This window comes from Chamaea fasciata, unplaced genomic scaffold, assembly GCF_029207755.1.
Source record: "Chamaea fasciata isolate MVZ Bird 193981 ecotype frontalis unplaced genomic scaffold, bChaFas1.0.hap1 SCAF_6, whole genome shotgun sequence".
NCBI classification, from domain to species: Eukaryota; Metazoa; Chordata; class Aves; order Passeriformes; family Sylviidae; genus Chamaea; species Chamaea fasciata.
In genome coordinates this window covers 65320462-65424391 of record NW_027094091.1, presented here as the reverse complement: position 1 = coordinate 65424391, position 103930 = coordinate 65320462, and the positions used below count along the sequence as shown (strand labels likewise).

The 103930-nt window shown below is 41.0% G+C and overlaps 5 protein-coding genes and 1 long non-coding RNA gene across 10 annotated transcripts; 4 read left to right on the top strand and 2 right to left on the bottom strand.

Moving 5' to 3' along the window:
- The first annotated feature begins 14036 nt into the window (after positions 1–14036).
- Positions 14037–26649, top strand: PLK4 (polo like kinase 4). The gene is made up of 16 exons (XM_066186670.1): positions 14037–14116; positions 14615–14710; positions 15151–15246; positions 15339–15453; positions 16300–17335; positions 18893–18993; positions 20243–20616; positions 21244–21348; positions 21711–21813; positions 22268–22417; positions 22771–22901; positions 23275–23366; positions 23587–23725; positions 24470–24610; positions 25560–25666; positions 26038–26649. The coding sequence occupies exons 1-16, from the start codon at positions 14087–14089 to the stop codon at positions 26135–26137; spliced, it is 2916 nt and encodes a 971-aa protein (XP_066042767.1). The 5' UTR covers positions 14037–14086; the 3' UTR covers positions 26138–26649.
- Positions 26650–27207: 558 nt separating this feature from the next.
- MFSD8 (major facilitator superfamily domain containing 8) lies at positions 27208–37397 on the bottom strand. The gene is made up of 12 exons (XM_066186671.1): positions 37273–37397; positions 36097–36182; positions 35034–35077; positions 33775–34015; positions 33342–33455; positions 32587–32731; positions 31909–31967; positions 31236–31344; positions 30148–30282; positions 29691–29794; positions 29333–29592; positions 27208–28621 (listed from the first exon to the last, which is right to left on the bottom strand). Exons 1-12 carry the CDS (start codon positions 37374–37376, stop codon positions 28406–28408), a joined length of 1617 nt encoding a protein of 538 aa, XP_066042768.1. The 5' UTR covers positions 37377–37397; the 3' UTR covers positions 27208–28405.
- A 338-nt stretch (positions 37398–37735) lies between these two features.
- On the top strand, positions 37736–54755 carry ABHD18 (abhydrolase domain containing 18). Of its 2 annotated transcripts, XM_066186667.1 has the most exons (14): positions 37736–37826; positions 39888–40029; positions 40597–40705; positions 43276–43360; positions 43874–43974; positions 45669–45747; positions 45838–45924; positions 46406–46431; positions 48268–48406; positions 50111–50200; positions 50482–50583; positions 51471–51846; positions 53857–54019; positions 54669–54755. In XM_066186667.1, the coding sequence occupies exons 3-14, from the start codon at positions 40614–40616 to the stop codon at positions 54718–54720; spliced, it is 1392 nt and encodes a 463-aa protein (XP_066042764.1). In that variant the 5' UTR covers positions 37736–37826; positions 39888–40029; positions 40597–40613; the 3' UTR covers positions 54721–54755. The 2 variants fall into 2 exon arrangements, with proteins under 2 accessions (XP_066042764.1, XP_066042765.1); XM_066186668.1 differs by lacking the exons at positions 37736–37826; positions 39888–40029; positions 40597–40705; positions 43276–43360; positions 43874–43974 and adding an exon at positions 45320–45411.
- Positions 54756–60556: 5801 nt separating this feature from the next.
- LARP1B (La ribonucleoprotein 1B) lies at positions 60557–87391 on the top strand. 4 transcript variants are annotated; one of them, XM_066186663.1, is made up of 19 exons: positions 60557–60859; positions 68070–68131; positions 68891–68950; positions 70740–70908; positions 72261–72404; positions 74860–75003; positions 75129–75297; positions 79077–79221; positions 79433–79607; positions 80391–80563; positions 80726–81097; positions 81960–82080; positions 82597–82799; positions 83188–83294; positions 83755–83912; positions 84231–84375; positions 84869–84978; positions 85190–85317; positions 85519–87391. In XM_066186663.1, exons 1-19 carry the CDS (start codon positions 60637–60639, stop codon positions 85720–85722), a joined length of 3012 nt encoding a protein of 1003 aa, XP_066042760.1. In that variant the 5' UTR covers positions 60557–60636; the 3' UTR covers positions 85723–87391. The 4 variants fall into 4 exon arrangements, with proteins under 4 accessions (XP_066042760.1, XP_066042761.1, XP_066042759.1 ...); XM_066186664.1 differs by having other exon boundaries at positions 82594–82799; positions 83758–83912; XM_066186662.1 differs by having other exon boundaries at positions 82594–82799.
- Positions 87392–88509: 1118 nt separating this feature from the next.
- LOC136291502 (uncharacterized) lies at positions 88510–96211 on the top strand. Its single transcript, XR_010721581.1, has 3 exons — positions 88510–88636; positions 90563–90844; positions 96065–96211. It is a non-coding gene; the product is annotated as an uncharacterized lncRNA (long non-coding RNA).
- On the bottom strand, positions 91381–103696 carry PGRMC2 (progesterone receptor membrane component 2). The gene is made up of 3 exons (XM_066186669.1): positions 103344–103696; positions 93622–93777; positions 91381–92600 (listed from the first exon to the last, which is right to left on the bottom strand). The coding sequence occupies exons 1-3, from the start codon at positions 103669–103671 to the stop codon at positions 92503–92505; spliced, it is 582 nt and encodes a 193-aa protein (XP_066042766.1). The 5' UTR covers positions 103672–103696; the 3' UTR covers positions 91381–92502.
- Positions 103697–103930: the final 234 nt, after the last annotated feature.

Sequence of the window (103930 nt, the reverse complement as noted above, 5' to 3'; positions counted from 1 at the left end):
CTGAATTTGAATGAAGACTCCTCCCTTGCTAGCTTCTGGCAGTGTCCTTGCACTGCCCAAATACTGCCCTTTGGGGCATGCTTGCAAAGCATGGAGTGAGCAGCTGGGTCCTGAGTGCTCAGAGGCAGCTGGGAAACTCCCAACCTGGATTCCACAACCTGTATTCCCGCTCTGCCTCCCAAGGCCCCGGGGCAGAGTCGGGGGAAGGTGCCCTGACTGTGGCACAGCAGTGTCTGGGGTGCAGCTCCAGCATTCTGGACACCTTGTGCTGTGTGGGATGGAGGTTTTGGTTCTTCTACATACAAGTGGAAGCTGTTCATGTAAAGCATCCAGTCTGTATGTTGATGAGATTTCTTTGTCTCTTCAACATTTGAAATTCCTTAATATTTTCCAACATCTCTGTGTGCTGAACTCCAATCTCTCCTACAGATTGCTAATAACAGTTCTCAAATACTCCATATTTAAGTGGGGGTTTTCCTGTAAAGATTATGTAAGTGGAATTTCAGGAAACAAGGAGCTGGCAGGAGGCTTTTCTTCCCAGTTATTTTTTTGACACCAGTGTGAAAAATTAACAGCCTTAACAAAACTTGGAATCTCCACTTCCCAGAGCTCCTGTTTTCCGTGCTGGTCAGTTAACCAATGCTAGCATCCAAAACACGAGGCCGTGTTGCAAACACACTGCATGTGCTGGTTCAAAGCACCTGCCCAGCTGCCGTAGAAAAAGCAGCTAAATTCAATTCCCAGAGATCAGTGCCATCGTGAACCTCATTCCTCAAAGCAGGACTTTTCCATTGCTGTGTAATCACACTGTAATACTTCCACACTTCTGTGAGCCCTTCTCAACTGAACTTGAGTTGTGGGCTGGTACAAGGTCTGCCTGCTCAAAGGATGCTTGTATTAATTGCCACTAGCTGTGAGTTTATTAACTGGATGGAATATTCCGTTGCCTCTTACACTTCTGCTATTCTTTACGTTTTCTCTTTCAGGCACCAGGAGACAGAAACTCCTAAAAGAGGGGGTAAAAAATATGTTGCTTAGCAAAAGGAGTTAATGCCTCCTAAATTCTAATTTTGCACTCCCAAGATAGCTGGAGTATAAACACAAGCTCTTAGTAGCTACAGAAAGTGTGTGGTGCCTGACTCCTAGCTGAATTCTTAATTCTCCGCAGTTAAAATTTGAAGACTTCAACCACTTACTACACATGTAAATAACAGTGAAAGCAACTAAATGTGACTGGTGGCTCTGCAGAATACTAAACCAGGAATGTGCTTGGTATGACTTACTTGATACAGCTGTTAAACCTTGGTTTCCTTCTTTCCTGGTCAGAAGGAAATACGTCAAGCAATGAAAACCAGGAATCATTGCATTGAAATCCATCAAGAACCATTTTAAACAAAAATGCAATTAAGAGCTATACCCACCAGCCAGCTCTACCAAGTGTTGAAACAGTTTAATAAAGTTGATCAAAGAAGGTGGTAGTCCCTGAATGTTGCAGGGGTTGGAAAAGTTTCTTCCCATAGTCAATAACCACATCTCCATGGGTTGAGGGGGGAAGAGTTGGGAGCGTCAGAATCTCAAGCGGTGTTTAAGTCTGGCAAATGTTTACGATGTGTGTAAATGGGATTCTTAGTAGTGACAGATCATGTGCAAACTGACAAGACTTCAATTTATTTTTGAATGGCAATATAGATTGTCAAGGTTGTGTATAATGATAATAAATATATAAACCGCTACTTGAACCATAAGTGACCCCCCAAGACCTCATTTTTCCATCGGTGTTGTTAAAGGCAGCTTTGGCTGATGCCGTGGGTTGATACAATGTGACTTTGCCCACAAGGCCACAGGTAAGATCAAGATGGTTTTGGTGCTGTAGAATTCTGTATAGAATTCTACATATATATACATAAATATACATAAATATACAGACTGTAGAACTCTGCATAATGCACCAAAACAACATGATTCAACATTTTTATATCCCTTAGTACACTTCAAAAGCTCCTCAAAGTCTGCATTTCTTCCAGGCTTTGCATTCTTGGATCTCAATAAATAATAAAATATTTCAGCTATATTAATTTCACAGGCCAGGTTTGGGATTTAGGGGTGGGGAAAGGTTCTTCCTTATTGAAAAAACTATATATCTACATGTATATATGTGCACATAAATAGTGCATATGTAAAAATCAACTTGATACCTTAGCAGTACAGGGGGAAATGCTGCCCCTTAACCTGCTCTGCTGTCTCAGCACCTCAGGCCACTCAATCATCCCCTTCACACTCCAGGATTTACCAGCTGTGCAAGGCTGTTCACCACCAGGAAAAGTACCCCAAAAAAACTGTTCTAGCAAAATAAGGTGAATGTTCAAAGAATCCTGAGTTGAAAGGGACCCACAAGGATCACCCAAGTCCAACTCCCGGCCCTGAACAGGACACCCCACCACTCCCACCATGTATCCTAGAGCATTGTCCAAATGCTTCCTGAACTCTGCCAGGCTGGTGCTGTGACCGCTTCCATGGAGAGCTTATTCAGTGCCCAGCCACTCTGGGTGAAAAATCTTTTCCTTTTATCCAACCTAACCCTCCCCTGACACAGCTTTAAGCCATTCCCTCGGGTGCTGTCAGCTGAAGGTAGCCAGCTAAAAATCTCAAGGAATTAATAGCACAGCCACCATGTAAGGCTAATGGCATTTCCATCAAAATACTGAAATACATTGTGAGGCCCTAGATTTCAAATTTTGCCTGCAAACCAGCTTCTTTGAGCTGTAATATCCTAACACTGCCTCAAGGGGCTGGCTCGGTGCAGTTTCAGGGAGAAACGAGCTGCTTGCAGAGTAAAAACAATTTATTCCCAGGGACTGTGTTTGTCACAGAGCTCCTGAAACAAAGAGTGTCCCCGTGATCATTGCCATGGCTGCAACTAAATATTATTCTTTACTTTCTCAGCTTAACTGTGTCCTACATTCTTCATTCTCCCTACAAATATCAGTGCGCTCTTCCTTTTATAAGGTTAATTAGATTTTCAGTAGTGCTGAAGCACTTGCAATTACAAAGAAGAAATTGACACCTTCTAGAGCAAATACAACGTTTTAAAACTACTGGTCAAGAGCATTTTACTTGCAAGTTTCTTCAGAAAATAGCCTTATCCTCACATGAGAGAACACTCCAGGAATAAAACTGAACATTTTATAAGCATTGAACAGATAAAAGTAAATGTGAGATACTACTTACACCTCTGAAGGACAGTGAAATTAAGTGATTCATTCAAGTCACAAAATATCTACATGCTACATGCCCAGAAAGGGAGCCACCACCATCAGTAAGGCAAAACATCAGCACAAAAATCCTAGACCAGAGCTTTGAGTTCCTGCTGCCTGGAAAATAAAACGACAAGACAAAACAGGAAACATTTGTCTTGACAACACTACAGGAAGATGTGGCCCAAGAAGCTTCCTTTCTCAACCAAAACTAACCTTTCCCATTTTACTTGCTCTTTTCACCCATTTCAAATGCTCCTATTGCAATAAATACTCTCCACCTACTCCATCATCTACGTGCACTGCCTTGTCTACAATATCAAGGCAGGACAAAATACTCTTATATGGTGATTTTAGCATAGAGGGTGGAGATGGAAAATGAGATCCCAAGATCACTCACTCTATTTATGATGGCATTTCTAAACCTGTACTTTGCAAAGTCACTGATGAAATAATCACACCAGCTCTTGCATGCTCTTATTAAGTGAAGATTAACAACCAGCTCACAGGTATTTCAGAAAAGTCACTGTAATTACCTTTGCTGGCTTTGAGTGCTGATTTACAAAGAATAACCAACCCTGCTTATCTCTCTGTGCTTTTTCAAAAGCATTTTCCTGTAATATCAAGTTCACTAACACCAAAAAAAGTTCACCAGGCTGACACCTCTGGGCCTTAAAATGACAGTGGAGGAAGTATTCAGTGAGTCAAACAGAAGCAAGCTTCTGCCCCAGGAAACTTTCATTTTCTTCCACCTTACAGAAAGTATGAAACACAAATTCATAAATCTCATTTGACTGGTAGAAATATAAAATGTATCTAAATTCACTAAGTTGCCAAGACTATGGAAATTGTAAAGATAATTTTCCTACAACTTTTAATTACACAGAGTATTTGCATTTGTTTTTCCTTGCAAGAAAATAAACAACCACAGTCCAATTTGCTACATTCTCATGATAGTGCTTTTTCAAGACAGACTAACTGAGCTCAGACAACATAAACTTATTTTTCAGTATCATCCTGGGGGTGGAACAAGCCACTAGAGAAGTATTCTCTATTGCTTTCCTTTAATATCATGTCAGAAAAAAACACCACAACAACCCGCTTGCCCCCACAAACAGCAGTAAGAAATGTCTTAATGTGTTATTTGTCTTAATATGCTAAACTGTTGATCAAAATCTTTTCTAAACAACTGAAAAAATGCAAAAATTACACCTTTATGCTGGTGATATTTTGTTTTCATGGATTACATCAGTAAGCCAATTTTCAAAGCCAGAGGAGCAGACACATATCCTGCTGGTGGAGTATGATCTGAAAAAAAAAAGGGGGGGGAATATAATTAGTATTTTAGTTACACTTAGGACAATTAAATTATATTTTGTTGAGGAAGCCTTCAAATCTCACACTGCATCCATTGTTACCACCTTGACATCCACCTGAATGAGCTTAGCAGATATGATTACCCAAGGGATTCAGCTTCTTTGCAAATCCAGCTGCTTGCTTGGTAACTAAGTGCTAGTTGCGGTTAAAAATTTACAAAAATTACTTCAAAGGGAGTCAATCAAGATTTCCAACAGAACACCCTAAGAAAATACTGACTAGATTTGTGTTTAAATTGGGGTTTAGCTCTAGGTATGCAAATAGCAGTGTTGCTACACTGACAAATCTGTCCTTGGCTTTTCAGTTTGTCTCACTTTGCAGGGCAGAACATCACTCATAAGGGCACAGGATGCAAGTTCTAACCCTGAGTATCTGCACTGGTTTGAAACTCCTTCAGCTGTTCTGTGATAATGTTAATTTCACTTTGGGGTGAGGAATTCTTTTCACTGCTGTGAGTTTCTGCACTGTGTGATGGATTTAATAATTCCAGACCAAGATAGGTCTTCTTAATAAACAGTTCAAATACTGAGACCACCCTTTTTCATGGAATTTATTTTGACTTGCAAAAGTTTTCTCTACTAGAAATTATCACTTAGTGCTCTCAAGTGCAGTACAGTCAAAAGAATCATAGAAAAGGCAAGTGGAAAATCTTGCACAGTGGTTCATGCCCTGCTCAGGAACAGGGCACAATGTGGGGCTGTGTTCCATACAGCAACAAATACAGACATCTACAACAGAGGCATCAGCCGAATTAGCAAATCATTCCAACGACCTCATTGTTTCCATAACACAGGCATGATGTCAGCCTGCCTCTCGCGCTAAGCCACTGACTGAGCTCACCCTTGGTATCTGCAGAGACAGGCTCAACTATACCACACAAAGTTACAAATTCTCTAACTACACTAAGAAGGACAAAAGATCTGAGGGGGAAGAAGCTTATGCTGGCATAAATGGGCTACCAAATGCTGCCATTATGGTCTAACACAATCAATAAAAACAAAATACCCACCTGCCTTTGACAGCATTAACACAAGCAACACAAGATTCCTGTAGCACAGACTTCACACCACAGCTGTAGGGCCAGTAACTTCATAGAAGGGTTCAAAGTTGGAATGTCCATAAAAATGTGTTAGTCACTGCAACTAAGCCTTCTGCCACACCAAGGATTTTACTCAAAACAGATTATATTTAATAACCAGTTTCTCAGAAACAATCATTCTTTCAACAAACTATTTTTTTCTTCACTTATATTACAAATGACTTCCCTCCAGCCACACTCCTCAGCTAAGGCTGAACCATGTTGTCAGCTTTACAGATGAGTAAACTAAATCACATGGCTAACAAGTTTGACTTGTTTCTTTAAGATCCAGATTTAAATAAAAACTCCTTCTCTGAAATAAACTGAATTTCACTACAAAAGAAGTAGGGGAGGTGAGGAAACAATTTTTTCCACATCTTTTTTCTTGATCAGCACAGCAGTGGCACAGTCAGCTCCAGGATGAAGTTTTCAGGGAGTTTTTTCTGTCTGAAACCTGTTCCCTCTGGAGAACTTGCCATCATAGAGAAAGGTGAGAGCTGCAGTCCTGTCCTGTGTGAGGCAAAGCAACAAAAGTGATCCAGGTCTCAAGACATTTGTTCAACTCCCAGCCTGAATCAACACAAAGGTTCTGCCATCTGAATGCACATTTCCTCTAAGCACGCTGAAGAGAGAAATGTCATTCAGCTGAGCAGCTACATGAGGAAAATGAAGTGGAGAAAGTTCAAAAAAAGCCAACCTTAACCTGGGCTACTGAAAGTGAAAACAGAGGCTGAACTGCACTGTAGCTATGCTACTGTTAGTCAGACTTAAGCAATAAACATGTCATGGAAAGTTCTCAAGGAAACCAGTCCGGTCTCCCTGGTAGGAGAGAATATCAGGGAGGAGAACTAAGAGCTCAATAATTAAAGCTTGGCATAGGCTTTTGCTTAAGAAAGGAGTCAAATTGCACCTATGTACAAAGCTATACAACTTCTCTAATTTCAATGGAACTACAGCTGCTTATGTTTAGAGCTGAAAATAGTCCACTACAGTTTCTGCCCTTGGAAAATGCTGTCCTATGATTGCTTCAGAGGAGTTGCATGGTCTGAGCAGGCACTTCAAATTTATTTTCAGCCAAGATGATGGAAAATAACCACATTCATTTACTCAGTGATTTGTGCTATTGCTAAAACTGACAAAAATCTTACTCTCTTTTCCTAAACTCCTCTTATTTTAGAGGAAGAGGAAGCTGAGGTTGTTATAGCCCAGCAGCTATATGAAAGTCACCGGTTGTCTGGGATCCCAGGAATACAACAGTGGTCCTTCAGCTGGGTCATTCCCACAACAAAGCTTCTACATTTCTTGTGACACAAGGTAATAATGCCTGATGGCTGAGGGAATAATCCCATATGTTCACAGGACGAATAAATTCACTGTGCTGCATGTGACAGGTATGTATGATTTCTCCTTTGCTGCTTGTGTGAAACATAAAGACAGAGTAAATCCATTCATTCTCTTCTGACAGAAGAATAAACAGTTTTACCAAGGCAGATTAACTCAATCTTTTTACCCAGGATGTCTTAAAAGAAGCTCTGTACTCAATAAGGTGTGGGCTTTTTAATTCTAAAAGACAGTTGAGATAGGAATGCTCCATTTATTTAATATCAAAATTGTTTCTTACTGTGTCTTCCTGCATGGAGGCATTAATGTGCCACTCAAAATCCAGTTTTTTTTTTTTATTCAGAAGTCTTTTTGCTTTCTGCGGAACACAGGCAAGCTTCATGTGCTTGCAGTGAGCTCAGTGTACAGCTAAGTGCTAACCCCTGAGTTCTGAAAATATACATGAGAACAAATGCTAATTCGAAAAAGGATTAAAACACAAGACAGTAATTACTGTCATGACTGTTGCACAGTTGGATATGGCTCGGAAACACCATTAACACAGGAATTGTGCCTAAGGGAGCAGTCCACCTTTGCAAGTAAGACTGGCTGTCAACACCGGCAGCTACACCCACTGCTGCCAATTGAATATTCACCAAGGGAGACCAAGGAAAACCCCAGCCAACACCTAAATAAACTCTTAGGAAGGTGGAAACAATGCTGACATCGGGCAAGGATAAAAACAAGGGATCAGTGAAGCCTCAGACACCAAACCACACTGAGTTTTACACTTTTTTTCCACACTTCACCCAATGCCTATCTGTGCTGGGTTGTGTTTCCAGGGACTGTGGCACTCATCTGCCAAGAGAAAAGGCAAAGAAAACACAAGTGAAAAGGTTTACAGAGCAGAAGATGAACAGGTAAAATTCCATCTGAGGTTAAACTGGAGACCAGCATCACCTCTGGATATTGTGATGCTCCAGATGGAAAGAGAGAGAAATAGTAGACTGAAGCCTTAACATGAATAAAATGCATTTGGAACTAATTGGTGCTGCAGTCGCCTCATATTTTAGGCTGAATTCAGCTCAGATTAAGTCTGAGGTGAAATGTGCCTTGCACAAGCAAAAAAATAAGCATTGTTTGGTTTGGTTTTTTTTTTTCCCCAGGTTATCCTCTGAGTCATAGAAGAACACTAAATTATTTGACTAGATTGTAACGTAGAGCACAAAATAAATTTACAGACAGTGAAGGTGTGGATAATAACCACAAGGAACAGGTCATATGCTCCTAATGGAGCACAGTCAGAGCCAAAATTTTAATGAGGTTTTACTCCAAGCTTCAGCATAATCAAGACACAGAGGTTTTGTTCTCACAAATATTGACCCAGTTCCTTTTAAGATAAAATATATAAGTGGAAACCACCTTTTCTGCTCATGTGTAAGACGTACTTTTTGCAATTATGACATTAATACATTTAAATTAAGAAGCAGGGTAGGAAAATTGCAGACCACTGTAAACAGGGAACATCCAGCAAGTAGGTTCCCAAATTCCTCATCAAACTGCTGAAATACCTCACTGAAACAAGTGCCTGGAAATGAATTGTTACTGACAGAAACTTTGCTTTTCACCACTCAAGCTTTTATCAGACAGGGGATTCTAAATGACAAGAGCAGGGTTTCTCATCTCTGAAAGCAAAACTGAAAGGTGAGCTCTAAAAGCATTTGTGTGGGTGAGCACAAAATGAAAGCAAATTCTCATCTGGTAAAATTTTATATTCTTTGTAGAAACACAGAATTCAATTCAGTGAAAAGATGACAGAAGCAGCCAAGTCTACATGATCACATACTTTCCCTTGAACAAAGCAAATTAACAAAAAATACACAACAAACCCACTGCAAACATAATCTGGATTTGATTCAGTTTTGGTTTGGGTAAATCACTCCTTCCCGGACCAAGTTTGGTAGCATTACCATCCAGAATGAAGAATATGGAAGAAAACAATCTATAACAGCACCTGGAATGGGCTCCTCATTCACAGGGTGGTCATGATAAACAGGAAAACAAAACATGCATTTCAGTGCTGTTAGGCATGAAAATACCCCACTGAAGTTTTGGGACTGTATAAGTACAAAGCTCAGTTTTTAAAAATAAATTGTCCTTGGCAGCAGGAGTTTGCCACAGAATTGCACTGACTCTCTGAGGTTGCTGACACACCTGGCAGGCTCAGAGGACTGCTGGGTGCTTGTCCAGCTGCAGTGACACTGAAACACGTGCCCTGTCACAGCCATCTCCTGAGCAGATGCTGGGGAAGGTAAGGCACCATTTATTCAAATACTTAGAATAGAAAGTTGAAATATCAAAGCAGAATCAGACAGGGATCCTTCCAACACCTTCCTGTGCCACACCTTAATTGCCATAAGTGAGTAAATGATGCACTATGTGGATCATGTGCTTTTCTCCCCATCACCTGAGCTCGAGCTGAATGTGTTATTTCTGTCATCCTCACATATTCAGGCAGTCACAAATGAGAGCAGTTATGCAAAATTTAAAAAAAGAGAGGTAAACACATTACCAGTGCTCTTCCTTCTCTTCAGCATAGACAACAATGTAGCCTGACTGACTCTCTGCTCTTGGCAGCTGCAGCAGAGTAACTCAAAGATTTCTTTATTTCTCTCTTGGTTTGAGCGTATTTTAGTCATATATTGGGGAAAATGCAAAACTTTGGGTCCCAAATGACAAATCTAATTTAATAATTACTGCAGAAAGCCCAACGCAATTAATCTTGTTGTTAAGATTGTAGAACATGTTGATAATGTGACAGACAAACCAGAACTACCATCAATAAAGCAGGGTCAAATCAACTAGGGGATTCCAAACTGGGATTCATACACCCCTCTGCAGTGGGATAAGAAGTCCAGAAGAGAGAGAATCAGACTTAAATATTGGTGAAATGTTCTTGTGTGATTAGAAGAAGAAAAATTAGAGAGTATAGTGTCAGTGTGAGAAAAGAGTTCAGCAGTTTCAAAGAAGCTCTGTGACAGTCCTGGTCACAGATACAGAGACAGAGAGGGGTGGCACTACCTGGAATCTGGACTGGCAACCAGCAAAACAGCCACTAAAAATCCCTGCTTACAGAAAATAATCACAGAACTATCCTTCATGTCTCAGTTCAGCAAAAATACAATTCTTTGATATGAAGATTTTGGAATTGAAGTGTGGAGAAAGCTTAAATTTGTTTTATATCAAAGGTGTAAAATATCGAACATTTAGATGATCATCGATGTCCCTGTTATAAAAACATGAGGGCTGCAAGAACAGGCTTTATTGACAGCACAGAATTAGAAGGCATCATAAAACCAGAGGGCTGGCTATCCTAGATGATTAATCAGATGACTCTCAGAATTTCAGTAACAGAGGTGAAATAAAATCCAATAACACACATTGAAGAGTCATGCATGTGTGGTTTAATAAAAAATAATTATGCTATGAGAAGATGTTTCTAAACTTGAAAAATGGTAACAAAGGAAGGATTTGAATGCAATTGTCACGAAGACTATTACAAGCCACGAGTATAACAGGACTGAAAAAGTAAAATGTGATCTTCCCAAGTACCAGGAGACGTATTTCTATTAAAAGAACAGCATCACCCATTAAGTGTTAATTTAATACCAGCAACTCACTTTGATAAAAAGGTGGACTTCTTCACCTGATGAATACGTCCTAAATCTTCACATTTCGGTCATGCAATAAAGTTGAAGGAAGGTCTGCATGCACTGTTTTAAGGGAGTCGTATTACTATCTAAAAACTCTTTAAAGAAGACTTTATGATAGCATTTCTTTCAATGCTTAAGCCTTGAGAACAAGGTTAGATAGCTCTGCTCTCTGATAAAAAGAGTTAGCAAAGGATTTGTTACATCGCTGGTTGGTCTCACAAGCTCTGCTCGCAGCAGATGCTGACCCCTGCAGTCATAAATGCGGCCCAACAACAGAAGAGCGATCCGAGTTCCTTTCCAGTGAGACAGAGGAAAGCACCATTTCACCGCGTGTTGCAGGCTGGACAATCAGTGGAGACGCAGCTTCATCACTCTTCAGGTAAATAGTCCAGCCTTGAAATTAAATTAAAACTCTTCTTTTTACTAATCTTCCACCCTAGTTACTGAAGCCAGTGATGACTGCTAATGTTCCACAGCTCCGCAAACCGGGTCTATATAATCACTCACACAGCTCCTGGTTTACCTGTAAGGATTCTCAGGGACTGACACAAACACTTATCCTCAATCCACTTTACACCCATTAAGGAGTGCATGAAGGAGAAAACGCAGCTTGATTACAAGCCACCTCTGTATTTCATTTCAACAGTGAAAGTTGGCAGGCCGTGGGGGAACTGCTCGAGTTTACAGCCACAAGGTGGCAAACACCAGAGAAGGTGAAGTGCTACATCTCTCCGCCTCCTCCTTGCATCCTGGGTGCCTGCCGTGGCGAAAATAACTTTGGAAGCATTCCCCTGGTACAGAAGGAGCCAGCAAGATGTTTATGAGGTGGGATAATTCAGAGGGCAGGCTAAACAAATAGAAGCCAATAAAAATAAAAACTTTTCCCCCAGCCCAAACCAATTCCTTGATCTGCTTCACTGTGTGGCTACATGAACAGTCCTGTCACACAAAAGAAGACAGAGCTTCAACTTGTGTAAACAGAGTTGCATCTGAACATCAAGAAAGAAGTAAAAACACAGACTGAGCAACCAGTTGAAAAATAAGGAATTGGGGAAAAAAAAAAAAGATTTTCTTGAAAACTGGGAAAAATTTGTTCTGTGCACGGGATTGCCACCAGCTCCCTACAGGGATTGAGTCTAAATATTGTTTGAAGGCATGCTTGCCCAAAAAAAAATTTAATTTTTAATAGGGCAGCCACGGATTGAAAAGTACATGAGATTGTAATCAACCTGCTGAGGTAATGGAGCTTGAAGATGTTCCCTCACATTTTAAATTCACCTTAATTACAGTAAGGAAATTCATCAATGACAACTGGCATCCAGCCAGGTCCATCCCATAAACAGATAGGAGAGAAGGTGTCGATCCCATAAAAATAAATTTGTTTCAACTCTGTTGCTTTATTTCACATCAGTCATGAAGTGTTGTCGACCAGGTCTAATTGCTACTGTGACAAAATAAACAAATGAAGGAACTGAAGGACATGTGAGAATCCCCATACATGGCTCCAGGGTTTTGTCTCACCCTGTATTTTAGATAAAACACACTACAAAAGAGTCAATACTTAATACTTTTAAAGTCACATGCAGGCATATCACTCAGAGGTCCGCCCAATAAAGTGTTAGCACCTCAGGTTAAAGGAAGATTTGTGTCAAGAAGAGCATGCTAAGCACAGGTGATGGAATGAGGTTCATTCCTGATTATCTTCTCTTGTGTTTTTCTTTATAAACTCGCAGTTCAGAAATTATTTCAGCAGAAAAAAAATAGCTGGAAATAGCATTTTCAGAAAATTGAACAAGGTACTTGGGAATTAAATCCACAAAAGGCTTAAAGCAGCCGCTCTGCCTTTGCCTCTCAGTTTTGCCTGACACTCATTGCACCTCCTTGTCAGAGAAGACAATTCAAAACAAAGCTGTGCTGTATTCAAACAATAATTACAGCAACAACCACCACAAAACCATCACAATTCCTATCTGGAACTCCTCCTATTAGTAGGGAACACACTAACAGAAGTGGGACTTGCAATACCTTTGAAAAAGGTTAAAGACCCAAGAGGAATTTGTTTGCAAAAAAGCATGACTTACAGCTGACCCTCAGGTCAGTTCTGGGGTCAACACTGTTCAACATCTTCATCGGTGACATGGACAATGGGATTGAGTGCACCCTCAGCAAATTTGCTGACAGCTCCGAGCTGTGTGGAGCAGTCCACACGCTGGAGTGAAGTGATGCCATCTTGAGGGACCTTGGCAGCCCTGAGGTGGGCCAAGCCAAACCTCACTAAGTCCAACAAAGCCAAGTGCCAGGTCCTACACCTGGGTCGTGGCAAGCCCAGGCTGGGCAGAGAAGTGATTGAGAGCAGCTTTGGGTGTGGTGATTGATAAAAAACTCAGCATGAGCTGGCAGTGAGCTCAGAAAGCCAAGGAAATCCTGAGCTGCATCCAAAGGAGCAGGGCCAGCAGGTCAAAGGAGGTGGTTCTTTTCCTCTACCCTGGTGAGACCCCACCTGGAGCGCTGCTAATAGTTCTGGTGTCCCTGATATAAGCACATAGAACTGTTGGAGCAAGCCCAGAGGAGGGCCACAAGGTTGATGAGGAGTGATGAGCAGGCTGAGAAAGCTGGGACTGCTCAGCCCGGAGCAGACTGAATGGAGACCTCAGAGTAACGTTCCCGTATCTGAAGGGAGCCAATAAGGAAGTGGGAGAGAGACCCTTCATCGGGAATTGTAGTGATGGGACAAGAAGCACTGGGTACACATTGAAAGGAGGGAAATATAGGTTCGATATTAGGAAGAAATTTTTTACTGCGAGGGCGGTGAGACACCGGAACAGGCTGCCCAGGGAAGTTGTGGACGCCCCATTACGAGCAATATTCAGAGCCAGGTGGGGTAAGACTCCGAGCAACTTGATCTAGGCGATGTGTCCCTGCCCCTGGCAGCGGGGTTTGGGACAGGATGACTTCCAGGACAACCCCTCAATATTCCAGGACTCCCTCAACCCGGGACACGCGGGCTGAGGAGACGCGCGCGCACCGCCGGTCGCGCGCGCCCCTCAGAGCGCACGCGCGGTAACGGCTGCCCAGCCACGCCCCCCCGGCCGCGGGGGCCGCGCGCGCGTCGCGGCGTGACGCGATTGCGTCAGACGCAGCCTCGTCCCGCGGCGGGGCGGGGCCCGGGGGTAACGGCGCGATTTTTCAAAATGTCGGCGGGGGGGGCGCCGAGCGGCCGCCCCCGGGCCCGGGAGCGAGCGGCGCGGCGCCGGGGCGGGCGGCCCGGGGCGCCCTAATGGGCAACCGCGGCCCAGGCCCTCGGCACGACCGGTAGAGGGACCCGAGGGAGAGCGGCCGGCGCCATGGCGACCTGCATCGGCGAGAGGATAGAGGTGCGGCGCGCAGCCCCTCCCGCCGCCCGTCGGGGCCGCGGGGCGCGGAGGGGCCGGGCGCGGGCTCGTCCCGCTGCCGGCGGGCGTTTGTGGGAGCGCGATTCCTCCCGCGCCTTGGCCCCGGCCCCACGTGTTTGTGGGGAGCGGCGGCTCCGTGGGCGCTGCCATGGCAGCCGGGGGCGGCGTATCCCGCGTCCCGGGAGCCGCGGCGGGAGAGGCGGCGGGAAGGCGGCCCGGCCGCGCCGCCCCGGCCAGCGCCAGCGGCAGTTCGGGGCCGGCAGGAGGATGCGGCGGGGGTGGCTGTGCGGCCCTGCCAGGGCCCGCCGCCGTGCCCCGGAGAGCTCCCTGCAGGTACCCCCGGGCCGCCTCGGGGATTGCCCGCATCCCCGGGGTGTGTGCGCTCCCCAGCTCTGGTGGGAGGGTCCGCATCGGGAGAGGCGCCGCGGAGCCTGACTGACAAAGCCCCGGGCTAACGAGGGTGGTTTGTTCGTCTTGCAGGATTTCAAGGTGGGGAACCTCCTGGGGAAGGGCTCCTTCGCAGGGGTCTACAGAGCAGTATCCCTGAAAACCGGCCTGGAAGTGGCCATCAAAATGGTAAGGCAGCCGGCCAAGGAAGTTATCCGTCTCCCTGGAGACCAAATGCAAAGTTGCAACAGGCTGGGGTTATGCAGTTGGGCACTGATGTTTGAGTTGAATGTTTGTATATAACGGACATATATCGATCCTGAAAGATGCTCCACAACCAAACAGGCTTGCTAGTTAACAGAAATGCTTTTTAGTGTTGACTACATTTAGCCTATCTGCATAGCAAAATCAGATTGAAGTTTCTCTGCTTAAGTATTTCAGAAAAAAAGTTAATAAATGTTAATATTGATAATGTTAACACTTGACTGCTTTCAGTTGTGTCCCTCCAATTATCTATTATACTTGTTCATTAAAAGAGTATATTAAGCTATGTGAAAACATGCTTATCCTTAAATACTGCCAGGCAAATATGCACTGACCATCTAAGTTATGCTGTGATCCACTTACAGATAGACAAAAAAGCCATGCACAAAGTTGGAATGGTACAGAGGGTTCAGAATGAGGTGAAAATACATTGTCAGCTAAAGCATCCATCTATACTCGAGGTAAGAACCATGGCATCTGTAAAGAGAGCTGTATATGTGACTTGCTGCATACACAAAATGGAATTTAATTTTTTCCTTCTTTTATGTTCCAGCTTTATAACTATTTTGAAGATAGCAACTACGTGTACCTGATACTTGAGATTTGTCACAATGGTGAAATGAGCAGATACATAAAGAACAGAAAGAAACCCTTTTCAGAGGATGAAGGTGAGGTTTCCTTGGTCTGTGGAGCCCTCTGCAGTAATGTTTTGGCTCACTCAATAAATACTTAGTTCTAGAGGAAGAGTATTTAAAGCTGCCATCACAGTTTCTATACTTTAAAATCTTGTGTAAGTGATAATCTTGAGATTAATTATTATTGTTCATATATTCACTTGCATTTCTATATACATTTGTTTCTGTGTGTGCTATTTGGAGTACAAAAAGATGGTGATCTTAGAAGGCAGAGACAGATAGAAGCTAGAGCTTACCTTTGTCATTAGAATTGTGTTGAAATGCTGGTGAAGACTGGGAAGAGGAAAGAAGAACAGGAAAACTGGCAACTACTGCCTTTACTGCTTCCAGGCTCACCTCTTGCTCAGTTCTTCCAGCTTACCTGCTTCTCTATCAGTTTCTAATTTAATTCCATGATATAGATAGAGATTTTTTGGGACCCAGGCCCCAGGACTGGATTAATGGTGTACTGCTATACAGGTATCATTAGTTTCACTTGTATCTGTCTCCAAAAGTTGATGAGCAACTTAGCTTTAATTCTTAAGAACCTGATTTTAGAAAGTTTGGACCAATTGAAAATATTTCTGGTCCTGTTTCCTGCGTTCCATAAGTTTTCATGTTTTAGAACAAAGCTTTGTTTTAGAACAAAGCTGTGCCATTTTACTTAAAGTAGAAAGAAGAGAGTTAATTCCAATTCCACTAGTCTGACACCTAAACAGCCTTGTAACTTTTTTTTAATTAAAAATAAGAAAAAAATAGAAGCAAGATGAATAGGAGTCTTAAAGCTGAGTTATCATCAGAGCTGTGATTTCAAATCAACATCTGGTTTTGTTTTGACAGCGCGACACTTCTTGCACCAGATTATCACGGGTATGCTGTACCTCCATTCCCATGGGATATTGCACCGGGACCTCACCCTCTCCAATATCTTGCTCACCAACAACATGAATGTGAAGATTGCTGATTTTGGGCTGGCCACTCAGCTGAAGATGCCTCACGAGAAGCATTACACCATGTGCGGGACTCCCAATTACATTTCCCCGGAGATCGCCACGAGGAGCCCGCACGGGCTGGAGTCGGACGTGTGGTCTCTGGGCTGCATGTTCTACACTCTGCTCATTGGGAAGCCGCCCTTTGACACGGACACGGTGAGGAACACGCTGAATAAAGTGGTGCTGGCAGATTACGAGATGCCAGCCTTCCTGTCCAGAGAGGCGCAGGACCTCATCCACAGGTTACTGCGCAAAAACCCGGCAGATCGCCTGAGTCTTTCCTCAGTCTTGGATCATCCTTTCATGTCCAGGGGTAGCTCTGCACGGAGCAGAGATCTGGGAACCTCAGAAGATTCCATGGACAGTGGAAACGCCACCATTTCTACAACCTTCACGGGCTCTTCCAGCATCAGCACCAGTGGCTGCTTGAAGGAAAAGAAGAAGCTGTTAGTTGGCCAGCCGCTCCCAAATAAAATAACTTTTTTCCCTACGAACAAGAATTCCAGCAGTAATAACTCATTGGGAGATGGGAGCGGTTCTTTCCAACAGTGGGGAATTCAGGGAAAGGAACCGGGCCTAAGTGGCAGGGGAAGAAGCGCTCAGGCCGGTGAGGAGAGGCCACATTCCCGCTACCTCCGAAGAGCCCACTCCTCTGACAGGTCTGCCACATCCCACAGCCAGACCCAAGGCATATCCAACATCGTGGATCGATGTCACTCCTTGGAAGTGCTTTCCAAGCCTAAAATAGGAACAAGGGAAAACACAGAATACTTTTCACCTGCCAACAGCTATGCTGATATAGGAGAAATATTTAAGGGGAAGACTTCTAGTACTTCTGGTTCTTTTGAAGAGCAGATATCTCCACCTGTAAAAGATCAACCACAGTAAGAATCAGTTTTTTATTCAGATGAAATTTAGAGCTCTGTTATTGTCTTCTTTCCACTTGAAGCAAGTTATTCTTTCTTTCCCCACACTAATTGTAGTGGAGAGCCTTGCTAATTGTTCTTTGTAGGAGAGACAGATGAGGGAAGAAGGCATTCAAAGTGCAGTTAGCAACATTTTTACTTGCTGATCCCTTGAAGAGACTTTTTTTCTTAGCTTAGAGAGGATAAAAGAAAAATTTAGTAAAGATTAGGCAGAGATTATAAAAGATTATAAAGGTGGTGTACCAGAAAGGAAAGTGTCAATCATAGATAATTATCTGAAATTGAGTTCTGTACTTATTTATAGCTTCTTTGTGAAAATCTTGGCTTCTTTCTATAGGCTTTCCATGAGTAGAATATCAAAAGAATTGTCTTCTGTTTTAATATAAGGACTTCCATGTATTAGTTCCTGCATTTCTCTCCACATTAAGAACTGGCATAATTTCCTATATTTTCTCTTTGCAAATCAGTTCAAGGAAAAGACAAACAAGCGCTTTTCCCTGTAAAAAAAAAGTAAATGGAGTAAGAAGTTTTTTTTGACTGTTCTCAAGTGTTTGACATGAGCAAAGTTCAGTGGCCATGTGCATTGTTTCTAGTTTGAGAAATGTTTGATGAATCAAAAATTTATGCCAGTGTTACTGTAATGTTTACTCTTGCTCCCCATTCATAAAGCCATGCTGAATGTAAACATGACAGACTGTTAATGTGAGGGTGGGGATTACCTTAATGGTTACAACCTTTTTTACACAGTTGATTCTAGGAAAGCCTCTTACACCTGTAGTTAGCTTGCACAGCAATCTTAAATGCAAGGTCCTCAGACTTGAATTAGATGGTTTAAATTCTGTGGGTTTGGGGTGGTTTTCATAAGTGAGCCCTTACCAGTGGTGAAGTAGTCATCATCACTACAAGAAAGTGCAAACAGGTTCAGGCTATATCCTGTGAGATAAAAAAACCTCACAGGAGCTTAGTGTGAGTTTACAACAGATCAGTGACTCTGCAGTAACTGGTTTTGTGTGTGTATTCTTTACCCTTCAACATGTGGATTATATCTTGAGTTCACCTGTGACTACATATATATCATCACCTAAAAAGCTGGTAAAAAAAATCTTCATAATTTTTGGGATTGACTGTATTTTATATCAATTCAAATTATTTTGGGTGGTAGGCTTGGCATCTTTCAGCTGCATGTTTGTTATGCTGAGTGAGATACACGGGGGGTCAAGGCTGTCCTGTCATCACTGGGTCCTCTCCAGGGCTGTGAATTAAGAGCCAGGTGTCAGAACAGCTACTGCTGGCAGCATTAGCATAACTTTTCATTCCATTTGGAAACTATTTTATTTTCCTGGTCTTTAACCCATGAGAAAGAAGCATGTTCTATGCTGCCGAGAGCTACAAAATGCCACCTGCATTTCCTAAATGTATTAAAAGTGTTGTGGTTTCTGCAGCTGTAGCATTATAACTTTTGTTGTGCAAGTGTCTTTGCTGCAATCTTGATTATGTCTGTAACTTATTTTGTAGCTCAAATTACCTGTGCCCAGCGAAGCCTCAGGTTGGTTTGTTGGAACAGAAGTCCCAGGCTGAGACGATGCAGCAGTGGCTTGGAAGCATGCAGACAAATGGTGTGTTACTCATCACTTGTGTATTTTTGCACTCAAGTTAGTGACTTGTAATAGTTTCAGTGGGGTTTTCTATTTTTTTAAAATTTCTTTGTACATTGAATTTGAATGCATAGTTTCCTAAAACAAGCTCCTTATTTTCTACTACTATCTTGTAAAAGAAACCCAAAACCAAAGAGGAAACCAGAATTTTAGACCCTGACATAACAACTCAGTTGTGTAAATGTCTCAGTGTAAATATATGACAAAATATTAGCAGGTGACTTGAAAGCCCTGTTATTTATTTGTGCAAATACAACTCAGTAAGAGGAGATGGGACCTCAACGAATGGGAAAGATAATAAGGCTGCAGAAGGATGGGTGGAGGAAAGGACAAAGACACAGAAGGGAAGGAGGGGTTCTTTGTTGTGCATCATATTACATCATTGGCAAATAATGTAATTTAATCATAAGAATAAACCATAAATCCATTCTGGCCTTTCTGGGGAGTTTGGTATTACTGGACTCCTTCCCTTCCTGTCTACAGGGAACTGGAATCAGAGAATGGTCAGAATAATCCTATTTAATTTTTGGTCCCTTCTCAACTGTTCAGCCACACAGCAGAAGGAGCACAATAGCGATGTGCATGAGGTGAAAGTTGATCAAGGGCTTAAATATCAAATCTAGGGAAGGAGTTATAGGAAGGTTAAATATAAAAACAGGTGTTTAAAAGAAATAAATACAAGAATTTTAAAAATAAAACAAGGGATTTGGAGTATGCATTTAACATTTTGAGTACTAAAATCTCTGGTAGATGGTAAAACACTAGTTAGATAAACTAGTGGTTATCTGAATACTAGTTACTACTAGTGGTTGTCTGAATGGTAAATATGCTATTTTTCAATAGATTAAACTAATTCTTGTGTAAGAAGAATTAGTAATCTATTTGATTGTAATCATTGTGTAATCTATTTGAAGTCTTCGTATTTTGTTTATAAATTATTCTTAAAAATTATCTGATGTATAAAAACTGAAGACCATTCTAACTGAAATACAGGAACAGCTTATTTTAAGTAGCACTGGAATTTTGCTAGCATTGATATTGATGGTACTAAGGGGCCTGATGATTTGGACTGAGGATTAAAGAAATCCCATTCTTCCCTTAAATAAGCCTTCTAAGACAATCCTTTGAAAAGCTTTTAAAGCTATACTAGATTTTTTTCCTTCTGGCTATGACTCTTTGAATCTGCAATGTCCCTTTGTGACGCTTTCAGTTCCTCTGAGACCACCTGCAGACCTGACTGGCAAGAGTAATGCATGTGCAGGTTTTCAGTACCATCTGGATGTGCAGCAAGATGCACCAAGAAATGCATGGAACACCCTAAAAGACATAAGGAATCATGATGCACCTGGGGACTGTCCACATTCTTTCAACCAGAGAAACCCAAAGAAATGCATCCCTGGAGTTGTCTGCAGAAACGAGAAAATTCAACCATCTCCTACGTGTGGCCTTTGGTCAACTCCAGAACAAAAGCAGCCTTGGGGCCAAGAGCCATCAGCACAGCAGAAACCCACACTGAGAAATGTTGTGTCACCTCTCACTGCTCACAGGCTCAAACCCATCAGGCAAAAAACCAAAAATGCAGTGGTAAGCATCAGCTCTAAAAATGGGAACTATTGAAGTGCTTCATATAGTGTGACTGTCTCTTAAGAATCACTTGGTAAAACAGAAATGTATGTTTATAGGAAACTTAATCTAGAATAATTTAATTTAAAATCATATTAATAAGATGCATCTTAGCTTTTGTATAGAGAATGCTTAAAGCATATTAATAACATAATAGAACTTAATAACATATACAGTAATTTGAACTAAATAATAGTAAACAATAATTACTAAACATAACATAACGATAATTTAGGACTAAATCAAACACAGACAGGTCTGCTCTATTATTATTATGCTTTAAGTTAATAATAACTTGAAGCATAAAAACAATAATAGAGCAGACCTGTCTGTGTTTGATTTGTCACTTAAGAAGCCTCACCCTTACTTACCAGGCTGATACCCTTCAGTCATCTTGAAGTGCTCTCTTTTACAAAAAATAGCACTAATAACAAAAGTTACTGTAAGAAGCATTTATCAGTTTGAAGTGCACTTCAGGAAAAAGAAAAGCATTTATTAAAGCATTTGTGGGGAAAAAAAAAAGTGGTATCTTACCTTTTGCAGAAAGTAAAGGTCTTTTTGTTTAACTTTACATTTAATATAATTTAGGTGAGCATTCTAGATACTGGGGAAGTGTGTATGGAGTTTCTGAAAGAACACCGCTCCCAGGAACTTGTGAAAGAAGTTCTCAGAATATCTTGTGATGGAAATGTGGTGAGTGTATTTGTGATTTCTTCACTGTTCTTAAAGTGCTTTGAACTGTTATTTTCTTTTGAAGTGATAATTTCTTTGAAATCCACTGTTTATATATGCACAGCTGTAAACGTCACCCCTCCATAATAAAGCCATATAAATACAGGGGGCAAGCAATTATTTCAGGGAAAATTTGGACTTGACTTTTGGAATAGGTGAAGGAATAGTGAAAAAGTGCTGCTGTTAATAATTGCTGAGAGGAATAGAGCTTTCATGGTAAATCATAGTAATTAATTAAAATGTGAGTTATTTCCATACCTGTTAAAAGCGCAGAGTGCTGTAGTAAGTTGCAATGACACACAATTTTTGTTCCCTTTTTGTAGATTGCAGTTTATCATCCAAATGAAGGAAGAGGTTTCCTTCTTGATGACAGACCTCCTGCTCCTCCTGAAGGCATCTGCACATATAATTTTGACAACTTGCCAGGTAACCTGAAATTTATTTTAAAATTATGATGATTAATGTGATATTTTAAGTGAATCTTGTGACTTTATAGCTTTTATCTGTTACTTTTCAGATCACTCTGAAGTAAAACTCCTTTCAGAATTAGATTCAAACTACAGTTTAACTGGAAAATGTTTTGAAACTTCACAAGGAAGTGTAACCCACAGGTTTTGATTCCTTTTATATGGAAGCTTTAAGGAGTCTCCCCTTTACAATGTAGTGTACTAAAATTAAAGCTCTTGCAGTCTTTTCCTCCTTCTTACTGGGAGCTGTTGGTGGAAATAGGTCAGTTTCTTTAAACATACCTGTCAAGTACTTAAATATTACTCACAACCTTCAGCTATCAAATACTTAATAATTTAAATTACTTCTCTTCAAGCTGGTGCACAGTGTTTAATCTGCTAAATTCTAAAGTTTTTTAAATTTTCTTTTTTAGAAAAGTACTGGAAAAAATACCAGTATGCAGCTAAGTTTGTGCAGTTGGTGAGAACAAAAACCCCCAAAGTGACGTTTTATACAAGATACGCCAAGTGCATGTTGATGGAAAATTCACCCCCTGCAGATGTTGAAATTTGCTTTTATGATGGTATGTATTCATTTCTGCAGTTATGCAAATAGGTAAATCATATTGCCTAACACTAAACAACCACCACTCCAGTTTGAAGAAAATTGCGCACTATAGGCAGTTTTCTGGGCACTCTGCCTTTATTCTAGCACTTGTAGATTAGTTGATTCTTTAATTCCTTACTGATACCTTCTTCAGGAAGTACATGTTGCAAAAGTGTTATTATACTTTGGTTTTATTCATGAGCTCTTCTTTGCATCTACCTTTGCTACTTGTTAACCTGCTTAGAAAGAGGCATGTCCCTTCTCCAAGCCTTGCATGGTTAACTGTTATTTCATACCGCTCACACTGAAAGTGTCCACACTTTGTTGCAGGAGCAAAGATCCATAAGACAGCTGGTATAACTCGTGTGATTGAAAAGTCAGGGAAATCCTTCACTTTGAAAGGAGAAAGCGAAGCAGGGTTGAAGAAGGAAATCCAGGCTTATATAGATCATGCAAATGAGGTAAGGTGTTTTACCTGTACCAGTGCAAAGCAACTTCCTGGAAATTCAGCTTTCATTAATGTGTTTCCTGTGTGGCTTTCCATGTTTTTCTGTTAAGGAGGGAGGATGGTGTTTTTTGGAAGAGCCAATATCAGAGTAGAGGTACTGGTTACAATCCCTCACAAGCGAGACTGAGAGGAAATTCTTACTAGTGTGTAAAGCAGGTTTGCCTGTCTGGTGAAAGGATTAAACACTACAGATGAAGCTGCTTTATACAAATTGAAAAATTCAGTACTATTGAAATTTCCTTGTGTGGGCTCACTTGCCACACTAAACATTTATGAAATAGTTACACAAGTCTCAATTTCAAACTTTAATGAACTTCTCATTTCAGGGACATCGTATATGCCTTGCACTGGAATGTGCTGTTTTGGAAGAAGAGAAAAGGAGTGGAAGTGCTCCGTTTTTTCCAATAATTGTTGGAAGGTAATATCTTTCAGTTCAAAATATGGATGCATTTGAATATTTATGTATTTATTGAATACTTATTGAATACTTAATACATTTGAACTGAAAAACAGTTGTGCAGAAGACTCCTGCCATCAGATGGTCCATGGTAAAATGAAGGAAGAGCTATATCTCCTCACTTGTTTCTTTAACCCCTTTTGGACAGACCTTTTCCCTGTTTTTCTCATTATTCTTCCAGAAAACCAGGTAATACTGAATCACCACAGGCTGTAGCACCTCCACTGTTGGACAAGACAAACTATTCAAAAGAAGTTGTGGCATTTGATAGAAGTAAAAGTGCCAGTTCTATTCCAGTTCAGACTGCAGACTGTGCTCCTGTAAGTACACAAGGATGTACCATGGAGACCAGTCTCCCTTATTGCTGTTTTACTTGAATTAGTGGGATTACATTTGTATGGGCACAGGCTTTTATTAGCCATTTGTGAGCATACTGGCTAGAAATGTTAACTTTGATTTCAACTAACTTTTGATATCTGGATTTAAGAGCACCTAAAAAATCAGAACCCTCCAAAACTTTACCACAAATGCCTCCTGGGAACAGAGTTTGAAAATTGCTTACTTGTGTTAGACAGCACAGTCTTGAGAGCTCTGATGTGCCCTTGGTGCTGTTAAACAAATGGTGTCTATAAAACAAGGGTAAGTGAGAATATACGTGTAGCCAATAAGGCTTTGTGAGCAATTTCATCTGGCTTGTTTAAAAGGCCCACCAGGCTTTGGTTCCTGATAAAACTTCCTCAGCTGACTGAATTACACTGGGCTCCTGGCACACTGAGTTTGTATTGTGAGCTTTGTTGAATATCCATCAGTCTACATTTGTTGGATCTGCATCTGTCTGATTGTGTAGTTCGTGTCCCTAGGACAGAATCTGACCATTTCCACCTGGCTGAAGTGAACAGACAACAAAAAGTTGTGTCGCTGTGGGGTTTTTATATTGTAATGCTGTTAAATGAAGCAGAGAGGCTAAATCTCTCTGTATGCATGAACAGGTGGCAATTGACCACTACAGCTCATCAGGAGGATTAATGCCAAGGCTGTTAATTCTGTTTATCTCTGGGTTTTAGGTGGTGTCCTATGAAAAGCCTACGTTTCTGACTAACACTGTTGAACAGACGTGCTCCTCCGTTCATCAAACGGAATGCAGTCCAAATTCAGCCCAGCTTGTCAAATCTGTCTTTGTGAAAAATGTTGGTTGGGCTTCTCAGGTGAGAAACTAATAAAGGAGGCATGTCTATTCTTTTTTTCTACTAATTTGAGATGTGTTTTTAAGTCATTATGCAAACTTTATACTTGATTTGTGAGGAATCATTCAGTTGTGCACTACAGTAAGTCTAAAATTTGTATGGAGAAAGACACTTTTAAATAAGTATCCTAGATAAAAACTACAGTGAACTACGTAAGTGGAAGAAACCAAAATAATAGTTCAGTATCTCAGTTACCACAGTTTTCCTGTGGTTATTATTGCCTATTTCAGCGTCCTTTGTCATTTAAATTTGACTCTAGTAAAAAACTGACACTGTTTAACTTCTTTGTTCACTAATACAGATGCAAAGGTGTCATGACAAAGTTTTTAATAGATATCTACCAGATCTGTACAAGAGAAATCCATCTTCCTCTACAACAGGAAGAGCTGTTTCCTTGCAAAGCCATTTTCCCTCTGCTTTTCTGTTGGATAAGCTTTAGGTTTAAAACATTGTTATTGGCAATCCAGATAAAGTAAGCTTTCTGTCCTAACAGAAAAATTTCTCTTGAGATAAATATATATATATATATATATATATATATATATATATATATATACACACACACAACTCTACCTTGTGTATAGCTGTGAACTCTCTCAAATGGGCCTCTTTTTAGTGTTTGGCCCTTCATAAAATTCCTTTAGGATTGGTTAAGCTAAAGGTAATTCATTATTTGTCTGACATTGACAAGGATAACTAAAATTTGAAACCTGAGGAAGTCAGCATGAGACTACTACTTCCTCCAAAGCAATAGCCATGCAATCTTTGTCTTGCATGGCTAAAGACTGACCAAAATACCTACGTCCCTTCAGTAATTTTGAAAAGCTTTCAGCTTCCATTACTAGCAAAGTTCTACGTTTGTAATTTTGTATTTCATATGCTCAAACCACAATGTGACTTTTCTCATCAGCTGACCAGTGGAGCAGTATGGGTTCAGTTCAATGATGGATCCCAGCTGGTAGCCCAAGCAGGTGTCTCTTCCATCACTTACACTTCTCCAGATGGCCAAACAACGAGGTGAGTCTGCTCCCGCCATAGAAACATCCAGGTACATGATGTACAAGGCTGTTGTACATCAGATAACTTCACAGCTGCTATTGATTTTGGTTTGTAAATTTTAAACCTTAGCATTGCCATCACTTCACAGTTGGTTGGCTAATGTAAGCTTATTAAATAAAGAGAAGCACCTATAGCTGAACTCTGGGTAACAAATGAGTAAAACAAGCTGGGAATCCATCTACTTGGTCTCCAGAGTACAGCCACTATTCTTGCATGGTATTAAAAACAGGGAGGTTGAGGAACGTAGTGTTTTGAAGTAACTATATTGTCAAGAAATAAAACAAATTATTTTAGCATCTCCATTTTTCTATGCTGCTTTGCCACTCTAGGTATGGAGAAGATGATAAGTTGCCAGAATACATCAAAGAGAAGCTGCACTGTCTGTCTTCTATTCTTGTAATGTTTACCAATCCAGCTGGTCCTCACTGATTAAAGGAAACCGGCTGTCACGGCACAAGAGCTTAATAAAAAAACTCACTCACTGACTTCCCAGCAGAGTGACTGATCTTACTCAGCTTATGCAGAGATTCTTCCAAAATCTGGTAAAAAGTTAGGAAGGGGAGGGTTACTCTCTTCATGTGTAGCAAATTGTGTGTGAAGTATCGTACAAAACATACTTTTCATTAAAGGGATGGATGAACTCACTCAAGCAAAACTTTGAGGAACTTAGTTCTTGACTGCATTAAGTCTTTGGAAATAATCTGAATCTGTTCTATTTTTTTGCTTACTCCACTGCTTACTCAGTGCCAACAATCAAGGAAAATGCATCTGTGCTGTTCAAGTATTTGTATTTGTAAATAACTTATATTTTTATGTCTTACAAGTAATATATGTAAATATGTATATGTTTTATAACTGTTTTTATTTTTTGTAGCAGCAACTTAAAACTTCCCTGCACAATCATGTTATACAAAAAAAAAAATAAATAAATGCAGTGGTAATTGTCTGGATCTATTTATTTGTTTTATGGTCAAGTAAAGGTTAAAGGAGAAAAGTTAAAAACTTTGGGTGGTTTTACCTTGTTTTACACATTGAGTAATACTTACAGCAACTGAAGTAGCATTAACAGTAGCTTTTCTCCTAAGCATTTGGCTTCAAGTTGTGCTAACACTTCTGATGGTGCTTACATCTGTACTTAAATACTCTCTGGCTTCCTTATCAGGCAGGAAAAGATCTTAAATGGACTGGGATCCAAAATGGTGCTGGAGGGGAGAGGATGAAGAGTTTCAGAGGAGCTGGTGCTGGCTGTGTGCACAGCTCAGCTGAACTGCTTCAAGCCAGTTCTCCTTGCTCAGCTACTGTTTTTAAAAGACGGAACTTGGGTTGCTTTGTCATACCCAAATCAAGTAAGTCAGCTTGCAAATAAAGAATTTAGCACTAGGAACATCGAGAACAATATACAAGTAGCACTTACTACAAATCAGCTTATAAAAGTGAAGTCCTTTTCCACAACATTTTGTGACTCTGTAGCTGGAATAAAACTTCTGTATCCCCTTCAGTCAGTATTGAAAAAATCATCTTTTAATTCAGTAGTTTCTTAGTGTTTGAACAGTTGAGTACATAGGAATACATAATCACATTTATTAAATTCAAATAGTAGAGACATTAGACAGCAGCCACAACTTTTATACTGGAGTTACTCCAGAGGTTTTTTTCCCAGTAGCATTAAAACAACTTAACAAACCCATACAGATGAGCTTAGGCCCCATTACGAAGGGAAATTACAGTCCCAGTTTTTAAAATAAAGTCTGAATGACTAAACCAGTGTAAATTCTTCTTTCTTGTACCCTAGTATCAGAAAAAATAGAAGTCTGCAGGTAATAGTGAACACCTAGCAGCCATTTTTCTTTCATTTAATTCACCACTGCTCAGCACAGTGCATTCATTCTCACCAAGCACAAAAGTGTAAACTATTGCGCTTAAGAGTTTTTTCCTGTAGTTAAGAAAACTGTGCATGTTTCAATGGTGCAGGTTATCCTTCTTGCTAGAGAAAGGCATTCAGCAAAACAGTAGAGGAAAAATTGCACATTTGGGTCACCGGAGTTCCAGTAACAACTGCTGAAACCGATTTTCAATGGCTCTTGGTCAACCTAAAGACCAAAATCTCACATCAACTACCTGTGTGGAGGGCACCTACCTTCCTCTGTGCTTCTGTCACCTGGCATTTGGAATCCTGGAGGGGAAGTACCAGGCTCCAGAACCAGATAGCCTGTGTTAACCAGTGCTTACAAGCCAAGAAACCCAACATCAGGTTTGCTCAAGTAGTGGTGTCTCCACACAAAGTGCATGCAGCTCAACTAATCTTGTAGTTACAAAAGAGTTACTAATCCTGATTCACAGAATCAAGATAATATTTCTTTCACTTCTTTCTGGAAAGGATGCACATAACCTGTGACCTTCACAGCTGCACGCAGTGCACATGTACATCATATAAACTGTACACACTTCAAATGTGCCATTGTATTGCTCTAACCTGTCACATTCCTTCCTCTGCTGCTAGAAAAGCAGGACATGACAGCCAGCTGCAGCAGGGGTAACCAGGTGTTGGGGTATGACCAGGTTAAGTGTTCTATCAATGTGTAAGTACAGGTCACAGCCAACAAGGTCAGTGGTTAGGTACTCCTCATTCAAAAGCAGTAATAAACTAAGTATTACTTCTGCTTGTTTTATGTTTGGGTTCTTTTTTTTTTAAGGTATTTAACAATTGTCTTCCTGCATTCTCCCATATCTGACAGAAAATGCAATAAGTCTCTTGTATACTATCTCCAAGAGTAAGAGAGAGACTACAACTACTCCACAGATCAAGCTGAATGCCCAGCGTGGGCCCAGGTGAGTGTAGATTTGGCTCACAAAAACAGGCCCAAGGATCCGTGCTCCACTTCCAGAGGCAGTCAACCATCCCATGTAGACACCCTAGAGCAGATCAAAAGCTTATGTAAGTGATACAGGCATTATTCAGCTTGCCATTAATTCCAACCCATTAGCCTAACTAGAAAATTTAGAAGTATTTAAACAACCACTTATCTTCCTTAACTCATTAAGACACTGATTACTTTGTTTCCAAGAGTACTGCTCAGCCTCTCCAAGCCTTAGTTCCAAGGCTCCACTCTAGGGCTTTCTAATGTTCTGGCCCAAAGTATGAAGCCTCTTTCACCAAAATATAACATGAAAAAAAATAGGCAAAAGGGGAATAGAATTTTTTGTTAAGGAATAATGTAAGTTTGCTATAGTGTTTCACTATTTAAAAATGCCCATACTGGAGGTCTAGTAGCATTTGTAGTCTTTATATAATAAACTTAGTAAGAGAGAGACATTATTCCATACTGGTATTCCACATCTGTAATTGGTAGGTACAAAAAGGACTCTGCCAGAACAGTCATGAAATTTTCATGTTTTAAAATCTGCATAAACAGCACAAGCCTTGCTTTGTGAGTCCCCTACAGACTTGCCTTGGATTTTAAAGAAGATTGGAGCTCCTGCAAAGTTCTGCCCTGCTTAAAACACACTATTATTTGGCTGATGACAAAAGGAATTTTAGCTAATAGGTAAATATTGTCATTCTAAGAAAGAGAGTGCAAGTCTTGCAGAGCAAATGAAATAAAACCATTTAGGGCTGGTGCTGACCTGAGGCTTTGGTCCTAGGACTTTTGAGTACAAAGTGTAGGACATGACATTACAGACGGGGTAGCCCAGGCCTATGAGCACATCAGAGCTGATGTACTGGGCCAGGTAGATCATGGGAGTGTTCAGGCACCAGGACTGTGTGACAGGGCAGCCCACGGGCTCTGCTGTGTGGTTGGACGGCAGCTGCAGCTCTGGCAAACTCCAGAAAGGTGCCAACATTTCACTGGGGGCTGTTTTGGGAATGGTGGTGTTCTTTATTTCTGTAAAAATAAATTATTCACATCATCAAGAACGAAAGTGCAATAAAAGGCTTTCAAAAGAACACTACAAAGGTGGTCTAGTAAGACTTGATCTATACCTTGCCACTGGATATTTGGTAGTTTCTTCCCCCAGGGCAGTAAGATAAAGAATCCAACCAAGACAATCAGTAAGCCTGCATGGAGTATGGCACGCTCACCAGTCCTGCCAAACAATGAAATTGCAGTTAAATGCATCATTTAATTAATATAAAACTTGGGTAGCTGCTAATGACACAGCCCATTAGTTCGTGGAAATGATATCTGACCAAAACACTGGCAAGAAAAGTTACAAAATCACAGTAACTTAAAACCAGATTTTCTTGTGATTCAAGGGTAAAAGACAGTCAAATAAGAGAGTTATGTTAACAGAATAAAGAACAACCACAACAATGAAGCTGTGCCAAAACTGGAAGTATTTCATTGCCATAGTAAACCCAGACTCATTACCAAGTAGAAGACTTGCCATAAAGTTTTTCACATTTAGCCAACATAAGTCACAAAATCCCAAAAACTTACTTTTTGGACAGTGTTTTAACCACCATGAAAACAATAACTGATTCAATGCCAATGGCACTAAGGATTATTCCATTATAAAAAACAGCTTCTTTCCTGGTCCAGGAATACATATCCATTGTCAGTGGAGTAGCTATCCTGAAATGACAGAACAAAAACACAGTGATCATGAAAATCTTCCATCCATCGGTGTCCACACACGTATCATCCCAAACATCAGTGCACTACAGCAGCCGTACTCCGAAGCATCATTGATCTATTTCTGATAGTTCATGAAAAGATGATGGAGTGAAAGCCAAGCAAGGGTAATAGACAGAAAAAAAAAAATCAGACCTTGAGAGAACAAAAATAATAAACTTTTGATACCATTTAAGTTTCAGCAACCCACCAATCTCTTGAACCTCCGTTTTCTAAAAATAATGCAACTTATGACAGAGCCATATTGTAAAACAAATTTTAACTACATTAGAGCTCAAAAAAACTTGCAGAATAAATCTTAAATCCTCAAAAATTTTTTCCAAGTCAAAAAAAAATGAAGTACATTTGAGCCTGAGATAATGATGTTTTACATTTTTTTTCTTACACACAGAAAATTTGGCAGTGAATAACATACCTCTTTAAGCTAAAAAGCCATATAAAACAGTGTATTTCAGAATACAACTGCATTAACTCTATCAAACAATTGTTTTCATCATCACTGAAATAAGAGATGCACTAAAGCTTTTGGAGATAATCAGTGTCATACTAAGATATCACACAAAACTAAAACAAAAAATATAGAACAAGATCCTCAGCTAAAAACATATTTCCTCTGAAGATTTTAGGCAGCTCAAGTTAAACTTTTTTTTTGAATACTTAAAAAGTTGAGGATATGGGTTTGCCTCCATTCAAAAGCTTTTACATTTATGTTTTCTATACCACAAACTGTACACATCTTTAGTTATTACTGACCTTTAATTCATTACTGTATCAGTACACATCAACTTGATTGCCTGTGGTTTTGGACTTCTGCTTAGGAAGTTAGGAAGGTGAGTGGAACAGAAAAGCCTCTACATGTGTGAATATTTTGAGAGCAAATAGACAAAACTTACGTTTCAAAGACAGCAAACACAAAGAGGATGACAAAGAAGAGAATGTTGAGTGCTACCACAGCAACGTGGTCAATGCTTCCTTCTGTGTTCTGATCCAGAACATCACTTCCTGCAGCAACACAAAACAATTACCTCAGCTGCACACTGAGCTTTTTCTTATACCACCACAAATTACAAACAGTCATGATTCCTTTAGTCTTCTAAGTATTTAGCTGGTGGGCAGCTAGGCAGTTATACTTTGACAGTCAATATATAAAATTTTTACATCAAAATATAGTTGTTGAAATTTCAATTCTGCTGGCAATTAGAGAAAATTATTTTCAAACTGGTTACACGTTTTCCCAGTGAGTCCTGAGTGACAGCAAAATAAGCAAACTTCTTGAAATATCTGAACAATGGAAACCAAAACATTCTCTTCAAAGATCAAAATTAAACAGCAGAATTCTCAGGGTGAAAATATGGAAGGATCCAAATTTTTTTTCCTGCTTTGCTACCAGACAGCACTATGGACACAACATGATAAATGAAGCAATTTCTGGACCAGCTAGGGAAAGATTTTCCACATCAACTTCCCAGTGCATCAGACTTCAGAATACTTCTAAATACTTCTATATAATAAGAGAGTACTTCGAAATTATAATCACAGAAGGAGTTTTCAAGGGAACACTGATACCTTCTCCATCAGAATTGATACTTTTGTACTGTCGTCCCATGTCATCCACTCGATGCTCCCTAGAAATTTAGAACTTTTTTCATTAATACACATATTTATTTGATCTACTATTGCATCAAGTTTCTATTAAAATAATTGTAAATTATATAATCTATATGACAATTATTTGCAGCTCCATTAAACATCATCTACAAAGCTGACACCTGACTGCAGTGAACACCAACCTATTCAAGAAAGGAAATATTCTAGTGGGAGAATATCATGCATCCATAAGCATTGCACCAGTGGGATAATGAATAAAAATCCCCCCTGAGATTCTTAAAGGAAAGACACAGACAGTGAGATCCCTACAGACAAGCCAACCTTACTTCTCCTTGGAGAAAAAGCACGGACAGCAACTACCAACATTAAAACTATTACAAGCCTTATAGTCTAATATCTGTACTTTTTAAATCAGTTTACATTCTAACTTTAACATCCTCAAGATTCATTTATGAGTATCAGAAAAATAAAGGTATTAAAGAAGGTAGAAACACAGAAAAAATAAGTAACAACTTAAAGTTTTAGCACTCTGGATTTCAGGTGTACTACTCCTCCTGCTGAGCAGCATATTATTTGCTACAAGTCACCCACAAAAACAAGGTAGGGTATTTATAAGGTTTTTCTTCACTTAATTACCTGAATATGGCAAAGATGAGAATGATATTAATAACACCTAAGAGAGCTCCAAATAAAACTGGTGCTGTGTACATGTTCAGCTGAAGACAAAGGAATTTCCACGTTACTCCTTCTTCTCCAATAAGTGTAAAACATGTCTGAAAAACTTAAAAACATCAATGTACTGTGAAAATCTTGGGAACCATTAAAAAACATTAGAACACGTAAGAAAAGTTGTTCTAATTGCCAAGTAAAACTTAAGTATTATACCTGTCAAATCTTTTACATTTTGAGAATCCTACTCTAAATAAACAAAATGGACAGCAGTGGGATCTCAGCTAGCCAGGAAAGTACTTGATGACATAAAATAAACAGTATAAACAGCATCATGACACTTATAGAACTGAAATCTAAGTGTACCAATGGTTAATTTTCTTGGCAGACAGACAATTTACTCTTTTTTCCTCTTGCTCCTACACGGAAAACCCTGGTCCTGGGACTGGATTATCCCTCGTGCTAAGGGCAAACCAGAGAGAAAAGATGTAGTGGTGGGGGGGTGTTTAAATTAAATTTTAAATTGGTGCAGAGCAATTGGACAAGAATGTTTCATTTATATTGGCCTACAGAAATATAGATGAGTGGACCCCATTTATTCAGTTGTGATATCATTGACAAACTGTGCTTAAAATCCCCTGCATACAGCTGCTGAGGATTCCTACTTCCAATGCCCAATTTCAAGCTAACAAGAGAAGTGAGGAAAGCAGCTTTTGCTTTACCTGGCCCTAATATGAAGCCAACTGCTTGGCAGGCACTGGTATTGGCCATGGCACTCGTTCTTTCTGTCAGAGAAGTGGCACCCGCAATATACGACCGAACTACAGCCACATTTCCTGCAAAAAAAACCCCAAAGCAAGCAAGTGTTCAGGTAAAGATCAAGTTCATGTTGTTAAACTGTTGACTGACATTTATTTTAGGGGTTTGCTTCTTATTTTGCAAGACAATAAAAGCCAGTACTCCCCCTAGGATTTTTACACAACAGCACAATTACACAATTTTGTTACAAACTACTACAGGCCAACCGTTTGCTCTGTTAAATATTAAGTTATCATTCACATAATGGTAAATCTGGAATTAAAACATTATGTTAACCATCTTACACGAGACACAGAGTGTAATAATGTCCAGAAATGTGAATCCTGCTGTGCTTACCTGCTCCAAACCCCACGAGAGCACGGGCAGTCAGCATGTAGTACTTGTTGTGGGAATGGGGCACGTGGACGTAGGCATAGAGACAGTTAGCAGCTACTGAAATAGCAGTGGAAATGACCAGAGGTTCTCTCCTGGGCCTGTAGTTGGACCACAATCCAAAGAGGGGAGAGGCAACCATTTGGCCAATGCTGTATGAAGCTATAATCCAGCCCAGGAAACTCGCATCTGCCGTTGGATCAATCTGCAGGAACATGTGAGTCAGTTCTGTGGGTAAAGCACTGGAGTATTTTATATCATCAGTAACACCCTTCTAGAATGAGGACCTGGGACACCAGGGACTCTGTACTGTAATGCTTTGTCTGAGGTAATAAACCTTGGCTCACTCTCTCCAGCAATGCACCAAACCAATAAAATCTGCTTTGCTTCCAAGCCTGGGAATGGCTCACTTGCAGCAAACTCCAGTTTTTGTGCAGCTGTGCTCTGGGCTAGAGACAGAACCTAAGCAGCATGGCAGGCAAGGAGTCACTGCCATTGTCTCTGCACATGCCTGAATCTGTCCTGATTTACAAGGCTGGTCATGCATTTTCTTGTCTTCTGCAAGAAATCAGCATCAGCCTCACTTGCAGGGACACCTCTAGGTCCCTGCCCAGGTTATATTCTTCCAAATAAACTGCCTGCTACAGTTCCAGGGGCACTAAAATCCTACCACAGATTAAACTGAAGTTTTAGAGATTTTTGTGCTGCTTTTAAGATTGCAACTAAGAGGTGAAAAACTCCCAAAGAAACTAAAATCACTATACAGGAACAATGGCAATCCCCTGTTAGGAATATCAATATCTATGTGCAACAATGTGACATTTACAGAGCCACTTCTACCTCCAGTTTCCTCTTTTTTTTTTCTTTTTCTTTTTTTTTTCTTTTTTTTTTTTTTTTCCCCAAAGCACAGACAAGTCTTGTCTGCTATGTTTTCATAACAAGACTTCTATTGATTCAGTCTCCAGGAAATCATGATATTAGAAAACCAAACATTTCTGGATTATGATGTACCTTTATCAACTCAGGAAAAAAAAACTGACAGATTTTGCAAGAAATAACAAAAGCTGTCTAAGTGGATGGCAGAACAAAAGTCTCTTAAAGACACTAACTTCCCTCTACTTTTTCTCTTCCTAAATAAAACGCCAGGTTTTGTATCACCTTCTTTCTGAGCAGGAGTTTTCTGGTCTTAATTATTAAAAAAAACCCCAAACATATTTACAAACCTTTTGGAGATATGGCCACACAGACATAATAACAATTGAGAAACCTGTAACACAGTAAAAGCGGAAGTTATTTTATTTGCCATTTTTATCAGTTATTTTCTTTCCTGAAACACATTACAAGTTCATTCTTCTGCTTCTAAATGTATTCTAGTATAAACCTGTGCATTTCCTGCTTTTTTAAAGGCGTGGTAGTTCCTCCTAACAGGAGGAACTATTTTCAAAAGATCACTTTACAGGTGCATACACACTAAACAAAAAAACACCTATCTTGTCCTCCCAATGGAAAGACAACAAGATCCCCAAAGTAAAAACAATTTCTTGATATACTGACATATCTGTATTCATTTGTCAAAGAGATTTCAATTCCTCAAAAAAAAACCCCAAAAAAACCACACCCCCCCCCAAAAAAAAAAACCACCAAAAAAAAACAAAAAAAAAACCCCAAACCAAACCAAAACAAACAAAAAAAAAGAGTTAGTGAAGTATCTTATCAACACCAAGATAATTTCCAGGCCCACAGGAAGTCATCACAGGTCAAAAATCAACAGCATTCTTGTTTCTGGGGGGAGTCATTTAGGAATAAAATTTCAATTTGTTTTGCAATGGAGATGCAAAGTCCAGTAGGAGAAAACAAGTTTTGATACATGTTTTGAAATAGACAGCATATATACCTCTTTAGAACTCCACTTTATTTCTGTTTTCATTCCCTAGAAGTTTCACTCTGGATGATAAAAGTGCAACCTTTGTTTTGTTCAGTTCTGAGCAATACCCTCACCTTGCCACTACCTTCTGCCACTTCCAAACTATTAGGGGGGCACAGACTTATGTAACACAGCATTTTGTGTAAAACCAGTTTTATTATTTATCTCATTAGATGGAATTTTCCGTTTGATTTGCTAGATTCATATATTGTCTTCTGAAGAATCAAACAATGCACCTCTTTTGAGGTTAGAACAGCAGCACTAAAGAAGATCTGCAGTTGGAATTTAGAAAGCCCTGTCATTTTCAAACCAAAGCATATTAATTAAACAAGTAACATCGAATTCCACATGGATTTACTCACCCACACTGCTGAGAAACATGGTCAGGTACATGATCCAGATGGATCGCCACCTGCTCTTATAATGTTCCTGTGTTTCCACAACATCCCTGGGTTTACAACAAAAAGCAAGAGAGAGAAAGAAATCGTTATCAGATCCTCTTCCAGTTGCTCCCACATGCCACTGAAAACACTCTCCACCAACCTCTCAATACAGTTGTGTAACTTATTAAGCAGAAGTGGATTTCCGCTCAGCAAAGACTAGAAAGAATTTATTTTTCGATGGAAAAATACTAGGTTAACAAATCAAACAAAACAACAGAAATGCTATCACACCCCAAATGTCACACAGAGAGATCTTGATCTAGGGAGGTCTTCAGTTCTGCAAACTCTTTATCATATAAAAGCTTGGAGAATCTTATGATTCATATAAAAAACTTTGGAGAATCACAGACCATATAAAAGCTTTAAAAAATGGTTGTTAAACCATAAATCCCAAGACATTTCCTCACAGTTGTAACCTTAAAAGAACCACAAACCTGAGCAACTCTTGACTTGACTAAAAGCTACAGCCAGTCTGTTCTTATGATGAGAAAATAGAAATATACAACGTAAAAGTTCGTGTGTAAAAGATATCGGTGTAGATTGCAAGGACTGAAAAACAATTAAAATAGAAGTTACAAACTAAGTTACAAAGTAACCTCTATTCAGATGATGTAGACTCAGGTTACAGATATATAGATGCCTAAACACAGTTTATAAACGCTGTGTAGGTAAGCTGTACCTAGACTTAGGCGTATCTGCGATTTTAAGTTCAAGACACTCGTTCTGCTGCCAGAAGGGGGAAAAAAACCTCAAGCGCCGAACACCTGCCCACACACGAAGGCTGCTACTAAACACCCAGACTTCTGCTCCACATCAATCCTGTCTGGCGTTTTTTAGGAACTTCCCAAGCCAGTGAGGTTTGTGTTTCCCCACAGAGGGAAGCAGCCGCCGGCCCGCTCCCGCAGCGGGGCCCGGCACGGTCGGAGACACGGGCTCCGAGCTCCGGAGCACCGGGAACGGCGGCTGGGGCCGGACCGCGGCCGGGCAGCGCCGCCAGCCTCGGGCTCCCGCTGCGGGGCGGGGAAGGACGCGGCACCCACGGGCGGCTCCTCGCGTCACCTCCTGGCGCCGCCTCACAGCGGAGCCACCCCCTACCTGCTCTCCTCCTCCTCGTCCTCATCCGCCGCGGCCCCTGCGGACCCCAGCAGCGGCTCCTGCCCTTCGGGACGCGCCTCCGGAGCGGAGCCCGCGGCCGCCATGGCCCCGCCGCGCCGGGCCCCGCCCGCGCCCGCCTCAGGCACGCCGCCGGGGGGCGCCCGAGCGCGCTCGCCACCGCCTGTCCGCCTGTCCGCCTGTCCGCCTGTCCGCCTGTCCGCCTGTCCGCCTGTCCGCCTGTCCGCCGCTGGGGGGCGCTGCCGGCCGGGGCCGAGCGGCGCGCGGCTGGCGGAGGGGCGGGGCGGGGCGGGGCAGGCGCGCGGCGGGGCGGGGCCATCAGCTTCCCGCGCGCGCGCGCGCGCGCGCCCCACGCCCGAGTGTCCCGCGCGCGCACGCGCGCTCGCCTGGCCCGCGCGCGTGAGGCGCGTCCCGTCCCCTCCTGTCCCGTCCCGTCCCGCCCTTCGCCCTCCCTTCCTCCTCCTCCTCCTCCTCTTCTTCCTCCGCTTCCCGCTCCTGCCCCCCCATGTGGTGTCTCAGCGCCGGCAGCGCTTTGGGTGAGCAGCGGGTGACCTTCGCGGGCCGGGCGGAGCGGGGTGGCCGTGGCGCCCGCCCGGGGAGCGGCGGTGGCGGTGGCGGTGGCGGAGCGGTCCCGCTGAGGGCAGGGGCTGCCGGAGCGGCTCGCCCTCACGGCACTGCCCGCCCCGCGGGGAAGCCGACGGGGGCGGAGGGGCCGCGGTGGCCGTGGCCGTGTCCCGCCTCCCGCCGCCCCTGCCCGCGGGCGCTGGGGCAGCGCCGGGTCCCGCCGGGCGGGCTTGGAGGGGAGGATGGCAGGGATTTGGGATCGGGGGTCCCACCTGCCCCCTTCGAGGGCTCGGGTCAGGTGTGCAGGGAGCTGCTCGCAGCCCTGCTTTAGGCCCCGTTGTTTATGCTCCGGCTCCTGTGTGTCCATCCCGTTTTCTGGAGTTATTGCGGGGCTTTGTGTCTGCCCTGCCGGGACTGCTTTATGATTGCTTTGATTTTCAAGCAGTCATTTCTTCTATGAGAAGAGGACCTGGCGTTCATTGTAAGAGAGGTTTTTTAAATAGAGAGGGAGGGTAGGGAGGTTGGCAACTCCGCCTTCTCAAACAGAGCCTCCGTGGTTTTTCCAGGTTGGCTGCTGGGTGGGTGCTTCCTCACGTCCATGTATAGAATAGAAACCACACTGTGGGCCTTGAGTGAAGTCCTCGTATTCTTTCCAGGGGTGTTTTTCTCGTAACTGGAGCTGTTTGCAGGGGTAAAAAGCAACAGCTGACCTTTTATGTGCTGGATTTTGCATGAATTTATGTGTGTGTTTCTATGTTTCTTCTTAGTGTGCTTTTGTATCCGCTGCAGTTTCCATTCACAGATCGCGCTGTGTAAAGCTTTCTGTGTTAATATATTCATTCAAGATTCTTAACACAGATCCTGCCCCTCGGGCCACACAGCTCCAGAGCATCTTTGTCAGGTCACTGCTTCCAGCTGAGCTGCCTCACACTGGGATCGGGATGTGCCGTGTGTGCTGTCAAGTTTCGTTCTGCAACAGCCCTTTCCTGATTCTTTCACCCATTTCAAATCCTCGCTGCTGAAATACTTCTGTTGATGTGAAATGATAAAATTCCAGCTTCCAGCAGCTGGATTTGCCTTTCCTGGCAGTAGAAGTGTTTGTGGTTGTCTTGCCGTACATGTAGGCGTGGATGGACAGTGAGTGAAGCATGTCCTGCCCTTTTGGTACAGAGATGCAGTAGGGGCCAGTCTCCCAAATTTTTTGTCTCAATGGTATTTCTGAGAAGTTCTATGCAGCATACTTCACACACTAGGAATATTTTTTTAAAATTTGTTTTAATGTTTCCTGTACTCTTTCCAGTAGTACTTTTATCTCAATTCTGATTAATTGAAATATCTCAAGTTACTTGAGAGTCTCCATTCCATCAATGGAGCAGCAGAGAGGATGAGGCAACGCTTTTGCCTCAATCAATATTACATTCAATTATAATGTACTTGCCTAGAAAGTTGTTTTGGCACTCCCTTGGTGCAGCAGAGAGCTTGTTAGGCCAGACTTTGGACTCAAAGCAAAATCTACATCTTCATGTTTTTAAAACACTATGACTTTCTGTTCATTTCATGTAATTATTTTTCCCCTGTAATGACTGAACCATCCCAGAGCCATTGTGGCTTTCTAGCATGCTTGTTCTAAAACTCAAGTGCCTATAATTTCTGTTTTGATAGTAATTTATTCTAGGTGTTAAAGAGTTTTTTTTTTGGGTTTGTTTTTTTTTTTCTGTACATTGATTCTTAAATGTTGGCTTTCTAGAAGTGCAGAGAGATGTTTTTGTTAATCTGACCACGGTTTTGCCTTGTTAATGTCAAACAAGTTTCTTTTTAAAAACCGCCTTATTGGAGTGTGGCAGAATAAGTGCTTTTGGATGAAAATAAAATTGCAGAAAACCCACAAATTAAATCACACTATTTTGGAGTGTGAGGAGATTATTGAGTACATTTAGTATGGGGGAGATGTGGAAATACCAGAAAATGCCTGAAGTGAACTTACTAATGAAGTGTTTGATTAATAATTCTGTTATTTTCTTTGGTGTACACAGATCCTGGACTTTAATTGAGTAACCTGTATCCCACTGACCAAGAAACCAGATTTAAATTCTCCTTTTTAGTAGTGTTTGGGGTTTTTTTTTTTCTTCTTCTTCCTCGTTGGAAGAGCTCAGCAGTGGCTCCCTGTTCACTTCAGTAAGTATTGCTTTACAAATAATACTCAGCTTGCCTAAAATCTTGTTAGATTTAGCTCTGTTTGGTGTATTTGTTGAAAGAGAAATGACCCTGGCAAGGATTTTGAAGGAGGTGAAGTCTTCTGGTGGTTTAAACCCCGGCATTGTTTCAAGCTCCGTTCTGAGATGTGTTTATGTCAGCCCACACTGACTGAAGGGTTTTGCCATCGTGGCTCTGTTGAGGGGACAGAGATCAGTGCTGCTCTTTGTTTAATCACTTCAGGTAAAGTACAGTTAGGACTGGCTGAAGATGTGGTTTTGATGTAGTCTTGCCTTGTCATCAGTGGTGTAATGAATATCTGATTTTAATTAACATTTTAAATTCCTGCATGTTGTATCAACTGCCTTTATATTTTGTCCAAAATGAAAAGAGTTGACCTGAACAGCCAGGTTAACTTTCCTGGAATACATTAGATGGCTTTTCCTTAATGCAGAAACCAGAATAAGACATTCCTTTGTATTACAATCCATGAATTTGCCACTCATGTAGACTTTCATTGCCTTGCTTTTCCCTCTGCTTTTTCCCTAGATGACAGTGTGCTGCTAATGGGTGTAAGTAAATTAGATGTCTTGTACAGAAAGCTTCTCCTCACCAAACTTTTCATCAGAGGATGGGGAAAGCCAGAGGATCTGAAAAGGTGACTTGTTAAAAAGTAACAGCGTAAATGATATGTTACATTAAAAGAAAAAAAAAAACAACCCTTGAGGTAGCAACAGGAATTGCTATCCTGTATTTAAAATACCAAAAGTGTTTAAGTTGTTTCTGTTCAAGAGATCGTGGGTTTCTATGCCAAGGGAGTAACTGGATTTAAAAAAAGAGGCTCTTGAGAGAATGTCTGTGTGTCCAACTATGTTTTTACTTATGTTTATCTGATGACATACTTCAAACAGCATTTTCTTCCAAGACAGAACTTGATGAATTTCTGCAGAAGACTTGTTTCTGTTTAACATTAAAGTGGCTCTTGCTATCTTTCTGTAACTTCCTAGTTTTAAAAGTGTAAGATTTGATCAGAAGTTTCTCTCACAGCCCAAAGCAGTAAACTCATGCTTTGTAGATGTCCTGAAAATAAGAAAGAAATGGAAGTACCTCTTAATTTTTAAGCATTTGATTCTTTTTATTAGTTATTATTGAGATTATCAGCTGAAAGTTGAGCATTTGTATTTCTTAAGTATAAAAATGGAGTGACAATATATATATTCTGCATTGTGCAGTATTTAAACAGGAAATGATAAACCTGCATATAATAAGCTCACTCTTGTGTATATGAAAATCAATAAAGAAAACTTTGAAAACTACTGAAATAAAATTTTGTGCACTGGATAGCAGTGGAGTTTTATGGGAGCTTTTTTTTTTTTTTTAAAGTCCACGTGAAAGATCTGATCTGGAAATGGCACTTGGATTCTTTTTGTGTCTCTCTTCAGTTGATTTTTTCTCTTAAGCAGCAGAGTTTCCTGCAGAATGAGAATGTTGGCTTTGATTGGAATAACCAAAACCAGTGGGGTTTGTTTTGATTCCTGCATTTCTGGATTTTATTCCATGTGTGTATCCAAAATGGGACATTTTAATGTTACCAAACCCTTCTGTTTTAGAGCCTTTTGGGCTCTTAGGGGGACACAGTGAAGTTTCAGTGTCCCATCTCCATCTCTGTGCACTTCCAGGGGTGTCTCTACACAGGGAGCCTCTGATGCTGCTGCTCACCAGTGCAAGGCTTGCCTGGGCTCTGCAGGGTGATCACACCCACCAAATGCCAACAGGGGAGTGTTGCTGCTGGTAACTGAGAGCAGCTACAGTTCCTCCTTCTTCATGCAGGGGAAAAACCCTCTCCCACCACATCAAAAGGGGTGGGGGAAGCAGGAGGCAAGCTTGCTGGTCTGCAAAGGGGAAGTTTTGTTCTGTGTTGCCCTTAGCTGGGCTGAATATGAGCTGTTCCCCAGCATCACCTGGATGAAGAAGGAAGAATGCTGCCTCCTCCTGACTCCTCACATTTGTGGGAGGAGGGGTTTTATTTTTGTTAATTCATCACTGTGAAACTCCATTATTAAATTTTTTATACTCCAGGCATTATCTGAGATTGAATGACAGACTACTCTGCCTAATCTGAATTTTTGTGTGCACACTCTTGATGTGATGAATGTTAATATCCTAACTCTTTGTCCTCAGCTCATTAGCAAGGGTTGAAATTCCTTAGCAGAGGCAAGATTTAGCTTCAGTATCCACCTAACTATAGAAAAAAAATACATAAATGCAGTATTTTTAGAAGATTTATAATAAAACTAAACATCTCTGTTTAGTTTACCCTCCACACCCACATCTCACATCTTTCCCTTACTTTCTCAGAAATACTTAATGCACTTGCTGTTTTCTATAAGAAAAGCAAAGGTTATAAAGTAGAGCTATTTTTGTGTGTGGTGATGAACTGGATTTTCTCTCCATTCTTTGGTTTTTCTGTGGTATTAGGGAGGTGAACAGGTCATTCCTCTGTACTTTCCACTCAAAACTGTTCTACCTTGTCAGGCAAAGTGTGTATTTATGAGCATAGGAATGAGCAAGTTATGGAGTGTTTAAGGTTGAAAGGGCCAATTTGAGGGCATCAAGTCAAAATCCCTGTTGAAAACAAAGCTGACTTCATTTCTTCAAGTCACTTGGCACCCCATTCACTTGAAAGGCACTTCATCCGTTGAGGATTAAGATCATTTATAGTTTCCCAGGGCTATTTTTTATGTGCTTAACTGTGAAAGCAATCTTTCCCTTTGTTCCAGGAGGGATTTCTTACACTGCAGCACACGACCATTGCCTCTTCAGTGTTTATGTCCTTCAGTAATCTTGTCCTCTCACTGTACACCTCTGAAAAGAGGTTTCTTTGTTGGTTTTTTTTTTTTTTTTTTTTTTTTTTTTTTTTTTTTTTTTTTTTTAATTTACTCTATGTGGCTCTGTAGCCCGTTTAAGTAAGAGAAGAAAGCAACCAGCTTTGCCTCTTGGCTTTCTGTTCCCCAGCAAGGTACCTGAGACTTTTTTTTTTTAATAACTTAAAAGCAGCCCATGGTAGCTACCTACCCCATGGTGGCCCGATTGAATCTGTGAATGCAAAACTGGCTTCATAACTTTTGTTTGTGGCTTACTTTAGCTCCTGAAATTTTATATAAATATGTCTCTTCTTTTTTTTTTAGATTAAAAGTTGAATCTTCTCTACTTGTTTCCTTTCAACAGAATAGTTGAGTTCAGAAAGATTATTGGGAACAGAGAAAAATGCCAGACGCTGGTTTCAAAAGATTACCCAGTGTTCATTGACAAGGTACTTCAAAATAAATAGTTATGTGATTTAACTACATTTATTTATAATATATTTATATATAAAGTGAAATAACTTGGTACTTAACACTAGGCTACTTTTATAGGCTACTAGAAGAGAATGGGAGGAAATAGAGACTAAAGCAGTGCCTGTACAGACACTTTTTTTTTCCTTTTTATTTCCCCAGTAGTACAATAGTTGGGCAGTGAGGTGGCAAATGTTAAAACTCAGAAAGGGTTCAAAACCTAATCTGTGGTATTGAATATATTTAAAATGGGACAGCATTCCACCTTGCTTTGAATCCTGTAAAAGGTTATTTAATAAAAGCAAAGTTGAAAAAAAGTGGTTTGACCCTGTTGATACCGTGTGTCCCTATTTTTTCAGAGGAGGCCTCAGCTTTGGGGTTATTTAGGCTAGTATTTTATCCTATACCAAATTCTACTTTAAGAGTTTTGTTTTCAGAGCAAGTTAAAAACTGACATAATATTTATTGCTATTGTCCCATTCTTTCTGCAGGTTGAGGGGCAATCAGACTGTAAAATCCTTGAGGGGCACTTCATTTCCCCCCTGGCTCATTGTGTCCCAGGAATCCTGCCAGTTGAGTCTCTTGTAGCAAGGTAAGAGAAACCAAGAGGTATTTCTGAAATTTGTGCTGCAGAGAAATAATGGTCTGTAAGTACTTTTATTGTGCAACTAATTGGTTGTAAGGCAAACAATCTGTAAAATCTTATTCATGTGATAGTGCACGATATGTCTTAAAAAATCCACTAGCAAAATACTACTTTTGTTGTTTTGTTTTGTTTTAATTTAGAAATCATATTGCTCAAAGCTGTGAAATACCTTGAGTTTTTTGAATTATTGGGGTTTTTTTTCCCAAATGAGGGGGATGTTGGAAATGAAGAACAGCAGTTATTGTTTTAAATGTAGCAGGAAAAGCTGTTTATATCCAAGCATATTATGTTGTGTTTGAAGGAGCCATTCCAGCTTTCCAGTCCCATTGAATACAAAAACTGTGTGTGTGATAAAGTAACAAGCTTATTTTAATGTAGCCAGAAAATCTGGTTCCTTTCTTACTTGGCAAATAAAAAACAAAACCAAAACAAAAAACCAACAGCAGCAACAACAAAAAAAAAACCCAAAACCAAACAAATTAAAAACAAAACCACACATAATAGGAAACAACACAAAACAAAGTATTCTCACAGAAAGCTGGAGGTTCCCTAACAGTGCTGGTTTCACACTAACACTTTTTTGCAGATGAGGAGTGGGTTTGCAAAGGGAGCAGAATTTCTGTTTGCTTTTAGTTTTGAGCTGAACTGTCATGATTTTTTTTTTTTCCCCAGACTTGGTTTGTTTAATCACATAAACATAGAAGTTCATCAGCTCAAGTTGATACTGATGATGTAAATTTTGTCAGTAATACTGGTTGGTGTTTTTCACATGTGTGCTTAAGGATGTGACATTGAGGACTGTGAGAAAAAGGTTGATAGTCCAGAAGTCAGTTCTGTTCCACCTCTCTACTGCTTAAAGAAACAAACTGTCTGGTAACATTACCAAACTAATTAATATACTCATTGTTTCCTTATCTGTGTTCTCTTGTGCTTGGTAGCCAAGTTATGATAATTGTTACTTTGGCCAGTGTTGTGACAGTTTCAAAAAGCTGTACAAATTTTCCTCAAGATGGTGTGAATGTATTTCCTGAAGTGTAACATTCTTGTAGGTAACAGTGCTCCATCTTGTGGGGAAAATAGTGGCGGCTCAGAAGGGATTTTTTTTTTCAGTAGTTTAGACTGTATGTAAGTAGCAGCAGAAGACATTAATTGATTGATGTTGAGCATATAGAATAATTTCATGGTTTGTATGTTGGGGCTTTGATTTTTTTTTTTAATTTTTTTTTTTTTTTAATTGCCCATCTTAATCTTCAATTTCAGCTGTTGTGCCTTCAGGAGAAAAATAGCAATGATGCCTAGGAGAGCTGGAACATGCTTGTTTAGGCTGCTCATTATCTGAAGTTGCATTTCCCCACTCTACAAAGTTTAAATTGTGATGATGAGGTAGTAGTCTTTTTTAGGAACATGATCTTTCATCTTGGCTCCTTTTCTTGTTTGGCCTTTCTTCTGTCCTGCTTTCAGATTCCTTTGTTTGCTGAATCTGTTCATGAAAAATGATGTTGCTGAATTGCTGGCAGTTTGCCTGCATGAGTTACAAATACTTCTGTTGTTTTGGTTTTGTTTCTTTTAATTAATTCCTCTTGATGCAGCTCGTTAACAGATATTCTTACTCTGCTAAAATAGGTGTTCATTTCTCACAGGTTTCAGTTCATCATACCCAGAAGATGGAATGGCAAGCACAGACCTGTGTGCATTCATTTAGCAGGCACTGGAGACCATGTGAGTGCGCAAAATGTAAAATGGATATGGAGAAATTCAATCATCAAATTTTGCCTTTTTACCTTTATTGTTTGTACATCTTGCCTTTAGCACTTCTGGAGGAGACGCACATTAATGGCACGGCCAATGATTAAAGAAGCCTGCATGGCTTCCCTGCTGCTAGAAAATCCTTACTATATCCTTTTGTGGAAAACACAACAGCTATTCCTAGTGTCCACACTCATAAAATACCAACTTTTTGGCATCCAGTGGGTAGAAGAAAAAAAAATTATGACCATTATGTGAAACACAATTCTATGGTAACTCAGGTAACTTCTGAGAAATTTGTTTTTACCACTTCAGATTTGGGTGGGTTTTTTTAAAAAAACAAGTAAGTTTTGTTCTGTCATCTTGTACAACAGTTTTATTCTGTTTCATTAAATAGGAGCTCGGGTTACACTTTTTTCCTACCCATATATCTGACAACAGTAAAATGTTGCAAACTGCACCATTGAAATAGATTGAATTTAATTTAGTGACAGTTAAACACTGGGAGTTTAAATTCCAAATTTCAATTAATTCATGCTATTTATGCATATTATTTATTTCATCTATTTTTCTTTAAATGACCAGTTTTGATAAAGCCTATTTTACTTTCTTTAACTGGAACCTTTTACATGGCTGTAGAAAACCTAAGGATCAATTGTAAGTATTCCTGTTACATTTATGGATACCGTGTTTTTAAAATACCGCTTTTCTCTTTTCCTCTTTCGAGCTAAAAGTTGTCTTAACTTTCATGGCTTCTTAAGAAAAAAACATTTCAAAAACCACTTGTAACCTGCCAATGTGAAATTGCCTGTTCTTGGCTAAAGTGCTCTGGGTGTTGTGTTAGGAGATCTCAGGGATCAGGAGAGTTTGCACAAGATGGACTTGCAGTATGGAGTGGGATACAAATATCTTGTGTGGGTATAAGCCAGGGCTGTTTTATTTTCCTGACTCACAACTGCATATACAAGTGTTGCTGTTATATCTCAGTCAGCTCTGAATAATCTTTGCTCAGATAGTTTATTTCCATTATGATTGCTAGGATTTTGCTTTTTCAAGATCTTTTTAAGGATTTGCAGACATGAATAAATCTAGTGTTGATTAGTTGTTAGGATGCTATGCAATATTCAGTATTTTACAGGATTTGTTTCTTCAGTCAGTTTCTTAAATTGGAATTTGGAAGCCTAATTAGGCAGTCTTGGTTTTTTACTTCTTACATTTTCCAAACCACAGACATATTATCAGAATTCAACAGGATGTGTGTCTGAGGCAAAGCTTTTAGCCTCCCAATATTTCTGAAAGTCCAAATGTGAGTTGGTGTTTTAATCCTTTTTATTCCTAACTCAGACATTTAACATGGCTAGAAGATACAGTGAAGCATTGTTTGTAGGATTCTAGGAAAGTGACAGGAGAAAACATGTGCTGGAATACATCCATTGGTGGGTTAATTTCCAGTTATGGGCAACCTGATGCAGAAGAATAAATTAAATAACTCTGTTCCCAGTTGTCCAGTGTGTCAGGAGTGTTTCAAGGTGGGGGGTGCTCAGTCTAATGCCCCAGCAGGTGATTGTCACCCTCCAATAGAGGGTTACACAGCACCAGTGTAACAGGTTACAGTGTTCAATAAACACAGCAGCTGCAGAGGGCTGAGCAATCTCATGAAGCTGTAGGAAGGAATTGCTGTAAATGCTGCTCTGCACAGCCATGTTCATTTCTGTGTGACTTCACAGTGAGCTTTGTCCTTGTGCTTCAGAGTGTCACAAATGTGACGGTGGCATTCTGGCAGGAGAGGCCAGGAACCCTTTGTAACCTGCCTGTGCTACTGAAAATACTCAGTCCTCCTCCCCTAGTTAGAGGTCTATTAGTTTTAGAGTCCCTCTGATGGCTCAGCCAAATAGATTTCTACTATTTTTGTGTGTCTTCTGTGTTTTAGTGCTTTGCAGTGCACTGCCTGAATTTCTCAATACCGTGACAAACTTCCCACTTTACAGTTTCAGTCTCACAGTGACACTGATGAGTGCTTCCAAAGCTGACATACTGATTGCTCTTCAAATGTTGTGTGCAATTTTTCAATGATGTAAAACAGGTAAATAAGAAAAAAAAACCCACCTTGTTTCTGCAAACGAGCTAGTGTATGCCTAGGACTGTATCACTTTGATTCTATTTCTAAAATATCTGTTACAACTTCACAGGACAGAATATTGCTACTAATGAGAGCTAATGTTGGTAATCGTTTCCAAAAGACCAAGCTGTCAGTGATACCACATTTAAAGCATAGGCAGGTGCCTATTTCTAGTCCCCATTTGGATGAAAAATTACAAGTGCCAGAAAATCTGGGCTTGCTTTTTCCTCCTGTTGAATCAGCAGGAGTTCAGCTCCAGAATTCTCTGGGGTTGTGATGAAGCTGTGTATAAAAGTATGTATAGAATGATAAGAACTGTCAGAGTCTAATCTTAGAAAAATAAACCCTCTCTTTTCCTTTTCTGGGGAGAAAAGACGGTCATGTTTAAAAAATGTCTCGGACCTGTTTGTGATGGGAGGAGCTCTAATTCTAGAATCGGCAGCTCTTTTGCACTGGCTAGAGAGAGAAGGCTATGGACCACTAGGGATGACTGGAATATCCATGGGAGGACATGTAAGCTTTTATATCTCCTCTTCAGTAATTTCTGTTTTAACTTGTCATCTGATCATGTAGCATACGGAAATCATTTGTTTTACAGCGTTGATCTCAGAAGTGCTTTAAAATAAACGCTTAGAGTCATGAGAAACAAATTGTTGGCACTTCTCATGTTCTGTGGTGCTGAATTAGTGTAATCCTTAATATGTACTGACAAATCACAGAGCCCTTTGTCAGCCATCTCCCAGCAGGCTTAATAAGAATATAAACTTCTCACATAATTGTTTTTTTTCCACAAGGGTGGGGGGCAGCAATGTTTGCTGAAAGAAAGTCTGTGCTGATCGATTGCTGATTCTCCCTCTTTCCCTCCTTTCTTCTTGCTTAAACCTTTGTCTTTTAATGCATTGTGTGAAATACCCCCCCTTTGTAGGCATGTTGTAAAATTGAGGTGACTTTTGGTGTCAGTGATCATTGGTACTGATCAGAGATTTCTGTGCTAAAGTGGGTAACAATGTGCATACTCAAACCAAACCAGCAGTGTATCACTAAGGTGCTTGAAAGACTAAAAACACACAGTTAAAATGTTCCTGCTTGTGTCTCTGCAGATTATCACAGCTCTGTGAGACACAGGTGCAAAGCTTATTAAAACAGCATACCTTACTCTGTTTGTTAGGAGCTGTGTAAATAATGTTGGTAATGGTTGTGTTTCCCAAAAGGAAAATATTGCCCTAAAGCACAGCTTTCTAACTGTAAATGTCATAAATGTACAGAGCACCTCTGGTTTAAACAACATCAGCCTGCCGAATCAGAAACTTCTGTGAACTAAGTGATATTTGATGCTGATCCTCTACAGAGTGTGTTTTACAGTGGAAGGTTGTAAGCATTGATTCAGTTCTACTACTGGAGAGAATCAGAACATAGATGTGTGGTGTTCTTGTAAGTTTTTATTAATAAAAATAATTAGAGTACAATTATAGTTCAGTTGCAAAAATCCACTTATTAGAACATCTAGAGCAGACACGAGGTGTTTTGTATTAATAAAACTTGTCAAGAGCATATATATGGAATTCTGTACATCGGATTTACTTGCTCTGGCTTTTTCTGGGATAAACAGAACAGTCACAAAAATCTGTTCTGAGAACTGATGCAAAAGTAATAATTCAAACTTAAAGGACAGAAAAAGTGTTTAACGTGTTGAATTACTTTTCCTTCAAATTTTGTTTCTTGTATACAGATTTTGGAAGTATAAAATTTTAAATAGTCCTTCTCATAGATTTTCTTTGCTTTGCCTTGAAATAAACCTGCAAGAGCTTGGTAGAAAGCTTTATAGAAGTTTTTTTAATAATGTTTTTAAACAACTAATGGCTTGTATTAGGTTTTATAATTATAATAATAATTAATGGATTACAAATAAAATTATTGAATTGTAATTGTAATTAATGGAATATTTAGTGAATATCCCATTGGGAATTCTTATAACCAAATCCCATTCAGCCTTGAGGTGAGTCCTTTCCAGAGCAATGTTTATTTTAAAAAAATCACTGGAGACTAGATAGTAACTTCTAAATAGGTGAAAGTATATCCAGCTGCCACAGTCCTTAACTCTTTGGCACCACTTGTTTCATAAATACCATGTAAACAAAGAAATTGTAGAGGAGAGAGCTCTTTTTACCATATTGTGAATTCAATATAAAAATGTGTAATAAGTGCCTTTGATTCTAGATGGCTTCACTGGCAGTGACAAACTGGCCTAAACCATTGCCATTGATTCCTTGTCTCTCCTGGTCAACAGCCTCTGCAGTCTTCACTACGGTAATTAACAAATTACAAACCAGATTTTTGTTAATAGATTAGATTATGATCAGAAATATAAGTTAAAAGGTTTGGGCTGGCCACAAGGGAGGTGGCATTCCATGTCCTGTGTTATAATATGTGCTTGTGCTTTGAGTGCAATAATTTTGAGAGCTGTCTGGGAACAGAATTCCACTGGAAAAAATCAGGAGAGGAGCAGGTCAATTTCCTGCGTGTATCATTATTTTAGAATGACCTCTGGGTTTCACTTGTGTACTGAATGCTTTTGTTCGTTGTCTCAGGGTGTGCTGAGTAAGGCAGTGAACTGGAGAGAGCTGGAGAAACAGTATTTTACACAAACTGTGTATGAAGAAGAAATCATTCAAATGCTTGAATATTGTGGAGTAAGTATGGTTTGTTTTACCTATCTGTTAATATTTACATGTGCAAATCTTGCAAATAATGCAACTTCTTTTTACTTCCATTAAAAGTAGACAATTGTTAGCTAGAACATACTGGCATGTTGTTTCTTTGTGCTGTGGTAAATTTAGTCTTTGAAGGAAAAACCTGAGAAACAAAACTAATATTCTGGTTGTATAACAAGTTTAAAGTGCAGCCCTTGCTACAAGTTTTTCCTTTGATCACACTTAGTGTAATCTACAACATAAAATGTATTCAATCAAAATTCTGAGAAATGCCTTTTTTTTTTTCCCCCTTTAAGATTATTTCCTTTGTGATAATTCTTTTTCTAATGCCTCACAGCAGGAGAAGAGGACCTGGGCTGCAGATAGTTGTTACTTGGGCACTTGCCATTTTTAAGTCTTATTTACTCCAGCAACACTAATGAAAAGAGGAAACATTTTTAAAGAAGTTCAGCTTGTGTCTCCCTAGTATTTAGAGACTGTCAGTTTTTCAGTCCTAAACATAACATTAGACCTGGTCACATATGTTCATTTTTCTGTTATTATTATTATAATTAGGTCATTTAAGCTTAAATGACTGTAATTACAAATTCAGAGTTTAATATAGAAAGAAAAACAATAGTTTATATTGCAAGCTTCTTTGTATGTAAGTACCTCCTGCATTTTTTTAAACTGACAGAAAGGTAGAATGAAATTATCAAGATGTTATGATGATCAGAATTTAATTGAATGACTTGCAAGCTGAAAATAAAAGCGAGCAGTGCTGGTAGTGTATTTTTTAATTTTTTTAAAAAATTATTGTTATGAGTTTATCTTAAAATTAACCAACTGGTTTAAGGGAGAGACTCTTAATTGTTGTCTTTGTTTAGACGGATTCTTTCAAGATGGGACAAGACTTTGTGAAGAACTTCCCTGACAGTGTGGACAGTCTGGCAGACATGGATGTGACTTCCAGAATATTCAGCTTTGAGTCCTTGAATGACACTGTATCCAAGGAATCTGTTCACAGCTTTGCCACAAACAGAAGTGCTCTAAGTGCCTCTTCAGAAAGACTCTTAATGCAGGATGCTCCTAAAATGCCGTGCATAAATCAAACCTTTTCCACCAGTAGCAGCAGCAATAAAAACTTAACCAGCCCACAAGGACACAGGATAAATAGCAGGAGGAGTGACACTTTACAAAGAGAATCCTTAATGTTCATGAAGGGAGTAATGGATGAATGTACCCACGTAGCTAACTTCCCAGGTATGTACCTCTTCGTTTCAATGTGCACTTTGGAAAGCTGAATAAAATACAGTGGAGGGAAAGGTATTTTCTTCATTCTCCAAGTGTAAACCTGCTGGCAGCTTTGCTGAAATATGGAAATATTGTGAGCATTATTCTGTCGCATCTATTTACTGCTCCATTTCCTAATTGTTTTTCTGTTCCTTCTTGATGGCCAACTAATGACAAAGTTAATTAAAAGGTTGCCTCTCAGTATCTTTGCACATTTTTCTCCTCTGCCTTGCTGTGGGTTTTTTCAGATACGAGTTAGTGCAAATTTCTAAAGGAAGAAAACACCTGTGTGATGTAAGTAATACCTAGGTCGATTTAATCTTAATTATTCTGCTAATAAGGATTTTCAAGCAGAAATCTGATACTGACTTCAGATGGAAAGTCGCCTGCATAGCTGAGCACCAAGCTTGAATGGTATTGCCAGTAAAAATATTTTGAGGGTCCTTCTGCGCTGCTGCAGGCTGGTGAATACTGTTTCCCAGAAGAGACATGGCATGTAGGGGGAGCTGTAGTCCAGCATTCCTTGGCGTTCAGGACAAACCGTCTCCAGCAAGGCAAACAAGTGATTGCTCCCTAGAGCCGCCTTAAAAGGTTCCCCTGGAGTGGGGGCTCGGAATTCCTTTTGTAGCAGTTCATGGTGCTGTGCATGAACCTGCTGAAGGCACCTCCTACAACGTGCTCTGACTTCAGACAGACTTGTCTTTTAGTGTCAAAGCTTTATTGATACTGAGCCCCCTCATTTCTTAATTCTGGCATTCAGTACTCCATTGGTACAAGTGTTTAAGTTCAAACAAATGTTAAAAATAAAAGGAAACACACAACAAAAGGAATCTACACTAGTGTAGATTCTTTCACTGCTAGTCAGAGATGTTTTGTGATGAGTACCAGTGAAGTGCTTTCCTTAAAGCTTTTAAAGTTATTCCAGTAGACAGAAAAAGCCCTGTTAGTTTTATTCTATGTACAGACTTTCTTGTTTATCTAGACTTAATCCAGGTATCACTTAGCTAAGCACTGATCTCTCCTGAAACTTAAAAGGATCTAGTGATCCTGATGCACTTGTCAAAGTGTTGGAGCCCATTGTGTCAATAGTCTCCCAGGTCTCGTCATTCTCTGGGAGACTTTGCATCCCCTGCCAGGGTATCCTTGGAGTGAGGCCAGAGAGGAGCTTCAGAAAATCTGCCTAATGCTCAGATTTCACGGAAAATTGAATGGAAGACTTGAATTTATCTTAGCATTGCATATTCTCTATGTTTAATTTAGTATGAAAGAAGGAAGGGTTTAAATTATTTGTCACACCCCACTGCCAGACGTCTTGGCTGGTCACTCTTTAACATACCACATATTTTCTTTTTGAAGGGAGAAATGTTCTGTGTTCAACGTGATTTTGGTGCTATTTTTCTCAACATCATATTGGTGTTATTCCTGCTAGTAATCTGATTGGTGCAGGTCTGGTTATGAGTAATAAATATGTATAGCAATATGTTGGGATTTTTATGTTGCAAGTAAACCATGTAGGAAACAGGAAAGAAAGTGAACATAGGCTGTACTTTCTGACCTCTTGTATGAAAAGTTGTCTTTTTTTCTCCCTGAGGGGAAAAAAATATATGAAACTTCTACTCTGTTGAATTTCATAGTTCTTTTTTGCCAATAAAAAGGACTCTCAAAGCACTGACATGAATGCTATAGAGTTTTGTTGATAAGAGGGAAGAATTTTCCTGTCAACTTCACAAGTCTTTGAGGAATTTCTGCTCTAGGGGTGGGAAGGGTAAGGTTAGTTTGTTTTTCCACTGATGGCCTCACTACTGTAACATCAAAAACCAGATGAATTCTGCTGGAGACTTTAGAACATGTAATTTAATTAAAACTTCTAATAATTTATTTTTTTGGTGAAAATAGCATTTTGGCAACAGACATCTCAGCTGTTGTCTTTCTATTTTTCTTACCACAGATGAATTCAGTTTTTGCTTTGTTTTCCTTTAGTTCCAGTTGACCCAAGTTTAATCATAGTAGTACAAGCCAAGGAGGACGCGTACATTCCCCGCACCGGCGTGCGCAGCCTCCAGGAGATCTGGCCAGGGTGTGAAATCAGGTATCTGGAAGGAGGTCATGTCAGTGCCTACCTCTTCAAACAAGGACTCTTCAGGTAAGGTGAACAGAAAAGTTTAAAATTAAATTTTAGATTGAATCAAAATGAGAGCTTGACTGTAAATAAGTAGTACTTGCATGAATTCGTGCCTTAGTAACATTAGGTGTTGATTTTCTAAAGACAGTTATGTAAATCAGTTTTATGAATGCAGTTCTCTAGTTTTCAAAACGTTAAATACTTGTGCTCTTAATTTTAAAATACAGGGAATTAGGAAGACTATACACACCATTTTGGAAGTCTAAGGAACAACAAAAAGAATAGCGCTATATTGGGTCAATGTATGCTGACCAGTAGTTTATTACAACTTCAGCCTTACTTTTATGATAGTTGCTCAAAAGTTTCAAGCTCTGCATGTCTCTGATGTGTTTTGAGTAGAAAACTCCTAATCCATCTACATTTCCACTTGCATTAAAGTTGGAAAATGGTCCCACTGATTCCTGAAACGTAAATACATTACTAGATTGAAGTGAGAGATCCCAGAAATAAAGGAAGGGGAAAATACCACCTGATACCACATTTTTATTGAACATTGTTTTGAAATTGTGATGCTAGCTTTGTAGATATATTTGTAGATATAAGGAAAGATGCCACTTATCTCTGCCCTTTCCCAAATTATACAAAATCTCTTGTCTTTTTGTTGTTCCAGGCAAGCGATTTACGACGCGTTTGACCGCTTCCTCCAGAAATACACCATGTGATCTTTCTAATGCATTCAGACTGATCTCATTTGTTATTCAGCTTACTGGAACTCATGTTTGGAAAACAAGCCTCTTGTAGTGTTGAGCAGATGGTCACTGACTGTTGTAGGTAACAATTACCAGAAGTGGTAAAGTACCAGCATTGCTTTCATTTCAACCCAGTGCCATTCTGACACAGCTGCTTCAGCGTTACCTGTGAAAAAACAACAGCAGCATCTGTCAGTGCATGAATGGTTCATGTACTCCATGCCTAATCAGATTGTGTGTTCCTTCAGTTCTGAATAAATTCTGAATCGTGTGCCAGTAGAAAACAGACCAATCAAGTATTGGAAGAATGTAAAACGTGCTGTGGGGCTAAGCTGCTCTCTTGCGTTTAGTGTCGTTTTGGTTTGTTCCAGATATCTCGGTTCCCTCTTGCTTCGTCATGGCCTTGCTCTTCCTACTGTGTTGTACCGTGGCTTTGCCAGCACTCAGCCTCTTCTGTTTGTCACTGCTTTTCTCTTCAATTATGAATTGGAAATGAGCCTTAGCAGAAGGCTCAGCATCACATCTTGCCAAGAGAGACTTTGACAATTGCAAGAAAAGTGAGAGAGAGACGTTTTCATTCAATACGTCGGTGAAGTTCTCCTGCCACTGAATTAAACTGTGCCATTACAGAAGGTTCATGTAGCAATTCATCAACCAGGTTCACAAAACTGGAATAAGTGAAAATCAAGTGTCTGGTAATTAATTGTTTACATTCATTCAGTTGAATAACATAAGCTTCCAGATTTCTTTTCTCTTTTTTTGGAATGATAGATGGAGTATCATCATTTTACTTTCTAAGCACTGGCTGATTCTAAGCAGTTAAACTGACAGCAGATTATATGGTGCTATAAAGACCTGTTGGAAATACTTCAACAGATGTCCTTTCTAAAGTGCACTCAGCACTGATATGCAAAATACACTTGCACTGTATAATTTAAAAGATACGTGAGACTAAAGGTTATTGCAACAGTTAGGTTTGCTCCTTATTTTTCAACACTTGTCTTTTTTAATTGGGTGGAAAAATAAAGAAACTTGGATTTTGAACACATTTAAGAAAATCCAAAGTCTGTTGTTTCCTCTTTTGCAATCAAAAAAGCCAACAAATTAGAGTAGAATAAAAGGTTGTCAAATACCAACTGTGTGGGTATCTCTCCACATCTTTTTTTTTTTCTTTTTTTTTTTTTTTCTTTTTTTCTTTTTTTTTTTTTCTTTTTTTTTTTTTTCTTTTTTTTGGTGGTAATCTCCTATGACATTCTTTTAAAACAAATTTGCAGAGAAGTTGAAAACTGAAACACTTCAGTATTTAGTACAGTCACTACCAGGATTACTCTGAAACAAACAGAAAAATCCAGCCATTTCTCAGGATGTGTGACTTCTGCACCTTCCCAGTCAAGCACTTTTGATCTCCGTGGTTACAGTAAAGGTTTTTAGTAGGCAGAGTATGGAGCAAACAAAGATCAGTTTATATATTCTATTGAATTTTAATCAGGTAGACAGGATTAGTAACTGTGAAGAAATCATTGTTCATTTGAAAATAAGGTGTGTTCAGATAAAAATGAAGAGCAACGATTTTGAATAACTCAAACGATGTAACATACAAAATAAATGAATGTGCAGAAGAGGTTCTAATCTGTTGGGAGTTAAATTGCTTCTTTCAAAATAGTTTTTCATCATTTCTTTGGACAGCATTGGTTTTATATATGGGGAGCAAGTGTGAAGTGACTAGCACATTTAAACACCAAATATTTGGAGGGTTTGAAATGAAATATTAGTAAGTTTACAAATTTAAAATTGAAGTCTTGACTGGCGTACTGAAAGATTCACAGGCTTTACAAGCATATTCATCAACTAAGAGTGCTTTACCACCAGTCTGCTGTTCAGCAGCTTTTGTAGCTCTCACATTTTAAATGTAATTGTGTGCTTTGTGTCCTGCTTCTGTTGCAGCTATGAGAAAGGGAGATAACTGGTGGCAAGGGAAAGGGCTTGAATAAATTCAAGAGAGAAAAGACAGATTTTGGAAAGGCCAGGAGTAAGCACAAAAAAAAATCAACTGTGCTACAAAGTATAACATGCCAAAGTCAATATTTTCAAAGCGCACAATACTGGGAATTACACAACTGATGGGAACTCTGCATCCTGAGGTTAGTGTCCCCATAGTATTACTAACAAGGTTTAACTTACCAAAAGGGCACAGAAGGAGGTTTGGCCTTACACCACTCCTGCTGTGAGAGTGGCTTTTGGGGCAAATTCTACTCCTGGTTCTGAGAGGGTCTTGTGGGACAAGCAGTGAAAGGCTGGTTTCTGACAAGAATAAGGAGTTGCACTTTGCTCTGTAACTGAAGTCGTGTTGCCAAATGTGAAAGCCCAGTAAGCATTATTTAAGGAATTTCTCAGGTTAGAATAACAAAAAAAAAAAAAGGAAAAATTAGTTCAGTGGTCTGTTTCTGCCAGTTATCAGACATAGGGAGCTGGTCTTTGAAGGGGGAATCTTGCTGTGTACATGTTTTTAACCGTTTGAAAATTGACTTTTTAAATCATATTTTAAGGTTAAATTCTAAGAAAATATAAATAATCCATTTTGGTGTTAAATGAGAATGTGGTTTTAATCCAGGAGTTGCATGAGAGAAATATTGTAATAAGGTTTCTTCCCTATAGCAGGTAAACCATTCTGTATGTCTTAAATTTATTGTAAAACTGGCCTTGGTAATATTTTGGTTTTAAATTTTTTCAATAAAAGTCCTAAAAACGTTTAGATGTGAGGTTTGTTGTTTCGGGTTTTTTTTCTCTCTTGTTAATAGATGTTCAAAATGCATCCCACTGTCATCCTGAAATCCCTTCTGTTCCTACCAGAGCTGTAGCACGAGGAGAGCAGGTAATCTACAGGACACGATAAAAGCTTCACACAACAAACACTGGGGCTGCTTTGATGTTTTTCTACATGCCTAGAAACCTAGTAAAGAAAACAAACTTGTGTCAGCTAATTAAGATACCATTGTGAGTCCAGTTTTACACTTGCCAGTGCAGAACACATCTAATAATTGTCAGATGGAGCGTTTTCTAATTTTTTCCCCAAGGCAAATAAACCGCCCCCCCAAACAACTTAAAAGGAACCACTGAGGAATATATAGATAGATAGATATAGGGATAGATCACTTGTGTTTTATTACTCCAGAAAGGTCTGCAGAAAGGAAACACTATATGAAGGAATGGAGTCTTGCTGCTTTTTCTTACTTCTTACTGGAATGTCAAATGCCTGTAATGGAGATACTGTAAACAGTATAAAAGTGAAAATCCTTGGATCCTCGGAATACTATTTTTGCTTAATAGCTGCTAACATTTTGAGGCAGGTATTTTTTTTTATTATTTCTCTTAATTGTGTTGGGTTTTTTTTAAAATGTTGATCTGAATTGCTGTTGGTTGGGCAGGGAAGTTTCTTTATCTCAGGCTGTCAGGTTCTCTGCCAGCTTGGCATTAATGATAAGTTAGAAGGAATGGAAAGGAGCTTCCTTCGGGGAGGTCTGTAACCATGTAATTCCTCCTGAATTTTTACCCAATGTGAGTAAAACGCTGCTATTCCATGCAATCCTGGAATTTGCAGTGTTCCTTGGTAGCCTTGGATGCTTCCACACAAGATAAAACACAAGCATTAAAACATAAATAAGAATTGTTATTATTTTGGTTTCATTTGGTGTAAATCAGCCCCTTTTCGAAACACCAGCATTTTAAGTACTGTGTTCCTAAAGGAGAGTTTTGCCAAAGAAGTCTGACTCACACTGCTAGAAAGTAGCAAGGAGGATAATACAAGTGGACAAAATGTGAAGGATGAGTCCTAGCAACTGTGAAAGCTTTTTATATCCTCTTCAGTCCCACTCCATCCAACAAAGTCTGCAGGAACCTCCATCCTATAGAGTTAGCAAAGCAAGTGTGGACAAAAACTTCTCAAGTGCCATGTAACTGATCAACTTTAGTGCTTCCCCCCCCCCCCCCCCTAATTAGCCTTTAATTAGTTTCCTGCTCTGTTTAGGTTCCTGCACTGTAGTGTTCCTAAATTTCTGGCTGGCCTACTCCTCTGCTTCCTCATCTTCTGACGCTTGTATGGGAAAAAGAGAAACAAGAGGTTAATCCCCTTCTTACCTGTCACATAGGTAGGGCCTCTTTACTTTCATATCACTCTAACCTCTGCTTAACTTCTGAGTCTGGGAGACCAAATGAAAGAAATGGAAATTGTTTTAGTGTGACTGATTCTCCCTTTTTCAGGAATGCATGCAATCAGCACATCCTTGATTGGTAAATCTATGGCATCCGAAAAAATCGGATTTCTTGGTATCAAAGAAAAATACCTCTAAGGGTTTGAAGATTTGCTCTTTTTTAATTTTAATCATTCTACTTTTTGTAGTCTTTCTTGAGCTGAATTTTGAAAGAAAACACCTGTCACTTTTGGTACAAAAAATGCTTAGAAGCAGGAGTGATGCTTTTCTCTATTTATGAAAATTCCTCTAATGTTTGGAGCTGAAATCTGCAATTAGAGGAATGTGCATTAACACGTATATGTGGTTTGCTCCTTGTCACATAACAATTGTAGCAGATGTTTTAATTTCAAGCCTGTACTACAACACATCATTGATTTCCAAAAGCCTTGAACAAAGCAGCAGGCACCTAGGGTTTGCTTTGAGGTAAGCTTGGACTTCCACCAGGTCATCTGATCTGCTACTGGATACACAGTTCCAGAATAATCCTAAAAATGTTTCAGTGCTTGAAGTGTCAGCCGTGGTAGGAATTTGTTGAGTTTTTGGTTGATTTGCAGTGGATTTTTTTTTTTTTTTTCTGATGAAGGGGTAAAACTCCACAGGATCTCATTACGCGGAGAACAACATTACCCTGAACAGAACATATTTTACTGCTGCAAAACACAGGAAAATTGTTCATTTGTGACACTACTTCAAAAATATTTGACTAGCTTTATAGAAGCCTATTTGGGAATTTGCTCAGTTCATTAGAGAAGTGTTGGCGTTATTTTTTTGGGAGATCTTTTGTAAGAAAAGGAGTAAAACATGGCTGAGAGAGAAATGAAAGAAATGGGAGAGGAGCAGGTGTCTTAAGGTGTAATCAAGGAGAATTGTGGGAGCACTAGGAGCTGGCAAAGAGGGAAAGAGGTGATTAATGTCGTCCTGTGGTGGCTTTCCTCACCCTGTGACCGTAGCGCTTGTAGGATAATGCAGAGGCAGGGGTGTGGGTATAACCAGTGAGCGTGGAATGGGCGCTCGTGCTGCCGTGAGGTGATTTTTCTGCGGGATTTCTGTCAGAGGAGAGACGGTGGGATGGCAGAGGTACCTGTCTGTTGGAATGATTTAACGATACGGGATTCCCTCGCTGCTGGGACCTCCAGTACGTTCCCACGCGCCTGTTGAACACGTTCTCGGGGCTGGGCCCCGCGGAGCCCGCTTGGCACCACCGAGACGCGCTCGTCCCCCCGCTGCCCACACCCAGAGCGCGGCGCAGGTGCGGGCGAGGCCTGCAGAGCCGAAATGTCCGAAAGGGGCTGGAAAACCTCCCGGCCGCGTGAGGTCACGGCGCACGGGAGAGCCCCGGGTCCCTCCCCCGCGCGGGCGGGGCCGGGCCGGCCGAGGCAGCGCGCCCGGAGCGCCGCCCGTCCCTCCGCAGGCGGCGGCGGTGGCCCCGGCGGGTCGCGGTGGCCGTCGCTTGTCGCGTCTCGGCAGCGAGCGGCCGCAGGGCAGCGGGGAGCCGGCGGCGCTCGGCCCGGCCGGGGGGCGCTGGCAGCGGCTGCGGGGCGGGGCGGCGAGGAGAGGAGGCGGGTTCCCCTTCCCCCGCCGCGGGCTCCTCGCCTCGGCCGCCCCGGCTGCGGCCCCTCCGGCGGGCGCACGGCCGGGCATGTCCGCGGCGCAGGTGTCGGAGCGGCGGGGCTGGGGGCCGGCCCAGGAGCCCCGGCAGCCCGAGCCCGGCTCGCCCCGCGGGGAGGAGGTGGCGGAGGAGGGCGGCCGGAGCAGGGAAGCCCCGGCGCCCAAGGAGAACGCGTGGACGCGGCGCAGAGCCCGGCGGGACAGCCCTTCCCCGCCCGCGGGGCCGGACGGGCGCCTCGGACCGCAGGAACCAGGTGCGGGGCCGGCAGCGTGCGCGCGGCGCCGTGATGGCATCGGAGCGGTTTTGGGTTTGGGGTTTTCGTTTTGGTTTGGCGTTTTTTAGGAAGGACGAGCGCGCGTTTGTCGGCGGCCGCGGAGCCGGGCCCGTGCGCAGCGCTGCGCGGCGGGAGCCGGGCCGGGCGCGCTGGGTTTGACATACATGGGCACGGGAGGGAGCGCTCGGGGCGGGGGACGCGGCCGGGGACGGCAGCGCCGGGCTGGCTGCACGTCCCGGGGCTTGCGAGTGGCCACCCCGGCCCGGCGGTGACCTCCGGCCGGCCCCTGGCGCTGGCAGAGCGGGCTGCTCGCCCGCTCGTCTCGTTTCGCCTCCTCTAGAAGCGCCGCTTTGCCGCAGCTCTTTTTTGGGGTAATTATGTAGCGAGGCCCTCGGAACGATCCGTTACTTGGGTTTGGTTTCCAGAATGGGGTTGCGGAGGCTCTAAGCGCCGATAAAAGCGGACGGTTCGCTCGCTGTTGGGATTTGTTGTGTTTACATAGGAAGAGATGGGAGGGAGAGTAGCCACGGGATAATTTCCTGGCCTTAAATCACTACATGTAAGATAAAGCCGCTTTATAGGCACCACACTGACTGAACGGGCTTCACAGAGCTGGTCGTCAAGGACCTAACTTGAAATTGCCAGGCTTTATGCTTAGGCTAGCGAAGAGTTCCTAGAAGTTTGTAGCTTCTTGTAGTATTGTTCTTGGCTGCAAGTAAACTGCTGACCTCAAAATAAATACTTCAACCAGCGCTTCCCGAGAATTTCAATCTCAGCACTTGCTCCCGAGGGCACCTGACAAACCTTTTTTGTGATCTCACAGTCGCTTTTATCCTTGAATCAAACGTGTTCTTCCTTGACAAAGAGAAATATATAATTTACAGTTTCAAGTATACAGGTCATATAAACGGAGAGCACATTCCAGACCACAAAATCTCCACTTGGCTAAAGAGCAGAACTTTCGGCAAGCATCTCTGCCCATCTTTATTATCTGGCCTGTTTTGTTTATGTGTACTGACGCGCTCCTAAGTAGCAGTTTGTGCCGAGCTTCCAAAAATCCGGCTGGCTGGGCAGTAGCTTGTGGTCTGCTTCGTGCATGAAAGAGGACTTGTCACTCCTTTGCCCTGCTGTGGCAGGAGTAACAACAGTGCTGCATCAGAAGCACTGGGAAAGCTGCTTTTGTTAGCACCTTGTGTGCTTCTCCTCTGTCAAGTTTGCTTTGCCTGCAAGGGTAAAGCACACAAATAGTTGTTGAAGGAAGGTGGAGGCAGGAAGCGGTGCATTCGTACGCTGTGGCCATTGTCTCCTTCATTTCATGATTTTGGAGAGCCTTATATTGTTTTTGTCCTGCAAGACGTTGTGCTTACCATTCGTGGAATTAATAATTAAGCTGAGGAGTTGTACTAGAACATAATTTTCAGTGGCCAGGTGTATAACTGAGCAAATATGGGAGTCAGCATTGCTGGCAGTGGCACTGGGTGAGGAACACACAGCAGGGTGTGTGTTTTGGTTTGGCCACCACCAGAAGCACCGTGAGGAAGCCACCGTTCTTACCCTTGTAAAAGGCTAAGCAGCTGATCCTTCCTGCCTGTTTGAAGGAAGAAATTGCCGTGTGCCTCCACCCGCAACAAGGGATGTATTTGGAAGGAACTAATTGCACGTTGGCCGAGCAAAATCTGTCACACTAGGCCCTTATGAATGTTGTAGTATGGAAATTAGTCATGTGAAATAATAAGTGGATGAGCAGAAATACTACTGGGATGGAATGTAGAACTATCCGTAAAGAGGATAATAAAATGTAAAAGCATCTCACATCAAAGCAGCGGCTGGATCCTGTTAGACTTGTTGATCCTGGCATAATTTGTTAAAAGTTTCCTGAGACATGCACCTACGGTATGTTCAGTGATAGTTACAGACTTGAAAAAATTGGCTCCAGCCTGTCATCTTTGGACTTTCAATTTATCCTGGGATTGGTTTGTGATAGAGGCAAACCTGGCTCTTGGTACTGAAACAAACTGTTAATGTCACCTGATACTACTGGGAAAATGCAAAATTTTGGCAGAAGAATTTGGTCCAAGCATTGTTAGTACGACTGATTATATTTTTGTCTCTGATACCTGAGTAGGTTTTAGTCATTACAGTAAACCACCCACCCAGTGCGAACATATCTCAACTTTTCATGGTGTGTTTGTTACCAGAGTTCAGTGTTTCTGACCAAGCGTTTCATTAAACTTCTCTTTTAATCAGAATAACTTCAGAATTACTTCAGAAGCTGCTTTAACATCCTCGTCTGCTTTTAACTTGTGGGGAAAGGCTCATATCAGGTATAAAATTGCTAGTGAAATTAATAGGCTTCTCTCTAGTTCTGGAAGAATTGTTCCCCTGAGAGAGTGGGTAAGCTTTGAAACACACTGCCCAGGGAGGTGTGGAGTGTCAGTCCCTGGAGGGGTTCAAGAAATCACTCGGTGCCAGGGTTTAGTTGACAAGGTGGTGTTTGGTCAAAGGTTGGACTCTATGATTTTGAAAGTCTTTTCCAACCTTAGTGATTCCACGATTCTAATCCTGCTGATTGTGGTCAGAGGGAGTGAGTTTCAGCAGAGGCTGCCAAGTGATGAAAATGCCTTCTGTGATGTGCCTCTCTCCCCTTGTAGTGCCAAGCAGTATGGTACTAAGTCCTCATTTCTTTAGGACTCACAAAATGTGAGCTTCCCATCCCCCACATAAATAATTCACCAAGAATCGACTGGTTGAAATAATTTTATTTCAAAAGTTCTCCCACCTCTTGGTTTGATCAAACCTTTGGCACTGCCCTTTTTGTGAGGTTGCAGAAAGGGAATCTAAATGACAAGTTCTCAAGCCTTCCTGTGATTTGTATAGCTGATGTGGGTCTCTAATGATTTATTAGATGATTATTCAAAAATTGTTCATGAAATTCATGAAAATAGTCAGTGAAGCAAAATACTTGTTGTGCTGCTGAAGTGGTTAAAATGGGTTTGCCTGCAAGCATGTGCTTGAATGACATAGCTAATTAAAATAAGTGTACACTTCATTCTTTTATTTTGTGTTTATTTTATTTATTTCTGGGCATCAAAGAATACATTTTATCTGTTTGGTATTTTGGTAGAAGAACCATTTCACTGTAGTGCTGTTGTATGAATCAATTTGCTTTAGTGTGATAGTAAAACAGGTTGTAAAGGTGCAGTTTAGTAAAGACACACTGTGTTGCTAGGAATAGTGAACCTTAGGTGAGTAAATTCATAAATGATCTGATTATCAGATTTTTTGGGTGTACTTAAGGCAGGTGTTCTCATTAGTTCTTAGGAATTCATGGAGTGTTTTAATAGCATAGTCTAAAAATTACTCAAAGCATTATCAGAAGTTTCAGCATTGACAATTTCCCCAACCCTAAAGGGATTAAAACATTATCCTTACAAAGCTGCTACCTGTATTTGACTTGTGCATAACAGCACGTGTTGGTTTTTGTACTGTGCATAACAGTATGGTTGTTTCTTGTCTGGGGTTTTTGTTTCTAAACTGGAGACCTGTTATGAAACTGAAACACCTCTGTGCTACGGCATGTGCTTCATTTAACTGTGAAAACTTTGGTAGAAATTGAGTCACAGGTTGCAGTTTTCTATGAAAAAGCTAAGGAAACAACGAACTGAGAAATTAAATATAAGGAAAACAAATGGCATCATGGTTAATCAGTCATGTATTGTGGATTCCCTCCCCCATTGCTTGTTGTATTGAAAAATTGAAGAGGTGGCAGGGTGCAGGTGTCATACACCACTGCCTTGGTTAATTGTTCAAGTAGTGTGGAGATTGACAATCTAATTATGTAGTTTTTGTGATAAAATGCTGGAAGTCTTGTAGAGCAGAATGTTAGGATAGTAATTGGGATTTTTTTTTGATTGTTTTGCAGAATCTCTGCTCCAAGTCAGTGCTCTGGATTTAAATTAATTATATTCTCCATGGAATAATTTTTGTTACATTTGCAATACTTCATGTGTTAAAACAAAAGATTTAACTGTAGCTTACCTTGTTTAAAAATGGAATATACTGTCAAGCTTCAGACTGAGCATTGAAAGGAAAATATGGTACAAGTTCAACACACAGGCTCCAATTAAGTTGTGAAGAGCTGGGTGATTTTATCTGCTCCCTGAAGCACTTCTGTTATTTATGTGATGCTGTTCCTCCACAAAAGGGAACACACGTGCAGTCCAAATAAAAATAAAACCTGAATATTGTCTAGAAAGCCTTGCAGCATAAACAGTGTTTGTATCAAATATTAGAATGTATTCCACCTATATTAATAGACTTTGCTTTTAGAAGAAATCGGCAATATCATCCCTCCCTTTCCATTAGAAAAAATTTCTTGCTGACTATTTATTTGCAGAGCTTCAAACCATTCTTTCTGAAGTCCTATTACTTGTGATCCTACTGTCTTGTGACCCTCTTGTAGTTGTGATCAGGGGTATTTTGGTGAGAGATCTTATGTACAAACTCTGCTCCTCAGCCATCCAGTCTGCTTTTCCATCTCTGTCGCCGTTGTCCCAGAGGATTGCTGCAGTTTTAGTGGTTCTAAAATTCGTCTTTCATTTTTCAGACCTGTTTCTCTATCTTGACGTGCTGCACGTGGCATGTTTGTACAGCCTTGTCTTTCTGTACCTCCTGTTAGGATGTGGTCTGTTAGGAAAAGCAGAAGAACCATAAAAAAAATGGTTTTGGAGGCTGATTGCTCTTTTCATGTGAATGCCATCTCGACTGCATGGAGTTCAGTGATTGAAAGATGATCATTGGCAATTAAACTGCCTCATCCTTGAGGCAGTTTAAATTCATACTTTATTCATTTCTCCCAAACCCTCCAAACTCTGAAACCCAGTGAGTAAAATCGTTGAAGATCAGTGAATTCTTTTATCAACGCAGCATACCACTAACGAGCAGGTTCCTCGTAGCGTACCACGGGATAAACCATTTTAATGCAGTTGTGTTGGAATTAACAAGTGAAATAGTTTATTTGGAAGGCCTTGTTGAGTTCTGCTGAAACTAAAGATGCCATTTCAGGATGCCTAACACTGTTAGGGGATGTGCCTAACACTGTTAAACCCCAGAGTGATGTTAAGCAGAGGGCTCTTATCTGAACACGTGTGCTTGCCTGAATAGTGGCTCTAGGCCTGTTCCTGACAGCAGAACAGGTGTGACCTGGGTAAAACCTTTCAGTGGTCTCCTGTTACGTTCTTTTACTCTCCCACCCTCCTTCTTGTTTTCCCTTCCCCTTTATCTTCCCTTTCACGCTTCACACTGAAGCCCAGCTCCCACGTGATAAGGCCCAGAAAACCGGCCAGGAAGGACCTGTTAAGTTTGGTTTTGAGCATGGCTGTTTTGGGAGGACAAGGAACTTTGTGGAGGTGTTGCCAGGTAGGGAAGTGCAGGGTGAGATGAGATCTCGAGCCCTTTGAGTTCCAAAAGTGCATCATCCACCAGGCGCTGCGTTGCCTAATATTTTCTTTTTGTTTAGCTTCCAAATGCATCTTCCAAGTCGTGGATTACTCCATTCAGATAAGAGAGATTCCTTAAAACGAGTTGGGTCTCATTCTGCTCCATTCAGACAGCCTCTCCTGCCGCCTGGAATAAATTATATCCCATGACTAAGACAGTGCGGCAACAATGGGTCTTGCACTTCTGAGTGCCTCGCTACGCCCTGCTGACACACAGAGCAGAAGTTCTGGCAGAACAGTCCTTCAGCAGCAATTTAAGTAAAAGTGCTGTGAGATGGAAAAAGGGCTTCAGTCAGGTAATTGGACAGAGGCTGTGTGTTTACAGCCACGCCGTGGCCACTCAGTTTACCTGCACGGGTAATTGGCAGTTCTCTCGGAGAGAATTACAAATTTGTTTGCTGCTCCACCCCAGCAGTCGTTTGTCTTGTTTTGTAAAAGGGCAATTAGTTTACTACCGAGCGGCAAGTGAAAATTAGGGTTACACGGTCGGTCACTGTGTGTTTCTTAAAGCCCTGGGTCTGAAGTTAATTGAGATGTGAGTTTTGTCTTTGTTTTAAAAAGCAGATCTGTAGGGGAGGCAAAAGCCTGCTGGCAAATGGTGGTCAGGGTTCACGAGATTCGTGTCTGGTGAGATGTCCAAGTTGTATAAAGCATATACACGAATTTCATCATTTATATGGCTGTAAATGCTATTAAAATCTAGACTGGAATGTGCAGTAAGCATTAGTTTGTGCTGCTAACGTTCGCTGTGCATTCCAGGAAGCAGACAGAGCCTTTCCAGAGTCACTGGGGCGCAAGGGTGGGGTTCCCAGTGTGGAGCCCTGATAAGGGAGATTAGTCACTGGATGTGAAAGAGATAAGGGCTGAGGAGGTGATGTTATCCCCTTATAAAATAATCCACTTGTGATTTCAGACACGTTCAGTGTTTCAAGCGTGTCTTGCAATAAAACACTGAATAAGAAGTTTCAAGGAATGGTTGTGACTCCCATCTGTATGGGAAGACATGCACTGGGAGAACCAGGGCTTAACAGAAAAAATTAAGAGATGGTTTCCTCTTGCTCCGGAGATCAGATGGGATCATTATTATAATGTTTAGGCTTTAACTAAGTAGTAATTTTCTCTTTTCATATTTTCCTTTTTTTGTTTGCTTTGTTTGTTTTCTTTTTACCTTGGCTTGATTTTGATCTACATGGCTAAACTCTGTTTGGCATCTGAGTAATTATTTATTAAAAAAAAATTATTACAAATTTGGGACTATATAGTTGTTTCTATTTTTTTTTCTTGCTTAATTATAGGTTTCATTAATTCTGCCTTATAAGTAGAGCTTTTAATGGGAGAACTTATTAAATGTGTATCAGGGGTTTTCTTTGCCACTTGTTAGGTTAAAATACCAGCATTTTGACATACCCTAGACCTTCTTCGTTGAAAAAAATGCTTAAATATGGAGTAAGGCAGCATCTTGTACACCTGGTTTGCAAGAGGGTTTACACTTACGATGAATGAGAGTTTTCAGAGTCATGCACTTTAGTGACTCTATTCACTAAAAAAAAAAAGTTCATTGACTTTGATATCAAGCCCTCAGAAACACTTTGGTGGAATATGATGATGGCAGAGTTGTTAACACACACCTTCCTTATTTATTTAAAGTGCAGCCTAATTCTTCACCTAAAAATGTTTTTCTTCCTTTTCAGAACTACAAAATTCCACTAAAGTGATAAAAGCGGGAAAACCCCGGACAAGAAAAAGCAGCAAGGTTTGTATTTTTGCCTGTAAATATTCAGTATGATAAATAGCTGATACTGCCCTAACAAAAAGATAGAAGGTATTTTGGAGTTCCAGCCAGAAGTGTTATGTTATGTCTTGGTAACAGGGAATTTTGAACACAGAGACAAATTAAAAAAAAAGGGGGAAATTAAAATTTGGAGAGTTGCTGAATTGGTGTATGCGCAAGGGACAAAGAAAAGTATTTTTGCTTAAAGATCAGTGAGATTGCATAAAACTGTGAAGGGGCTGCAAAGAAACAGCATCACTTGAGCACAAGTGATGCTAGATTTGTTTCGGAAATCCTCTTTGCATCTTATGTGATGAGTGTCCTTTATGTGCATAAAATCACCGTTTTATGTGGTGATTTTTCATCCAGTCTCCCAAAGGAGACACCGAGTCTTTTTATTGGAACATTAAGTTCCTAATATTTTGTACAGCCACCCCCTTTTTAGGCTGGTTAATAGCTGTTAAGGTTTTCCAAAAACTAAAACCTTAAGCAGTAGATGCCTTTAAATCTCATACGTGTAAGACAGCATTTAATCTGACAATTGTTTGATGTGAGCTCAAAACTCTTTCAAAAGTTGTATGTTTGTTTTCCGTTGTATTTCTTGGGGTTTTTTTTTAATTGCTACTTTTAACAGCTCTGCTCCAGGGAGTAGTCTGGCTCTCTGAGCCATGATTGACATCTTTCCTGTGTTAAAAAGGGCTAAATCAAGGAAGGAATATAAACTGTTTGTCACCTTTGCAGGCCGATGATTTGGGAGATATCGCAAGCTGGCCGACCCCGAGCGAGATAGCAAACAATGAAGTAAGTGTCCTTTGTAATCCTCAGGATTTTTTTTTTAAACCGTGTTGGCTTATCTGTTTAATACTGTTCCCCCCAGAATGTGCTTTGGGTGTTGTAGGGTTTCAGTAGAAGTTTGGTCAGTAATTCAGGATACTGGCATGTGCTTAACTGTGTCTGCACTGGTACTGGAATTTGTTAGTGGTGTGCCGCGGGCTTGTACAGTAAATAGTGCCTTATTTTTTAACTCCACTGTTTAAGAAGTTTCATTTACCTTTTCTGCTGTTTTCATCTGTTTGTGCGCCGATGAGAAGGCCTTTGGAGTTGTGAACGTGCTGCCTTCTCTTGTGGCTCAGAGTGCTTTGTGCCCGTTGTCTGAACACAATTTAGTTATTCTTAGTTTTCTTATTCCTCTGATGGATTTTTCCCCTTCTGGGTTTTAAGTTAACATCTCTTCTGTCAAATTATCTTCCTTTATCTCCAGTGATAAGTGCATAATGTATTTTAGACCTCTCTGCTGCTATTTAAAACAAGAAGAGAGCACAGATTTTTGCTAATGGTGAGGTGCCATTTCACTGTGCTGTAGCTCTGCAGCAGCATTCCTGTGGTGCTTTTACTGTGTTCTTGGTCAGGGAAACCACAACATTTGGGTCCAACAATATGCATTTTATAATTAAAAGTGTCTAAATTCATGTACTGTCTGTAAAACAAAATAACATTCGGTTTGTACTTAAACTTAGTTTATTTGTCTAGCGGAGGGCTTTGTGTTCAAATTAATTATAGCACAGTACTGCAGTATCTACTGTGTGTATTCCAGCAGGTTCAAAGCTGTCTCCAGAAAACAGGAAAATTCTTTCTCTTTAGAAGAAATGTCTGCAAAACTTCCCCATTTTGCAGGTAGAAATTCTATCTGATCATAGAATGATTTGGGTTGGAAGGGACCTTGAAAGGTCTTCCAGTCCAGCCCCTGCCAGCCCAAGTGGAAGGAACATCTTCCACTTGATTGAGTGAGCTTCATCCAGCATGGCCTTGAATGTTTCCCAGCATGTCCCAGGGAAATTCAACCACCTCTCTGGGCAACTGTGCCACTGTTCCGCCACTCTCATCGTGACAAATTTCTTCCTGTACCTTGTCTGAAACTCTTTTATTTTAAAACCATTCCCCCTTGTCCTGTTGTTACAGGCCCTGCTAAAAATCCCCCTTTAAGCATTGAAAGGCCATGGTAAAGTCTCCCTGAGGCCTTCTTTTCTCCAGGCTGAACAATCCCAGCTCTCAGCTTGTCTTCATTGGAGAGGTGCTTCAGCTCTCTCATCATCCTTGGCCTCCCCTGGGCTCTCTCCAGCAGGTCCATAGTTTCATGTTGGGGACCCCAGAGCTGCAGGCAGCACTGCAGGTGGGCTCTCACCAGAGTGGGGCAGAATCCCCTCCCTCTGTCCCTCCCTCCCAGTATTTTGTGAGCCCAGCTTTTTAAAGGTAATAAGTCTGAACAGTAGGTACTAATGAGAATATTCCTTTCTTTCCTATGCAGTAAATTTTCATGTCTGAAGTCATGATTGTTGTGCACACTGCCATTTTACATCTTCTGTTAAAAAACTTTCTTAATCTAAAAATTCATTTCATGCTCTTGCTGTGCTAGCAGAACATAAAACCATTTAAAAAGAGACTTTACAAAACAAGACAATTCTTAAAAGTTCACCCTGTTGAAGAGGCTGAGAACAGGTAATAAAGAAGGAATTTTAATAGCTAATGGAAATGTGCACCTCCTGCTATCAGCAGCTGAACTGCCAGAAATAATTACCTGTGTCTCTTACAGTGTAAGACTGTAAGTCATAGCAAGAAGCCAACAAATAGAAGAGAAAAGGAGGAGAAATCTGATCAAAAAAGCAATAATGGAATCAAGGACAACCCGGAGGCAAAGCCAGATGGTCCAGCAGATAATACTAGTGAAGATGAAGCTCAAACTAATAACCAAAGGAAAAAAGGTGAGTTTAGGCACTGTGTGTAATGCACTGTTGATACAGCTGCATCGATTCCAGTTGAGTGACTCGATAAAACTTCTCCTGATTTGCACTTGCTGGGTGAATACAGAGTATCTTCTGGCCTCAGCCAGGCTGCCTCCCTCAGGGTTTGGAGCATTCTGTTCCGTCAGGTAGGAATTCAGCTCATGCCCTGTCGATGGTCCTTGGAGCTCTGATGATTTCTGGAAGATTTTGTCCTGGCTGTGCAAGCCATTACTGTCTCTGCTATCTTTGTTTCCCTGGATAAGTAGCACTGTGTTAATTTAACTTCATACATATATGTGTGTGTGCGTTACTGCATATACACCAGCACTTCCATTTTCATGCTCTACTATTAGCTTGCACATTGTAGTGATTATTTGAAAACTAAACCAGGTTGTTTGCTTCCTTTTGAGCCAATCTGTTACACTAAAAATGGGAAGTAAACCTGTACGTCTTTTGATCAGGAGCTTGGAACAGGCTGGAGAAACAGCAGAAAAAGTTTATTTAAAGATCAGCTGCTTTTTTGTCTTGCTTCCCTGATGGTGTTTTTCCAGATCCTATAGACCTTTTCTGTTCAGATGTATTAATCTTCCTATATACATATATATATCTTTAAAAAACCTGTACCACTTTTAATTTTTTCAATCTAAGTGAAAATCTAAAGCAAAGCATTCCACAGATAAAATGTGTTTTTCTTTTCCACCTCAGTGCAGAGAAGACATTTTATGTACTTGCTTATGTTTCTTAGCCACAGAAGAATGGAGCCCACAATACCCTAATCAATGTTCTATTTAAACAAATTGTTGGCAGATACTTTAGGCCAGCCTGCAAATAAAATAAAATAAAGCTTTGCTAGTAACTTTTGATGCATGTGAATCAACTTTGAATATCTACAGTACCACAGCTAAATTCTCAGGAAAATTTGTGTGATTGGTGATGGAAATCTTTATTGTGGTGGTTAATTTTATATGTAATTTTTTTACCTCAAAGTTTCATATACAAATTGTAAAGTTATATAGCAAGGAATTCACTGTCTGTATTTAACACTGACATAACTGCAAATTCTTGATCATGGAGCATCTAAAAATCCATTAAATGAAAGGTTTGCCTTTTATTTCTTATATTTGAAGGTTAGGTGAGGTTACATTTCAGTTTCAGAAATTCAGAAATTTAATCATTCGTAATATCTTAAAATTTCAACATTAAGCTTCTCCCGCTTGTTAAAATTTGAAATTAACTGCTGCTAGTTTTACAAGGGAGATTCTGTAGAGTCTTTTCAGGAGCTGAAACCTCAAGTGTTAGTATAATGACGAGTAATACATTAACTTTTCAAGGTAACAAGCAGAAATGGGTGCCGCTTCACTTGGACGACGTGAGGTCAGACAGTCAAGACAGAGCAGGCTCTCGAACGAGCTCCAGATTTGTGCTGGAAACAAACAAGTTAATACCTCATAACAACAGAAGGAATGAGGCAAGAAGTAAGTAGCTCTCAGTCTCTGGGCCTTGCTGTTGGTGGCCAATAAAGTGTAATATCACATGATCTGGCAGTTTTATGTTGAAACATAACTCTACCTGTAGTAGGTAAAACCTGGTGTTTATATTTGCCAGTGACCAGCAGCGTATATATTCACTCTTCATGGTCCCACGGTTCTAAACTGCAGAAAGTTTGTAAAAAGCCTCAGAAGGTGTCTGCTCAGTCCTGCTCTGCTGCTATTCCCACAGCTTGTTGCTACCAGGGCAGTTGCTTGTGGAGCTACACTTTGAACTCTGCTTTGGCAGTTCCAGTGATGTTGTTTTTGCCTTCGAGCCGTACTGATTTCCTCAGCTCCCTGACCTATTTCTCAGCACAGCTCTGCAAAAAGCTGTACTAACACCACGACTGGTGCTGCTTCTGGTCCTCAGGTGTTGTGAACACAGCTGGTTAGGTGGCAGAAATCATAGGCTGAGTGAAAGTTGGTTGGTTTATGTTTTAAAATTGCAATATACATTCACAGTTTGAATGTTTGCTTGTTACAATAAGTACTGGTTGCTACTGACATGGAATTTTTGGAGTCATTTTAGGAACATGGATGAGAGTTTGATCTGGATGTCTGATGGATGGATAGAGGTGGGGGGAGGATTCTTACCAGTTATCACTTACTTCAGCAGTTTTTCCTTAGCAAGGTCGAATGACTGAAAACCACACACATACAGATTATATTCTCTGTAAATGCAGTCTTATTTGACAGGACTTGAGTGTGTGAGCATACATGTGTGATTGTAGGGTTCACTAAAAATCGTTGCTGAACCAAGATTTTTAATACAAATCTTTAGTCAGTCCTTTGTTAAGCTTAGCAGCTCTCAAATTTGATCCAGTAGGGGCTGTATCCCCAGGAATCCCTGTGGCAGAGTGGTCTCCCTGGCATCTGAAGGACTATCCAATTACAACTTAGGGAAACTGTCAGCAAAAGTGACTGACTGAACATGGAAGTCTCTGTGAATGTTGGGAAAAGAGAAGGAAAATGAAGCTCTCTCTCACACAGTTCCTCTCATGAGTGACGTGGGAATTACACCTGTCGCTAAGTTTTGGGCTGGATGAAGCCAAGGTCCCTGGGGACTGGTTTGGACAGTTGCTGTTCAGTGGCGGAGTCAGGAGAGTGGTTGGCAGCTGCTGTCGGGGACAGAAGGGAGTTTCCAGAGAGCCACTGCTGTGGGATCCTGTCATCAAGGGCTGGGCAAAGGGGTCGAGTGCACCCTCAGCACATTTGCAGATGACCCCAAGCTGGGTGCTGCAGCTGACATGCCTGAAGGACAGGATGGGCACTTCATGAGGTTTAACAGGACCAACTGCCGGTGCTGCACTTGGATGAGGCAATCCCTGGTGTCAGTCCAGGCTGGGGATGAGCAGATGGAGAGCAGCTCTGCGCAGAAGGACTTGGGGGTGCTGGTGGAGCAGAGGCTGGACGTGCCCCGGCCATGGCACTCACAGCCCAGAGAGCCAAGCGTGTCCTGAGCTCATCCAGAGCCCCGTGGGAGCAGGGCAGGGAGGGGATTCTGCCCCTCTGCTCTGCCCTGGTGAGAGCCCCCCAGCAGGGCTGCATCAGCCCTGGGCTCCCAGCACAGGGAGGACATGGAGCTGCTGGAGTGAGTCCAGAGGAGACCAGCAAGATGATCAGAGGGCTGGAGCACCTCTCCTGTGCTGGGGGAACTGGGTTTGTTTGGCCTGAAAAAGCAAAGGCTTCAGGGTAACCTAATTGTGGCCTTCAGTACCTGAAGGGAGCCTGCAAAGTGGACGGAGACTATTTAAAAGGGCATGGAATGACAGGATGAGGGGGAATGGTTTTAAAGTGAAAGCAAGTAGGTTTAGATTTAATATTAGAAAAAGAAAAGTACTGTTAGGGTGGTGAGGCCCTGGCCCAGTTTACCCAGAAAAGCTGTGGATGCCCCATCCCTGGAAGTGTTCAAGGGCAGGTTGAATGAAGCCCTGAGCAACCTGATCTAGTGGAAGGTGTCCCTGCCCATGATGGGGGGGTTGGAACTGGATGGTCTTTAGAAGTCCTTCCAAGCTGCAATTCTGCAATTCTGTGATTCTCATCTCACTCGGGTAGTGGTGAGAGTTGTCCACAGGAGGAGACTGAACTGCCATGATCATTCCTTCCTGCCCCGAGCTGATCATAGATATTGTGACCTCTGAGCTGGCACAAGGGTGTCCAGTTGCTTCAGAAGCATTTGGGATGGACTGCCAGTCCATGGATTGCTTCCTTGCTGCTGACCCCTCAGGGCTGGCAGACCTTTCCTGTTCTTGCCCTGCAGCTTCAGCTCTGACCACCTCGGCACGGCCGGGGCTGTGGGTTGCCTGGGCTCAGGCTGAGAACTCTGGTGGCTTAAGGGACTTTCAGGCACCAGGATGTGTCACTGTGATTGCAGGTATTTTGTGGTTTTTTCCTTTTCAAGATTGGCGTCGTGACAGAGAGAAGAGAGACGACCATGACGAGGTGTGCAGCGTGAGGAGCGAGGGTGGCAGCGTCCGAGGCTTCTCCAGAGGCAGAGGAAGAGGCAGGAGCAGAGGAAGAGGACGAGGCAAAGGAAACCCCAGCAGTATGCAAAGAAATGGATGCTTGGCAAAAAAAAATTCGAAACATAGTTATTTCATAACTATGGTTATAATGTTGCTGTTTGCATTTTCTAACATTGTTGTTTTTATGTTCTCTTTCATGTTGAAGTGAACTTTGACTATTCAGTTGGTTATCACGAGCTGTATGGTGAAGGAATTGACCAAGTGTTTCAGCCTGAGCTTAACCCTGGTGTGATTTATTACTATGGTGACGGAACAGGAGTGCAGATGTATTCTGTGGATGAAGCGCTTCTCAAGGAATATATAAAACACCAAATGTAAGTAGATTGCTTAATGAATAAATATTTTCAGAGATCTAGTTAAGATGAAACTACTCATTTCAAGCAGTGTTGAATCCTTATTATCCATGTCAAGTTGGAGACTGAGGCACTTCAGCCTAACTTTTTGAGTTAATTTTGACCATTACTAGTGTCAGCTCCAATTTATTCACTGGTGGGGTGGAAAAACTTGAGTAATGGGGAGGAGTTCTATGGAAGCTGTTTCTGCATCTTGTCTGGCTCTAACTCGTAGAACTGCTTTATTTATGGTACACAGCCCTCTTTATGTTGTCATGTAATTGAGATATGGATGTCTCTGAGCTTGTGCTTTTGAGTACTGTTGGTCTGTTTGCCTGTAAAGCTCTTCTTAGGTGATGTTTCCCCTATTTGCTCTCAATTTCACCTTGAGAAGTCCTGTTAGTTTGATGTTTTCAGTGTGTTTCGCCTGAAACATGTAACTGAGAGAGAGAGAGTAGTTTTGCAATGATACTTGATTTTTCAATAATCTGAAATGTTTACTTTCTCGTATATACCATTAGGCAATGAGAAACCATCTGGAAGACTGATTATCACCAGGAGACAAGTCAAAAAGGGCCTGGAAAGCACTAGTTCATTTTAAAGAGACAGTTTCCACCACTGGCAGATATTTCATCCTCTGTACTTGCATTTCTCTGCGACGCCTCTGTGGTGGTTTTTGATTGCCCTTGTGTTCCATACAGCAACCTGCTTATTTTATTCTCGCTTCTTTTGTTACAGTTGACGCAAAAAGGAAGAGAAAAGCCTCTTTAAAGGGCAGAAAGTATCTGACATGTGGCTATCAACTTCAAAACTTCTATTGCAGTCTTTTTTTGCTCTTGCTGCCAGGCCCCTATGAGACCTGACAGTGGACATGTACCCCCATGTCAGGATAATCGGCCTTCACTGTCCTCAGACAAGTGGGGGAGGAGCACAGCCACTCCACTGTTGGCCAGATTTCTGGGCATGCAGTGTAGAATCCAGACCTCCTAAGGTAGGACATGACAATGTCCCCCTCTGCTGAGAAAAATGTCAGTTACAGCACTGGTCACATCTGACTTCTGTATTTGTATTCCCTTTTGGCACCGAGAGCTTGGCAGGTGTTGGTAGAAGACTTGGCATGGCTGGATAACCACAGCCACTGGTTGCTTGCCTGGTGTGAACCCCTAAGGCATTTGGTTATGGAGTTTGCTTTCCATGAGAGGGAGATTCCTGAGCAGATTTAGAACTGAGCTTCACTAGTTTTATTCACCCTAGACAAAAAAAAAAAAGTGTTTTTTATTTACTCCCTTCTTTTACCACATTAATAATGATGGGAAACAGACTTTATTCATCAGTTACCTATTATTAGCCTCTAAACTGGGATGGCTTTGTCTGCCTTTCATAATTTCGCTATAAAATATTAAAGTGAGTCTGCCAGAGAAGGAAGTATATATGGAATAAAGGTACACAAAATCATTAGGTCTCAACATTCCTATTAGAGTCCAAGGTAAATCAGGATATATTAAAGAAGTGAGACTGAATCCTAGTGGATGAATAAATTTTAAAAGTTTACCTGCTTAATAGAGAAAAGTCTTAGACATCGTCCGACTGAGTTGATGTGTAATTACAGGAAGAAACACACTGCTATCAAGCAATTTATGTTTGTCTCAAGAACCAGCTTGATACACAAGAGAGTAATATTTGTATTGCATACAAAAGTATCTTCCATGTCTTTAACCACGGGCTGAAGTTGTCAGCCTGAAAAGTTTCAGTGCTTAGCAACTCCTCATTCTGCAGCGTGCGGCAGAACTCTATTTAACAAGTCCTCTTCCTTTAGAAAATAAACAAATAAAAGTTGGAGTATCAATACAAGAATAAGGAAGGGGACTCTGAGGAAGAAGGGAAAAGCTGGAGGGGATGTGTGTGTTTAGGTTTGTCCCTCTGCTTGGAGCAAACTTGTGCATTGTCTTCATTTATCATTAATGGTCTTTCACATTCCTTTTTCTAGAGTGATGGACATCAAGTGAGGCAGTTTGAGTCAAGTTCAGTCATTGTCCATTTCTGCTTGTGGAATTTTTAACTAGGTGAATCGTTACAGGATTTTACCTTTACTGTATGATTGTAAAGGTAACACTAGTAAAATGTTGGTATATGGCATTTGTGCTTGCTCATCTTCTAGACTGGGAGGGGAAAAGGAATCTAGCAGCTCAGAACAGTAGACAGGATATTCCTGATAGAAACTATCTCTTTGTGCCCAGTTGCTTCACAGATCATACTTGGCTCTGAGTAAGAGCTTAATTCTCCAAAAGCCTTATTCTCTTCTCTCCTCTGTTTGCTTTGATTTAATAGCAGTGTTTCCATTTGTCCTGTCTTGTCCAGCATTGAGACTTTAAATTTATTCTGTTTTGGAGCTGAGTGTTGGTCAGAGCATGGTGCTGATACTGCCAAGGTCTCAGGGTCGATCCCTGCATGGGCCATTCACTTGGGAGTTGGACTCTGTATCCTTATGGGTCCATTCCAGCTCAGAATATTCTGTGTGTGATTCCATGTGTTTCATAGAGCCAGCTTTTGCTTCAAATTTCTTCAGCTACAAAAAAAATTAGAGAAAGAAATGGTATCAAGGTGCTGCTTGGGTCAGTGATGGCATCTGAGTGCCCTGCTCTTGGAGACTTTGGCCCTGATCCCAGCTTCAGTGGAGAGACTTGTTTTATTCTTTGTTGAAAGTAGAATGATCTTTATTTACATTTGCATGTGCAACTTTTTTCCTCAGCATTTTAATACCCCCCTCATTTCTTTTTCGTGCTACCTCTGTTTTTGTCATAGAATTCTAACTGCTTTCCATTAAGTCTTTCTCTACCTGCATTTTTCTGAATATGATGAGGAGTTAGGATTCCTTGGATGTGCTGTGCAAAATCATGGTATGATGTGTAAGCTCTAAGAAAGGCCTAGATTTCAGTCATGTAAATTGAGGGGGTTTTCCATTCTTTTTCACAGGACATTTTCTCATTCCATTGCTCTGTGTGACAGCTCATGATTTGAATTCCTTACTTTTAGTCTTCACTAAGTATAAAACCTCTTGACACCTGGATTATTTCCTAGAGCAGCGTCATTGTTGAAAATTTGTCTTCTTGCTGTTTGTCCCTCGTCTCTGTGGTATCACCAGATTCCTGAAATGTCCTTGTCCTTCAACATCATCTATTCTTTCAGACTTTTTTCCTCCATGAACTGCTTTTGGTCCAGTTTCATGCCAAATGCAACATTACTGGTCTTATTCTCTCATCTTCCCGCAAGCATGCTTGATGATTCAGGGTATATATGTGTGCCTCAGCACTCAGATAGGATACTTCCAATGCACTGGAGATTGGGGCAATAAAAGATGCAGTTCAGGATGAGCTGGTACTGCTGTGTGGGATATAACTTATGCTCTGACTGTAAGCAGTGCTTGTCCTTCATCTCTGTGGAGGCCAAGACAATGTTGTTGCCTTCTGTCCATGTAAGTAATGAGGGAGGGGGTGGGTGAAGGAAAGCTGGAGCGTAGTTTTTGGTTGTGCAAATGTAACAAGGCTTTGATTTTTACCCCTCTGTGCTGTACTGAGTCATAAGTCTGTCTTAACCTGTCGAGCATGCTTGCTGCTCTCTGAGTCTTCTGCTGAAGAATGGTTTTGTTAATGTCAAAATGCTCTGGTTTTTTAATGGAAGACTTTAACAAGGAATTTAGGCTGCTGCTTTAGGATTTTCTTTAACCCTAGAATAAGCTCAGGTTTGTATGTTTCGTTCTGCAGTGAGTATTATTTCAGCACAGAAAATCTGGAGAGAGACTTCTTTCTGAGGAGGAAGATGGACAAACAAGGGTTTTTGCCCGTGTCACTGATCGCCAGTTTCCGTCGGATGCAAGCTCTCACTACGAATGCTGCACTCATTTTGGAGGTAAAATCATTCAGAAGGATGTACTTGAAAAGTTGCTTGGTTAATTCTGGGCTGCCATAGCTTCAGAGCTATGAAGTTAAGAAAAATTTTTGTTTATGATGACAAGGGTGCTATAAAGTGCCAAGTTGTTTGGGTTGTGTTTTTTTTGTTTGTTTGTTTGTTTTTCTTTTTTTTGGACAGTTTTTAATGTTATGATATGTTTGTCACACAGGCCCTAAAGGACAGTACAGAAGTTGAAACTGTGGATCAGAAACTAAGAAAAAGGGTTGATCCAGAAAAGTGGCCAATTCCAGGTCCTCCTCCATGCAACCTGCCTCCAACTGACTTTTCTCAGCTCATCAATTGTCCAGAATTCATACCAGGCCAAACTTTTGGCTCACATACTGGTAAAGGATTTATTTTACAGAAACATAAGTTTAAGGCTGTCTGTCTAGCTTAGGAAATTTGCCTTCTGATACTGATTTCATAATAGAAGTTGTACTTTTGGTAATGGCTTACTCAGCTGCTCTGCCTGCCAGCCTTGCACTTGCCAAGTCACATGGCTGATGTGAAGTAGATGGAAATGTCTCTTGTGTCTTATGGCTGTGACAGTTCTCCAGAGTATAGAATGGTAGACTACAGTCCTGTGGAATTAGTAATAGCAATCCTAAACTAGGCCTAAAACCTGCTTCATTTTTGTGGCAGCTGAGAGTTCGTTCTTTTTTTGGGGCATCCGTGTTTTGGATGGGAAACTCATTCACATTTTTAATAGGGAGATGCATTTGTTTGCTGACAACCCTTGGCAAGGGAATCTTTTCCTAAACTGTTGGCTGAAATTAAATGGGAAGAATGAAGATGGAGTTAGGCACCCATCCACAGAGTTAGAGAATGACACAGAGAAAACACGATCCTAATGATGCTGCTCTTTTTCTTCTCCTCAACAAAACGTAATGTCTCACGGGCTGTGAAGGAACTTTCCGTGGAGATAAAATCTTAGAATTGATTTTATTCTGAAATGTTGAGTGAACTGTGAAAAGCTGTCTCTTAAAAATGAAAAATTCTTTGAGCAGTGTTATGTTTATCTAGAGAGGTAGAAAAATGGTAGCTGTGGTTAAAAGAAATTGTAAAACAAGCAAAATAGAACCAAAGCTATCCATAAGAGGAATTGACCTACTGTTTTCTACTGCTAGAGTCTGCACCAAGTTCTCCAAGAGTGGGAAGCCCACTGAGTCCAAAGGAAAATGCTGAATCGAGTAATTTTCAGACAATGTCTAAAGGACTGTCTACAAGTTTGCCTGATTTGGACTCTGAACCTTGGATAGAAGTGAAGAAGAGGCATCGTGCATCCACTGTCAAGCTAAAGGTAAAATCAAAACCTTTATGTTTTTTAAAAAAAGTGCAAAACCAACTTTGAGGTTACACTGTAAACCAAGGTTTAAACATCTTAACATATGTGATGCTTGACAATGCAATAAAGTTTGGAAAATCATTATCCAATTCAAATATAAAACCTCTTCCAACTTAGGAGACTGTTCCTGTACCTGAGCAAACACCAGATCAACACCAGCCGCCCCCACCTCCAGAGGAACAAGAACAGGAAGAACTTGAATTTTTGTTTGATGAAGAGATGGAACAAAATCAGTGTCGGAAGAATAAGTTTACTGATTGGTCAGATAGTGATTCTGATTATGAAATTGATGATCAGGATGTAAACAAGATTTTAATTGTAACACAGACACCACCGTATGTGAAAAAACATCCCTGTGGAGACCGTGCTGGCAACCGCGTGTGCCGTGCAAAAATTACATCAGAACTTGCTAAAGTCATTAACGATGGCTTGTACTACTATGAACAGGATTTGTGGATGGATCAGAGTGAAAATGATGCCGCGATGAAGGTAATTGTCTTTAATTTTTGACTTGAAAACCATGCCTGTCCAAACAGTTTCCAAATCAATTTCAGCCTTCTGCTATGTAGTTATAAAATGCTACAGGCGAGACAGTAATTTGCAGATCTGCTGAATTGTCTTTAAAGTTGAAAGCAAACCCAAATTTTTCATGTCCCAGACTTCACCAAAAACACTGAGTGAATTTTTTTGGTAGTATTTTGGAGATGGTTCAAGTTTTCCAATGTTTTCTTGTTCTATGAGTAGTTTGTTTCGTAACAACTGCAAACCCCCACCCAGAGGTGAAAGGGGGTACGTGTGTCGGAGATGAGATGATGAGAGGGAAGTAATACAGTCATTTTAAAGTAGTTTTATATTAAGGTTCTGTTTGCCTTGTAGTTTGTTAGAACAATAGTTAGAATGAAGTTACCTAAATTAACTTCAGTTAATTTAGTGTTGAGCGAAGGTGGCTTCATCTGTGCCCAAAGAGGGGGAAGTAGCTTCATGGATGAAAGGAGCATGTGCAAAAGCAAGATGATAAAGGTGGAAATGGTTGTTGAGAATAAGAGCAAGAAATAAAGGTAGAATTTAGAATATGGATTAGAATGGTCAGAGAAAACCAGCAAACGTGAAGAGGGCAGTGAAAAACAGCAAACTGCAAGAGAGAGTACTTCCTATTTTGTTGTTGTTATGGACTTGACAATAATTGGATGAGATTTTTCATGCACAGCATGTGCATGTCCCACCTGAGACGGGTGTGTGGGGGTACTTGAGTGTCAGTTCTGGCTTATTTTCTCTTCATGAAATGCATCTGTTTCTCAGGATGGTATCTATTACCCTGCTTTGCATTTACAATTTGCTTTCTCTAATTCAGCAAGAGATTGAGAACTTTAAGAAGCTAAACCTCATTAATAAGGATGAATGTGATAGTCTTGCACCTGAAACTGCTGATCCAGCCCAAGAAGTTCCTCCAAGACCTCCAAGGTTACAGAAAGGTAAGTATGAAAGTATTTGTTTTGTTAAATCTCTGTAATAAAGAACAACTCTGTAGGTGTTTTGGCTCTTTTCTGCCTGTGCAGTATTTTAATTTTGGTTCAGTCAGCAGTCTGAGGGGGTTTTTCTTCGCTAATTTTTCAAACTGTCAACTGTTCATGGGTAGCGTGGTTTCAGTTGAATGACAAGCTGGCACTTGTTCTGCTTTGTTGTCACTCTCCACCAGCACCAGGTGCTCTTTGTGTGACTTGGAATTTACAGTGTGTAAAGTTAAACTGTAGCTGTGAAACGTTTTATAGAAACCAGCATTTTTTATGGGCTACAGGGATGGAAGGAAATGAGATTAGAAGAATTTACTACTTGTATCATACCATTACTGAGCAGTCACAGCGTCCAAATCTTATCTCCTGTGGTATTTCTGGTACTATTAACATTTACTGGGTTACATGCTAATAGCATCTCTAAAGCAGCTCAGGAAAACCACCTCCCTTTCTCCTTCCTGCCTCCATATTTAGCAGAGGAGCTGGCCTGTAATTTCTTAAGTACTGAAGTACCTGCAGCAGCAGGAATGGCTCGATCGCTGCCAACAGCAGTCCCAGATTCCCCCCGTTTCCACCCTGGCTTCATCCCACGAACACCTCGCACCCCAAGGCTCCAGGATCCCAACAAAACACCCAGGTTCTACCCCGTTGTTAAAGAAGCACGATCCTTTGATGTAAAGGTAAATGGAAAAAACATATTTAAAAAGAATAAACAACAAAACAGCAGAGGGCCTATAAAACTCATGTTTGTGCATACAGTTTAATAAGAATGAAAAGGCAAAATGCTTGTACTCCTATTGCTTAACTCCAAAATATTTACCATATTCACTTTTTATTTCTATCAAATGATTTTTGAGTCTTCTTCCTTGAAAGTCCTTACTAAAAGAAGTGCTGTGCTTAAGATTTTTGATTAGTTACATAAGACTAATCTTCAGGTTATGAAACTCTGGTCTTGTGACTTTGTAACTTGTTAGAAAACAGAGCAGAAAACTTTTAGATCTCTGTTTTAAAAGGGAGTGAGTGAGTGAAGTCAAATTAGGGAAACAAATCCTTTATTTACTCTCTTAGACTCCGAGGAAAAGAAAAACGCGCCACAGTACAAATCCTCCCTTAGAATGCCACGTTGGTTGGGTGATGGATTCCAGAGACCACAGGCCAAGAACTTCCTCTGTGAGGTAAATGTTGTTGCTGTCATTCAAAATTTATTTGCAGGTAGTTCTCTGGAGAAGCAGGCTATAAAAGGCAATTTATAGATACAACGGAAGCAAGAAAAGAATGATCAAGAAAGACAAAAATCTGGAATACAGATTAGAATTCCAGTTTGTCTGGAAACAAGCCAGGCAGATTGGTGTTCACAGTGTTGTTTGCTCCATGGTATTGCAGCAGCAATGTTACTTGAGGCACTGATGTTCACTTCAGTGGTCATATAAAATCAAGCAGGACAGTAATGTTTAATTATCATTGTCCAAAACTGTTTTATTTTTGACATATGAGCACAAAATCTGATTTTCTTGAGGTCCACCCAAACCCAGGTGACCATACTTCAGCTCTTGCATAGGTCAGGGTGGGTGAAAACTGATTCTGCAGAAAAGCTCTGTTTACAGGGCAGAACTATGTTGGGATTTTTTTCTCCAGCAGTTCCAATGCCTCACCTTCAGAAGGAGCTCCAGTAGCAGGTTATGGCTGTACTCCAAATTCTCTTCCCAAATTCCAGCACCCATCTCACGAACTGTTAAAGGAAAATGGCTTTACTCAGCAGGTGTACCACAAATACCGGCGGAGGTGTTTAACAGGTAAGCTGCTCCATGCATTTCCTAAAATTTTTTGAAGCTTCCAGGTGTTGTCTGATACCAGTTTTCTTCCCATTGTTCCTCATCCCTTATTTTTCTTGGGAAAGGCAAGCAAAATTTATTTGGTGCCTCTGTTTTAGGAACCCTGCTTTCCATTTAACTTTACATTCCCTGACAAAAAAAATCACCCTCAAATTTGAACAGAAGTTACCAGAATATCTGGTGTGGATTTTTTTACTAAAAGGCAAGGTACTTTAAAATATTCTGGTGAAAAATTAAAATAGTGGTTTTGTTCTTCCCTTACTTCTTTTTTCCTTCTAGAGAGGAAACGGTTGGGAATTGGCCAGTCCCAAGAAATGAACACTCTTTTTCGTTTCTGGTCCTTTTTTCTGAGAGATCACTTCAACAAGAAAATGTATGAAGAATTCAAACAGCTTGCTCTAGAGGATGCAAAAGAACACTACAGGTATTTTTTCCTGAGGCCTTACCATTCCTTTTAATGACTCTGAAGTATACATACATCTGCAGTGAACAGTACATTTTCAGTATTGCCTTTGACTTTTTGTAAATATTTAAAATAGCAGTGTGTATAAGTTAAATAGAAAAAAATCAGTATATAATTACACTTTGCAGATAAAAGACTGACTTTGCAGCATTTCCTGACCTGCAATCAGTCCTGAATTCTACAAAATCCTGTAACGTGTTGACCATGATGAGTCAGTTCTGTGCTAACACTCCTCGGATTCTTCCTTCTGTAGGTGAAGACATTCTTAGGCTCATTTTACTTGTTCAAACTGGTTCTTGCCTTACGAAAATACCAGAAAAATGACAACAAAGGAAATTCTCACTGCCCTTCAGTTCCTGGATAGAATTCCTTTCCTTCCACCCAGTTCCCCCACCTCTATTTCTCTGAGCCAAAGAGACAAGGTGGATTTTTGTACCTCTCTGTTCTGTTCCAGGTACGGCTTGGAATGCTTGTTCAGATTTTACAGCTATGGCCTGGAAAAGAAATTCAGGAAAGAAATATTCGAGGATTTCCAGCAAGAGACAAAGAGGGACTATGAAGCTGGTAATTATCACAGGCCTGTCACTGCTCACACTGTGGCAACATTAGTTGAAAATTATCCCAATTCCTTGGCACTGACTTGTTAACTAACCACGAACAGCTTTTATTCATTTTATCTTCAGTTCTCTTAAAAATATAGTTACCAGTGAATAATTAAGTTTATAATTAAATTTGACCTTTGAAAAGCGGTAAAATTACCTTTTTCTCTAACTAGGTCAGCTGTATGGACTGGAAAAATTTTGGGCTTACCTAAAATACTCTCAGCACAAGACTCCAGCTGTTGACCCCAAACTGCAAGAATACCTGAGTCAATTTAAGAGACTGGAGGACTTCAGGGTGGATGTAAGTTTCAATGCCTACTTTAAATAACATTTAGTGTACTGATATTTTCACTGCAAGGTAATCTGAGAGCATTGATTTCATGAGAAGGCAGCCTGATAAATTCTAAGGGCTTAATCCTTTCAATCCTACAAGTCTGTGGAGAGGCAAAACCACCTGGCTTTACGGCAAAACTCCTAACAGCTTGCCCACGTTTATTTTCAGCCTCCTATTGGTGAAGAATGTGGCAGGAGGAGAGCAGGTGAGGATTCAGGTCATCACAGACATCAGTCCAACTCTTCCAGCCTCTCCAAAGCTGCTGCTGCCTGTCAGTCCCGGGCGCTGGGAAGCGTTTCCTGTGGCAATTCCTCTGTGGGCCATAGTAATGCAGCCACAAAATCTATAGAAAGTGATGTCCCAGAAAAATAAAGACTTTGGATGAGCTTGTGTCCTCGAGAATCAACTTTGGCATCACTCCCCTGATCTGGAGATCTTCAAGGCGAGGCAATCTCTACCATGTGATTAAAAATGTATGGAGAGACAAAGGATGGGATGCTGTTTCTCACGGGATATAGTTCTAAAACACTTGACCTAGGAGAGTTGCTCTTGGTTATGGGATCATTGGAAGGATCCTAGGGAAGATTCTTTGGCTTCAGTATTGCTTTCCTCAAGCTTTTGTTTACAAAGAACTGCATTCCTTGCATATGCAAAAAAAAAAAAACAACAAAAAAAAAACTTTGAGGGATGCCTTACATTTCAGCTCAGATTTCTTAAAAAAAGGTATGATATATACCCATGTTATTTACTGTGCTGTCCTCACCCATATTTCCCCATTACTTGTACTTTACCAAAGCAAAAAAGATTACATTATATGTAGAATATTAAATGGAAAGGATCTATGTGACTGGTTTGCTTTCAAGGCTAACTATCTAAAAGTATGTTTTTCTGCAAAAGCACATTGGAGAACGTGCAGCTGTATATGAAACTGCATTTCTGGATTCTATTTAAAGATATAGTTTGTATTTTTTTTCAGGGTCTCCATAGTTAGTATTTTATTAAGTATGGAGTTTGAGTGGACATAACTGGGATAGTTTTGCAGATATTTCCTTCAGTGCTGATTCTTTAATAACTCAAGCAGCAGAAAACTACAGGGGAAGACTGAGCTTTTGATTTCATAGTGTCTTAAATTAACATTCAGTATCTACAGATTGTGCAGATTGTTAAAATAGCCAACTATTAATACTCTGGGCTTGAGAGGTGTCTTCATTTGAATTCTCTTATGATCATGAAGTCTAGCAGGAGAGGCATAATTTTGAAATTTTTTTTCTCCATATTTCAAGTAATAATTAGTTTGGAGGGAAACAAAGTATTCCTTGTAAATTTTAATTTTTATTTGCTTTGTTTTGCAATATCTGAATGAAGTTCTGCTTAAATTGTGCTTGCTAAGCCTAAATGATTTCAAACAGGTCTAAAGACAATTTCACTGAATGTAAGTTATTCAAATACAAATCCATTTTTGTAGCTGAAAGAGGGGGGATGTTTATAACCTGTCATGTCTTACTGACTTCATTAGTTTGTTTTTAAAGACTCAAGAAGAACCAAGTGAGTAACTACTCTTTCAGGGGTAGGTCAGAGGAATTCCATCTTTTTGTTAGTTGACTGTAGAATTACTTCAGTTAACTTTTAAAGTTATGAAGTGATGTCTAGCACAGATGCCTTAAACTGACTGCACAGCCATGGGTGGAACTTTAAACTACCAGCTGTCAGAGGTTATAATGAATGTTAATTTTTCAGTCATTGTCCTGTGAATCTCACTGAGACAAATGATGGATGTTTGCATTGAAAGGAGTGGATGACTTTCCCCACAGTTTATACCATTTCAGCACAAAATGCAGCCTTTTGTCAGTGGCCTGTTCTACATGAATTTAAATTAATGCATACCAAGATTTGAAGTAAATATCCTATAAATATGCTGAAGTGACACATCTCAATCCTGTGTTTGATCCATGCCTTTTGCTACCCATGAAAATGATGCGAATGTAAATTTGGATTGAAATTGTATATACAAGTAATAAATTTAAGATATTTCAATTTTTAATTGGAAAATGTGCAGATTAAGCTTTTAGTGTGTGTAATTTTGTGATATCTTGAAAAATTTTATAAAAACAACAAAAAACCCTAATAGTGTTGTATATCAAGTTTTTTTTCCTCCCAGAAGTGTGAAGAAAAACAACTTGAAAGAACGTAAGGCTGTAGATTTGCATAAAAATTTCTGCTGCACTGAGGTGCTGGGGAAACCCAGCCTGGTAAAGGTGGAAGTGCATCTTGGAATGCAAGCCAGCTTTCTTCAAAAAGAGCAATCAAAAGAAGAATATTGATTTATTTTTGTCATGTGATTGTTTGTCAAAAACAGGTGAATGATAAACATGGGGCAAGGCTAGGAGAGTAAATGCTTCACCTGCTGGTGTCTAGAGCTGCTCAGTGTCCCTTTAGTGAGCTGCACAAAACCACTACCCAAGTCCATCCACAGCTCTGGCTGCCTCTCAGGAATGCCCCTTTCACTTCCCATGGGCTTGAATCTTCCCTCTTTTTTTTTTTTTTGGAAAAAAACAATCCTTGCATTACTGATGGTTTCACTGTCTGGCTTCAAGTGGTTCATCACCTCTCAGTAACTGATGGACCCTGGTGCAGGGCCAGAACTCTGAACATGCACAGTTGTGTATCTAACATCCTTTCCCAAGCCTTTTAGGTCCATTTATTCCAACTTTAACTATGTCTTAAGACTGGTTGTGTTCTAACAGTGGTCTATAACTGACCACCTTGCAAGTCTTAGACCTTGTCTAAAAATTCTCCCATGTGCTTGCTGAAGGATTTCCAGGTTTGTCTTTATTTCTTCTGTTGACAAATAACCATACAAACACTTTAAAATATTACCCTGCCTAAAACCAGATTTTTGTCATGCTCAAAATACTGGGTTCTAACAGCTTTTTAAAACAGAAGATTCAAGCTGGCTCTTGTTCTGTTGGAGGCCAGATAACGTTTTCCTACACTGGGCAGCAGTAGCCTGTCTGTGTTTTAACAGGGATTTGGATTTCTATGGGAGATAAAGCATTAGAAATGGATGGAAAACAGTTTGTATTCATGGCAGCCTCCATGCTGCAGTCTTTGCTTCAGGCACTGCTGAGGTGACAAATGCCACTCCCTTGGCTCCAGGCTGAGAGGACACTTAAAGAGTGGCTGAGGATCTCTTCCTGACAAATCCCACAGCTACATCAGGCTCGATCTGTCACCTCAAGAGCTTTCTTCTCTGCTGTCTTCAGCCTCTGTGCTTTTGGGATTTCAGGTAAACAACCCTTCACCTGCATTTCAGCCAACCCTGACTGGCACACAGGTTCTGTCAAAGCAAGCTTAAACCCAGTCTGTGAGCACCTGTTAAGAAACATTCACCTTTAACCATAAATAACAAGCCTGGAGAAGGATTTGCTTTCCATCTGTAAGCAAGTGTGGAAGGCCAGAGTTACATTATTACTCACGTTAAGGGGAAAAGGAATAAATAGCCAAATCTTTTGTACTATTCTCTACAGAGCAATAGTACCTCCTCTTAGAGGAAACAAAACCCCACAAACTCTTACTGTCGAACAGAATATTGGCGAAGAGACTCAAACAAAGCCTGTGAAAGGTTTAACTCCTCCCTGCCCTTTACAGCAAAGGCAGTAAAATCAAACTGATTTTGAGGAAGAAAAAGTTAGAAAATAGCTCAGAACTGAGATACTGAAACAACATCCATAGCAGAGTGCCACACTGATTTCATATGCTGTGTCGAACTCTGAACCATAGAAAATTTAAGCCTTAGTCAAGGAAAAGTAGATCTAGCTCAATAAAAAGATACAAACAAGAGCATGTGAGATAATTTTGTAGTCATTACTGTAAATTCAAAATGTTCAGAGCAAGTAACAACATGGTACTTTTTTTTTTCTTTTTTTAAACCAAGGAGGTTTGAAAATACATCTGCCAAAATGAAGCATTTTTGGGAAGTGGTGTACAAAATGAGGCAGAAGTGTCAAAACAGATGATGACTAAAACTAATTTAACACCAAGTCTAGCCTAGGAAAACAAGTCATATATTAAACTGGAGATATATTTTGTTTCTGAAGATGAGATACTCTTCCATCAAGACCCTCATGTTGCTTAAACAAAATTTACCACAGTATCAACGTGCCTGTCATTTTACCTAACACTGAATTTTGACCAAGTGATTGACACAAATGTTCCAAGGTTGAGTGCCTCCATCAAATTTTTATAATTGCACTGAAGCTTGGATGGATCTGTGATGCTAAATTATGCTGTGTGTCAACTTTTCATAAACATGAAAGCTACAGTGTGCTTTAAAGCACTTTTTTTAGGTTATGAGCTTTAGATCACTAGGGACTTTGTATGTAGGATGGATGAGGTTAATTTAAATCCACTAGACATAGAGATTAAGGCTATGCAGTGTTCTGTTGCCATGGGACAAGTTTTGTATTCTTCATAATTACCATTAAGGTGCTTCAAGGCAAAACTCACCCTTTACCCCTCTTGTTGTTCAGCTAATCCTGAAAGTTAAACTTTAAGCACTGTCCTTCTGAAGCGATTTTAAAACCCCAGCAACAGAACTACACCTAACTTCAATGTGATTAAGCTTCACTGCCTTCCTGATAGCAAGAGGAAGGAAAAGACTGCACTTGGGCTAGTAAGTCACAGCAGATACAAAACTACTCTTCCTTCAGAAGTTGTCTTTCTTTCACCTGTAGGAAGTTAAGTCCATCAAGCAGATACAAGCATGAGGAGCAGGTGTGCCAGATTTAGCAATACCAACAAGCTGCACTGAGTGAAGAGCAGAGAAACTCACAGCAAGTGTCAAGAACTTCCAGCTATGACTCTGGATAGCAGAAGCTGTAACACATACATGTATTTTCATGGGGAAGCCTGGGGACAAACAACTTATCCGACTGTCCTAAGGGATAGTTGGGCAAGCTGCCTTTTCTTGTTCCAGAACTAGACAAGCTGGGGTGCAACAGCTGTGCAATAGCTAAAAGTGAAAGGCAAACTGTAAACGTCGTGTAAAACCTTTTATAGTGACACTTACCTAAAAGAAAAAAAATCCCTAGTGAAGCATCCAGATACAGGAACTGGTGTTTAATTACTCCCAGCCCCTGTCCTATGCAAGGAGGCTTTTATTTATGCTGTTGGTTCCCACTGCTCCATCTGAACCGCATATTTCTGTGGTTAGTTACAGCAGCATGCCCAGCATTTCAGCAGAGTTAGATGATTAGCAGACACTCAATCCAAGCCTGGACGCGACTCCGTTGCTCAGCTTATAAGGATGTGACTCAAGCAGAAGCCAGTGCTTACTGAATTCACACCTCCCAGGAGTGCCCAGCTTCTATAGGAGCCTGCAAACACAACTTCTATGGAGAAACAGCTCCATTACTGTTACTTCTTCCATGCCAAAACAATTCTACTTCTAGGCTGGATATGAAAGAAAGAGAATTCATCCTGCCTTCTAGGACAGGTGAGTTACACACGACTTCACAGAGGAGCTTTTGTTTATTTGTTTCATTTACATCAATATGAATCTCATTCAGTCAAGTAGGAATAAAAAAAGTAGTCATCCCTGGAATTTCAGAGTTTACAGTTCAACAGAATGTATATATATAAAAATTGTTACTGTAGACTTAACACAGGTGAAATCTGCAACCAGAGGTACAAACATAAGCCAGAAGGCTGCTGTTCTTGTCCTGTTAATGCCATGTGACATATTCCTTGTACTCTATGTTGCACTCAGTTACTAAAATGCTTCATTTATATCACTTTTCCCCTCCCATCATAAATTCACTGGCACAGGTTTAGTCTCTTAAATACAGCTTACCTGAGTAAGTCTTGGGGATTCTTCAACAGCTGGCACTTGAAAGGGAAAATAACTCCACCAGGAAAAAGAGCAGTATTAACAGCAGCGTCTGCTTCATCTATCCAAGACTTCTCCCCTTTTTTATTGCATCATATTCCAGCTCTGCTCAGCAGCTTCTAGACAAAGTCTGACAGCACGTGTGGTATTGTACATGCTTTATTAAAATGGTACTCATATTTACAATATCTGCAGAAACAATCCCTCCCAAGTCTTGCATTCAGACAGACACACACACAGACACACGCGCGCAACGCCCCTTCACTCTACGGGGGTGTGAAGGCTATGCTCCCAAAAGTTAGGCAGCTTCTGGAAGAGGAGGAAGGGAGACTTCTTTTGTGTGTTTGTAATTCATTAAAAAGAAGCATGGGAGTATGCATTTGGCCATCACAATGCTAATTTAAGTATATGTAGTATTAACATATGGCAGTAACACTGAGTACTCCTCTTTTACATTCTATACACAGAATGACATCAAGGTTTTCCAGTCAACAGAACATTCCAATTCAGTCTCACTGCTGCTTGTAGTGACTATGGAACCGCAATTTGGGGGCTGTCCCTTAAAACAATTCAAGTCTATGTAAGCGAAATAAGGCACAATTAATATTGGATTTGATTTAGAGGATGGGAAAAAGGGGGAGAGGCAGGCTTCAGATAACAGTTGTTGTAGAAGAAACTTTTTTTACCCAATCCTTTTGAGAAAAGGATGACTTTTATCCCCATCCTAATCTACATGGACTTCTCTTAGAGAACTGAAGAATTCTGCCGGGCTACTAACGCCCACATAGAAAACAAAATTGGAAATTCACATTTTTAACACCGGCCTCAGTAGTCTAACCTACTGATGCTGATGTGGATGAGTACATCTTTCTTTTAATGCTGAAGGAGAAGACACACATGAAACAAGATTCAAACCTTCCTCTGAGCTTGAAGACTCACGTCTTTTAGAGAGCTTGTAAGGTACACTAGTTGAAGGCTTCAGCTTACTGATAAAAAGGAATAGCATTTTTGCCTTTAAATCCCTGGCCCCTCTTCACTAACGAAGCCTAACCAGACATTACAAATAAACTGCAACAAAAAATTTGGCAGCACAAAGAATGTCTAGTATTCAAATCTTCATTTGTGAGTATATTATTTTCCTTGTACAAAACCTGTTGAATGTTTTTTCGCAGCAGATGAACTGTACCCAAAGATGCAGGACATTCTGTGATGGGGAATAAGAGGTTGCAGTTCCGAAGGCCCCTGACTTTGGTTGTTTACAAAGTTCATTCCTGTTTAGTGTGATCCTTGGTATCTTCCTCATCTGTGTATTCTGATGGTTCTTCCCCTGGTTTTAGGAGTCTACCTACGTAGTCATACTTTTCTGAAAGAGATTTATGATTCCATTACAATTAAATACAGCTGCATTTGCTTGCTATCCCATACTACTGCAAATTCACTTTTTCTCCTACACACTACAGTTCTAAATCTCAATCACTGAAGTTGATGGTAATTTAGCAGCAAGCTCAGCCTCCTAAAGCAGTCTTTCTACCATTACTTTCTCTTACTGTGAGTACTTTGTTTCCATTCTCCTCTAGCTGATCAGGCAAGATTTATCACCCAAAGGCCAAAAACCACTGCTCTTCAATCCTTCAGCCTGCTTTGATTTCAATTAGTGTGAAAAATTATTCCCCCTCCCTCCAGAGGCATAGTTCCACATTTGTCAGAAATTATTTCAAGACAAACTCGTTCAACCCTTTATGTTAAAACAACTCTTAGTCCAAATGATAAATTAATGGCCTCCAAAGCCAACAACCTCGAGCAGGAATTCCACCAGCTAAGCTGATGAGATTTGGGAGTGAAATTCTGTGCCAAAGAGCTAAGAGAACAGTTTCCTTGTAGAAAATTAAAAGGTTAAAAAAGCTATAGTGACATATAGTGAAAGCCTCTGTGAAGAAAGGCCTGAAATCCCTGGTCTGGTCTTAACAAAGTTGCATTCCACACACAGTAGTGCAGTCTACACCTCCCCTATGAGGGGCAGACACTTCCCTGTGGTGCCCAGTGACACAATCCCCAGGCTGTGTCAGGGGAGGGTTAGGTTGGGTGTTAGAGAAAGGTTCTTCACCCAGAGGGTGCTTGGGCACTGGCACAGGCTCCCCAGGGTACAGCACCAGCCTGAGAGAGTTCAAGCAGCATTTGGACAATGCTCTCAGGCACAGGGTGGGATTTTTGGGGATGGTCCTGTGCAGGGCTAGGAGTTGAAATCGATGATCCTTCGGGGTCCCTTCCAACTCAGCATATTCTGTGATAATATTACTGTCAGCACCTCTTGAAAAGCTTCCCCAAGCCCAAATCAGTCATTTTTATTAAAAGCATTTCCTTAAGCTGATAATTTGAGAATTTACCTTTAAATTGCATTTCCCACTCTCTTACACTTTCCATCTGTACAGCATTTAAGTCCGATAGGTCATCATATTCATCTCTGAGTGCATCTTTATCTAGACAGAAAGTTGCTAGTCCCCTGGAGGCATCTCTGCCAGCAAATATTCCATACGGCCCCTCTGAAAACAAAAAGACAAAATTGACACCTTCACGTCTTTGTTTATGGTGACTGAACCTCAGTTCTTTACACAGTCTGCCAAAGTCATACATTACATTTCTGCAGTGATGGGAACAGCAGCAGTTTCAATGCCATGGCTGTTTGACATTCAACAGCACTGCAATTCAATCTTTAATATCACTAGGAGATAAAGTCTGCTGAGAGAAGCAGAACCAGGAAAACAGCTTTGAAGGGGTATCTGGAAAAATCCCTGTCAGTTGATGCAAGCCAGTTGATGCAAATTCCAAAGGGACCAGAGGCTGGAATTCAAAAGAAATACACTTCCATTAAGCAACACATTGAATATTTACAAGTCAGGTATGAACAGAGGCAAACTGCACAGACATCTTAATTAGAAATCCATTATTATAAATAAATAGAACTTAAGAGGGCTAATTAATGATTTCACTTCACTTACAGAATCACAAGAACTTTCTATATCTTTGTGACATTTCTTACTTCTGAGGAAATCATCCCACTTATTCTGGGCAGCAGATCCCCTATACCCTTAGCCTGTAATGCTCTTGAAAACAGCACAAATTGTCACATTAGGAATATAAAGCAACTGCTTCCTCTGCGCTTTTTCACCCATGCAAAGCAGCAGAAATACCCCAATAAAATTTCGAGCAATGACTGTGAAATAAATATTATTACCAAGAGAAACGGATGATTTGTAAACCAACAATTTGCAGGGTAACTAGGTTTCCCGAATTTTAATTAACTGCAAGAACTTTAAACATATCGTTTCTTAGATTTTTTTGACCTGTAACCAAATACCTTAAATTCAGATCAATTAAAAAAACCTAAACCAATACAAAAGAAAACCCACGAGAAAACAGCAGCAGCCTAGCACCACGGAGATACCCAAGGCTTGCTACAGAGCAGTCCCTCCTTGGTGGTGAACAGGCCAGAACCCTTCTCTGGCTTACCTCTCAACAGAGGCCATCAGCCTGAAGAAAAGGCAGCACCCATGGGCAAGAATGAACACAGGCAAGTGGCAACACGCTGTCCTTCACCCCCTCTACTGCCTGCTGGAGCACCTCAGACCTCTTCTGCAGCAGCACGAGCCATGGGGAATCATTCCCAAAGGCTCCAGCCACCACACCTATCTGCTCCTGCCGGCCACTGGCACAGCAGGGACAATTCCTGAGGCGGGGAACCCGAGCACCACGTGGATTAGAAGAAACTACGCCCTCACCACAACTGGTGTCGTCTCTCCAAAATCACAGTGCTTGGCACTGTAAGCTGCTTACAGTCAAACCTGAGAACACAAGGTTGTCCTGTGTGTTCCCTCGTCTCTCTGGAAATAAACCATCTGATCCCAAAACACGATTTCACAAGAAGTAGCTATTAGAGAATGAACAATCAGCTGGAAGTTTGCACTGTAGCAGCCTGACCATAATGATGAACAGCATCTCTGTGCTCATCTGTTCAGGTATTTAGCTCCAAGAACAGCATTCACGAGAACTACCTCAGGGATCAGGGACTACAGGTACAGTACTTCAGGGAGACAAAGTCAAGAGGGCTGTCTCTCCTATCTGCATCCTGAATTAGGTATTTATTTGAAAAGCACTGAAATCAATCCTGTAAAAATGCACTCTGCATGCTCAGTGACTTCCACAGGACAGGCAAAGAGGCAGCAATGACCACCACCTGCAACACAACAGTTTCTTCAAACAGAAAGTCCTGCTTCAAGCCAAACAGCAAGCATTCAAGTGATCTCGTTTTTGATGTTCTGAATGAAGAACACCGGAGCTATAAACAGTTCTTACAAACACCACAATTAGTAAATCCTTAAAAGCAATTAGAAATTGTTACTTAGTGACCCCACCAACAGTATTCTGTCCCAAGTTTTTCCTTTCTCTGAAGTATTTCAAGCAAATGTGGCCATAAATCCTACTATTTGCACAAGGTGTTTTCCAAACTCTGGCTAATCAGAGACTAGCACCCTGCTCCCCTTCCCTTCTACCCTGCACTTCGTGGTTTGTGAAGTTCCACAGCACCTGTAGAGATGCCACCTCTTGGTCCACCAGCTTGATTCCAATTACTTGTATTAAAAAGAGAATGATATTATATTACATTATATATGTATCAAGCATTCTTAAGTCTCAATAACACTTAATTGAAACCATGAACACTTTTAGAATACATCAGTTTGCATTAAGATAAATGGATGCAAAATTTCTGCAAGTATCTTTTTTCTTTCCTAAAACTGAATTTGAACTAACATTCCAGAATGTTTTTTACAGAAGTATTCAGAAGTCACAGAGGAATCATCAAGCCAGGTCCAAGCACTCAGTGGAATGCCAACTTGTAAAAACCAACCTTTGGACTCAGCAGACAGCATTTTAAATTCCAGCTCTGCAAAACTAACTCAGAACTGTGTTCTATTCTTTAATCCTATATGAAAAGGTAAATATTGAATTGTGATTATTAATAAATGGTGCAAGCTTGGCTTCACCTTGGTTCCTAAAGCAGAAGTTCAGAGATCTCAGTATGAGTAACCTACTTCAAGATGTAAAGCTTCCATTCAGGTGCTAAACTCTACGCAGTTTAACTACAGTATTTTATATTAATGCAAAACATACAGGTCTGGGGTTCTGCTCTAAGCCCTAGTCTATGACTCACTTTTATATAAAAAACTGGTGCAACAGTCTGAAAAAGCTGTTTTGCATATCAGATTTCATTGCACTTGGAGAAGTGTCCAGGAAAGTGCCAGCACACAAAATCCCAGGGAGAAAATATCTTTCAGGAACATGATTGAGGCAGAGACATCAGTGCAATCCTAGACACACTCCCACGGAGTTCTTTCATGGCCTGATGCAATTTACTCTGCAAGCCCTACCCACAGTCCTTCTTTCCTTTTGTCTGCCCACCTATTTAGCCTGGCTCCTGCTGTAAATAATTGATTGCAGCATGACATGACAGACACGCTGAAGGGAGGGCAGGAAGGGCGGCTTGCAGCACAGGTATGTAAACCAAAGCAAGTTTCTGAGACCGTATCACGAAATTTCAGTGGCTTTTTTTTTTCGCTGTATCCCCAAATGAGCCATTTCACAGTCAAATATGCCTTAAAAAAAATTCTCCTCCCACTCTTATTTGGCATAGTACAACAACAAGAGTCAGGGAAGTGTCAAAATCAATTAAACCACGTCTGCTACACGTTACTTGGTTATATGGAATTATGACTCTTCCATAAAGGAAAGCTGTTCCTTGAAGAATGCTTTTCTGCCCATCATGGCTTTCACATTTAAAGAACTCTGTTTCAGAGCCTTTGTTTATTTTAGCCCTGAGACCAGTTATCAAGCCCACGTATTTGCCTGCCTATCTCCACATGGATACCTCCACGTTCATACACTGCATTTCCCCTGTGTAAAGTCCTCATCTACCTTACAACTCACCTCGTATAAAGTACACCCTTCTCTAAGCTACAACACATGCAAAACGTTGCTACCCACCACCTGCAGAGCCTCACCTGCTCTCAGAAGCCAGCTAAGAATTTAGCAGCCTTGATGAATTTGACATCCTGTTCAGCCTGACATTTGTCTTTATTCACAATAAACTGGGTACCTTGAGAATTGGTAAAGTCAAAGTCTCTTCAGACCATAAAAACGCATTGAAGATTTCTGCATCTCCCAGCACTGTTTTGGTTCTCAAATGAAGATTTAATTTCTCTTTGCAGACAATTTCTCTTTGCAATCTATTCAACCTAAAGCAACATATTAAAAATTCCAAAAGAAGTTTTTATTTGGAAGCAGTGCTTCTAGTCACTTCCTCCAAAACAGGGTAAACTGGATCTTGGAACAGCACACGTTTCAATTTTCAGCCAGTTTGGCCAATAGCTCCTGCAGCAAAACCTATGCTGGTATCCCACTTCAGAGTATATCCCTGATTGCCAGAGAGGCTCCCTGACCATTTCAGTTTGGGGGCAGCTTTGTGGAACATCCCAGACTATTACTCCAGCACCAGTAACAAAGGTGAACGTTGTACACTGAACTTTGGATCGCTCCAACGGGGCAGCACGGGGAATACACCACGGATAGCCACTTGTGGACTTTATAGCTAATGAAGTGATAGGTGAGCTGAGAATTGTGTTCGTTATCATAAGGTCCATGTGATTCCTCTAAAGAAGCCACACAGGTTAACAACAAGGTTCAGTTTTAAACCAGCAGCTTTGGTTTCTTCAAGTCCTCAAAAAGCACTTCAAAGCAACCACCAAATCTGCATCTCTGGGCTCCCTACAGCTACTGGAAATAAATCCCAGTTTTGTCTGAAGTTTAGGTATTCATGGACAACACTTGTTATTGTGCAGACAAGAAAGAGTAAGGACTAATCTCCCATTTCATGTGACGTAGGGCAAAGGGGACAGGCTACAAAATTATTAACAACTGCATTATTCTATCACTTTGCCTTCTTTTTCCACTCCAAACTGAAGTGAAACCTTCACTGGCTGTTTCAGATTTTCCATCTGAATCCTGACACATGTCTGTTCAGTGTTGCATCTTTCATGAGAATGAAAAAGCTGAAAGTTAGACTATGCCATTTGGAGATGTAGCTTGAAAGCAGAAGGTTTCTAATAACATTTATCACCAGGAATTCAAGGTGACATAATTTTAACTTTACTGTTCCAGATCTACGTGAAAGGGAAGATGTGGGTCAATTTTAAGTTACAACTTGCATGGAAAGTATGTGTTCTTAGGAGACCAATCCACATGCTAAATGTGAGCTCTGCAGATGCGAAGCCTACATGCTAAGATGGGAACTGCCCAGAAACAGGGGTCTAAACCTGATTCCTCAGACACAAGGCCAGAGAGTCTCTCTCTCTCTCTTTTGCTTACTTGCTTTTTAACTCTGAGGTTAAAAAAAAGAAAAAAAAGTGCAGGAATTAATGACCCAATTTCAACTAAAGGGGCAAACAACTAGCACTGGTAAGAGAGCCTGTAGTCCAGCAGTAAGGAGCTTTCTGGAAGACAGCTGCATTCTTGAGAAGGCCCTAGATTCCACATCTTGGTTTAGTGAGAAATGCTCTGACCACCAGTTTATTTCCTAGTAAGACAAGCAATACTGGCCAGGCTTTTTGGTTCAATGAGGGCAATGCTCCTGTGTATTGGACTTAACACCTACATGTCACTAAAAATGATGTTATCACATTTCATTTATCCTGCTTTGAGCACACCTGCTTCATCAGGCCCCTCAAATGTCAGGCGACTCAATGATCTCAGAGGTTTTTTCCAGCCTAATCAATTCTGTGACTGGAACATGATTGGCGTAAACAAGAACTAGGAATTTACACAGACCTCTTATGAAACACACAGTTGTTCAAGTTTTAAGGAATATACTGAGGCTGTGAAACAGGGAAAAAGAAATTTAAAAAACAAGAAAGAGAGCTGACAGACACAGAGAGGGGAAGCAGAGGAGAAGACAGAGGGCTGATCCTCATGCACAAAACCACTCTACTGCTTTCCACAAGCATGGCCTAGAGGCTCAGAACAACCTCTACCCTGGTAGCAAAGGCACTACTCCCTTTAACCAGAAGTATGGAAACAATCTCTCACCAATATGCGTGTATACACCTTTTAGTTTTACTGCTTCTGGCTGGAACTCCACTTCTTTATCCAGAAATGCTATTTCTCCAAAAAGCTGAATCCCAGGGTGAGAGACACTTCCACTACAGACAACCAAAGAGCTGACAAACATCAGAACCACTGAGAAGACCTTTCACACTCTACAGAAAACATTTCTTTCCCCCAGTCTTATCCTCTGTACTTATCTGCAACCCCTCAGCCTGTTGTGCTCTTCAGATAAGGCCACCCTTAACAGTATTCTCCAAATACAACATTATGCAGAGTCCCTCCTGCAACACTTCACTCCAACCATACCCTTGGAAAGGATGTATGGAAAAGCACCATTGCCATGTGGTCAGCAGTGAAATTTATGGCACTCAGTTCCAAAGAAAATCTAACAGCACCCGATTATTTTTATACAAATTATCGGGAAAAAATGACGGCTGTTTATTCCAATGAAACGAAGGCAAGTTTTCCCTTCACGGAAAATGAACTGGGATGGAATATTTTTTGTGGCAGGAACTACTACTACCTAATCTATTCTTCTTGGCAAACTTGGAAAATCAGAAATCTTCATGACATGGTGAAAGACAAGTGGAAAGCGAAGTGAGTTGACAGCGACAACACACTGCAGAGTGAAGGGAAAGTCAGGAAATTGATTTCTTTAAGATCATGAAACTTTAAGAACCAAGAAGTGACGTGAACAGTTGCACACTCAGGGTTGCACATAATCTTGCTCTGTCATGCTCAAAGACGGGTGTTTTTCATAAATGCACCAAGTATTTACTACATCAATCAAAACCTGTTTACAGCATTACTCTTGCATGCAAATTTAACTGCTAAATATTAAAATTTGATGACATGAAGTACACTCACTCTTACTATGCTCTTCTACTGACAAATATGCAACCAGAAATCTTGATGCAAACAAACACACAAAGTTCAATATTACAATCAATGAAAAGTAAAAAACTGTCTCTCATTTTAAGTTATAAAACCAACACAGCACACACAGAAGGTATTAATGACTAGACCCTAAGTCATGAGATGTGATTACAGATGGGAAATTGTCCCAGTAGAGGTTGTCTGACAGTCTGGTTATGTGGTATTTGTAATAGAGATCCCCTAATTGTTTACTTTATTTCTTTTGTAGTTTGTGGATGATAAAGAGAAAGGCAATTAATTAGATTTAATAATCAGTCAAAGCATTCTAGGTCACTTACTCACCTGGGCACAAGCAGAAGTGGAATTTAATACGCCTAAGTGAATTCTTGAAACAAGTGGTGTATTTGTGGGACAGAGCAGCATTTTGGGAAAGAATCTGGCAAGTAAAGTTTTAAATTAAGAGTTCAATGTAAGCGAAGTGGTTTTTGGAGGCACAGACTGTTACATGTGCAGTGTAGCCTTTTACTCTTAGCTAAAATAAATTAAGAGATACCAACAACTAACAGGAATGAGATAAACTATGGAAGGCTTAAAGAAGACAACATGAGAAAAACAAAACAAAACAAAACAAAAAAAATTCAGATTAAATCTTTGAGAAAATGAAGTTTTCAAGTCATGGCTGTCTGCAAGGATGGCTTCAACACTCTAGCATTATTTAAAATTACCTGAACTGTATGTATGTAAAGGGCTCTTTGATGAAATGGACCAGCATGCAACAGGATTTGCTGGACAGAAACTCAACACCAGGAGAACTTTGAATAAAATCAGAAGTTTGGTGGAAACTTTAATGGAATCTCAGCTGTTAGACAAAGATCTGGAGTAGGTGACAATTTCATGCATTTTAAACTTTCTGGAACACCTTGGCATCCAAACTACACTGAAGGAAAAAACCCAGACCTTACTGTGAAGATGTGAGAAGCCACCTGAGGCAGCCACTTATTCAACATTAACCCAGCCCTCCAGACTTGCTGAAGACTGACAGTGAGTCCTCAGCCACTGCTTTCCACTGCCTTCAAGGCTGAAGCACTCTCTCCACATCAGCACCTCAACATGCTACTAAAGGCTCACAGTCAGAGCCTGAAATATCAGCAAGACCACTGTCAACTCTTTCTTCTGTTAAAATCTGGCCATACTTTGTTGGCATGCTTTGCACTTCCTTGCCCCACTCCAGCTATGAGGCACAAAATTTCCATGAGAACTGCTGGGGCCATCTGGCTACTCTGGCTGAAGCCTTTCTGAAGAGATCTCACCCAGCTGTAGGAGACTTTTCCACCTGAACTCTTCTCAGATTTTTAAGGCCTGCAAACTACTTACTAGTATTTTTCTTTTCAGCCACAAAAAAGTTGCAAGAAAAAAATTCCCTGATATGTATCCAAAAAGGGAAACCACGTCAGCACGATTCAAAAATCATCATGTTTGGCAGAGAGAACACAGAGCTGATGATGCACTGGCTGAGCTTTACATGCAACATCCCAAGTTACAGATCTGACAGACAAAAACGGTGGCACTTCTGTTAGAAAAACCCAATCCTTCACTACAGGGACAAAAAAAAAAAAAAAAAAAAAAAAAAGCCTTTGTCCTTCTCACGAAAAGCTAGAAGCACTGCTTTTAAGGAAACCAGCTGCTACCAGTTATCAAAAAGCAGACTGATGTCCTAGAACATTAAGTTTTAGCTTCCTCACAATAACAGGCCTCCAAAGGTTGACAGTGTGAACTTACTGATGGTATCTGGAGAGGAGAGCCTAACATTTCACTGAAGTTTGAAACACAAAAGGGAGAAAGTGCGTGTTTACATCACGGTTCAGCATTATTTACAGAGCACTCTGTCAGCTCACGGGTGTTCTAAGTTTCGTGCAGCATGCTTGTTACCTGCATTTTATGCCAGCACACAGGTCTCAGTTTAAAAATCCCTAAACAAGAGAGACAGAAGAACTAGCCTGATTAAGTGTCATGAAAGCTGCAGCTCACCAGGCTGCATTTCCTCAGCTTTACTGGTTAATAAACAACATAAAGCATGGCAAGGTACCTCGGATTCCACTGGGAACTTTTACAGAACCCAGCCAAAAAAGCATTTCAATTCAATTACAGCACTTTCACCTTCTGCAACTGGTATCACAAACTTTGAGAATAAAGTAGTTACAATATTCTAGCCCAGTTCAACCACAGAACTGCTTGTCCCTTCCCTGCTAAGAGCCAAGGGCTTGTAACATGCCAGCTTTGTGTTTTTCTTTTTGTAACCTCAATTATTAAATATTAATAAATGATTACTTAACTCGAACTCTTGGGGGAGTGGGAAGTATCCTCTCTCCCCTCCAACCCTCTCACAAGGAAGATTGCCGTGCCTACTATGAGAACTCCTGCATAGTTTGATTAGAGCAAGATTTCCAAACCACCATTGTTTAAAGAAGAAAATTATCAGCAGTCATAAACCTCATTTCCTTCGGCATCACTCATAAACACAGAGCTCGCCAGTAAGTTCACCCACCTCATTATTAAAAGTCTTGTTTATCATGAGAAAATAGGCTGTAGTTTCACAGTGTGCAAGGTGAATGCAAAACCAGAACGTTTCTCTGAAGCTTGATTTTCTGAACCTCTGAAATACACATTTCCTCTCCGAAGAGGAGGACTGTCTGTCTGTTTACGAGACTGGCTTGATTTCTGCACTCTTCCCAACAGCAGCAACATACTAGTCCCTGAGCTCTCCTTGCCTATCTCTATCCTGACTAGAAGTCCCAATCAGTATGGCATTTACACCTAAATAAATAACCAGCTGGTTGGTTTCCTCTCCTGAGCCGTAAGCTCTACAACGAAGAAAGCACTGTTCAGCTGCACTTGGGAAACCTACTAGAAGAGACAGAAGAGGGAAAAAAAAAAATAGAATTAACCACGGCACATCCAAATCAAGGCATCCGGGAGAATGACGGCTGCCTGAGGAGAACCCAGACCCGCTGAGCATCACCAGTGTAACACCGCCGCTGGCTCCCAGGCCGGGGCTCCCCCCATCCCCCCGCCGTCTCACCGGGCCCGTAGAACTTGCTGCCTTTGGTCACGTCGAAGACTTTGCCGTTGACAGCCAGGAGGATGCGAGGGTTGCGAGCGCCGTCGAACTCGCGCAGCTGCTCCAGCGAGAAATCCCGGCGCTTCATGCGCGGCAGCGCGGCGGCCTCGCCCTGCCGGGCCGCGCCCCCCGGCCCGTTCCGCGTTCCCCACCGCAGGTACAGCCGGTAGGCCGCCAGCAGCGCCAGGGCCAGCAGCCCCACGCCCAGCAGCATCTCGCCGCTCGCCACGGCCGCGCCGCCCGCCCGGCCGCCCTCAGTCCTGAGCCGCCCCTGCCCATCGTCCGCCATCGCTGCCCGGACAGCGCGCGCCCGCCCGGGACACGCCCGGCCGCGGCCACGCCCCCGCCCACCGCCCCTCCCGCTTCCCATTGGCCGGCGGCCCGAGCCGGCCCCGCCCCCGCCCGGCTCGCGCCCCGCCGGCGAATCGGGACGCGGGCACGCCCCGCGCCGAGCCCAACGGCGCGCGCGCGCCGCTCGCGCGAGAAGCGCCGCGGCACCCAGCGCGCGTGCGCGCGCGACGCCCCCTCCGCCCCCCCCTCCCCGGCTG

Coding starts and splice junctions, on each gene's coding strand:
- PLK4 (XM_066186670.1), top strand. CDS start 14,087: ATGGCGACCTGCATCGGCGAGAGGATAGAG. Junction 22,418..22,770: donor TGAAATTTGCTTTTATGATG/GTATGTATTCAT, acceptor ACTTTGTTGCAG/GAGCAAAGATCCATAAGACA. Junction 24,611..25,559: donor ATGTTGGTTGGGCTTCTCAG/GTGAGAAACTAA, acceptor TTTTCTCATCAG/CTGACCAGTGGAGCAGTATG.
- MFSD8 (XM_066186671.1), bottom strand. CDS start 37,376: ATGGCGGCCGCGGGCTCCGCTCCGGAGGCGCGTCCCGAAGGGCAGGAG. Junction 32,732..33,341: donor TGGCTTCATATTAGGGCCAG/GTAAAGCAAAAG, acceptor GATGTTTTTAAG/TTTTTCAGACATGTTTTACA. Junction 30,283..31,235: donor GTGTTTGCTGTCTTTGAAAC/GTAAGTTTTGTC, acceptor CTGTCATTTCAG/GATAGCTACTCCACTGACAA.
- ABHD18 (XM_066186667.1), top strand. CDS start 40,614: ATGGGTGTAAGTAAATTAGATGTCTTGTACAGAAAGCTTCTCCTCACC. Junction 48,407..50,110: donor GAATATCCATGGGAGGACAT/GTAAGCTTTTAT, acceptor CTTTGATTCTAG/ATGGCTTCACTGGCAGTGAC. Junction 54,020..54,668: donor TTCAAACAAGGACTCTTCAG/GTAAGGTGAACA, acceptor TTGTTGTTCCAG/GCAAGCGATTTACGACGCGT.
- LARP1B (XM_066186662.1), top strand. CDS start 60,637: ATGTCCGCGGCGCAGGTGTCGGAGCGGCGGGGCTGGGGGCCGGCCCAG. Junction 68,132..68,890: donor GGACAAGAAAAAGCAGCAAG/GTTTGTATTTTT, acceptor TCACCTTTGCAG/GCCGATGATTTGGGAGATAT. Junction 72,405..74,859: donor CAGAAGGAATGAGGCAAGAA/GTAAGTAGCTCT, acceptor TTCCTTTTCAAG/ATTGGCGTCGTGACAGAGAG.
- PGRMC2 (XM_066186669.1), bottom strand. CDS start 103,671: ATGGCGGACGATGGGCAGGGGCGGCTCAGGACTGAGGGCGGCCGGGCG. Junction 93,778..103,343: donor CAGCAAGTTCTACGGGCCCG/GTGAGACGGCGG, acceptor TTTTGTTTTCAG/AGGGGCCGTATGGAATATTT. Junction 92,601..93,621: donor GTGGGAAATGCAATTTAAAG/GTAAATTCTCAA, acceptor AATCTCTTTCAG/AAAAGTATGACTACGTAGGT.